At 41.5% G+C, this 144179-nt stretch overlaps 1 protein-coding gene and 1 non-coding gene across 3 annotated transcripts; both read left to right on the top strand.

The window, feature by feature from the left end:
- The first annotated feature begins 70007 nt into the window (after positions 1 to 70007).
- MASP1 (MBL associated serine protease 1) lies at positions 70008 to 133856 on the top strand. Of its 2 annotated transcripts, XM_077117853.1 has the most exons (15): positions 70009 to 70351; positions 91512 to 91689; positions 94205 to 94336; positions 95881 to 96077; positions 99544 to 99691; positions 101480 to 101598; positions 102568 to 102646; positions 109018 to 109155; positions 110689 to 110763; positions 121865 to 122002; positions 125324 to 125437; positions 126334 to 126519; positions 128306 to 128373; positions 130436 to 130535; positions 131038 to 133856. In XM_077117853.1, exons 1-15 carry the CDS (start codon positions 70085 to 70087, stop codon positions 131226 to 131228), a joined length of 2130 nt encoding a protein of 709 aa, XP_076973968.1. In that variant the 5' UTR covers positions 70009 to 70084; the 3' UTR covers positions 131229 to 133856. The 2 variants fall into 2 exon arrangements, with proteins under 2 accessions (XP_076973967.1, XP_076973968.1); XM_077117852.1 differs by lacking the exons at positions 121865 to 122002; positions 125324 to 125437; positions 126334 to 126519; ... (1 more) ...; positions 130436 to 130535; positions 131038 to 133856 and adding an exon at positions 115052 to 117511 and having other exon boundaries at positions 70008 to 70351.
- TRNAD-GUC (transfer RNA aspartic acid (anticodon GUC)) lies at positions 70935 to 71005 on the top strand. Its single transcript has one exon. It is a non-coding gene; the product is annotated as a tRNA-Asp (tRNA).
- Positions 133857 to 144179: the final 10323 nt, after the last annotated feature.

Genomic DNA, 144179 nt, shown 5'->3' with positions numbered 1-144179 from the left:
ACATAAAATATACTCTAAGTCAAAAACAGCTGTAGGCTGGTGCAATGGTGGCTCAGTGGCAGAATTCTCGTCTGCCACACCAGAGAACTGGGTTTGATTCTCAGTGCTTGCACATGAGAAAAAAAAAAACACTTGCAAAGGACAAAGACAGTTATTATATACTGATAAATGAACCAATTCAACAGAAAGATATAACAGCTATAAATATACAAGGACCTAATAACAGAGCCCAAAAATCTATGAAGCAAATATTGACAGATTTGAAGGGATAAATTGGTGGTACCACATTAATAGTAGGAGACTTTAATACACTACCTTCAATAATTAATAGAACATCTACAAAGAAGATCAAAAAAGAAATACAGGACTTGAACAATACTCTAAACCAATCAGATCTAAAAGATATGTATAGAACACTTCACCCAGTAACAACAGAATGCCTGTTATTCTTGAGTGCACCTGTATCATTCTTCAGAATAGACCATATCTTAAGTCACAAAACAATATCATTAAATTCAGAAACATTGCAACTATACAATGTATATCCAACCATAACGGAATGAAGTTAGAAAAAAAATAACTGAGGGAGAAATAGGAAATTCACAGATATATGTGGAGATTGTAATAAGTACTCTTCAGCAACAAATGGACTAAATTCAAAATCACAGGGAAGTTAGGAAATACCTTGAAGCAAATTAAAATGAAAATGCAACATACAAAAATATATGGGATACACTGAAGGCAGTGCTCAGAGGAAAATTTATAGCTCTAAAAGCTTACATTAAAAGAGAAGACATCAAAATGGAGACCTAATTTCAAAACTAGACGAACTAAACTATACCCCAAAAGAACAAACTATACCCAAAACAAGTGGAAGGAATGAAATAACAAAGATTAGAGAAAAAAAATAAATGAAGTGATAAACAATAAAGCAATAGAGAGAATCGACAAAACCAAAAGTTGATTCTTTGAAAAGATCAATAAAATCATCAAGCTTTTAGCTAGACTGACAAAAAAAGACAGAGGATATAATAATGAAATTCAGAAATGAAAAGGGAGACTTTATTACCAAACCCATGGAAATATAAGAGGATACTCTGAACAACTGTTTGCAAATAAATTAGATAACCTAGACGAAATGGACACATTCTTAGAAACACAGAAACAACCTACCTTCACTCAAAAAGAAATAGAAGAGCTCAAAACACCAATTACTAGTAAAGAGATTGAATCAGAAATCAAAATATTCCCAACCAAGAAAAGCCCAGGACCAGATGGTTTCACAAGAGAATTATACCAAACATTCCAAGAAGGCTTAACTTCAATTGTACTCAAACTCTTCCCAATACATGAAGAAGAAGGAACACTCTCTAGCTCATTCTACAAAGCCAAATTATCCCTAATATCAAAGCCAAATGAAGATATCATAAAAAAGAAAAATAAACATCAATATCTCTTATGAGTATAGATATAAACATCTTCAACAAAATACTAGCAAACCAAATTCAACAGTTTATTAAAAGACTTATATACCATCTCCAAGTAGTACATCCCAGATATGCATGGGTGTACAACATAAGAAAATCAAATAAGGTAATAAAGCACATTAACAAAATGAAGGAGAAAAAACACATTATAATCTCAATAGATGAAAAAAAGGCATTTGACAAAATACAGTATACAATAAAAACACTTAGAACACTAGGAATAGAAGGAAACTAATTCAACATGGTAAAGGGCATGCATGACAGCTAACATCCTACTTAGTGGTGAAAGAATGAAAGCTGTCCCTCTAAGATCAGGAACAAGACAAGATGCCTACTGTCACCACTGTTATTTAACATTGTACTGGAAGTTCTTGCCAGAGCAATTACGAAAGGTTAAGAGTCGAAAGACATCTAAATTGAAAAGTAAGAAGTAAAACGTCCCTATTTGCTGATGACACGATCCTAAAAACAGAAAATCCTGAAAAACTACAACAAATGAATTCAGCAGAGGTGGGGTACAAGGAAAACACCCTAAAATCACTAGTGCTCCTGTACACAAGTAATGAACAGTTGGAGGAGGAAACCAATATTTAAAAATTCCATTTTCAACAGCAACTAAAAGAATCAGATATCTAGGGATAAATATGCACAGAAAACTACAACACATTCTACAAGAAATCAAAGAAGACCTAAATAAATGGAAGGGCATTCTGTTCGTGGATTGGAAGAAAGTGTAAGGAGTCCTGTATAGTCAGAGCCATCCTTAAAAAAACAAAGTTGGAGGACCCACACTTCCCAATTTTAAAACTTATTACTAACCCACAGTAATCAAAACAGCATTGTATGACACAAGGACAGACATATAGACCAAAGGAATAAAATTGAAGGTTCAGAAATCAAGCCTCACATTTATGCCCAACTGATTTTTGCTAGGACACAGGGACTCTAACAAATATTTGCACACTTATGTTCATAAAGGCATTATTCACAATTGTGAAATTGTCAAAAGATGAAAGCAACCCAAGTATCTATCAACTGATGAATGAATAAACAAAATTTGATTCATACACACGATGGAATATTATCAGCTACAAAAAGGAATGAAGTTTTCCTGCATGCAACAATGTGGCTGAACCTTGACGACATCATGTTGAGTGAAATAAGCCAAACACAAAAGGGCAAATATCGTATGATCTCACTGACATGGACTATTTAGAATAAGCAAACTCCGAGAGTCAGAATTTATAATATGGGGTTACCAGGGGCTAGGAGTAAGGAATTAAGGCTTAAAATGTACAGAGTTTTTATTTGGGATATTGGGAAAGTTTTGGTAATAGATGGTGATGATGGTAGAACAAGATTGTGAATGTAATTAATAGCACTGAATTTTATATTTGAATGTGGTTAAAAGGGGAAAAATTTAGGCTGCATATATGTAACTAGAATAAAAGTTAAAAAAAAAAAAAATACACAGTCCCTGCTCTACAGGAGCTTACTGTCTAGTGGAAGAACATTGTAGCATTCCAAGTTAGCAAATCTTTTGATAAAGGGTAAACTTCCAGCACAGGAAGTGTTCCAGAAGCTGAAGCATCAGATGAAGAACTGAGTGACTGACCTTAAGGTCCCTCCCGAGTGCAAGGTTTCATGAGGTCTTTAGTTCCTGTAGCACTCCGCCCTTCCTGCCTGCTACCTGCACAGTTCTGTTTGGACAGGACCTCCCAGGGGCTCAGACATGGAGGTTTTTGTTGGAAAGCATGGGAGGTCCTTGAAGAAGCACCAATGAGTCCAGAGAGAAGAGGTCCACCTCTGTTGACTGAGAAAATCCTTACTGGTATTATGTCTTCTCACTTCTGATCTTCTCTGATCTCTCAGAAGAGATCTGAGAACTTTCTCCTGAGGGAGATAAACCTGAAGAATAAAACAAAAACACATAGACAAACATAAAAGTTCTTTGATAAGACGTTGCTTTCAGGTAGAGATGCACAGGAAATCTACATTTATGTTAATATGAATATTTAAACCCCACAAAAGTTCTTGATAATTGCACTATGGTTATGTAGAATGTTAACAGGGGAAGCAGGGTGAGGGATGTAAGGGAACTCTCTACTATTTTTGCTTCTTTTTCATAAATCTAAAATTACTTCAAAATAAAAAGTTTAAAAACAATCTAAAATCCACAAGGAATTGCTTACTGACAGGGTAGGAGACAAAGCACGAGGCTGGGAATTTGTAGGTATTCTATGTGAACTTGCAAGTTCTTTCTCCTCTCTGGCCCCTGGTTTGCCCATCTGTAAAATGAAGGTGTTCAACAAGACAACTTCCAACCCTTGAAATATCCTGTCCTATCCCATCTCTGGTCTGATCTATGATCCTGTTTCTGTACCCACGCCCCCTTCCTCTCTTCATCCCCTTCTCCAGCTCAGCTCCTCAGAATCCCCATTTGTAATATAGGGATAAATAACTTTGAAACGTTGTTAAATTAAAGATTAAAGGAGCCAGTGAATGTCAAGTGCCTGGCTCAGTAAATGTCGATCCTGACCCCTTTATCCCTTCCTTTCCCTCAAAGCAGAACTCAGTCTCTTGAGCTCTGGTCCCTGGAGCAAGTGCAGGGCCTTTAACAAAACCTTCAGACAAAAACAAAAACAAGCAAACAAACAAGCAAAAAACTTTGACAAAAATGTGCTTAGCAAGAAGCAAAGTGGAAGCTCAGATTCTGTGCTTTCCTGTTCTGTTTCTGTGAAATAGTGGTTTTCAAACCTTAGTGCATAAGAATTATCTGGGGAGGTTGTCAAAACACAGAGCTGGGTCCCACCTCTCGAGTTCTGGTTCAGTAGGTCTGCTGCAGGACTTGAGAGAATTTACACTTCCAGCAGCCTGTCAGCAGTGCTGATGCTGCTGATCTGGAGACCACACTGCCTTTGACCCGGGTGGAGGAGACCCAGAACCAGTTGTGACTACTCGGGGTTCTTCTGAGAGCCTCTAGTACTCAGAGACAACAGATATAGCAACTACACACCTACATTACAGAGGAAAGCCAGACTTGCTGGGGAGCACAGCCAAGGGTCTAGAAGAGGAGAAGGAGGTACGTACCTGGTGGGAGGGGAAACAAATGGGATAGAGTCTGGGGGACCAGAACAGGACTCCCTCAGAGAAGGGGCAGAGGGTGGCATGGCTCCAGCTCTTCCTCTTTTTGCTCCCTTCCAACTCACAATGAAGCAGTGCATCTCCTGCATACCCACCACCTCTGAGATGCTACAGAACCAGGTAAGATTGGGGTTCAGGTTGGGGAGAGGTAAGGATGGGACAAAGCCTGAAGTTCTGGATGTGACGGCAGAGGGAGAGAAAAGGAGTGGAAGAAAATCCACAAAGACCAGAACACACAAGCTGGGAGGGAAATGTAGTTAATTCCAGACTGGGTGGTTGGGGAAGATGTTCTTGGGTGGTTTGGGGAACTGCATAAGTTGGAAGTTGACTGTGACTCTACTTGTCAACACCCATGTGCTCTAGGGGAAAGTGGGATGTAAAAAGAAGAAGCACTTAAGTGTCCAACCCTGTACTATGATCCTTATGCATTTTATCATCACAAAGTAAGCATTATTCCCCACTCACACATAATAACTGTTCCCAAGTAACACTGGTACCCAAACTGACCGACCCCTGACTTCACATTCTGGCTCTAACCACTGGCTACTCCTGCCTCATAACCTCCAGGCTCGGTCACCTCTTACAAGCTACATGACTTTGAGCAAATAAACTTTTCTGAGTCTCGTTTTCTCTGCCAGTAAAAGAAGTTGATGACAAGTATTCCCATATGGTTTTTGGAGCTCAGATAAAATAGCAGATGAAACTGCTAGGTAAAGTGCAGGTAGCTGTGTGCATCTCAGCCACCATCCTCACGGTTGATAAAATGACTGCCCTCTGACGTTCACGAGGCTGGCTGTTTAGAGTTCTTATATTTGGTTCTAGGCACTGCTGGGTTAATGTTTTCATCTTGTTTTAAACAAAATTTTTCTCACCAATATAGGTAATGTTTTATTATTCCTAATCCAAAACTATTACACCACGGAACCAGAGTTTTACAAAAATTGAATTGAAGACCAAAACATACCCAGTATTAAATGCATGTTTTATAAATAATTTATGTTCCAAATTCTAACTTGATGCAAAAAGTGGCTTTATTCTCGGGGGGAGGAAAGAACATTTCATTTTTACTGTGTATAATAAACAGTGTTTTCATTGTAACTATGTGCAGAATCCTGTAATATTCAGAAATATAACAGCAACAATAACCCTTCTCATTTGTACAGAGCTGAATAGTAAGCTAAACAATTATTTGTAGTCCCTTTGTTAGAGGAGGGAACAGGCCCAGGTAAGTTACAAAGGATGCTCAAATTCTTAGGCAGGACTAGATCTGTGTCCATCCATCCAGATCGCTTGTGTCCAGACCCAGTGCCCTTGGTCTCATACCATGAAGCTTCACAGAATACTTTAGAAAAAGGCATAGTCCACTCGCTGTGCCGTCAACCCTGACCTGCCCCCATGCAAACAGCTCTTTTCTCATATGGGTGTATATTAACCAAAGACTGGGAAATTCATCTTGAAAACCAAAACCAAGATTATGTTAGTGTTCAGAGGGTCTTTGGAGATCACCTGATGATTAGTATAAGACATACAAGTTCTGAGAACTCAAGAAGCCTGCCCAATATTATACAGCCAGAAAGGGCTGGGACCCCTGACCTCCTTTCACTGTACTATCCTCAGATACACTGGGATGTGAAGAGGAGATGCTTGTCCAGTCAGCCCCAAACTCCTGAAAGGAGAAAGTACTTAGGTGAGAGGTGTACATTCCTCCCGACCACACCCTGACTTGTCTGTGCCCATCTGTCGAGCGTCAGAGGATTTGGGGAGTGTGCCGGTTTGAATCTGTGGTGGACCCCAGAAAAGCCATGTCCTTTAATCCTCATTCAGTATTGCTGGCTGGAAGCATTTTGATTGTTCCCATGGAGATGTGACCCACTCAATTGTGGGTGGTAACTTTTGATCAGATAGCTTCCATGGAGTTGCGACTCCACCAATGAATTCTTTAAAAGAGGAAACGTTTGGAAAGAGTCCCTTTTGAGAGCCACAAGAAAGCTACAGCAGAGCTGAGCAGAGCCACAAGGCTAAAAGAACCACAGAGCCCACCAGCTAGTGACCTTTGGAGACGAAGAAGGAAAACGCCCCCGTGGGAGCTTCATGAAACAAGAAGCTGGGAGAGAAAGCTGCAGACTTTTGTCAGGTACTCCACATGCCTTCCCAGTTGAGAGAGAAATGCTGAACCCATCGGCTTTTCTTGAGTGAAGGTAAACTCTTCTTGGTGCCTTAATTTGCACCAATTGGAACATTTTTTCAGCCTTAGAACTGTAAACTAGCAACTTATTAAATTCCCCTTTCTAAAAGCCATTTTGTTTCTGGTATATTGCATTCTGGCAGCTAGCAAATTAGAACAGGGAGCATCAAAATATGAAAAAGCATACAGTTTATCTTCAGAGCCCCAAATGTAAATTATAATCTATGTCATTGAATTAATAAATATCAATAAAATTATCAATTATTGCACTATATGGGATCCTTCATAGTCAACTTATTTTTCAAATAAGTAAACTCAAGTTTAAAGACCCGATGTAACTCGATGGCGCAAGGGTAGTTCAGAGGTAGAATTCTCACCTGCCATGTAGGAGACCAGGTTCAATTCCCAGTCCATGCACTTCCCAAAAAACAAACAAACAAAAATTCAACAAATGGTGCTGCAATAACAGGATACTCAAATGGAAAAATAATGAAATGTGACTGTTCTAGCTTGCTAGCTGTCAGAATGCAGGAATGGACTGGCTTTTTAAAAGGAGAATTTAATAAGTTGCTAGTTTACAGTTCTAAGGCTGAGAAAATGTCCCAATTAAAACAAGTCTATAGAAATGTCCAATCTAAGGCATCCAGGGAAAGATACCTTGGTTCAAGAAGGCCTATGAAGTTCAGGGTCTCTCTCTCAAGTGAGAAGCCACATGGCGAACACAATCATGGTTTCTCTCTCATCTGGAAAGGCATGTGGCAAACATGGCATCATCTGCTAGCTTTCTCTCCTGGCTTCCTTTCATGAAGCTCCCCGGGAGGCATTTTCCTTCTTCATCTTCAAAGATCCCTGGCTGATAGACTCTCTACTTCTCCTGGCTATGTCATTTTCTGCTCTCTCAGAAATCTCCTGGCTTTCTCTCTTGTCATTCTCTTTTATAGGATTCCAGTAAACTAATCAAGACCCACACAAATGGGTGGAGGCACACCTCCAGCTAATGCAGCTTAACAACCACTCTTGATTAAATCACATCTCTGGGGAGATGATCTAATTACAGTTTCAAACATACAATGCTGAATAGGATTAGAAGAAACGGCTGTCTTTACAAGATGGGATTAGGATTAAAACATGGCTTTTCTAGGGTACACACATCATTTCAAACTAGCACAGTGACCTCTCCATACAGCATACAAAAAAAAAAACCCTGATGTTTTATTTTATAACCAACTTATAAAATTTCAAAGCCATGCACATTTCACTCTGACAAAGACTGGAACTGGTATTACCAGCTACTACTTAAATCCTAACCATGCACCAGGTATGGTTTTAAGAGGTTTTCAGGTAACATGTCATGTAATCCTTACAAGAGATGAAAAACCAAGACCCAGTAAGAGGAAGCCTGATCTTCAAGCTCACGCATCTAGAATCTGGATTCACAGCGGGTTTGTTGGGCTCCAATCTCACTTTTGACTCTCAATGTGGATTTCAGGAGGTTTGCTGAGGGGGTGGTAGAGGATTGGTAGGAAGATGTGGGTCTGGGAAAAGGAAAACCAGTTCAGAGGCACACATGAAGGGCCAGAGGATACAGCCTGAGCTTGAACTAGGACTATGACAAAGAGATGATCAAGTAGTGTCATTTCAGCATTTGCCCTCACCACAGCTGAGATTTGGCATGGATGTTAATAGAAAGTTAAATGTCACTGTTCTCAAGGAAGCCCTTATGGACCATAATATTTGTTCTGTGGAAAGAGATATCAGCTGTGAACAGGAGAGTTAAGGGTGTTCCTGACTTTTTCTAAGCATCATGAAATGGACTCAACTACATTTCAGATACAGCTTTGCACACACTGGAGCATGCCAAAAAAAAAAAAAACCTCAGTTTTTTTTAATGCCTTGAACTAATGAAAATGAAAATATAAATCCATTATTGGACTTCTTATAGACATCTTCACCAGGTCCTGCAATGTCTTTCTGAAATGTCTAGTTCAATAGTATTTCTATTAATATTCATTCAGACAGCCTTTCATTAATTCAACACCTGCTTATGGAGTGTGAAGCAATCTTAAATTTGTGGCATGTTATGCAAATCACCTTGGGGATATAGCAGTGAGGTAGTAATAGGTACATTGTTCAAGGAAATAATAGAATAGAATGTGTAAGATACAGATATAAATGGCTAAGACCAGGAAGATAGTGAGAGAACTCTTAAGGTGAGATTTTAGAAGGACTATGGATGTTTAAGAAAAACACTTCTAGCTGGAGGAGGATGCAGTCAGGGAGTCTTCCTGGAGGAGATGGCAAATAACTCCCAAGTCCCGAGCAGCTGCTTTTAAAGAGCCATTCTCGGGCTCTGGGAATGATTTTTGGATGGCTTTGGCCACGTAGCTGTGTTGTGAAGCTCTGTTGATCATATTCTCTATTAGCAGGTCTCTGGGGAATTCAGTGGATTCATGGGGCCACAGGAGTTTCCTGTTGAGACGGTTGTATTGGAAAATCTGGGACAACACTTGAATGACTTAACTTTTTCTCCTGGAGTGTGTGATCCCATGCATAAGGTATTTCCTGGTGTGTGTAATCCCATGCCTCTATTTTTATTGATATAGATTGGAATGTTGCAATTAAGATTAGTGACTCTAGAGTCACATGAATCCCCGTTGGCCACTGGCTAGGTATATGCCACTGGAAAACTTGAATCTCTGGGCCTCAGTCTCCAAATCAGTACAAAGCAAATAAAAGTAATACCTAACTCAAAGGGCTATCAGCATGTATTAGGCACTTGATATTCATAAACCTATTTTAATTATTTCTTTCTTCACTCTCAAAATAACATATTCTTCTGCTTCTGGTGAAAATAGCTTTCAAAATTAAAGGCAGATGAAGACTTTTCCTGATGAGAAAAATCTAAAAAAATCTGCACTACAAAAAATTTAAAGGAAGTCCTTTCAGCAGAAGGCAAATGATACCATTTGGAAATGCAGATCCACACAAAGGAGTGGACAGCATTGGAAATGGTAACTATATAGGTAAATATAAAAGATTTTTTCTTATTATTTAAACAATTTAAAAGATAATTTTGACAACTGGATAGAAACTTCTGGGGAACACGGTGGAGTAGGAACTCCAGGATTCAATCCTCCCACCAAAAACTATTAAACGGGCAGGAACTGTCTGAAACACTGTTTTGAAACTCCAGAGGCCAGAAGAAGACTGCACAGCATGGAGGTAAGTTCGGGAGAAAGAGGCAGATAAATTAGGGTAACGAGCAGTGCACTGCTGTCCCCACCCAGTGACTACCAGTGCCCGTCCCCCATTCTCACAGCAGACTGCTGTGGGGTCCAATCCCTGGCTAGCTGCTGAAGACGGAAAGGTACGTAAAAATGCCCTTCCCGAGAACATGGGTGGGCGCAGCCGATTGCTGATCACAGCTTTGATTAGCCTATTAGAAGTGCTGGGTCCCAGCTCTGAGAGCAGTCATTGTTTCCACCTCACACTGACAAAGGTGGTGACCATTCATTGTTTCACCCTTCCCCAGACAGAGGCAGAGGCAGTGGAGATTTAAAGACGCTGCACTTCCTCAGGGCTGCAGGGATGCTTAGCTGATTGGCTGCATTTCCTGAGCAGGACTGAAAAGCACAGCTTTGCAAAACTGTCAGAGAAGCTTTTGGATCCTTCACCGACCCCCTCCCCAGGACACTTTGGAGCAGGCCCTGTTATGGCTGCGAATGACTTGTTTGGGAAAGTTTCTTTGGAGCATCCCTCCTCCCAGCATCTTCTTTCCAGGCAAAAGCAAGATGAAACAATAAAAGGAGCATGAAAAACTATAGAGGCATGCAGTATGGGTTAAAGGCCTGACAATCAAATACCCAGAAGAAGGATATCTGTCTCCTGGGAAAGAGAAGAGAAAACCAAACTCCTGTAATTTGGGAAACTCCAAAATAACTAAACAGCAAAAAACCTAGGACAAAATGGAGGCCCAGAAAGACAGGGAGAACACTGCATACTGCATTTACCTTGGGCAGACCTTGCTGAAAGGAGGGATGAAGCTCAAGAAAGCCTCTGTCTTATAGCAGAGAATGTCCTAAACTTATCAGAAGACATGAACATGAACACCCAAGAAGCTCAGAGAACACCAGACAGGATAAACATGAAATGCACCCCATCATATGGTCATTACAAATTCAAATGCAAAAGGCAAGGAGAGAAAGTTATAAGAGAGAAGCAACTGTTACATACAAGGGAGTACCAGTTAGACTGGATGTCAATTTCTCATCAGAAGCCGTGCAGGCAAGAAAGCAGTGGGTTGAAAAACTGAAGGAAACAACTTCCAGCTAAAAATTTTATATTTGGCTCTCTTTCAAAAATCAGGGAGAAATTAAGACATTCTCAGATAAACAAAAGATGAGGGAATTCACCGCCTCAATACCTGCTATGCAAGCAAAGCTAAAGGGAGTTCTTCAGACTGAAACAAAAGGACACTAGACAGTGATTAAAAGCAGCACAAAGAAATAAAGATCTCTAGTAAAGGTAACCATTTGAATAATTATAAATGTCAGTACTATTGTATTGTTTTTTTTGCTATGTAACTCCACTTTTTACTTCTTGCAGATGCTAGTAAAAATGGCAAAAAAAGTAATAATACAATTATGGTGTTAGACATGCAATGTACCAAGATAAAATTTATAACATACACCAAAAAATGTGAGGTGGCAGAGAGGTATAGGAAAAGTATATGCTCATGCTATTGAAACCAAACCAAAATAATTGTTTGTATATTTAAAATGTTAAATTTTAACCCCATGGGAGCCATAAAGAAAATAGATTAAAAATATGTCCATATTGCAGGGTGTTGAAAATAGATGGTAATTAATATTTTAAAACTTTAACTTATATGTGAGACTAAAGCAAAAAGTGCTAATTTGGTACAAAATTTATATTTTGACTAGTGCATTTCCTAATATAACTTATGTAGACAGTTTGATTGAACACCATAAGTACATGGAACCTTGAATAGGGCATGAGATTTTGTAGGTTTGTCCAGAGTGATGCCTCGATAAATCCCAGAAGGATTTGAACAGTGAATAAAAAAGTATTTGCATTCCCTTGGGGGAATGGTGAGAAGGGCAAAAATTCAACTTCCCTAAGTGGAGAATTCTTGATATTCTCACAAACAGTGGGGACAACCAAAGCAATTGGCTGAGCCTTCAATCTTGGGGTTTGTTCATATGAAACTTAACCCTGCAAAGGATAGGCTAAGCCTACTTAAAATTAGGCCTAAGAATCACCCTCAAAAGAATCTCTTTTGTTGTTCAGATGTGGCCTCTCTCACTCTCTCTCAACCCTCCCACTCTCTGTGTGGGACATGACTCCCAGGGGTGTGGACCTTCCTGGCAACATGGGACAGAAATCCTAGAATGAGCTGAGACTCAGCATTAAGGGATTGAGAAAACCTTCTCCACCGAAAGAGGGAAGAGCGAAATGAGACAAAATAAAGTGTCAATGGCTGAGAGATTGCAAACAGAGTCAAGCGGTTATCCTGGAGGTTATTCTTATGCATTAAATATATATATTTAATGCATAAGAATATTATATCTTATTCTTATGCATTAAAGAATATATATCACCTTTTTAGTTAAGGTGTAACAGAGAGGCTGGAGGGAACTGCTTGAAAATGTAGAGCTGTGTTCCAGTAGCCAGGTTTCTTGAAGATGATTGTATAATGATATGGTTTTCGCAATGTGACTGTGTGATTGTGAAAATCTTGTGTCTGATGTTTCTTTTATCTACCTTACAGACAGATGAGTAAAACATATGGATTAAAAATAAATAAATAATAGGGGGAACAAATGTTAAAATAAATTTAGTAGATTGTAATGCTAGTGATCAATGAAAGGGAAGGGTAAGGGGTATGGTATGTATGATTTTTTTTGTTTTCTTTTTATTTCTTTTTCTGAATTGATGCAAATGTTCTAAGCAATGATCATGATGATGAATATGCAACTATGTGGTGAAAACAAGGAAAAAAAGAATGTTCATATTGTATGTTGATTGGTTTTATTAATAATTTTTTAAATATGTCCATATTAAAAAAATTTTTAATGTCTATATAGTGAGAAATCACCCAATATGATGCAATACATAAAAGCAAACAAATATAAAAGTAAGCTTTAATGGAAGTGAGGGATAATAAAGATATAAGACTTATAAAGCTAAATAACAAATTGGCCAAAGAAAGCCTGGTATTATCAGTGGTGACTTTGAATATAAATGGATTGAACCTTCCATTCAAAAGGCAGATATTGGCAGCATGGATTAAAAAAAGTTTTATCTACCTTGTGGCTGACACTCACTTTATCCCATATATGAGCAGATTAATAAAAATATAAGGACAACAAATAAATAAATAAGTAATGAGGGGTGTAAGGAGTAAGGAATATTTTTTGTGTGTCCTTTTTCATTTTTATTTTTATTTTTAGTCTTACATGTATGTTTTGGAGTAATGAAAATGTTCAAAAATTTATTGTGGTGATGAATGTGCAACTATATGATGATACTGTGAACCAATGATTGTACTCTTTGGATGCTGATATGGTATGTGTATATATCTCAATAAAACTGCATTTTTAAAAAGCATTATCCAACTTTATGTTGTCTGCAAGAGACTTACCTGAAAATCAAACATAAAATAGGTTGAGGGTAAAAGGATAAAAAATATATAATATTTTTTATATATATTATAAATATATAATATACTATGCAAGTAGTAACCAAAAGAAAGTTGGGGTGGCTATACTAATATTTATATTCATAGTTAAGTCAAAAACAGTTACAAGGAGCCTTGATTTTTGAAGATGATTGTATGAAGATATAACTTTTACAATGTGAGTGTGTGATTGTGAAAACCTTATGTCTGATGTGCCTTTTATCCAGGGTATGAACAGATAAGTAAAAAAAAATTAATTTAAATAAATAATAGGGGAAAAAGGGGTAAAATAAATTGGATAGATGGAACTAATAGTGGTCAATGAAAGGGAGGGGTAAGGGCTATGGCATGTGTGACTTTTTCTTTTTATTTTTATTTCTTTCTCTGGAGTCATGCTAATGTTCTAAAAAATGATCATAGTGATTAATACACAACTATGTGATGATATTATGAACCATGAATTGTACATTATGTATGGAATATTTGTGTGTGAAGATGTATCAGTAAAAATATTTTAGGAAGATGGCTGACTAGAGCAGCTTGAGATTAGCCCTGCTCCATGGAAAGTTTAGAGAAGGGACAGGCGGGTGACCGAGGCAGCGATTTGGGACTGCAGCTGACCTGGGAGAACCTTCTGCACCACATGCTGTAGCCCTGGTTGCAGAGGCCAAGTTACTGAGAGGCAGGAGCCTGGCATGGAGGCACAGAGCTGTGAGCCTGCAGGAGTGCATAGAGTACACAGGACTAGGAAGTATGCCAGGCCATGTTCCTTGGGTGCACTATCCTCCCAGGTGCAGCCCCATGACCAGCGACTCACCCCACACCCTAAGCACCTGAACCCCATCACCTGCTCCCATTCCCCATGCTCCAGGCACCCTCACCCACCAGCCCCCAGTGCACATACCTGCCCCCCACCCCCACCCCTAGTGCAGCCCAACCCTCCTTTCCTGCACCCCACCTGAGCACTACCTCCCTCTCCCTGTTTCTTGCAGGCTGTTACCAGTGCACTGAAAGAAATCAATTCCCAAAGTAAATTAATCAAGGTATCTACATGTGGCAAAGACAGCAGAAGACCACTAAGCATATGCAGACAGATATAGCCCTGCCTAATGGCCAAATTAAAAACACCTGAGGAGACACAAACATTGGAACAACTCATCAAAGATAGTCATACAACTCTACTTAATAAAATAAGCAGGATAGCAAATGACATAAAGGAGATCAAGAAGACCATAGAAGAGCTCAAAGAAGAATTTGAAAGAATAAATAGAAAAATAGTGGAAATCACAGAGATTTAAGGTTCTGTTGACCAATGAAAAACATATTAGAGGCACACAACACCAGATTTGAAGAGACAGAAGAAATAATAAGTGATATAGAGGACAGGATAATTGACTCCAAAGACTCAAAACAGCAAATGGCAAAAAATGGAAAAAATTTAATGGGAACTCAGGGAAATGATAGACAAAACAAAGCACACAAATATAAGAATCATTGGTGTCCCAGAAGGAGAAGATAGAAGTAAAGGGCTAGAAAGAGTAGTTGAGGATATAATGGGGAGGAAACTCCCCAAACCTTATAAAAGACATAAATATACAACTCAAAGAAACCCAAAGAACTCCAAACAGAATAAATACAAATAGGACTTCTCCAAAGCACATAACCAATCAGTCTGTCAAATGTTGAAGAGAAGCAGAAAATCCTGAAAGCAGTAAGAGAAAAACAATCTACTACATAGAAAGGAAATCAAATAAGACTGAGTTCAGGCTACTCAACTAGCACCCTGGAGGTGAGAAGTTAGTGGTATGATAGATTCAAATCCTGAAAGAGAAAGACTTACAGCTGAGAGTTCTCTACCCAGCCAAATTTTCCTTTAAAATTGAGGGAAAGATTAAAGTTTTCACAAAGAAGTCCTGAAAGAATTTGTCAACAAGAGACTGGCCCTGCAAGAAATATTTAAAAGGAGTTCTGTCAGCTGGAAAAAAAAAAAAACAAAACAGGAGAGTGAAGTCTGGAGGAGGGCACAGAATTGAAGAGTACCACTAAGGGCAATTTAAAGAATACAAAGAGAAAGAGGGGAAAGAATATATAGATCTGACAAATAAAATAAAAAAAATAAGATGGTGGAATCAAGAAATGCGTTTTCAGTAATAACTTTGAAAGTTAATGGACTAAACTTACCAATTAAAAAATACAGATTGGCAGAATGGATTAAGAAACATAATCCAACTATATACTGCTTACAATAGTCTCATTTTACACACAAGAATACAAATAGATTGAAAGTGAAATGATGGAAAAAGATCTTCCAAGCAGGTGGTAACCAAAAGAAAGCAGGAATAACTATACTAATATCAGGCAAAATAAGCTTTAAATGTAAAGACATTGGGCTGGTTTGAAATGATGTATGTAATCCTAATCCCATTTTGTAATGGCAGCCATTTCTTCTAATCCCTATTCAGTATTGAATGTTTGAAACTGTAATTAGATCATATCCCTGGAGATGTGATTTAATCAAGAGTGGTTGTTAAACTGGATTAGCTGGAGGCGTGTCTACACCCATATAGGTGGGTCTTGATTAGTTTCTGAAGTCCTATAAAAGAGGAAACATTTTGGAGAATGGGAGAGATTCTGAGAGAGCAGAAAATGACATAACCACAAGAAGCAGAAAGTCTACCAGCCAGCGACCTTTGAAGATGAAGAAGGAAAACACCTCCCGGGGAGCTTCATGAAATTGGAAGTCAGGAGAGAAAGCTAACAGATGATGTCATGCTTACCATGTGCCTTTCCAGATGAGAAAGAAACCCTGATTGTGTTCACCATGTGCCTTCTCACTTGAAAGAGAAACCCTAAACTTCATCAGCCTTCTTGAACCAAGGTATCTTTCCATGGATGCCTTTGATTGGACATTTCCATAGACTTGTTTTAATTGGGACATTTTTCTCAGCCTTAGAACTGTAAACTAGCAACTTATTAATTCCTCTTTTTAAATCTATTCCCTTTCTGTTATATTGCATTCCAGCAGCTAGCAAGCTACAACAGACATCATAAGAGACAAAGAAGGGCATTATATACCAATTAAAAGAAGATATAACAATTCACTAAGAAGATATAACAATCATAAATGTTTATGATCCCAATCAAGGAGCTCTAAAGTACATGAGACAGACACTGACAAAACTGAAGGGAATGATAGATATTTCAACAATAATAGTAGGAGACTTCAATACACCATTCTCATCTATAGATAGAACAACCAGACAGAAGATCAACAAGGAAATAGAGAAGTTAAATAACTTGATAATTGAATTAGACCTAACAGACATATATAAGTCATTGCACCCCAAAGCACAAGGTTATACATTCTTCTCTAGTGCTCATGGAACATTCTCCAGGATAGATCATATGCTGGGGCACAAAGCAGGTCTTTATGAATTTAAAAATATTGATGTTATTGAAAGCACTTTCTCTGACCACAATTGGATGAAGCTGGATCTCAATAACCACCAAAGAGTGAGAACATTCCCAAATATATGGAGATTAAATAACACACTCTTAACAACCAGCGGGTCAAAGAATAAATTGCTAGAGAAATCAGCAGCTATCTGGAGATGAATGAAAATGAGAATACAACTTATGAGAACATATGGGGTGTGGCAAAGTCTGTGCTGAGGGGGAATTTTATTGCCCTGAATGCCTATATTAAAGAACAAGAAAGAGCAAAAATTGAGGAATTGACAGCAATCCTGGGATAACTTAAGAAAGAACAGCAAACTAACCCCAAAACAAATAGGAGAAGAGAAATAACAAAGATTAACACAGAGATCAATGAATGGGAGAACAAAAGAATAATAGAAAGAATCACTAAAACCAGTTGTTCTTTGAGAAAATCAATAAAATTGATAAGCCACTGCCAAGACTGACAAAGAAAAAAGAGAGGGTGCAAATAAACAAAATCAGAAATGAGAAGGCTTGCATTGCCACAGACCCTAATTAATAAAAGAAATCACAAGAGGATACTATAAACAACTATATGCCAACAGACAGGGCAACTTAGATGAAATGGACAAATTCCTGGAGACACACAAACAAGTTACATTAACTGAGGAAGAAATAGAAGATCTCAACAAACCAAATACAAGTAAAGAGATTCAATCAATCAAAAGTCTTCTTACAAAGAAAAGCCCAGGGCCAGATGGCTTCACAGGGGAATCCTATCAAACAGTCCAGAAAAAACACCAATCTTGTTCAAACTTTTCCAAAAAATTGAGGAGAAAGGAACTCTATCTAACTCATTTTATGAAGCTAATTTCATTTTAGTACCAAAACCAGATAAAGATGCTGTAAGGAAGGAAAGCTACAGGTCAAACTCCCTAATGAATATAGGTGCAAAAATTCTCAATAAGATGTTAGCAAATCAAATCCAACAACACATTACAAGAATTATACACCATGACCAAGTTGAGTTTCTACCAGGACTGCAAGGATGGTTCAACACAAGAAAATAAATTAATGTAATAACAGCACATTAACAAAGGAAAAGGGAAAAATCAAAGGATCATCTCAATTGATGCCAAAAAAGAATTTGACAAAATTCAGCATCCTTTTCTGATAAACACACTCAAAAAGATAGGAATCAAAGGTAACTACCTCAAGGTGATAAAGAGGATATATGAAAAACCAATAGCCAGCATCATACTCAATGGAGAGAGACTGAGAGACTTCACCGTAAGATCAGGTACAAGACAAGGATGCCCACTGTCCCCACTATTATTCAACATCGTGCTAGAAGTTCTAGCTAGAGCAATCAGGCAGGACAAAGAAATAAAAGGCATCCAAATTATAAAGGAAGAGGTAAAACTCTCATTATTTGCAGATGGTATGATACTATACTTGGAAGATCCTGCGAAATCTGCAGCAAAGTTACTTGAGCTAATAAACAAATTCAGCAAACGGGTGGGATATAAAATTAATGTACATGAATCATTAACATTTCTATACACAAGCAATGAGCTAGCTGAGGAGTCAGTTAAGGGAAAATACTCCATTGAAAATAGCAACTAAAAGAATCAAATACTTAGGAATGAACTTAACTAGAGATGTAAAGGACTTGTACACAGAAAACTACATACCATTGCTAAAAGAAATCAAAAGAGATCTAAATAGGTGGAAAGACATTCCCTGCTCAAGGATAGGAAGGCTAAATATAGTTAAGATGTCAATTCTCCCTGGATTGATCTGTTGAATTTTCAGCACAGTACCAACCAAAATTCCAACAACCTACTTTGAAGATTTGGAAAAGTTAACTACCAAATTCATCTGGAAGGAAAAGAGACTCCAAATAGCTAAATGCATCCTAAGAAAGAAGAATGAAGTGGGAGGATTAACACTCCTTGACTTTAAATCTATTATAAAGCCACACTGGTCAAAACAGCATGGCACTGGCATGAAATTAGAAGGATTGACCAATGAAACCAAGTTGAGAGTACAGAAATAGACCACCAAATCTGTGGTCAACTGATTTTTGACAAGGCCCCCAAATCCTCTGAACAAAGGATTTGCAAAATAGTCTTTTCAATAATTGGGCATGGAAGAACTGGATATCAATAGCCAAGAGAATTAAAGAGGACCCCTACCTTACACCCTACCTAAAAATTGACTCAAAGTGGATCAAATACCTAAATATAAGAACTAGCACCATAAAGCTCATAGAAGAGAATGTAGGGAAACATCTTCAAGACCTCGTAATAGGAGTTAGCTTCCTAAACTTTACACCTAAACACAAGCAACAAAGGAAAACATGGATAAATGGGAACTCCTCAAACTCCAATGCTTCTGCACCTCAAAAGACTTTGTCAAAAAGATGAAGAGGCAGCCAACTCAATGGGAGAAAATATTTGGAAATCAGATATCAGAAAAAGGTATGATTTCCTGTATATACAAAGAAATCATACAACTCCACAACAAAAGAACAAACAATCCAATTATAAAATGGGTTTAAGATATAAATAAGCATTTTTCTGAAGAGCAAATACAGATGGCTCAAAAGCACATGAAGAGATGCTCATTTTCATTGGCTATAAGGGAAATGCAGATCACAACTACAATGAGATACCACCTCACACCTATAAGAATGGCTGCTATTAAACAAACAGGAAACTATAAATGTTGGAGAGGATGTGCAAAAACTGGGACACTTATGCACTGCTGGTGGGAATGTACAATGGTGCAGCCACTATGGAAGACTCTTTGGTGGTTCCTTAGGAAACTAAATATTGAGCTGCCCTATGACCCAGTAACAGCACTACATGGTGTATACTCAAAAGAGCTGAAAGCAACAACACAAACAAACATTTGCACACTGATGTTCATAGCAGCATTATTCACAGTCGCCAAAAGATGAAAACAAGCCAAATGCCCATCAGCAGATGGGTGGATCAACAAAATGTGTTATATACATGCAATGGAATATTATGCAGCAGTAAGACAAAATGTGTCCTGAAGCACATGACAAGATGGATGAGCCTTGAGGACATAATGCTGAGTGAAATTAGCCAGACACAAAAGGGTAGATACTGTATGATTCCACTTTTATGACCGGCATGAAGGTAGAATCAGAGACTTACATTACAGAATACAGGAGACTTAGAGATACGTAGAAGCTAGAGATGGGTGAACCGTTAGCTAACTAGGTTGAACTTCAATGTAAGGAAATAGATAGGAGTGAAGTTGATTCTCTAGTGGGTCTATAAGTAACATTACCATATTGAAGATAAACAAGATTGAAAAGGGTTGTATAAACTTATGTGTCCCACTGGCTCACAGTAGAAACATGAATGAGTTATTGTAAGAATTACTTCAAAGATATGATTCTTGTATAAAGAGTGTTTAAGTCCAGGGTACATGGGGAAAACTGATATTGCATGCTATGAGCTATGTTCAAAAGAAAACCATAAGCACTACCACAGCAACAGCAGAGGTAGATAATGGGGTGAGGGGCAAGAGTGAAGAGGAGGTTTAGATCTCCTATTTGGTGAAGATGTATTTATTGGTTTTCTGTCTCTTGGGAACAATGAAATTATCTAAAATGGAGAATGTTGATGGACTGTGGACTTTGAGCCCTGTACATGATTCCTGATAAATGCAGGTGACTGAAGGATACACTGATAGAGAAGTAGAATGGCAAACAATAGTGTACACTTATGAGCAAAGGCTGTGCTGCTGCAAAGTCATGAGGCGTGCAATGATGTGAAAGAACACTGGGGACATTTGGTGAGACAAAATAAGGCAGAAACAAAAAAACAACAATGGTATGGTCACCTTTAGAATATGCTTATAAGAAAAGAGGGGCTTAGAATGTAAGCTTTTAGAGCAGACACCTTAAGTCCAGAGTGGTGATTATTATTTCTGGATTTTGAGAGGCTGTTTTATACATATGACCTGATATTTAGAGATACAATCGAAGCTGAACAGGTTGGGGTCAAAGTAATTCAGAACACAGGGGTAAGGAAAACAGTGTCTGTATTTTAGAACCACACGTACTCTTTGAGACCGATGGAAGAAAGGTTTATTTGATCTGGAACTGAAATCCTCCGTAGTGCATAGTCTAATTCAACCTATCTGTACAGCTCATTTGAACAACTGAAACACAGAGCGCACAGAAAGAGAAAGAGCTCCTTTAATCCTGTGTAGATTATTGTAATGCCTGGAAACATCCTAAAGTATATTAACCAAATAATCAAAAAATATTGGCGAAGTCCCCTGAGGGAGGGGAGAAAGACTATGGAACTATTAAACCTTGCCATCAGGGAATTCCCTGATACTGTGTCAAACCCAAATCAATAGGCCATGCCCTCAATCATGAGGCTTACTATTGTGAAGCATATGTAGCTATTATGACAACTAAACTGTTTAAATTTGCCTTGTGGTTGGCCAAAGAATGCTGATGGGCCACAAGGTCCCAAGTGCTTGGCATATCCTGAAGCTTCCCCCAAGATCTATTCTGGAGTGGGTGTGGCAGGGAGGTCTTTCCAGCTCCTTTCCAAACCATTTTAGTTTTGTCAAATTGTTTCTGACCCTGGGGAATAGAATGAGAGTCAAGACGCAGGGGTTCCAATCTAACTGCTCCCTGGTTTATCCCCTGGTCTCTTACCAACTCTTCCATTTTCCATATTGCTCTTGAATGTGAATTGTTTAAAGTACTATCCAATTATGCCATTCTCTGTTTAAAAACTTTCCTGCTCTCCATTATCTGTATATTCAGCAGTTTTCAATCTGGGCCAGTTTTATAATTCTGAATCTGTTTATCTGGGGACTGTGGCAGAAATTTGAACTTCCAAAGTTTCCCTATGATTCTGACACCCAGTCAGAGTTGAGAATCACTGGCGTACATGGTGAATTTTCAACATCTAGCCTGGTATTCAAGGCTCTTTACCCTCTTAACTTCCACCTCTCTTCCTCATCTCAGCAAATGGAACTAACATCATCTTAAGTCAGAAATCTGGGACTTACTCTCCCTCTCCCTCATTCCTTGCTCTCAATTTATTTAGACAGGTGAGACTTTTCTTCTTAAACAATTTATTTTAAATTTTTCACTTGACTCCATTTCCACTGCTACTGCTCTTTCTACGCAAGCATTCTCTCTCCTAACCAAGGTTGCATTACCACTTCTATGGGTCCTGGACACTTTTGCCTCCATGGGCTCATTCATCTATTAAAAAACAATGACTAAAGGTCTATGAAAAGAAATAGGGAATTTCCACATGTTTTCAAATGTAGCAGTTGCAGAATATCATTATAAAACCACTATTCTTCACTAGCTAAATTCTACTCACTGTATTCATCTTTTTTAAGGCAGTTTTATTAAGATATATTCACATACCATACAATCCACCCAAAGTGTACAATCAATGGCTTTTAGTATTATCATAGAGTAGTTCATTCATCACCACAGTCAATTTTAGAGTATGTTCATTACTCCAAAAAGAAAAACTCAAACCCCATAACAGTTACCCTTCAATCCTTCAATTGAGCCCCACATAACCACTAATATAATTCTGTCTCTGTAGATTTATTTTTTTTTACATTTTATACACATAGAATCATGCAATATATATGTAGTACATTGCGTCTGGTTTCTTTCACTTAGCATAGTGTGTTTTTTAAATCATTTTTTTTTAATTAGAGAGGTTGTAGATTTACATAAGTTATGTAAAAAAAATACAACATTCTCATATACCCCTCTATTGTTGACACTTTGCATTGATGTGGTAATGTAAATAAGAAATTAAGAATTAACAAATGGTTATGATTACTGAATCATTGTATAGATTTTTTCCCTCTAAATTGTAGAATAGGACCAAGTTAGTACCAAAAATTACTGAAACTCAACTAGTCTCATCCTTGTTTATACTTACTGTTGTAATGATCATTCTAGCCTAGTTTCAGCCTGAATACATATTATGGTGATAGTAACACTTCCCCCTTGTATGAATCCATAAAAACCCTGAATTCTTTAGACATGGGGAGACAGTGTTTTGGGCCATCTGATCACCTGCTTTGTGTGTGACAATAACCTATTCCTCTCTTTGAAACCTTGGTGTCATAGATTGGCTGTTGTGTGCATTGGAAAGAGAATATCACATTTGTTCAATATTAGTACCTTTGTTAAAATTGATGAAAGAATATTAAAATATTATTGTTAAATATAGTCCATAGTTTGCATTAGGTATATTTTTCCCATTTACTACCCTATTATTAAAACCTTCTAATAGTGATGTACATTTGCGATCATTCATGAAAGAACATTCTTATATTTATGCTATTAACCACAGTCATCATCGACAGCAGAGCTACTACGTTATATGATTCCATTGTTCAGCTAACTTTCCTTCTAGTATCATCCACAACCCAAAACTTCCCCTTTCAACCAGTCACACTCATAATTCAACTCTGTTAATTACACTCACAGTAATGTGCTACCATCACCACTATCAATTTACAAAGGTTTACAATGAGCCTTAACAGAAATTCTACACAAATTAAGCACCAGCTCCCCATTCTCAACCCCATTCTATCTCCTAATAACTTATATTCTTGATTCTAACTCTTTGAGTTAGCTTATCATAATTAGTTAAAATAGTGAGATCATGCAATATCTGTCCTTTTGTGTCTAGTTTATTTCACTCAACATAATGTCCTCAAGATAGCTATATGTTGTTACGTGCATCGGGACTTTATTCCTTCTTACAGCTGTACAATATTCCATTGCATGTATATACAACATTTTGTTTATCCATTTATCAGTTGACAGATACTTGGGTTGCTTTCATCTTTTGGCAACTGTGAATAATGTCACTGTGATGATTATGGTCTGGTGTCAACTTGGTCAGGTGAAGTTGCCCAGTTGTCTGGTCAGGCCTAACTGGCCTAACCATTGCTACAAGGATATCTTATGGCTGGTTGATAAACCAGAAGGCTGTTTAAACCAGTCAGTTGATTACAACAGTGGCTGATTTACATTTATGATCACCTAAGGGTGCATCTTCTGCAAATGAGAAATCCAATCAGTCAGGTTTGATTCAATCAGTGGAAGACTTTTGAAGGAGAAGAGGGAACTTTCACTTTTTTTACTCAGCCAGACAGCCTCTCCTGTGGAGTTGGTTGAGACACTTCATCGAAGTTGCCAGCCTCGCAACCTGACCTACAGATTTGGAACTCTTGTATTTCCACAGTTGGATGAGACACTTGTATAGATATTTACAGATATCTCCTGCTGGTTCTGTTTTTCTTGGTACCGGGAGTGGTTCTTGAGAAACAGAAGTTTAAAAATGGGCTTTTACAATTGTTTTTCTACTCTGATTAGACTCAAAGGCATTAATGGCTCTCTTTCCAAGAATCAAGATAACACCGACAGTCCATGGCATGAGCTCGCAATAGATACACGCAAAATATCCTCACTTGATTCTGCTAATTGTACACTTATATAAGACAAGGCTCTAGGTGAAGGTGTTTTTGACACCTTAATGGAGTTTTGTGGAGTTAAGACATATAATGATGTTGGTTGGTTGTTCTTAGATACACTGGATATAGTTATGAGGAAAAGGGATGAGCCGATGTCCTCAAATTTGCAACTTAAATGCTGTATGAAAGACGTAAAATTTCTATGTGTGCCCTGAAAGAAAATCTTATTTCCTATTGTCAGAGACTTAAGATCTCTGAAAACCAGACCTAGAGTCTTATTGTGTGAGTAGCAGATTAACAACATAAACCTTGCAGAGCATCTGCTGTTAAAATAAGGGTTTTGACTGGAAAAGAGTGGGATCCAAAAATTTGAGATAGGGACATTTTGGTTGATAATAATGGCAGTGGGGACATGGAAACCCTGGATTCTGCTGAGTCTTTGCTAGATAGACTTATAATTGTCTGTCCTGAGGAAACAACCACCACACCTCCAGCCTACCCTGAGGAAAAAGCCACCCAGTCTCCAGCCTTCCCAGAGGAGACAACTACTTGACCCCCAGCTTGCACTAAGGAAGCACTTCCTAATCCACCATGAGAAGTCAGCCATCCAACTGCCACCTGTAGGGATTTAACCCTTCAGTGCCTGCTAAACATGTAACTACCTCCCATTGGGAAACAGTCCTCATTCCTCTGTCTGGAGTGATTAATCCTGTTTCACCAGATGAAACTGCAATGGAATGCCCTGAGGTAATTGGCTTGAAAGACATTTCTAATTCTTTTTATGACCCACCCCAATGACCCCTAATTTCTTCAAGACCTATAACTAAACTAAAGTCTCAACAGGCCCCTAAAGGTGAGGTACAAAGTGTGATCCATGAGAAGGTATGCTATACTCCAAAATAATTGCATGAGTTTTCCAACTTATGTAAACAGAAATCAGGGGAGTATGTGTGGGAATGTAAATTAAGGGTGTAGGATAATGGCTGAAGGAATATAAAATTGGATCAAGCTGAACTCATTGATATGGGCCCACTAAGCAGAGATTCTGCATTCAGTGTTGTAGCTTGAGGAGTTAGAAAGGATGTTAATGGCTTATTTGGGTGGCTGGCTAAAATATGGATCAAAAGGTGGGCAATATTATCTGAGGTCAAAATGCCAGAACTGCCCTGGTATAATGTAGATGGGGGGATCCAATGGCTTAGAGAAATTGAAATGTTAGACCAAATTTGTCATGGAAGACCTTCTCACACACACCAGGAATGTCCAGAAGACACACCTTTCACCAGGACTGTGAGGAATAAATTTGTGAGACCATCTCCATCATCCTTGAAGATCTCTGTAGTCTCTCCTTCTCTAGGCCAGATATTACTGTGGGAAATGCTGTCACTGAGCTGGAATCCTTAAACACAGTGAGGATAATCAGATCCTGAGTTGGCATAAGCCATGTGGCATCAGTTAATCACTGTACACAAGGTGGGTGTGGCCACCATAATGGATAGCAGACTCAAAGCAGAAGTCAGAATAATCTAACTACAGAGACTTGTGGCATTGGCTAGTAGATCGTGGGGTACCTAGAAGTAAAACAAATGGGTAGTCTACTAATCTCTTGTTTGAGCTGTATAGGCAGAAGAGTTCTGCATCAAGTGAACAGGAGTCTAACTTGAATTACAAAAAGAGAGTCACAGCCCCTTAATCAATTTCCAGACTTGGAACAGTTTACAGACCCAGAGCCCCTTGAATGAGGGTAGGTCCAGGTACCCTTGGGGAAGAACCCTGCTATACTGCCCAAAATTTACACACTTAACTTTCCTGTCAGCCTTCCTGAAGTAACCTATGGCTTTTTACCAGGGTGACTGTGCATTGGGGAAAAGAAAATGATCAGATATCTGGAGGATTATTAGACACTGGGTCAGAAGTGACACTAATTCCAGGAGACCCAAAATGTCACTCTGGTCCACCAGACTGAGTAGAGGGTTATAGAAGTCAGGTGATTGATGGAGTTTTAGCTCAGACCCATGTCACGGTGGTTATTTTCCCAGTTTTGGAATGTATAATTGGAAATGACATGCTCAGCAACTAGCATAATCCCCACATTGGTTCCTTGACTTGTGGAATGAAGGGTATTATGGTAGAAAGACCAAGTATAAGCCACTAGAACTCCATTACCTAGTAAAATAGTAAATCAATAGCAATAGTAAATCGATAGAACCAATACCAGAGTCCTGGAAGGATTGCAGAGATTAGTGCCACTTTTAAGGACTTGAAGGATGCAGGGGTGGTGATTACCACCACATCCCTATTTGGCCTGTGCAGAAAACAGATAGGTCTTGGAGGATGACAGTGAATTATCATAAACTTAAGCAGGTGGTGACTCCAACTGCAGCTACTATTTCAGATGTGGTATCATTGCTTGATCAAATCAACACATTACCTGGTACCTGGTATGCAGCTATTGATCTGGCAAATGCTTCTTTGTCAACAGCTGTCAGTAAGGACCACCAGAAACAATTTGCATTCAGCTGGCAAAACTAGCAGTATATCTTCACTGTCTTGCTTCAGGGGTATATCAACTCTCCAGCCCTATGTCATAATTTTGTCTACAGGGACCTTGATTGTTTCTCCTTTCCACAAGACATCACACTGGTCCATTGTACTGATGATATCATGCTGATTGGACCTAGTGAGCAAGAAGTAGCAACTACACTAGACTTATTGGCAGGGCACTTGTGGGTCAGGGGATGGGAGATAAATCCAACAAAAATACAGGGGACTAAATTTATCTGGAAGGTCAGGGTGCTCCGAATAGCTAAAAATATCCTGAAAAAAAAAATCAAGTTGGAGGTCTCACGCTACCTGACTTTAAGGCATATTATGAAGCTACAGTGATCAAAACAACATGGTACTGACATAAAGATAGATATATTGACCAAAGGAATCAAATAGAGTGTTCAGGTATAGACCCTCTCATCTATGGACAATTGATCTTAGATAAGGCAGTCAAGCCAACTCACCTGGGACAGAACAGTCTCTTCAATAAATGGTGCCTAGAGAACTGGATATCCACATGCAAAAGAATGAAAGAGGACCCATATCTCACACCCTATACAAAAATTAACTCAAAATGGATCAAAGACCTAAACATTAGACCTAATACCATAAAACTGTTAGAAGAAAATGTAGGGAATTATCTTATAAATCTTACAATTGGAGGCAGTTTTATAGACTTTACACCCAAAGAAAGAGCATTGAAGAAAGAAAGAAATGGGAGCTCCTCAAAATTAAACACTTTTGCACATCAAAGAACTTCATCAAGAAAGTAAAAAGACAGCCTACACAATGGGAGACAATATTTGGAAATGACATATCAGATAAAGGTCTAGAATCCAGAATTTATAAAGAGATTGTTCAATTCAACAACAAAAAGACAGACAACCCAATTACAAAATGGGCAAAGACAGACACTTCTCAGAAGAGGAAATACAAATGACCAAAGGGCACATGAAGAAATGCTCAACTTCCCTGGCTATTAGAGAAATGCAAATCAAAACTACAATGAGATATTATCTCACACCCACCAGAATGGCCATTATCAACAAAACAGAAAATGACAAGTGCTGGAGGGGATGTGGAGAAAGAGGCACACTTATCCACTGTCAGTGGGAATGTCAAATGGTATAACCACTGTGGAAGGCAGTTTGATGGGTCCTCAAAAAGTTAAATATAGAATCGCCATATGACCCAGCAATACCATTGCTAGGTATCTACTCAGAGGACATGAGGGCAAGGACACAAACAGACATTTGCACACCAGTGTTTATAGCAGCGTTATTTACAATTGCGAAGAGATGGAAACCGCCAAAATGTCCATCAATAGATGAGTGGCTAAACAAACTGTGGTATATACATATGATGGAATATCATGCAGCCATGAGACAGAATAAGGTTATGAAGTATGTAACAACATGGATGGACCTTAAGGACATTATGCTGAGTGAGATTAGCCAGAAACAAAAGGACAAATACCATATGGTCTCATTGATATGAACTGACATTAGTGAATAAACTTGGAGAATTTCATTGGTAACAGAGACCATCAGGAGATAGAAATAGGGTAAGATATTGGGTAGTTGGAGTGGAAGGGATACAGATTGTGCAACAGGACTGAATGCAAAAACTCAGAAATGGACAGCACAATACTACCTAACTGTATGTTAAAACACTGAATGAAGCTGAATGTGAGAATGATAGAGGGAGGTGGGCTGGGGGCATAAATAAATCAGAAAGAAATATAGATGATAAAGATTGGGATGGTATAATCTAGGAATGCCTACAGTGTGCAATGATAGTGACTAAATGTACGAATTTTAAAAATGTTTTACATGAGGAAGAACAAAGAAATGTCATTACTGCAGGGTGCTGAAAATAGATGGTAATTAATATTTTAAAATTTCAACTTATGTGTGAGACTAAAGCAAAAATGTTTATTTGGTATAAAATTTATATCTTAACTAGTGCATTTCCTAATATAACTTATGTAGACAGCTTAATTGAACACCATAATTACATGGAACTTTGAGTAGGACATGAGATTTTGTTGGTTTGTCCAGAGTGATGCCCCAATGAATCCCAGAGTGATTTGATCAGTGAATAAAAAAGTATTTGCAAAGTCCCCTTTGGGGAATGGTGAGAATGGGGAAAAAGTCAACTTCCCCAAGTTGAATTCTTGATATTCTCACAAGCAGTGTGGACAACCAAAGCTATAGGCTGAGCCCCCAGTCAGGAGGTTTGTTCATATGAAATTTAACCCCACAAAGAATAGGTCAACCCTACTTAAAATTAGGCCTAAGAGTCACCCCCAAGAGAACCTCTTTTGTTGCTTAGATATGGCTTCTCCCTCCAGCCAACACAACAAGAAAACTCACCACCCTCCCCCTGTCTATGTGGGACATAACTCCCAGGGGTATGGACCTTCCTGGCTACCTGGGACAGAAATCCTCGAATGAGCTGAGACTCAGCATCAAGGGATTGAGAAAACCTTCTCGACCAAAAGGGGGAAGAGTGAAATGAGACAAAGTGTCAATGGTTGAGAGATTGCAAACAGAGTCAAGAGGTTATCCTGGAGGTTATTCTTATGCATTAAGTCGATATCACTTTGTTATTCAAGATGTAATGGAGAGGCTGGAGGGAACTGCCTGAAAATGGAGAGCTGTGTTCCAGTAGGCAAAAGGTTATCCTGGAGGTTATTCTTATGCATTAAGTAGATATCACCTTGTTATTCAAGATGTAATGAAGAGGCTGGAGGGAACTGCCTGAAAATGTTGAGCTGTGTTCCACTAGCCATGTTTCTTGAAGATGATTGTGATATAGCTTTCACAATGTGACTGTGTGATTGTGAAAACCTTGTGTTTGTGTCTGATGCTCCTTTTATCTACCTTGTCAACAGATGAGTAGAACATATGGAATAAAAAATAAATAATAGGGGGAACAAATGTTAAAATAAATTTAGTTTGAAATGCTAGTGATCAATGAAAGGAAGGAGTAAGGGGTATGGTACGTATAATTTTTTTTTCTGTTTTCATTTTATTTCTCTTTCTGAATAGAAGCAAATGTTCCAAGAAATGATCATGATGATGAACATGCAACTATGTGATGACATTGTGAATTACTGATTATATATGTAGAACAGAATGATCAAAATAGGAGTGTTTGCATTTATTTGGTGTTTTTGGTATTTAAAAAAAATCAAATTGTATCATCACACACACACAAAAAGAAATACAGGGGATTCCTTCTCAGTAAAATTTCTAGATGTTCAGTGTTGTGGGGCAAGTTGAGATATCCCTTCTAAAGTGAAGGATAAGCTCTTGCATCTGGCCCCTCCAATGACCAAAAAGAGGCACAATGCTTATTTGGCCTCTTTGGATTTTGGAAACAGCATATTCCTCATTTGAGTGTGCTACCTCCAGCCCATTTACCAGAAGAGTTGCTAGTTTTTGAGTGGGGAAAATAACAAGAGGAGGCTCTATCACAGGCCCAGGCTGCTATGAAGCTACTCTGCTACTTGGGCCATATGACCTAGCAGATCCAATGGTGCTGGAAGTATCAGTGACAAATGGAAATGTTGTCCAGCCTCTGGCAGGCCCCTATAGGAAAATCAGACCCTTAGAATTTTAGAGTTAAGCCTTACCTTCCACTGCAGATAACTACTCTCCTTTTGAGAAACAGCTTTTGGCCTGCTACTGGACCTTAGTAGAAACTGAACACTTAACCATGGGCCATCAAGTTACTATGAGACCTGAGTTGCCTGTTATGAGTTGGGTGTTGTCTGACCCACCAAGCCATAAAGTTGGGCATGCACAGCAGCACTCCATCATAAAACAGAAATGATATAAAGAGATAAGACTCAAGAAGATCATGAAGGTACAAGTAAGTTGCATGAGAAACTGGCCCAAATTCCTATGGCCCCCACTCCTGCCACATTACCTTCTCTTTCCCAGACCAGAGCTATGGCTTCTTGAGAGTTCCTTACAGACATTTGACTGTGGAAGAGAAAACTTGGGCCTAGTTTACAGATGATTTTACACAATATGCAGGGTCCACTAGAAAAGGGACAGCTGCACCACTATAGCCCCTTTCTGGGATGTCCTTGAAGGACAGTGGTGAGGGGGAATCTTCTCAGTGGGTACAACTTTCAGCAGTGCACCTGGTTGTTCATTTTGCTTGGAAGGAAAACTGGCCAGAGATGTATTTATGTACTGATTCATGGGCTGTTGCTAATGGTTTGGCTGGATGGTCAGGGTCTTGGAAAAAGCATGATTGGAGAATTGGTGACAAAGGGGTCTGGGGAAGAGGTATGTGGATAGACTTTCTGAGTGGGCAGAAAACATGAAAAATTTTGCATCCCCCATGAATGCTTACCAGAGGGTGATTTCATCAGGGAAAGGTTTTGATAATCAAGTGGATAAGATGACCCCCATTCTGTGGATACAAGTCATCCTCTTTCCCTAGCTGCTCCTGCCATTGCCCAATGGACTCATGAACAAAGTGGGCATGGTGACACAAATGAAGGTTATGCATGGGCTCAGCAATATGGACTTCCACTTATTATGGCCAGCCTGGCTATGACTACTGCTGAGTGCCCAATCTGCCAGTAGTAAAGACCCATACTCAGTCCCTGATATGGTACCATTCCCTGAGGTGATCAGCCTGTTACATGTTGGCAGGTTGATTACATTGGACCACTTCTATCATGGAAGGGGCAGCAGTTTGTTTTAACTGGAATAGACACATACTCTGGATATGGGTGCTTCAATGCTTCTACCAAAACTACCAACCATGGACTTACAGAATGCATTATCCACCAGCACGATATTCCACACAGCATTGTTTCTGATTAAGGAACCCACTTCATAGTAAATGAAGTGCAGAAATGGGCAGATGCTCATGGAATTCTCTGGTCTTACCATGTTCCCCATGATCCAGAGACAGCTGAGTTGATAGAACAGTAGAATGGCCTTTTTGTTTGTTTGTTTTTGTACGCTGTGTGGTGGGGTCACATTTCATTCTTTTTCCATGTGAGTATCCCATTATTGTAGCACCATTTGCTGAATATTTTGTGTTTTTGTTGGTTTCTTTGTCTGTTTGTTTGGAAAGTGCATGGGCCAGGAACCGAACCCAAGTCTCCCACATGGCAGGCAAAAATTCTACCACTGAATTGACCTTGCAACCCCTGGAATGCCCTTTTGAAGACCTAATTATGGTGACAATTAGGTAGCAATACCTTGCAGGGCTAGAGCAATGTATTCCAGGAAGCTGTATATGCTTTGAATCAGCTCCACTCAATGGTACTGTTTCTCCCATAGCTGGAATTCACATGCCCAAGAATCAGTGGGGTGGAAATGGGACTGACACCACTCACTATCACCCTGTGCTGATTTGAAAGGATGTATGTCCCCTAGAAAAGCCATGTTTTAATCTAAATCCCATTTTGTAAAGGCAGAATAATCTCTATTCAATACTGTATGTTTGAAATTATAATCAGATCATCTCCCTAAAATGTGATTTAATCAAGAGTGTTTGTTAAACTGGATTAGGTGATGACATGTCTCCACCCATTTGGGTGGGTCTTGATAAGTTTCTGGAGTCCTATAAAAGAGGAAACATTTGGGGGAATGAAAGAGATTTGGAGAGTGCAGAGAATGCTGCAGTACCATGAAGCAGAGTCCACAAGCCGGCAACCTTTGGAGATGAAGAAGGAAAATGCCTCTCAGGGAGCTTCATGAAACTGGAAGCCAGGAGAAAAAGCCAGCAGATGATGCTGTGTTCACCATGTGCCCTTCCAGATTAGAGTGAAGCCCTGGCTGTGTTCACCATGTGCCTTCTCACATGAGAGAGAAACCCCTGAACTTCATCAGCCTTCTTGAACCAAGGTATCTTTCCCTGGATGGATGCCTTTGATTGGACATTTCTATAGACTTGTTTTAATTGGAACATTTTCTTGGCCTTAGAATTGTAAACTAACAACTCATTAAATTCCCCTTTTTAAAAAGCCATTCCATTTCTGGTACATTGCATTCTGGCAGCTAGAAAACTAGAACACACCCCTAGTGATCCACTAGAAAAAATTTTACTTCTTGTCCCTGAAAACTTAAGTTTTGCTAGTGTACAGGTCTTAGTTCCAAAAGGAGACACAACAATATAATTCCATTGAATGGATGTTAAGACTATCACCTGGCCACTTTGGGCTTCTCATAACTCTGAATCAATAGGCAAAAAAAAGAATTACTGTACTGGCTGGAGTGACTGTCTCTGAGTATCAAGGGGAAATAGGACTGCAACTACATAATGGAGGTAAAGAGGAGTTTTCCTGGAATACACTAGATTCCCTAGGGCATCTCTTATTACTACCATGCCCTGTGAGTAAAGTCAATGGGAAACAACCCAATCCAGGTAGGACTACCAAGGCAAAGACTAGGCCCAGCCGAAGTGCTTGCTGAGGGTAAAGGGAACATGGAATGGGTAGTGGAGGAAGATAGTGATAAATGTGAACAACGAACACATGACCAGTTACAGAAATGAGGACTGTGATGATATGAATATTTTCTCCTTGTCTTGTTATGAGTATATTTGTATTTGTAAATAAACCAAATATCTTTTCTTCTTATCATATGACATAAGTTGTATTGTTCATGTTATAGTATTTAAGTTATAAAATTTAAAGTTTAAGAGTGAATGTTACCTAAGGACTTGCAACTATTCTGGAGAGATTTAGTGCATTTCCAGTTGTACCCAGGATGGTTGAGTATCGTTAGGTGAAACATTTGTCTGTTACTGTGCTCTATTTAGAAATTAAGCATGTTTCAAGGTGATGTGTATAGCTACCAAGTTGAAAAGGGGTGGACTGTGATGGTAAGGTTTTAGTGTCAACTTGGCAAGGTTATAGTACCCAGTTGTCTGGGCAAACAAGCATTGGCTTAACTGTTACTACAAGGATAATTCATGGCTGGTTGGTAAACCAGAAGGCTCATTTTTTAAATCATCATTCAGCTGATTGCAGCTGTGGCTGATTACATCTATGAACACCTAAGGCTATGCCCCCTGTAAATTAGATAATACAGTCATTGGAGGCTTTTAAGGAAGAAGAGAAGATCTTCACTTTTTTTTCTCCAGTTGATGAGCCTCTACTGTGGAGCTCACCAAGACCCTTCATCAAAGGTGCCAGCCTTATGACTGTCCTATGGATTTTGGACTTTTGCATCCATATGGTTGTGTGAGACACTTTTATTAATCTTATATTTACAGATATCTACTTTTGGTCCATTGTCTAGAGAACCCTAATGCAGTCACTATGTACATCAGTAGGCAAATGTCTGTTCAAGTCCTTGCTTTCAGTTTTTCTGGGCATATATGTAGTAGCAGAATTGCCAGATCATATGCCAATTTTATACTTAGTTTCTTGAGGAAGTGCCAAACTTTCTTCCACAGAGGTTGCACCATTTTACATTTCCACCAACAGTGAATGAGTGTTCCTATTTCTCCACATCCTCTCCAGCACTTGTGGTTTTCCATTTTTTTAATAGTGGCCATCTAGTCAGTGTGAGATGTTATCTCATTATGGTTTTAATTTGCATTTCCCTAATAGCTAGTGATGTTAAGCATCTTTTCCTGTCCTTTTTAGCCAATTGTATTTTCTCTCTGGAAAAATATCTACTTAAGTCTTTTTTTTAATTGGTTTGTTTGTCATTTTATTGTTGAGTCATAGGATTTCATCATATATTCTGAATACTAGACCCTTATGGGTATGTAGTTTCCAAATATCTTCTCCCATTGAGTAGGCTACCTTTTCACTTGTGACAAATTCCTTTGCAACCCAAAAGTTTATAATTTTGAACAGGTCCTATTTCTTTTTCTTTTTTTCTTTCTTTTTTTTTTTTTTGCTTGTGCTTTGCATATGAAGTCTAAGAAAGCACTATCTGCCACAAGATCTTGGAGATGCTTCCCCTTATTTCTCTTTTTTTTTAATTGTGAAAAATAGCATATATACAAAAGAGCAATATTCCCCACATTTTATTCTAGGAATTTTATGGTTCTAGTTCTTATAGTTAGGTTTTTGATGACTTTGAGTTAATTTTTGCATAAGGTGTGAGATAGGGGCTCTCTTTCATGCTTTTGCATATGCACATCCAATTCTCCCAGCATCATTTATTTAAGAGACTATTCTGTCCTGGTTGAATGGGCTTGGCAAATATCAATGTCAAATATCAATTGTCCATAGATGTGACAGTCTATTTCTGAGTTCTTAATTTGATTCTGTTTCTCAAAATATCTATCTTTATGACAATACCATGTTATTCTGACCACTGTAGTTTTGTTGTATGCTCTAAAGTCAGGAAAAATGAGTCCTCCAACTTTGTTCTTTTTCAAGATGTTTTGGCTATTTTGGGGCCCCTTATCATTCTAAATAAATGTGATAATTGGCTTTTCTATTTCTATAAAGTAGGCTATTGGAATTTTGATTGGAATTCCACTGAAATCAATGTAAATCAATGTGGGAAGAATTGACATCTTTGTGATATTTAGTTTTTCATTCCATGAACATAAAATGTCCTTCTGTTTATTTATGTGTTCTTTGAATTAGCTTAGCAATATTTTGTAGTTTTCTGTGTAGATGTCCTTTATATTCTTGGTTATATTTATTCCTAAATTTGATTTTTTAATTGCTATTGTAAATGTCAGTCTTTTCTTGACTTTTTCCTCAGATTGCTCTTGTATCCCACCATTTTGCTGAATTCATTTTTTAACCTCATGGCTTTGGTGTAGATTTCTCAGGCCTTTCTATATATAGGATCATGTCATCTGTAAATAGTGAAAGTTTTACTTCTTCCCTTCCCATTTGTATGCCTTTTATTGCTTTTTCTTGCCAAACTGATCTCACTAGTACTTCTAGCATAATGTTGAATAATAGTGGTGTTAGTGCACATCCTTGTCTTTTAGATCCTAGAGGGAAAGTTTTCAGTCATCATCCATTGATGATGATGCTAGCTGTAGGGTCTTCATATATGTCCCTTACCATGTGGAGGAAGTTTCCTTTGATTTTTACCTTTTGAAGTGTTTCTATTAACATTTATCAATAGTGAAAGTTATCTTGTCAAATAACTTTTTTGTGTCAATTGAAACAATCATATGGCTTTTTCCCCTTCAATACATTGATGTGGCGTATATACATTAATTGATTTACTTGTTTTGAACCACCCTTGCATAACTGGGATTAAACACACTTGATCTTTTAATGTACTGTTGGATTTGATTTGCAAGTATTTTACTGAGGATTCATACATCTACATTCATTAGAAAAATTGGTCTATAAAGTTTCTTGTCTGGCAGTATGTGTATCTGGCTTTATGTTCTATTTACTAGCTGCTGGAATGCAAATATACCAGAAATGCAATGGTTTTTAAAAAGGTGAATTTAATAAGTTGCTAGTTTACAGTTCTAAGGCCAAGAAAATGTCCCAATTAAAACAAGTCTATAGAAATGTCCAATCTAAGGCATCCAGGGAAAAATGCCCGGTTCAAGAAGGCTGATGAAATTCAGGGTTTCTCTCTCAAGTGATAAGGCACATGGTAAACACAGTCAGGGTTCCTCTCTCATCTGGAAGGGCACATGGTGAACACAGCATCATCTGCTGGCTTTTTCTCCTGGCTTCCAGTTTCATGAAGCTCCCTGAGAGGCGTTTTCCTTCTTCATCTCCAGAGGTTGCCGGCTTGTGGTCTCTGCTTCATGGTACTGCAGCATTCTCTGCACTCTCCAAATCTCTTTCATTCCCCCAAATGTTTCCTCTTTTATAGGACTCCAGAAACTTATCAAGACCCACCCAAATGGGTAGAGACATGTCATCACCTAATCCAGTTTAACAAACAATCTTGATTAAATCACATCTTAGGGAGATGATCTGATTATAATTTCAAACATACAGTATTGAATAGAGATTATTCTGCCTTTACAAAATGGGATTTAGATTAAAACATGGCTTTTCTAGGGGACATATATCCTTTCAAACCAGCACACTTTGATATTGAGGTGATGTTGGCTTCATAGAATGAGTGAGGGTGTGTTCCCTCTTTTCAATTTTTTGGGAAGAGTTTAAGCAGGATTGGTATTAATTCTTCTTGTAGTGATTGGTAGAGAGGCTATGTGGACTGGATTTTTCTTTGTTGGGAGGTTTTTAATGACTGATTCAATGTCCTTACTGAGAGTTATTGTAGCTTTTTCATATTTCTACAAATTTGTTTATTTCATGTAAGCTATCTAATTTATTGACATACAGCTGTTCATAGTATAGCTTTATGATCATTTGTATTTCTGTAGTATTAGTAGTAATGTCTCCCTTCTCATTTCTAATTTTTTTTCTCATTCTCTCTTTTTTTATTTTTGTCAGTCCAGCTAAAGGTTTGTCAATTTTATTAATCCTCTCAAGGAACCAACTTTTGGTTTTGTTAATTCTCTCTATTGCTTTTTTTATTCCTAGTTTCAATCATTCTGCTCTAGTCTTTGTTATTTCTTTCTTTCTGTTTCCTTTGGGATTAGTTTGCTAATATTTCTCAAGTTTCTCCAGGTGTGCAATTAAATCTTTGATTTCAGCTTTTTCTTCTGTTTTAATGTTGGCATTTAGGGTTATAAATTTCCTTCTCTGCACCCTTTGCTGCATTCCATAACTTTTGATATATGTGTGGTCATTTTTACTTATCTCAGTATTTACTGACTTCCCTTGTAATTTCTTCTTTGACTCACCAAATATTTAAGAGGACATTTATGACCAGATGAATATCATACACCATCCTGCAGTGAGTGGAAGGGCCGAGATCACAGCAGAGAACTGTGATTAAATTCTGTCATACTGTGGAGGCTGGTGTCCCTTCTCCACCAGCACAGTGGGTTGACTTGGAGTCTCCTCAGTGGAACCAGAGCCCTCTCTACTAAGAGGAAGAGAAGGAAAGCTCAACCAAGCTCCAATTGCACATTTGATTAACAAATTCAGATTGCTGAATCCCATGTCTGAGCACACATAAATCTATAGTGCAAACAAGTAAGAAACTCAGAGATTTATAGCAGCCCCACCCCCAGTACAGAGGCGTCAAACTAACAAAAAAAAAAAAAAAAGAGGCTTTCAGAGTTGCCTGAATTCAAAATACAGGAAAAGGGCTGTGCCCCAAAGAAAAGGGCATGTAGGGCTGGGTATCAACTCCAGCTCTTAATTGGTGAACTTGGGGGGCTGGGGATTGTCCCTGAGAATATTTTTTCTTTAATTTTTTAGCAGTACTTCAAAGAAAGAAGAAAGAATTCTCAGTTTTCAACTCTTCCCAGGTAAGGTAGAATTAAGGAATAACTGAGAGACAAAGTTAATTACTCAGGTGGAGGAAATAGTTCTCTAAAGAGTGTGTTTTCCTCAAGAAAAAGGGGGTTGAACAGGGCCCAGTGCAAGTAGCAGCTCTCATTTAGAAAAAATAGACTCAAGGGACTGGGATATCAGTAGCAGTTTCAACCTACAAAAAGTAGAGCCCAGCCTGTCTCAAACATGTTCCTGATAGGGAGTTAGTGGGGCTCCATGAGAGATCTGTAACATTTCCAGCCTTCAGGGATCAGGGGATGAAGAGTGGTTCTTCCCCATTCCCCCGCCTCCAAAAAAAAGAGGAGGTACAATGTTGAGCAAAGGCAGTGATTTTGTTTAGATAATTTAGACACCAGGAGCTGGAAAATAGAAACAGTTTAAGCCCACCTTCAGCCTCAGCTTCTTTCTCAACCATACCCCTGGTAGGGACAGGGTCTGCTGAGGATTAAAGGTACAGCACAACATTACACCTGTGGGAAGCAGTGAGCTGACAAGTGTCATCAGGAAAACACATAATTAAGAGGCTTCACAGGAAAGACTGGCACCCCACTGGGTCTCACCCCCAGGGAACCTTGCTACAGATTATACCCCCTTCATGATTCCTGGGCTTGTCTTGTCTGTAAAAATTTGACTGCAGTCAATCTTATAAGTGGAGATCCTCCTCCAAGAGCCAGACCTCTAGGCAAAAGTTGCCAGAGATGATGAAAAGAGTATTAAAAACATATAGAGGCAAAAAACAAAACCCCAGCAAATCAACATTCCCTGGCAATGAAACAACTGCACACACACACAAAAGGCAATCTCAAAAATCTCTGCTATAGACTGGGCAAATATCAGAAATTAAGAGGTAAAAAACTGATCAGTTAGGTAGAAGCTATGCTAGAGGTCTAGAATAAGCTTAATGGAATGTCAATGATAAGTAGTTAGAGAAGAAAGTCAGCCAACAAGTAAGTCCTTGTCAAAAGAGAGAAAATGACTTCCAGAAGTACACAAATAAAAAAAGTCAGATACCTAGACACCAGCAAAAAAAATCAAAAGTTATACTAGAAAATATGAAGATATGGCCCAGTCAGGGGAACAACTAACACTTCAAATGAGATACAGGGGTTGAAATAACTACTTAAAGATGTTCAAACAAATCTTCTAAATCAATTCAATGATATGAAGGAAAATATGGCAAAAGAGATGAAGGATATAAAGAAAACACTGGGTGACCATAAAGAAGAACTCAAAAGCTTACAAAAATAAAATATAGAACTTTTGAGAAAGAAAAGCACAATATAAGAGATGAAAAACACAATAGAGACATACAACAGCATATTTGAAGAGGCAGAAGGAAGGATTTGTGAACTAAAGGACAGGACCTCTGAAATCCTACACACACACACACAAAAAAAAAAAAAAACAGAAAAGAATGGAAAAATATGAACAGGGTCTCAGGGAATTGGGTGACAATATGAAGTGTATGAATACAAATGTTATGGGTGTCCCAGAAGGAGAAGAAAAGAGAAAAGGAGCAGAAAGAACAATGGAGGAAATAATCACTGAAAATTTCCCAACTCTAAGGAAAGACATAAAATTACAGGTCTAAGAAGCACAGAATATATTCAAATAGGCCTACTCCAACACACTCGCTAATTAGATTGGCAAATGCTAAAGATGAAGAGAGAATTCTGAAAGCAGCAAGAGAAAATGATTAACCACATACAAGGGATGCTCGATAAGACCAAGCGTGGATTTCTCAGCAGAAACCATGGAGGTGAGAAGGCAGTGGTCTGATATAGTTAAGATATCCAAAGAGAAAAATTGCCAACCAAAAATTCAATATCCAGAAAACTGTACTTCAAAAATGAGGAAGAGGAGCCAACACAACATGCAAACTCACTACCCTCCCCCTGTTTACATGGGACATGACTCCCAGGGGTGTGGATCTTCTTGGCAACGTGGGACAGAAATCCTAGAATGCGCTAAGATTCAGCATCAAGGGACTGAGAAAACCTTCTCAACCAAAAGGGGGAAGAGAGAAATGAGACAAAATAAAGTGTCAATGGCTGAGAAATTCCAAACAGAGTCAAGAGGTTATCCTGGAGGTTATTCTTACGCATTAAATAGATATCACCTTGTTAGTCAAGATGTAATGGAGAAGCTGAAGGGAACTGCCTGAAAATGTTGAGCTGTGTTCCAGTAGCCATGTTTCTTGAAGATGATTGTATAATGATATAGTTTTCACAATGTGACTGTGTAATAGTGAAAACCTTGTGTCTGATGCTCCTTTTATATACCTTATCAACAGATGAGTAAAACGTATGGAATAAAAATAAATAATAGGGAGAACAAATGTTGAAATAAATTTAGATTGAAATGCTGTGATCAGTGAAAGGGAGGGGTAAGGGGTATGGTATGTATGAATTTTTTCTGTTGTCTTTTTATTTCTTTTTCTGGATTAATGCAAATGTTCTAAGAAATGATCATGATGAAGAATATGCAACTATGTGATGACATTGTGAATTACTGATTATATACGTAGAACTGAATGATTATAAGTTAAAAAAAAAATGAGGAAGAGGAGTGGGCCATGGTGGCTCAGCAGACAGAGTTCTCACCTGTGATGCCAGAGACCCGGATTCAGTTCCCAGTGCCTGCCCATGCTGAAAAATAAAAAAAAAGAGGAAGAGTTTAAAATATCTACAAATAAACACACAGAGTTTGTGAACAGGAAACCTGCTCTACAAGAAATACTGAAGGGGGTGCCACAGGAAGATAGAAAAAGACAGGAGAGAGAGATTTGAAGAACAGTGTAGAAATGAAGATTATCAGCAAAGGTAACTAAAATAGTAAAAAGAGAAAAAATATATAAGAGACGACATAAAATCCAAAAGGCAATATGGTTGAAGAAAGTACTGCCTTTACAGTAACAATATAAAATGTTAGTGGATTAAACTCCCAATCAAAAGACAAAGACTTAGCTGAATGGATTTAAAAAAAAAAAAAACAGGATCCATCTAGATGCTGCTTACAAGAGACTCACTTTAGACACATAAGATGAAAGTGAGTGGTTGGGAAAATATATTTCATGCAAACAACAAGAAAAGAGAGAGGGCAGCTATACAAATATCAAACAAATTAGACTTCAAATGTAAAACAATTAAAACAGACAAAGAAGGACACTATGTATTTAAAAAGGGACAATTTATCAAGAAGAAATAAACAAAAATATGTATGCACCAAGCTAGAGTGGCTCAAAATATATGAGGCAAACACTGACAACACCGAAGGGAGAAATAGACACCTCTATAATAGTTGTAGACTTCAATAAGCTGTTCACATCATCTAGACAGAGGATTAATAAAGACCCCAAAGAAATAAAGGAGATAATGAGAGGATACTATGAGTGACAATATGCTAACAAGCTAGAAAACTTAGAAGAAATAGACAACTTCCTAGAAAAGCATGAATAATCAATATTTGATTAGAGAAAAAATAAAAGATCTCAGCAAAGCAATCAAAAGTAAATAGATTGAATCACTCATCAAAAAGCTCTTTAAAAAGAAAAGCCCAGGACCAGATAGCTTCACATGTGAATTCTACCAAATATTCAGGAAGGAATTAGTACTAATTCTGCTCAAAACACTTAAAAAAAATTTGAAGATGAGGGACAACTACCTAACTCATTCTATAAAGCCAACATCACCCTAATACCAAAGCCAGACAAAGAAAGAAAAGAAAATTACAGGCCAATCTCTTTAATGACTATAGATGCAAACATCCTTAACAAAATACTTTCAAATAGGATTCAGCAGCACATTAAAAGAATTATATGCCATGACCAAGTAGGTTTTATTCCAGGTCATGCAAGTGTGGTTCAACACAAGAAAATCAGTTAATATAATACACCATATGAATAAATCAAAGGGGGGGGGACCACATGATCATCTTGACCGATGCAGAAAAGGCATTTGACAAAATTTAGTATCCTTTCTTGATGAAAACACTTCAAAGGATAGGAATAGAAGGAAATTTCCCCAACATGATAATCTATAGGTTCTACCCAATCTATAGGTTCAATGCAATATCAGTTAAAATCCCAACAACTTAATTTGCAGAAGCAGAAAAACCACCAATCAAATTTATTTGGAATGGCAGGATGTCCTAATAGCTAAAACATCTTGAGAAAGAAAAATGAAGTGGAGTTCTCCTACCACCTGACTTTAAAGCATATTACAAAGCTACATATTGTTGAAACAATATGGAACTGGCATAAAGATAGATATACTGACCAATGTAATCAAATTGAGTGTTCATAAATAGATCTTTCATATATTGATTTTTGATAAGGTAGCCAAGTCCAATCAACTGGAACATAGCAACCTCTTCAGAAACACGCACTTGGGCTGTGCTGCATTGAACTGTCTTCTGGCATCTCCTTTTCAAGCCTCCAGGTAATTAAATTAAACTTCACTCATTACAGAAGATACTCTAAACTGCAGATGTAATCAGCCAACTTCACACGCTAATGTTGCAAGTCCACAGACACAGAACTAGGCACCATCACCTGACAAAGTTGACCACTGAACCTAACAACCACACTGTATGATCCTATAACCCTGTTATTAGGTTAATGCCTGGAAGAACTGTAAGCAGAACGAATAGACATTTGCACATTGGTATTTTTGATAATGGATGGAAGTGGCCTAAGGGTATATTGACTGATGAATGAAAGGGTGAACTTTGGTGGATACATATGATGGAATATTGAGCTGCTGCAGAAAAGAATGAAGCTGTGGAGCATACAACTAGGTGAATGATCCTGGAAGACATTACATTGAGTGAACTAAGCCAGAAACAAAAGAACAAATAGTGTATAGTCTCACTAATATAAACAAACTATAATGAGTAAACTCTGAGAATTAAATTTGAGAGCATAACTTATAAGGTGGGATAGTGTATCCCTATATTTTATGCATGATTGTTCTGTCAACCCACAACTTCACTAATAAAATAATTTTAATTAATTAAAAGAATGTTTTGTTAAACTCCATATATTTGAATTTTACAGTTCTCTGATGGTTATTGATTTCCAACTTCATGCCATTATGATCAGAGAAAGTTCTTTGTATAATTTCAATCTTTTTACATTTACTGGAACTTGTTTTGTGACCCAATAGAGATCTATCCTACAGAATGATCCATGGGCACTCAAGAAGAATGTTTATCCTGTTCTTTGGGGATGCAGTGTTTTATATATGTCTGTTAGGTCTACTTCAAGTATCATATCATTCAAGTTCCCTCTTTCCTTATTGATCCTCTGCCTAGATGTTCTATCTATTGATGAGGGTGGTGTACTAAAGTCTCCAACTGTTATTGTAGAGGTGTGTATTTCTCTTTTCAGTTTTGTAGTGTTTGCCTCAAGTATTTTGGGGCACCATGGTTAAGTGCATAAACATTTATGATTGTTATTTATTTTCAGTGGAATGCCCCTTTTATTAGTATCCAGAGTCCTTCTTTGTCTCATAACAGTTTTGCATTTAAATTCTATTTTGTCTGATATCAGTATAGCTACCCCATTTCTTTTTAAATTACTGTTTCATGGAATCTTTTTCCAACTTTTCTCATTCAAACTATTTGTGTCTTTGGGTCTAAGGTGAGTCTCCTGTAGACAGTATACAGATGGACCATACTTTTTTAATTCATTCTTCTAATCTTTGTCTTTTGACATAATGTTAATCCATTAACATTTAACATTCAATATTGTAATTGCAAAGGCAGTACTTACTTCAAACATTTTATCCTTTGGTTTTTATATATGATATTTATTTTTACTCTCTTTTTACCCTTTAAAATATATTTACTGATTGTCTTTGTCTCTATCTCTGCCTCAAACCTCTCTCTCCAATCTTTTCCTTTTAGCCTGCAGAACTCCCATTAGTATTTCTTTTAGGGCAGGTCTCTTGTTAATGAACTCTCTCAGCTTCTGTTTATTTGTGAATATTTAAAGCTGTACTTCATTTTTGAAGGACAGTTTTGCCAGATAAAGAATGCTTGACTGGCAGGTTTTTTTCTTTCAGTACCTTAAATACATACCACTGCCTTCTTACCTCCAAGGTTTCTGATGAGAAATTGGTACTTAATCTTATGTAGTTTCCTTGTGTATGACAAATCACTTTTCTCTTACTCCTTTCTGGATTCTCTCTTTATCTTTAGCATTTGACATTATCATTGGTATGTATCTTGGATAGACCTATTAGAATTTATTCTGCTTGGAGTATGTTGCACTTCTTGGATATGTATGTTTATGTCTTTCATAAGAGTTGGGAAACTTTTGGCCATTCTTTCCTCCATTATTCTTTCTGCCCCCTTCCCCTCTTTTGTCCTTCTGGGATATTCATAACACTTTTGTTTGTGCATTTTATACTGCCATCCAATTCCTGAGACCCTCTTAATTTTTTTCCATCCTTTTCTCTATCTGTTCTTCTGTTTGTTAGATTTCAATTGTTCTATCTTCTAGTTCACTAGTCCTTTCTTCTGCCTGTTTAAATCTGCTATCATATGCCTCTAATACTTTTTAATCTTTTCTATTGTCCCTTTAATTCCCATGAGTTCTGTTATGTTTCTTTTCACTCTTTCAAATTCTCCTTTATGCTCTCCCAGTGTTTATTTAATAACTTTTATCTCTTTATGCATATTTTCCTTTATCTCCTTGAATTTATTTTGAGATATTTTGAAATCTTTGATTAGTCCTTCTAAATTCTGTATTTCCTCTGATATTTTAATTCATTCCTTTGACTGGGCCATATCTTCTTGTGTCTTAGCACAGCTTGTGATTTATTTGCTGATGTCTAATAAATTTGTCTTGATGAATTTACTGTGAAAGTCAGTTTATCTCCCTTGTCTATGGTTTTATTGTAGGTTGGCTTTGTGTTAAGGCTCTTCTTTCACACTTGGCTCAACTTATTCTAGACCTTTAGAATTGCTTGTGTTTGATCATTTTTACCAGCTCTTCATTTGATTCTCACTCTAGGTTTGTGGTACAATTTTTAAGTATGTATTTTTATGCAATTATTTCACCTCCAAGAAAAAGTTTCCTTTCCTCTGTTACTTCTCTGAGAATCTTGATCTGTTGTGTTTTTTCATTTTGCTTCTATAGTTTGTTTTTTTGTTTTTTTTTTTTAACTCTCCTTTCATTGCCTCTAGCTCCTTTTGTTTGGAGGGCAAATTCTTGGAGGAAGGTCACCCCAGAGAGGACTTTCCCAAGTCAGTCTTTTCCAGCCAAGACAGAGCCAGGGACCCATGAAGGGTTTCAAAGAGCCCTGGAGATAGGGTCAGTGAAGACACCAAAAAGCATTTTTGATGGTTCCTCAAAGGTGTGCTTTTCTGGCCTGTCCAGCAGCTGGCACTCTTCAGCATCTGGTTCCCCACAGCCCAAAGGAGGATCATGTCTTAAAACCTATACTGGCCTATGCCCCTGTTGGGGTAGGGTGAAAACAATGGCTGCAGCTGGTCCTTACTGGGATATGCTAAAATACGCACTAAAAAAGCTATAACTCCATAGTTGGCTGTGCACTCCCCTTCTGCATCCCATCTCATTTTTGTGGAAGAGGACTTCCACATCACTCTCCATCTTCAGCAGCCAGCCAGTGACCAGACCCAAGGCAGCTCACCTCAGGAGTGGGGAATGGATGCTGGCAGCTGCTGCAAAATGGCTTATTCACAGACCCTTTCCACTGTTTCTCAGCTTGTTCATCCATTCTTTCCTGGATGCTGTACAGCTCTCTCCCAGCAGGCTGAATCAGAATGAATCTTAATCTTATTGGAAACCTTATAAAAAAGAAAGCCACAGGAAGGAGCCAGAAGCCAAAAGTCAGTGGGAACATAGAAAAGAAAAGAGAGGACATCATCATGGAATGATAAATACAAGGAACCCCAAGGATTGCCAGTCAGCCAGAATTCTATTGATCACAGGAGGAAGTAAGCCATCCAGCCTCCCAAACCTTGAGTTAATAAATTCTCATTGTTTAAGCCAAGCCAAAGTGTGGTATTTCTCATAGCTACCTGGAAACTAAGTCAACACCTTTTTTAAACCATTATTTATACATCCATGTATTCAAAAAACATTTCTTGACCCCAAAGTACAAAAAATATTGTTCAGACACTCAAATGGATTATTCTAATGAAAGAGTGACAAAAGTATACAAATATTTGCTCTACAATTTGACACATGCAGTAGTTTAATGAATGTGTCATACAGCAGAAGTTTTTCCCAAGCAGCTCCCATTTGAGTATGATTTCAAAGGATGTGTAAAAAGGCATTCTCTAGCAAATAAGGAAGTATATAGCATTAAAGACCAAGAGCGCATAGTAAATAAGTGTTTGGAGGCATGAGACAGCATGATGGAATCTGGAATATTCAACTAGTTTGGTACCATTGTAGACATTAAAATGAGTCTACATGTGTGCTTGGGAGTGTGCTAGTTGTGGGAAAGAATATAGAAGAGAAAGAAAAATGCCATATAAAAATATTAGGTTAGGATAGGCCCTGTTATTCTTCAGTAACAAAACCAAAAACTTAATAGTTTCACACAACAGAAGTTTTTTTCTCATTCATGCAAAGTCTGCTATGGGTCCTGGACTCTCTATAGGCAGCAGTCCTCCATGTGATGACTCAGCATTCGAGGCTTCTTCAGTCTCATGGCAACTCATGTCAACATGAGGCTTCATGATTTGCTGCAGCAAAGGAAGAACATATTGCAAACCGCACACCAGCGCTTAGGTGCTTCAGCATGTAAGTGGCCTACATAATCTCTAGGCATATCCCACTGGCCAGAAAAATATCCAGTGTCCCTGACAAATTGCAAGAGGATCAAGGAAATGTAGGTTTCCATGTGATCAGGAAAGGGAAGAGAAGCAAAAATATTGGTGAGCAATAATACAAAGTCTAGCTTAAGTGTTATATGCTATTTAAGGGTGCAAGCGTAGTTCAGTGATAGAATGTTCACCTTTCATGTGGGAGGCCCTGGTTCGATTTCTGGACCATGGACTCCCCCAGCCCCCCCCAAAAAATGCTATTTAAAGATATTTTTATTCTATCTTGAAGGCAAAGGAGAGCTCTAAGAGGTTTGACAAAGGGAGCTAGTTAGTGAGATTGTATTTTATATAAGTGGAACTAAAAGCAGAGAAACAATTTAAGAGATTGATGACATAATCCATTTAGCACTAATGAGGGCCTAGGCTAATGCAGGGTTAGTGGGGAATGAAGAATATCCATGATGATGGGTTTGAGAGAGATTTGAGATGTAAGACAATAAGATATATTGATTGGTGGCATGTGGAAAGAAAGGGAAAAAATAAATCAAGGATGACACTCAAGTTTCTGGCTTAGGTTTCCGAGTAGATGGTGGTTCATGAACACAGTGCAAGAGAATGAGCAGGTTGGAAATGGGACGATAATGACCTCTGTTCCAGTGGGACCTCCAGACTGAGATAGTAATAGCAATTGATTTATGGACATATTAAGGCTTAGCAATAGATTTTGTGAATTATCAGTGTGTAATAGTATTTAAAATTATAGTAGTGGGGCCTATGAGAGACGTTCAGGAAGAAGACTTAAAATTGAGTCTCAGCATTCAGGATCTCTGGAGGGAGAGATATCAAGCCCCTGAAATTATATGCAAACTTTTGTGCACATGTGCATTTTAAAATTTTTCTTGGACTAAGTCCCATTCTACAAAATTTTATTAATATATTTTTCTTGGTACTAAGAATACAACAGTAAACAAAAAATACAAAACTATTTGCCCACTCAGAGGTTATATTGTTATAGTAGGGTGGGCAGCAAGCAATAATCAAACAAATCATTAAAATAACCAGTATTTTAGATGGTGATTACTTCCATGAAGAAGAGTAAAGGAGGATATGGAAATAGAGAACAAAAGTGGGAGTAGATGTTATAACTTCAAATAGACTGGTCATCAAGGACCTCACTGAGAAGATGACATTCTAGAAAGAACTGAAGTTTGTGAGAGAGTGGACTATGTGTCTTTATATGGAGTGTTCCAGACAGAGGGAAACTAATTTCCATTATATTCTCAGTGGTTCACCAGAAGGATGATGAAGCACTGCTCCAAAGTAAGAGAGCCAAGTAACAAGCAGAGAAAAATTAATCTGCAAAGCACTTCTAGTGATTGGTTATGGCATTTGGAAAAGATGTGAAATGTTGAGGATCTGGTGGACTGGAAGAGAATAGAATGATGTCAAAGGGCTCAATGTCTCAATGAGATAAAAGTCTACATACAAGATTATGAAGGAGTAAAAGACTTAGAAAGATAGGAGATTGTCATCAAAGAATATAGTGTACAAGTGTGAGATTTCAGAAATAGATATGGCTGTGGGTGTAATAGTGGCTAAGATGAAGTGGGGGACATTCATCAAAGATGAGGAGGTCAAGGGAAAGGAATGAAGAGTACAACCAAGAGGTTAGAAGATGACAGTAACAGAGACAAGTAGGATTTGCAGTAGCCCTCCTGTTTGAAGAGCAGAGAAATTTGGAAGAAAGGTGGAAAAATAATGGTCACAAAAAGGCAATAAGAAGTTAGAGAAGTGAGGACCTTCATTCCTCCATGATCAAGAAGCATCAAGCTGGGGGATCCAAGATGGTGGCTTAGTAAGGTACATGCGTCTTAGTTCCTCCGACTCCAAATCAACTAATAGGTGAACAGAAACAGTACAGAACAGCTCCCGGGGCTACAGCAGGGAATGGACACACAGCGTAACCCAGTCTGGACTGGCTAGTCTGACTGCGAAACTCGGCTGCGGTGAGATCCCCGAGCGGTGCATGATTTCCCGAGCAGCCACAGCTGCGGCGGTCCGAGCTACTCCCTCCCTCCTTCCCGGGCCGGCTGAGAGTATCGGAGAAGCAAGTTTCCCAAGCTGAGGCAGGCAGCGCCCTTCTTTTGCGGCTTTTGCGGGCGGCTTCGAGTCTCAGCTTTGAGTCCTCGGCTAAGAAACTCGGAACAGAGGGCTATCCAAAGTCTGGGCTGGCTAGTCTGACTGCGAGACTCGGCTGCGGTGAGACCCCCGAGCGGCGCGCGATTTCCCGATCAGCGGCAGCTGCAGCAGTCCGAGCTACTCCCTCCCTCCTTTCCGGGCCGGCTGAGAGTATTGGAGAAGCAAGTTTCCCAGGCCGAGGCAGGCGGCACCCCTCTTTTGCAGGCGGCTTCGAGTCTTGACTTTGAGTCCGCGGCTATGAATCTCGGATCAGAGGGCTATCCAAAGTCTGGGCTGGCTAGTCTGACCGCGAGACTCAGCTGTGGTGAGACCCCCGGCGGCGCATGATTTCCCGATCAGCGGCAGCTGCGGTGGTCCGAGCTACTCCCTCCCTCCTTCCCGGACTGGCTGACAGTCTCGGAGAGGCAAGATTCCCAAGCCGTGATGGCTGGCGCCCCTCTTTTGCGGGAGGCTTCCTGGTCCGGTGGGGAATCCCCCAGGCCCGCTGCGGCCCGCGACCAGCCACAGGGTCCCCTCAAGCCGCAGCAGCTGACGCCCCCACTACACACGGCCCCTGAACCAATGGAGAGAATTGGATCCGAAATTCCCAGGCCGCGGAGATTGGTGACTGGGGGAGACCCATTCCAAACACTTGAGACAAACGTGTGCCACGTGCGCCACCTACTGGGCAAGATAAGAAAAACAGATCCCAGAGATTTCACAGAAAAATCTTACAATCTTGCTGGGTCTGACACCCAGAGAAAGCTGAATAAATGCCCAGACGCCAGCAGCAGAAGATAACTGTCCATGCTCAAAAGACTGAGAATATGGCCGAGTCAAAGGAACAAACCAATAGCTCAAATGAGATACAAGAGCTGAGACAACTAATGCTGAATATACGAACAGAAATGGAAAACCTCTTCAAAAATGAAATCGATAAATTGAGGGAGAACATGAAGAGGACATGGGCTGAATATAAAGAAGAAATAGAAAAACTGAAAAAACAAATCGCAGAACTTATGGAAGTGAAGGATAAAGTAGCAAATATAGAAAAAATAATGGATACCTACAATGATAGATTTAAAGAGACAGAAGATAGAATTAGTGATTTGGAGGATGGAACATCTGAATTCCAAAAAGAAAAAGAAACTATCGGGAAAAGAATGGAAAAATTTGAACAGGGTATCAGGGAACTCAAGGACAATATGAACCACACAAATATATGTGTTGTGGGTGTCCCAGAAGGAGAAGAGAAGGGAAAAGGAGGAGAAAAACTAATGGAAGAAATTATCACTGAAAATTTCCCAACTCTTATGAAAGACCTAAAATTACAGATCCAAGAAGTGCAGCGCACCCCAAAGAGATTAGACCCAAATAGGCATTCTCCAAGACACTTACTAGTCAGAATGTCAGAGGTCAAAGAGAAAGAGAGGATCTTGAAAGCAGCAAGAGAAAAACAATCCATCACATACAAGGGAAACCCAATAAGACTATGTGTAGATTTCTCAGCAGAAACCATGGAAGCTAGAAGACAGTGGGATGATATATTTAAAATACTAAAAGAGAAAAACTGCCAACCAAGACTCCTATATCCAGCAAAATTATCCTTCAAAAATGAGGGAGAAATTAAAACATTCTCAGACAAAAAGTCACTGAGAGAATTTGTGACCAAGAGACCAGCTCTGCAAGAAATACTAAAGGGAGCACTAGAGTCAGATACAAAAAGACAGAAGAGAGAGGTATGGAGAAGAGTGTAGAAAGAAGGAAAATCAGATATGATATATATAATACAAAAGGCAAAATGTTAGAGGAAAATATTATCCAAACAGTAATAACACTAAATGTCAATGGACTGAATTCCCCATCAAAAGACATAGATTGGCAGAATGGATTAAAAAACAGGATCCTTCTATATGCTGTCTACAGGAAACACATCTTAGACCCAAAGATAAACATGGGTTGAAAGTGAAAGGTTGGGAAAAGATATTTCATGCAAATAACAACCAGAAAAGAGCAGGAGTAGCTATACTAATATCCAACAAATTAGACTTCAAATGTAAAACAGTTAAAAGAGACAAAGAAGGACACTATATACTAATAAAAGGAACAATTAAACAAGAAGACATAACAATCATAAATATTTACGCACCGAACCAGAATGCCCCAAAATACGTGAGGAATACACTGCAAACACTGAAAAGGGAAATAGACTCATATACCATAATATTTGGAGACTTCAACTCACCACTCTCATCAATGGACAGAACATCTAGACAGAGAATCAACAAAGAAATAGAGAATCTGAATATTACTATAAATGAACTAGACTTAATAGACATTTATAGGACATTACATCCCACAACAGCAGGATACACCTTTTTCTCAAGTGCTCATGGATCATTCTCAAAGATAGACCATATACTGCGTCACAAAGCAAGTCTTAACAAATTTTAAAAGATTGAAATCATACACAACACTTTCTCGGACCATAAAGGAATGATGTTGGAAATCAATAATAGGCAGAGTGCCAGAAAATTCACAAATACGTGGAGGCTCAACAACACACTCCTAAACAACGAGTGGGTCAAAGAAGAAATTGCTAGAGAAATTAGCAAATACCTCGAGGCGAATGAAAATGAAAACACAACATATCAAAACTTATGGGACGCAGCAAAGGCAGTGCTAAGAGGGAAATTTATTGCTCTAAATGCCTATATCAGAAAAGAAGAAAAGGCAAAAATTCAGGAATTAACTATCCATTTGGAAGAACTGGAAAAAGAACAGCAAGCTAACCCCAAAGCAAGCAAAAGGAAAGAAATAACAAAGATTAGAGCACAAATAAATGAAATTGAAAACATGAAAACAATAGAGAAAATCAATAAGGCCAGAAGTTGGTTCTATGAGAAAATCAATAAGATTGATGGGCCCTTAGCAAGATTGACAAAAAGAAGAAGAGAGAGGATGCAAATAAATAAGATCAGAAATGGAAGAGGAGACATAACTACTGACCTCAAGAAATAAAGGAGGTAATAACAGGATACTATGAACAACTTTATGCTAATAAATACAACAATTTAGAGGAAATGGACGGGTTCCTGGAAAGACATGAACAACCAACTTTGACTCAAGAAGACATAGATGACCTCAACAAACCAAGCACAAGTAAAGAAATTGAAGCGGTCATTCAAAAGCTTCCTAAAAAGAAAAGTCCAGGACCAGACGGCTTCACATGTGAATTCTATCAAACATTCCAGAAAGAATTAGTACCAACTCTCCTCAAACTCTTCAAAAAAATCGAAGTGGAGGGAAAACTACCTAATTCATTCTATGACGCCAACATTACCCTCATACCAAAACCAGGCAAAGATATTACAAGAAAAGAAAACTACAGGCCGATCTCTCTAATGAATATAGATGCAAAAATCCTCAATAAAATTCTAGCAAATCGAATCCAACAACACATTAAAAGAATTATTCATCATGACCAAGTAGGATTCATCCCAGGTATGCAAGGATGGTTCAACATAAGAAAATCAATTAATGTAATACACCATATCAACAAATCAAAGCAGAAAAATCACATGATCATCTCAATTGATGCAGAGAAGGCATTTGACAAGATTCAACATCCTTTCCTGTTGAAAACACTTCAAAGGATAGGAATACAAGGGAGCTTCCTTAAAATGATAGAGGGAATATATGAAAAACCCACAGCTAATATCATCCTCAATGGGGAAAAATTGAAAAATTTCCCCCTAAGATCAGGAACAAGACAAGGATGTCCACTATCACCACTATTATTCAACATTGTGTTGGAGGTTATTGCCAGAGCAATTAGACAAGAAAAAGAAATACAAGGCATCAAAATTGGAAAGGAAGAAGTAAAACTATCACTGTTTGCAGACGATATGATACTATACGTCGAAAACCCGGAAAAATCCACAACAAAACTACTAGAGCTAATAAATGAGTACAGCAAAGTAGCAGGTTACAAGATCAACATTCAAAAATCTGTAGCATTTCTATACACTAGCAATGAACAAGCAGAGGGGGAAATCAAGAAACGAATTCCATTTACAATTGCAACTAAAAGAATAAAATACCTAGGAATAAATTTAACTAAAGAGACAAAAAACCTATATAAAGAAAACTACAAAAAACTGCTAAAAGAAATCACAGAAGACCTAAACAGATGGAAGGGCATACCGTGTTCATGGATTGGAAGACTAAATATAGTTAAGATGTCAATCCTACCTAAATTGATTTACAGATTCAATGCAATACCAATCAAAATCCCAACAACTTATTTTTCAGAAATAGAAAAACCAATAAGCAAATTTATCTGGAAGGGCAGGGTGCCCCGAATTGCTAAAAACATCTTGAGGAAAAAAAACGAAGCTGGAGGTCTTGCACTGCCTGACTTAAGGCATATTATGAAGCCACAGTGGTCAAAACAGCATGGTATTGGCATAAAGATAGATATATCGACCAATGGAATCGAATAGAGTGCTCAGATATAGACCCTCTCATCTATGGACATTTGATCTTTGATAAGGCAGTCAAGCCAACTCACCTGGGACAGAACAGTCTCTTCAATAAATGGTGCCTAGAGAACTGGATATCCATATGCAAAAGAATGAAAGAAGACCCATATCTCACACCCTACACAAAAGTTAACTCAAAATGGATCAAAGATCTAAACATTAGGTCTAAGACCATAGAACAGTTAGAGGAAAATGTAGGGAGATATCTTATGAATCTTACAATTGGAGGCGGTTTTATGGACCTTACACCTAAAGCAAGAGCACTGAAGAAGGAAATAAATAAATGGGAGGTCCTCAAAATTAGACACTTTTGTGCATCAAAGAACTTCATCAAGAAAGTAGAAAGATAGCCTACACAATGGGAATCAATATTTGGAAATGGCATATCAGATAAAGGTCTAGTATCCAGAATTTATAAAGAGATTGTTCAACTCAACAACAAAAAGATAGCCAACCCAATTACAAAATGGGAAAAAGACTTGAATAGACAACTCTCAGAGGAGGAAATACAAATGGCCAAAAGACACATGAAGAGATGCTCAATGTCCCTGGCCATTAGAGAAATGCAAATCAAAACCACAATGAGATATCATCTCACACCCACCAGAACGGCCATTATCAACAAAACAGAAAATGACAAGTGCTGGAGAGGATGCGGTGAAAGAGGCACACTTATCCACTGTTGGTGGGAATGTCAAATGGTGCAACCACTGTGGAAGGCAGTTTGGCGGTTCCTCAAAAAGCTGAATATAGAATTGCCATACGACCCAGCAATACCATTGCTGGGAATCTACTCAAAGGAATTAAGGGCAAAAACTCAAACAGACATTTGCACACCAATGTTTATAGCAGCGTTATTTACAATTGCAAAGAGATGGAAACAACCAAAATGTCCATCAACAGACGAGTGGCTAAACAAACTGTGGTATATACATACGATGGAATATTATGCAGCTTTAAGGCAGAATAAACTTATGAAGCATGTAATAACATGGATGGACCTAGAGAACATTATACTGAGTGAGTCTAGTCAAAAACTAGAAGACAAATACTGTATGGTCCCAATGATGTGAATCGACACTCGAGAATAAACTTGGAATATGTCATTGGTAACAGAGTTCAGCAGGAGTTAGAAACAGGGTAAGATAATGGGTAATTGGAGCTGATGGAATACAGACTGTGCAATAGGACTAGATACAAAAACTCAAAAATGGACAGCACAATAATACCTAATTGTAAAGTAATCATGTTAAAATACTGAATGAAGCTGCATCCGAGCTATAGGTTTTTGTTTTGTTTTGTTTTGTTCTTATTATTATTACTTTTATTTTTTTTCTCTATATCAACATTCTATATCTTTTTCGGTTATATTGCTAGTTCTTCTAAACCGATGCAAATGTACTAAGAAACGATGATCATGCATCTATGTGATGATGTTAAGAATTACTGATTGCATATGTAGAATGGTATGATTTCTAAAAAAAAAAAAAAAAAAAAAGGTCAGCACAATACTGCCTAATTGTAATGTAATTATGTTGGAACTCTGAATGAAGCTGCATCTGAGCTATAGTTTTTTTTTTTTCTCTTATATATTTTTGTACTTTTTATTTTTAGTTTTGTTTTCTCTCTGTGTTATCACTTTATTTCTTTTTCTGTTGTCGTGCTATTTCTTTCTCTAAATCGATGCATATGTACTGAGAAATGATGACCATACACCTATGTGATGATATTAAGAATTACTGATTGCATATGTAGAACGGAATGATTTCTAAATGTTGTGCTAGTTAATTTTTTTTAATTAATAAAAAAATTAAAAAAAAAAAAAGAAGCATCAAGCTGGACCCCAGCTGTCCCTTTTCTTTTTATGATCTAATTTATCCTGTTGTGTGGTTAGTTCTTAGCATCTGGAGAACCTTTTGGAGACAGGAGACCCAGTAAAAGTGAGGGGCAACTATAATCGGTATAAAATGGACTTTAGTAAGCAAAGGTAAGGTAGATATGGATGGTATGTGTCTCAAGGACTTGAGACCCTCACTATCCTTCCTTATGTATCACCACTCCTCTTGCAAAATTATCATGAGGAAAAGCATCAAACTGGAAAACACATACTCTGTATTATTTGTTAAGTTGGTACCTGATTGCACAAACCAATGTGCAATGTTAGATGACCAAGCTTCAATAATCAGATGCTTGTGTGGCACATCCCCACTCCCTGCCAGATTTAAATACTAGTCTTGGTCCCCAACCACCCTTAGCCAGCTACATGAAGAAAAAATGTCAGAGAGAACTGGAATGGGTTGGCGGAGGCTGCTCCTGAATTTTCTCTTGCACTGTATGAAATGAGGCAGAAAGAGAAAGAAGTTGATGGTTGTAGCCTGGAGAAGAGGGAGGAAAAGGGTAGGAAAGAGGTTGAGCTGAGTGAGAGGTGGGAAAGGGGCAGAGCTGTTCCCTTTTTCATATTAACCAAAGTTGGTTCTGGATCTGATAAATCTAATGATAGATAACAAAGTGTGGAGATTTTGTTCTTTAAGAGAATCAGAATGACTCTTTGTCTAATAATATTGTGTGGTAAGGATCCAGGCTGAGTTGGCCAGGCAAAGGTCACCTTGAGCCTTCAAAGAGCAAGAAGTTTTTTTTTTAATGTTCAATCTCAAACAGAGTGGCCTACAACCTAATATAAAAAGAGTATGCAAGTGGGTAAATCTGATTTCATGGTCTCTGCCCTACCACCTAGTTTCTATGTGACCCTTGGCAAGGTATTTCTGTCCTCTCAGGCTCAATTACTTCATCTAAATATTGTCAGTATTAAGTGTAAAATAAAGATGATAATATTTGACCTTTATTGACTGTTGTGAGGATGAAATGAGTAATAGAGAGGGAAATGTTCTTCTTGGGAATACTTTGCTCTTTTTCAAGCCATAGTGTACCCTCTTTTTAAAAAATACTTTGGAATCTTCTGAAACTTTAATCCAGGCTTAATGGTAATATAATAGGTATAGTTTCATATACTGATTCAGAAATGTTATAAAGAATTTGAGTGGCAGTGTATTTTTTTTTTAATTCAACATTAGCCTTGTGAATTACAAATCTAAAGACCAAAGACAACAGACAAAGAGCTTAAGGCATCACAGTGGGTTTGGGCCACCTTTCATTCTCCAACCCAGGAATCTTGACCCACGGGCTATTCCTTCTTCTACCACAAGGGTGACTCTTACTGAGTCCATCCTCCAGAGCAATATTTCCAAAATTGCTTCTACCTTTACAATTTTTTTTCATATGCATAAATGCCATTTATGTTATTTACTTCATGTTTTACTTAAATCTCTGCTGTTTTTTTTTTAAATTTTTTTATTAATCAAAAAAAAGAAAAGAAATTAACACAACATTTAGAAATCATTCCATTCTACACATGCACTCAGTAATTCTTAGTATCATCACATAGATGTATGATCATCATTTCTTAGTACATTTGCATCATTTTAGGAAAAGAACTAGCAAAACAGCAGAAAAAGATATAGAATGTTAATATAGAGAAGAGAATTAAAATAATAATACTAATAAAAATATATATATATATAAAAAGGAAAAAGAAATAAACAAAAACAAAAGATATAAACACACAAACAAACAAACAAAAAACCATATTTCAGGTGCAGCTTCATTCAGTGTTCCAACCTAGTTACATTACACTTAGGTATTATTGTGCTGTCCATTTTTGAGTTTTTGTATCTAGTCCTGTTGCACAGTCTGTATCCCTTCAGCTCCAATTACCCATTATCTTACCCTGTTTCTAACTCCTGCTGGTCTCTGTTACCAATGACATATTCCAAGCTGATTCTCGAATGTCGGTTCACATCAGTGGGACCATACAGTATTTGTCCTTTAGTTTTGGGCTAGACTCACTCAGCATAATGTTCTCTAGGTCCATCCATGTTATTACATGCTTCATAAGTTTAGTCTGTCTTAAAGCTGCATAATATTCCATTGTAGATATACGCCACAGTTTGTTTAGCCACTCGTCTGTTGATGGACATTTTGGCTGTTTCCATCTCTTTGCAATTGTAGATAATGCTGCTATAAACACTGGTGTGCAAATGTCCGTCTGTGTCTTTGCCCTTAAGTCCTTTGAGTAGATACCTAGCAGTGGTATTGCTGGGTCGTAATCCATTCTGCCATTCTATGTCTTTTGATTGGGAAATTCAGTCCATTAACTTTTAGTGTTATTACTGTTTGGATAATATTTTCCTCTACCATTTTGACTTTTGTATTATATATATCATATCTGATTTTCCTTCTTTCTACACTTTACTCCATACCTCTCTCTTCTGTCTTTTCATATCTGACTCTAGTGCTCCCTTTAGTATTTCTTGCAGAGCTGGTCTCTTGGTCACAAATTCTCTCAGTGACTTTTTGTCTATAAATGTTTTAATTTCTCCTTCATTTTTGAAGGACAATTTTGCTGGATATAGGAGTCTTGGTTGGCAGTTTTTCTCTTTTAGTAATTTAAATATATCATCCCACTGTCTTCTAGCTTCCATGGTTTCTGCTGAGAAATCTACACATAGTCTTATTGGGTTTCCCTTGTATGTGACAGATTGTTTTTCTCTTGCTGCTTTCAAGATCCTCTCTTTCTCTTTGACCTCTGACATTCTAACTAGTAAATGTCTTGGAGAACGCCTATTTGGGTCTATTCTCTTTGGGATGCGCTGCACTTCTTGGATCTGTATATTTAGGTCTTTCATAAGAGTTGGGAAATTTTCAGTGATAATTTCTTCCATTAGTTTTTCTCCTCCTTTTCCCTTCTCTTCTCCTTCTGGGACACCCACAACACGTATATTTGTGCGCTTCATATTGTCATTCAGTTCCCTGATTCCCTGCTCAAGTTTTTCCATTCTTTTCCCCATAGTTTCTTTTTCTTTTTGGAATTCAGATGTTCCATCCTCCAGTTCACTAATTGTAGCTTCTGTCTCTTTAGATCTACCATTGTAGGTATCCATTGTTTTTTCCATTTTTTCTTCTTTGTCCTTCACTCCCATAAGTTCTGTGATTTGTTTTTTCAGATTTTCTATTTCTTCTTTTTGTTCAGCCCATGTCTTCTTCATGTCCTCCCTCAATTTATTGATTTGGTTTTTGAAGAGTTTTTCCATTTCTGTTCGTATATTCAGCATTAGTTGTCTCAGCTCCTGTATCTCATTTGAACTATTGGTTTGTTCCTTTGACTGGGCCATATCTTCAATTTTCCGAGCGTCATCCATTATTTTCTGCTGGTGTCTGGGCATTTGATCAGATTTCCCTGGGTGTGGGACCCAGCTGGTTGAAAGGTTTTTCTGTGGAATCTCTGGGCTCTGTTTTTCTTTTCCTGCCCGGTAGGTGGTGCTCGTGGCGGTCGTCTGTCTGCGGGGCAGTCGGCCTGGGAAACCGTGCGTGGAGGCGGGGGTCGCTGGCCGCGGCTTGGGGGAGTGCCGGTCCAAATTGCCCAGCTGGCCCGAGACACCAAGCGTGATGGGAGGGCCCCGCTATCCAATGTTCCCAGTCAGACCAGGGAGCCACGTGCGTGGAGGGGACCCCAGTCGCCAGCCGCCCCGGCCGGGAAAACGCGCGCCCCTCGGGTATCTCACCGCAGCGGATTCTCCCTGCCCGTTCAGCCATTCCAGAATGGGGTACGCTGTCTTTTTGGTCTCTGTTGTGACTCCGGGAGCTGTTTCGTATTGTTTCTGTTTCTTTAGTTGCTTTTCTGGAGGAGGAACTAAGATCCGAGCGTCTTACTAAGCCGCCATCTTCTCCGGAAGTCTCTGCTGTTTTTTTAAATTGGAATCCACACAGTTGAAAGTATGTCGCTACCATAAATATTACAGTAAAGTTAATGAAGAAATACCGTCAAATTCTAGCAGAATACAATCACCTCCACAATACTGAACCTGAGACTTGTCTTTTAGTGTGAAAGGTATAATGGGACCATCTTGAGACTTCCCTTTTAATAATAGCAGTAGTAAAAGAGAAATGAAAGTGACATGACTTTCTTGACATATAATTTTAGCAGAAATGGAGGGCTGACTTGCATAAGTCCCCGTATCCAACACCTGTCTTCCTTACCTGCCTCTGTTATGTAAATTCTAATAGCAAGAACTCAACTTCCCAGCCTCCCTTGCAGCTAGGAGTGGCAACATGACCCAGCCCTGACCGGTAAGACATACAACAGAAGCCTCCCAGTGTCACCTCATCTTCTTCCTTCTTTTTTCCTGCTTGGAATGTGGACATGACATCTGGAGTTGCAATAGCCTTTTTGTGACTGCAAAGTTGACAAACATGAGGATGAATGCCCACATTTTAAGGCTGGCAGCACATAAGGAAAGAAAATAAGATTGAGCAGCTGCGTCGGTCCTACCTTCCTCCTGGTTTCGTGGTATATAAGGAAATAAATTCTATCTGCTTTAGCATTAGTCGAATTTTTGTTATTTTCTACCAGACAGAATTTTAAATGACCCAGTGCTTTATAATTCCATGTGTTTGGCATGTGAAATCAGCTTGATACCATCAGTGGTAGGCATCTCAACACTTTGTGACACTCTTCTGTAAGAGAACTTACTTTTCTATTCTTTGGAATAGAATCTAATTTTTCTTTCCAGAAATCTTTGCAATCACATGAAAGCACAGTTCATAGATATTCAAAGTCCACAGGCAGGACCGGGAGTCTGTAGATGAGAGGAAAGGACCCTAGATTTGTGAAAACAAAAGTTGTGAAAACTACGTGCAAATAATGTATATAACAATAAGTGTTACATATTAAGTGTGTGTATTCAAATCTCAGATGGCATCAATCGTCAGATGCACCATTTTGTTCTCTAATGTCAAAAATGACAAAATCCTACCAGAGGAACTTTTACAGATTCAGGAACCCCCTCTCCAGATCTAGTGAATTTTAATCTTCTGGGGTGAAGCTCAAGCATTGGTATTTTTTTAATTTCTTAGATTATTCTCGTGGTCTGACAGGCTTTCAGCATACTGCCACACAATGTGTTGAAAAACCCAATATTTAATCCTAAACTGCAATCTTTGGAGCTGTTTATCAGTTTCTTAGATATTCCATAGGAAGCCTGGATTTCAGGCTTTACCAACAGAAACCCATGGCCCAAATTCTTTACATTTTCTGACACATTAATGGAATTCCAGAGACTCTGAACTCAGGAAATGTATATAATAAATATCTTAGTAAAACATGTTCTAGTGGTAGGAATTCTATAACATTTACTCTGTTGCTAGCTTAGCTTTCTGATTGTTTGCCCCGTCTCTAATCCCAGGCTGGGCCCACCTCTGTGGTTCTGTACTATTACAATTCTAACTGACAAGGACTTGTCAGTTCCTTGCATGCAGATTTCAACATTTTTGTTAAACTTTTAAAAACCTGATTGAATCCTTTTAAAAATTATTCCTCTAAGTGTCTATGATTAAATCCCAAGTAATATAGTAATGATATTGTAACCACAGAAAGAACAAGTGTCAAGATTATGAGGTGCCACTCTGGAATCCTGGACTCCCTTTATAGGTCATTAACAATCCAGCTGACCATCCCCACTGCAATATCAATCCATAATATTCACACTCACAGTTTTATCTTCCTTGATCTCAATTTGGCCCAATCCCGTGGTTTGACAGTTGAAGAAACTGATGGCCCTCCCCAGCCCAAGAAAGAGGTGACTTGCCCAAGGTCACATATAAATGAGCCTGCCAATGTTGAGCCCAGTTCTGCCCCCAGAACAATGTCCTTCCATTCCACCCACTCCCGTATCTGTTAAGGATACCTCAGGAAGTTTTTAAAAACACAGAATAATATCAGAAATATAATCCAACCCAATGAGACACTGCCCAGAAACCCACCCAGATCATTTCTGTTTTCCTGCAGATTGCATCTGAGCCTTGGCAAACTCCCAGGGAATCGCATATCAGATCTGTCACATATTGACAGAACTTTGGCTTAGAGCATATTTCAAATGCCTCCCTTTTGAAGATTGGCAGCCTTGTAAAAACATGGCCAGGAAGTGACTCGGGGAGGTCCAATTGCTCTGCAGCACTTTACAAGGAGAAGATGATGGTTTTCCCTCCCAGCTGCTTCTTTCTGTGCCCAGAAAAAAACAACTGCCTTTCCCTGGTTATGCCCTAAATGAGGAGGGGGCAAGCTCAGCTGCAGTGTGAATACAGCAAATGTCTTCAATGGGCAGGGCCTCTGCAGAACGCAGCATGTCTTTTGCCAAGTTCTAATTCCCTTGCTTTTAAAACCCTTGTGTATTCCAAGAGAAATGTCGCCCATGTGTTTCTGATTCATGTACACTTAAATCATTAAAATGTTGTTTTGTGAGAGTTATTTGATGTCTGAAGGGACAGTGAGGTTTTTTTTTTCTCTCTCTCTGTTAATTTTTAACCAGTTTTATCCACACATCATACAATCCAACCTAAGTAAATAGCCGTGCCTTCGCCACCACAATCTACATGAGGACATTTCCTTTTCTTCCGCATAGAATCCATATCCCTCCCCCATGCCCTCCAACCCCCACCCCCACTTGCTGACATTTAGTTTTGGCATAATGCCTTTGTTACATTCAGTGGACGCATGTTACAGTGTTACTGTTGATTATAGACCCTAACTTATATTGATTGTACCTTCTCCTGTATACCATCCATTTTCAAACCCTTGCAATGTTGACGTTCATTTGTTGTTCTCCCTCATGCAAAAATGATTTTATAATTGTACATTTTATCACCATCATTGTCCACTCTAGGCATTCCTAAGTTATACCATCTCGCTTTATTCTCCATCTTTCCTTCTGGTTTCATGCATGCCCCCAGCCCTTCTCCCTCAACTGTGAGTCTTCTTTTTATTTTTTATTCTTTTTTTGTGTGTGTGAGTCTTCTTAATAAGACTTTTTTTAAGGCATTTTGTCTACCCTTGCTGAAACAGAAAGCAGCATTTTACTAAGAGTTTGCCTGAGTTCAAACATATTCTTTCATCTCATGTCTTTGTATCTACAATCTGGACCACAGCCTCTCAATAATGCCAGAATTAGCCAGGTTGACATTCTAAAGCTTTAAAATAAAGAAAATGGAGTGAAGAGAATTTCAGAGGGATTCAAGCAACTGCTCCCAAAAATGTGCCAAAGGAGCATTATTTAAGGATGGAGGGTGTAACTGATCTGCTGCCTTGGCTAGGGCGAGTGAAAGCCCTCTCTCGTATACCCCACTGGACAGCTGGAAAACTACTTCCGCAGCCATAATCTCACTTACGCCTCATAGCAGATCCCATTTTACAGATGAGGAAACTGGACTAGAGATGATAGATAGTGTACCCAAAGGGCACAGCTGGCTCGCGTAGAAAGAAAAGACAATAGTTGAATTCTGACTCAAGTCTAATGCTCCTTTCAGTTCGCCTCAAATTGAGTTTTCCTATGGATGTTGAGTGTTTGTTTATGTGCTTGAAGTGTCATGTAAATTATAATATACTTGTGAGCAGCTGTGTAATATACTGGGTAATAGTTCAGAATCTTCGTTGCTTCCAATTCTGCCTCCATCACTCTCTAGCTATGTGACCTTGCGTAAGTCAGTTAACTTCTCTGGGCAGTTTCTAATCTGAAAAATGGGGATAGTGTTCCTACCCACCTACACAGGATGTAAAGATGATTGAGGGAGTTAATCTGGTAAAATGCATAGAACATGTGGTAGTAGCAGTAGGGAATACTGAATAGCTGAGTAATGTTTGCAAATTGTGTAGCCTCTCTGAGCCTCATACCGATAATAGTATGACAGTCACAAGGTTGTGCAGATCATTGAAATGATGTTTGTGCACAGCACGGGACCTAACACAGGAAAGGTGCTCAGTAAATACTATTTTTCATATCCAGATACATCTCTCCCTATCCTGTCTGTTGTTATTGTTGTGAAGCGGGTAGTTTTCTTATTATCATTCAGTTCAGACCCAGTGTTGCATTTCTCCACAAGTCATGTGTACAGACACGTATACAGGCCCAGCTTTTCTACACTCAGGGATACTGGGCTTTCTTCCTGTGATGGACCGTCTCGAGATCTAGACCTCTGGACACGGAGGGGTTGATAAACAATGCTGCCAGTTCTGCTTTTACGTACGGCAGGCTCGGTGCTTCCTCACATTCCATGTCAGCAGCTCTGTTCACATGAAAACCTGTAGTTATTTGCAGACAGACTGAGGCTTGTGGACTTGTATCTTTTTTTTCTCTCTCCTTGGGTAGATGTTAGAACTGCCTTCTTAGCTGTTGTTTCTCTTTAATTGGCATTCTTTTGCTGGTGTCCTGAAGAAGAGCAGAGAATTATAGCCATCTGGCAAGGGAGACCAAAGTGAAATTAGGCATTGTCCCCTTTCTCCCCGCAGCCCTCCGCTGTAATACAAATACCTATTCGAGCCTCTCGGTTCTTTTCTCTAAAGGGCTGGAGCCAGCCACGCCGCCGGATTAAGGAGGGAACTGGAGGAGCAGATCTTTTAAGGAAGAAGACAGATAGATTCTGTCCTGTCAGGTTCTTCAGAGTGTATATAAGAGCCAGCCAAAGGAGAGAGGAGAAGCCAGAGGGAGAGAGGGGGAGAGGGGATCTGTTGCAGGAAGGGAAAGGCGTGACCTGAATGGAGAATGCCAGCCAATTCCAGAGACACACAGGGACCTCAGAACAAAGATAAGGCATCGCTGACACCACACCGGGGACGCGCTCGCAGACAAGACAGGCCGGGGGAACGAGCGGCGGGCAGCCAGGGGCGTCCAGGGCAGGAAAATGAGGTGAGTGCGAGGGCGGGAGAGGGCATGGGGGACCTTTGGGGACCAGGTGTCAAGTAGCCAGAGGGTCTGACCTTGTCTCTGGGCAGACTCGCCTCCGTGCCCTGAGGGTGGAGGCGAGGGGTTTCTCATCGATCCCCGGGGCTCTGAGAAGGCAGACTGGGGCTGGACGCCCTTCCCTGAGACTCCGGACACTTGCAATTCGAGATGGGAGACTATGCAAACCCTGCCCCAGCGTTGCTGAAGCTCAGATTTCTCTCTCTGCCAGCGTAGGGTGCTGCCTGCTGGCAAATGTGACTCTCCTGTTGCCCACGAGCTAATTTTTCGTTTTCTGCCACTGCAAAGAGCATCGAGTTATCTCATTCAACACTTTGTGAGTTAGATATGTGTTCGTGTGCTTATTTGTTCTGACCGGAAGAGAAAGCAGCTTCTCACCAGCTTAACTCCGTGGTTTCTTAAATCTTCAGAAGTTTGCCAGCTAAAGCCTCAATTTAGAAAACTAAAAACCTGTCCCCATTTTACAGTTCCCTATAAATTTCTGCATTACTCACTGAAATCAGAGGCAGCTGGTGGCATGAATCAGGCTATGAATTGCACCAAACGATTCTTAAAGGGATACCACTAATATAAAAAAGAACCTCTAGAGTTCCCACAGGAGGGACTGCAAACTCTGATTGGTTTTAAGCTCTTCGACCTTTCCTACTCTTTAACTTGCACTTAGAGTTATTTGATCCTTCTTACCAAACATTCCTTATAAGTTTTCCTCTCCAAGTTCCCAAATCCAATCACCCTATTTTTACTATTTATAGATATTAATGCTGTTTTTTAAAAAAAGAAAAACACCTTGCGATGTATTGAGTCCCAACACACCTCTTTTCCCATTAATTTTCTTTTTAATTTCTCTTCTGCAAAGTCAAGTAGCAGCTTTGCTGGGGATGAAAGAAATGTGGGGCTGCAGACTGTGTTAACTGTTTGAATTCAGATTACCTGTGGTTCAGAGAGATAATACGGCCTTTAAGGGAATTCAATCATTCTGTTCTTGGTAACTGCATTGTAATTTCAAATCTGCCATCTAACTTCCTTGTCCTTTCTCCTAAAAAAGATGGGATTTATTCCCATCTACCCGGAATGATAATCTGACTGACCTTTGCCTACCTGTCCTTGATCCAAATCCCAACCTCCCCCTACTTGACTTCATGCCCTGGCCATACCAAACTGCAGGGCAGAAGAACAGTTCTGTTTCTTTGCATGCACTCATCCCTCAATACCAAACAGCCTCCCCCTATTTTCCACCTGATTGTTCAAGCCAGGTCAAATATCATCCCTTATTCCCTGGCCACCATCCCCTAGAGGGAGCATCCCCCCTCCTTTGTGCTGCCTCTATCCTTTAGAGCCAATCTTTTATCGTCTTTGTAATATCTCCTCGTTTAAGTGTCCATCTCTCCTTCAAGATGGAGATCTCCTTGAGAAACAGGATCTATGTATATGACCAGCACCTAGCATGATGTCTGTTTCCTTCTGGGCACCCTATAAATGTTGGTTAAATTGAATTCAATTGTTGAATAGCAAAGCAATTGCTAGGAAAGTGCCTCACTAGATAAGTCTTTAAATTGTCTTGCCTCACATGAATATAGCACTTCAGAACTGATAAAGAGCTTTTATGGACACTGTCCCCTCTGGACTTCAGATTGCAGATGAGGTAGGAATTGATGTACGAGTGAGAAGACAAGCAGTTAAGCAACTTGCCCAATGCCTCATTGATGGTCTTAGAAGTCCAGGCTCAAACTTCTGGCTTTGGCTTCCAAGTCCAGGACTGCTTCTACTATATTCCACCAGACTGTCAGCTAAGGGCATAATTATCAAGTTCTCAATCCTGGCTGCACATTGAAATCACTTGTGGTGCTTTAACAAATGCCAGTTTCCAGGCCTTACTCCACACTAATTAAATAAGAATCTCTTGAGAAGGGGTTCTAGCATTAGGATGTTTCAAATTTCCACATAAATCCATGGGTTCAATGAATTATTTTTCACATGATTAATCACTTTGGCCAGATACTTGAACATTATGTAGGCATTAACCCAGCTTCTTTTGTGAGTTTTTATTATTCCCTTCTGTTGTAGCTACTTCATCATATATTATTGAGCACAGCATATCACCTCTTGAAATGTACTACCCATTTCATCATCTGTAAGATAAGGTTGCAATAAGGGTGCAAATCCAGGCTCTCTAGAGTCCCTTTCAACTCTAATACTCAAAAATTTTCAGTCGTGGTATTGCATAGGTTAAGAGAGGAGTGAATGAAGAGGAGAGAAAATACTATTCATTCCACAATCATAGACTTTTATACAGACATTTTTATATATTCCTGCTCCCCTCTTCCCACAGTAGAGCCTATGAAATCCCCATCTTTATATATTACTTTTGACATTTCAAGCAAATGTAACTAAACTTTTTTTGATTAGCTTGAGGCTAGATAGCAGGTGTCATGAATTACACAGCCCGTGCCTGGAGGATAAGAAGCCAAGAACATTTAGAGTGTGGTGGGGAATGAAAGCTGCCATTTTCATCCTTTGATTTACAGTTTAAAGCAAGCAAGCAAGCGTATGCGCAAGCCCATTATACGAGAGGAGATATTTGTTTCAAATGTCTAAAACAGTTTTGAGTTGCAAACGGAATAGAACAGAAGCTCCACAGGCCTCCCGCCCACGCTGACCAGTTGTCTTCCATGCGTGGTGCTGGGCCTGGGGGGCTAAGAAGGGGCTGGCAGCTGTCAGCCCTGGACAAAATCTGCCTTCCTAGGCTCAGAGTTTCCTCAGTATGGTCTGGAAAAATCAGGCACCGAGAAAGTTGACCTTTCAGTCTTGCATAATCTGGTTGTCTTGATTGCAGGGAAGTCCAGTTTGGGAACCAAAGCTCATTCCTAACCTCTGCTTTTCGGGAAGCAGCATGATGGAGTAATCATAAATAATATTTGCCTAGGGCTTGATAGTTAACAAAGCGCTTCCCAATCCTCATTTGTGCCGTGTGGAAAGTCATTATTATCATCACTTAATGGATAAGGGAACCAAGACCTTAGGTGACTTCCCCAAAATGAGTCGGATAAATAAAGTCAAAACCTGGACTTGAAGCTGGTTCTTCTGACCAAGGACCAGTGCTCTCCCCTCCACATGCACAAATGAACCAAGGCTCCCTGCCCCTGTTAACCTCAGTGCATTTCTTCATTTGAAAGTGGGAGTTCCTGAACCTAGTAAGTTAACATTTCTGGACCCAATTTTCCTACTAATTCACTGGATAACTTGGATGTATGCTTTCCCATCTCACTGCCTCTGAGGCCCTCCCACAACAGATAGATTTTTTTAAACTGTTATTACTGGCTATTGTATTAAACCATTTTGTTTTCTTAACAGCATCTCACATGTTGCTAGTGTGAGAGGCTTGGAAATAATTTAAATAACTTTCTAACTTAGTATGTGTCCTTCTACAGCTTTTTGTACTTCCTTATTTACTTTATATGTAAATATTTATATATGAATAAACTATATGTAGTTATCCTGCTCTGTGCACATACTCAAATATTCATAGGTATGTATATATAAATACACATGCATATGTGTATTACACACACAAAATAGAAATAGAGAAATGGAAAACTTCCTAATGCAGTGGACTAGCTGGTATAGCTTACCAGCATTGAGTTTTTAGACTATTTAAGACTCTGGCCCCAATTTCATCCTTTCATTCATTGATCCATTCATTCATTCATTCATTCATTCATTGTTTATTATATGCCAGGCTCTATATGAGGTCCTTCACAGACACATCTCTAATGCTCATATAAACCGTGTAAACTGGGGATTACAATTCCCATTTCATATATGAGGAAACTTGAGCTCAGAGATACTAGTATCCCAAATTGTCACAGCCAGTTAGTGGAAGAATTGGGACTTGAACTCAAGTACACCTAACATCAAAGCCTGTGCCTAAAGCAATTCAGGGCAATACATGACTTAAAAGAGGCATATACAGGAAGCTGTGGAATCTGGAGGAGTGAAGGGATATTCCATAGGCTGGGAAGATTTTGAGCTAAATAGTGGGGGACATCAGGTAAGGAATGAGCAGAACATGTGCAATGGGACAGAGGCATGGAAGGGCATGATGTGCTTCTGGAATGACAAGAGGATAGCATGACTGGCATTGGGACGAGGCTGAGAAGGAAAATCAACAGCAGGTGAAAATGGGAAAGCATCCTGGGAGCAGATGCTTTATCCTGCAGGCACTGTGGACAGTAAGGTCATATCTGTGTTTGAGAAAATCAACTTTGGTAGAAGATTGCCAAAAGGCATAAAGTAAGGATGCAAACAGGGAGACCAGTTAGGATGCTATAGCAATAGGCCAGATTAGAAAATTTAAACTAAGTAACTGATTGGAGAAACTAGATTGGGGAGACAGATTTCCAAAACATAGGGAACAGAATAAATAAGACTGTTCACTGGTGACTTGAATGTGGTTTAAGAGGAAAGAGAAAGGGTGAAATTTCAGGGTTAAAAAACTAGATGGATGGTAATACCATTAATAGAAATAAAAAATGAGAACAGAAACTGGTTAGGGGAAAAGTTGATATGCCAACTTTGGGACATTTGAGTTCACGGTCCCTGGGTCTTTCCGGGGTGTGATGCATTAGATGCCTGGTGCTGTGTGTACTGACCATCAGGGATTTGCCCAGCTTTGATCATTCTGCCTCATTATTGCATCAGTCCTATCTGGCATATGTAAGTTTTATTGGTTTTCCTTGCCCTATATTGAACTTTTTTAACAGTCCGATATCTCTGATTCCTACAGCTAGAAATAAGTTGCAAGTTGGTGACCCTTTATTAGAAGATGTACCAAGAAGAAAAAAACTTCTTTTGCTCATTCTTTCTTTATTCAAGATTTTGAGTACCTTGACTGATTTTGCGGTGAAATATCTCTTTCGACATGTTAAATCTGTTTAAGGTACTATAGATTCCTGAATTACTGAATTTGAGTCTCATTCCAATATTACCATGTTTTTATCACATGATATTTTTTAAAAAATGAATGCAGAGTTTATGATTCTTACATGAAGTTGACCTGAAGAAAAGAAGAAACTTTCACCTAATTGTGAAATTTATATTTTCAACAATAAAATAAAATGTGTTAGAGACATAAATGTGGTACTTTTAGGAAAAGTTTAATACTATTATCCAATCTTCAGAAGAGCAGAACTGGAAAAAAAAAACTTAGAAATCACCAAGTTCCTGCCTCCCTCTGTATTGTTGATGGAATAAGCAAGGTTCAGATGGGGAAAGTAAATTACAGCAGTTCAGTGGCAGAGATATACCCAACACTTTGTCTCCTGGCTACTGCCTGTGGTTAGGGATTGCGTACATGCATGTAAACAGACCCATCTTCATGTCTTTCAGGTGCTTCCTTTTTTATCATGCTTTGTGTTTCTGCCTGGTGAAGGCTTCACCTCACACCGTGGAGCTAAACAGTATGTTTGGCCAGCTCCACTCACCTGGCTATCCAGACTCCTATCCAAGTGATTCGGAGGTAACTTGGAATATCACTGTCCCAGAGGGATTTCGGATCAAGCTTTACTTCATGCATTTTGACCTGGAATCCTCCTACCTTTGTGAATATGACTACGTGAAGGTGAGACCACTGATGTTACCTAACTGGGGCACACTCTCCACTGGGAATTAGAGAAACCTGGATAAATCAGAATACCCAGGGAGGTATTCTAGTGGGAGAGACAGAAAAGATCACAATGTGATGAATGAAATTTGAGGTAGAATGCTGAGTATGGGTTGAGTGGATAGAACTAAGAAAGATACATGGGGGAAAACTGAGGCCAAAAGCAACCTCTTCTTTTACCTTCTGTTCTCTAAGCTTTTAATGTTTCCACTGCCCTTGCTCTAAGTTCACCTTTAATCAACAAGCAGAAAAGGGAAGAGACCCCAGAGTAAGCAGTAATCAGGAAGTAACTAAGCCATAATTATGAGCAAAGCTAAGACATTAGAAAGCATTGTCCAATTCCCCCAAAATAATGAACAATCAAGGGTTTGAGGAGTGTACAGTATACAGTAGTACATAGTAGGAGGTAAATTTGGAAGGATGGGTTGTTGCAGGGATATTCTGAAGGTCCTTGAATGTCATGCTAAGGAGCATGGATTTTATCAACAAAGGGCATGGGAAAGAATGGGAAGGAGTCACTAACACAAGTGGATAAAACTACTGATGGGTAGTTCAATGGTAGAATTCTTGCCTGTCACGTGGGAGACCTGGGTTCAATTCCCAGCCCATGAACAACTCTCCCACCAAAAATAAAAAATAAAAAAAAGAAAGTGGATAAATAAATAAAAGGAAAAAATATATGGGGAGAGAAACAGAAGATGATTATAATATGCTAACAATATTCCCTGGTAATTAAAGAGAACCCACAGAAAATCCCCTGATAAGAATTTGTTCTCCTTTTAAAGTGAGGCTGAGAAGAGTCACTTTAATTCTGAGAGATCAAGTTTATTAAAATTATATCTAGTTCAAAGAAACACAGAGCCCTAAGAACCTGGTTTCTATACTCTCTCTGGCTTCATGGAAAAGATTCTCATCACTGACTCTAGAGCAGGTTTTGCATGTTTTTAGTATTACTGTAGTTTCATTTTTCCATAGCCAGTAATTCAACAAGCATTAACCTTGAATGAACTATAATATTTGATCAACAGCAAAGTAGTGAGTTTACAAGGTACTTTTATACTTATAATCTCATTCACCCTTTAAAACAATCCTTATGACATAGGTACTATTAGCCCATTTCACAGGCAAAGAAACAAACCCAAGAAGGTTAAGTAACTTATCCAAGGTTGTATAGCCTGTAAGTGGTAGATCAAGGTCCCAACCCCATGCCTTGTGACTTTGAATCCCATACTTCTTTGGTTATACCAGAGAGCCCACAAACTGAGCCCCAGGATACTGCAAGGACTTACAAGGGCAACTGGAGAAGGGGAAAGGAGGCATGGGTAAGTGGGACTCTGGATGCCTATCCTGCTTAAAATCACTTTATATGTCGTGTGTTGCCCATTATATATGTTGGATACCCATGAAATATCCCATTTACAACGAGGTTTCTGTGGCTATAAGTTTTCCAAAATTGGTGTTTAATGACAGGGCTTCTCAACCTCGGCACTCTTAATGGATAATTATTTTCTCAGGGCAGCTGCCTTAAGTGTTGTAGAATGTTTAGCAGCATCTCTGGCTTCTACTCCCTAGATGTCAGTAACACCCCATCCCAGGTTGTGACAACAAAAATGTCTCCAGACACTGCCAAAAATCCCCAGAGGAGACTATCACCCCAGCTGAAAACCACTGCTCTAGGGGATGCTGCCCCTATTTGAATGTCCTGTGCTAGGGTCTGGGGATATAATGATGCAAAAGACGTGGTGCCTTACAAAGAGAGATGAGCCTAGACAAATAGCTATTGCCCGAGATGGAAAGAGCAATGACAACAAAAAGCTGACAGAGAAAGATTAAGAAGAGGTGGAACTGGTTGCTCAGTGAGATGAGGTGGTAATCTAGATTGGCATACAGTTTCTATAAATTCATTAAAAATGAATCCAACTTCTCACAGGTCATAAGAATCAGCAGGGGGATATTCACTGAGACCCTAAGATTTCATCATCCTATACTGAATTTTCTGACACAAAGATCAGTTTTGCCTTCGAGTACATAGTCTAGCCTCTCTTCAGAGTCAAAATCCAGGATAAAGTGAATTACGGGTATAGTCAATAGGTTTAGCAGAATCCTCCAGCCCATTCCCCAGCTAGTGCACATGTTAAAATGCACAGCATTCACTAATAGCTAGTTTGACGAGTGATCTTGACCAGAAGGAAAATGACCAAACACATATTGGCTTAATATAAACTTGAGTTTGATGGCTTTGGATAGGGCTCGATGTGAACTTCTTAACCATTTTTTTCTGTCCTTTCAAAAATGTCAACCATCTAGACATTTTGTCCGTTGGAAAGTCATGCTTTTATGGGTAGTTGAGGTCTCATGACTACAGAAATCACAGAATTTTTTGTTAGATGTAACAATGACTTGCCATTATTCCCCTTCCATCTATCCCAAGAACTGACTCTCAGCTTCATATTCACTGGACAATCATTTCTCACGTTTTCCTTGAAAACCCTATTAGGATTCCTTTATCAAGATGATAAATACATCATCAATAATTTAATTGATTCCTTTGCCCCCAAATAAATTGGAATCTCCTGGCAAGGCAGATTAAGGAGCTAACATCAGCTGCATTTTGTGGTGGAAAAAAAAATGACACAATACTTTTCAAGGGCAATGATAGAATCTGAAGTAAAGACCTCTTTAGATACTCAAAGACGCTGGAAAACATTTCTACCCAAAGCATGGCTTATCTGGCTGGAGAATATTTTGGAAATTGATTGCTGATTTCTCTCCAGGGTGGTGAGACACCTTCCTAAAGACCAAAGAAAATGACCTAGGCCCTCTTGAAAAGATAGCATGGCCCAGGGTTCTTGCCTGAGATTCAGGAAATACTTCATATAGTCCCAGACCTGCCACTAATTCACCAAAAGATCTGGAGTAAGAAACTTCCCCTTCTGGTGGCTAAGTTTACTCATCCGTAAAATGGGGCTGAAAAAATAATGTTATAGGGCTCTCTCTACTCCAAAACCTGAAGCCCTTTAGCAGGCCTTGTGAACTCTGACCATAGCAAAGAAGCATTCTGCTTGATGTGTTCCAACAGTCTTTGCATCTTTAATTCAGGCACATTTTTCCAATTCCTTTGGAAGAAGGGATTAACATTGCAGAGAGGCAAGATGGATTTTTCTGCTCATGCTTCCGCAACTAACTGTCTTCCAGAATGCCATCCTGGCATGGGAATTAGCCTCCCTGCAGAGGTTCCAGCATCCCTGGCATAAGTAGGTCTCCCTTCACAGGGTACTCCATCGGTATGGGCTGACACCTGGGGCTCACATGAAGACCTAAGGGCCCTGTGCCCAGACCAACAACACATGTCCACCAGAGATTCCCTCTGCAGTAGAGAGATCACAGATCGTCAGGGCCGCAGGAACCTGCTGCTTCTAGTCCCATGCTACTGTTGCTATTTTTCAAATATTTTCTCCCTAATGAAGCTTCTCTTCTAATAAATCTTTGATTAGGACCAATACAGAAAACAGGTGAAAGTGGAAAGGTGACCCTGAAGCTCACTGTGCTCATTCATCCTCTTATGTACCCCTGAAACACCTTTGAGGAATGACAACTCAAATATTGCTGCCCTGGTCAAGTCTCTATGGGACAGAAGAAGAAACTGGAGCTCAGAATTCAGGAATAGAATTAGCCCGAGGCCTCTGAACTCCCAAAACCAGAATTTTCCACATATAGTTGAAACCTGTTCACTTATTCTAACTATGCCCCGCCCACCCCCTAGTTCTTATAATATGTTATGAGTCAGAGAGACACTCCTCTTTCCGTCTGAGGAAAAATGCTAGCGTGCTGTGTGACTCCTGGGACAGTCAACATTCCTCTCCAAAATTCTGTTTTTCCATCTGTTCAATGAGAGGATGGGATGAGATGATTCCCTCAGGTCCATTAAATTTCAGAATTCTAGTCCCCATTCTCTTTGCTACAACATTCTAGATAACCCCACCAAACCCTTATTAGGAGGGTTTGACTAGGATAATGCCAGAAAATGGTAATAACAGTTATGACAGCCACCTTCCCAAAGTTCCTTGGCCACAAGAGCTCCAAAAAAGAGCCTGCAGTTTGCTGGAGATGCCTTGGTGTCAGGTCATTTAAAGAGAACTTATCGCATGCCACCACTGTCCTGTTCCAAGCAATTTTAAATAGCACTCGTTAGTTTCCCTTTGACAGGGTAAAGTCCATGGTTTTGAGCGTGTTCACTCTGCGGCCAAATTCCCCCGGCAGGCCTAAGAGTGGGTTTAAAGGTTTTTCCAGCTCACAGGAGCCCTTTCAGACCCAGCCCAAGTCCACAAACCACCCTTCCCATCCAGGCCCATCATGGTGGTGGTGATGGAAATGTTGACACTCTCCAGCAGTAGCTTGAAGAAGAGCAGGATACCAGGGCTGTGGTTCAAATCCTCACATTTTATTAAAATTCCTCTCTGGCCTGACTCCCTGCTGTCTTTGGTCTTCAAGGCATGTGCACATCTGCATGGCAGCATCTGCTTCCTTGGAATGTGGCTGCAATGTGTGGATTCTTGCTGTGAGCAGATGAGGCAAGCAATTCATGGCTTGTTAAAGCTGCAAGCACCCTGGTGCAGAGAGCTGATGCTTGGAGTGGGAGTCAGGAGACCTGGGTTCTGGTTTTCATGCCCTACTAACTCACAGTCACCTTGGGGAAGTGGCTACTTCTGGGGAGACCTCTGTTTCCTCTTCTGTCAAATTCAGGGAATTGAGCCAGATGGTCTTTAAGGTCCACTCTAGCCCTGATATTCTATGAATCTAAAAACTTAGAAATCAAGATCCAACTCCATGATCATCATCAGGTCTAAAGCCCAGGGAAGGGCAATTTATTGGCCAAGGTCACACTAGGACCAGAATTTACATCTCAAGACTCTCAGCCCAGTGTTCTTTTAAATAAATCAAACTACAGTCGCACCCCATCTTGTGGATCCTTTTCAAGTTGCAATGCATAGCAAACATTGTGACAGTCAGACTTACTCTGAAAAATCCCTTCAATACAGTAGAGCCTTTCAGTAAGTCCACAAGAGTGATTTTTTCCCCCAGAAATGGAATATACTACAGTTCCTTTGGTTGAGCACCAGATGAAGTAGTTGACATATTTATAAAGGAGCTATGGAGTTATAGTTACAGGATTTAGGAACCACAATCACCAAGGGAACAGTGGGTTCATGCATTGAGAAGTGAGTTTGCAAACTTACTTCAAGGCATCTGTTTACTGGAAAAGGAGGCAAAACTCACCTGCATTCATTTTTTATGTTCGCTATTTGTCTCTTTCTTTCATTAAGTGCATATAGCTGAATTGGCATGTGTTAAATGCTATTGCTTTGATTGTGTTGTGCTCAAAATCTTTCATTGGCTCCCTATTATCCATGGAATGAAGTTCAAGGATCCCACTGAAAATCTGCCATCAGCCAGACACTGTACCAGAGGGGGCATGCAAAGATGAGTGAGAAAATCCCACAGTTTGATCATTTGTGATGAGTCAAGTAACTGATTAATAAAGTAGAGCCAAAGTAACTTAAGTATGAGGCAGTATGTAAATCCGAGAGTGGCCATCTGAGATGTCCTGAAGGCAAATAGGAAGTCCACCATAAAGTTTTCTAAACAGGATGTCCCAGTAGAGTTACTATAAAAGGCAAGGAGGTTAAAAAGAATGGGAATGATGCAAAACGGAGAATAGTCAAGGTTGGCATATTTTAGGAAGACATTTTTAAAAGCCTAGAAAGATTAACTGGCGCTAGACTGAGAAAATGCTTGGTAAATTTGGGTTTAAGTATGTGCTCCCAAAGTCATGAACAGGTGGTCAATGGGTTGATTTAATTCTGCAGACGTCTTCGGTTGGTCAGCCCAGTATTGGCTTACTCCATGTTTTAAAATGAAGGAAAAAAAAGAATTAATGGCAATATAAAATTTCTGATCTCAGACAAAAAATATACATTTCTGAATTCTCTTTAAAAGTCAGAAAATCTGGGGCAGTGCGATGTTAACTCAATGGCAGAATTCCCACCTATCATGCCAGAGACCTGGGTTTGATTCCTGGTGTTTGCCCATGCAAAAAATAAGAAAGTCAGAAAATCTGGCAACTCTGGTACCTTCCCCCATGACGTGGCAGGTTGTCCCTGTAGCAGGGTCCCTACTCTTCCCTGTTCCCACCAGGCTAAGGCTTGCTCACCTCTTGCCTGCACCATTGTTTCTCTTACAGTAAAGAAACTACATTGTTTTCCTGGTGTCTCTATCTAAAGTAGGAAAAATGAAAAAGTGGCTAAGAAGAACACATATTTCAGGAAAAATAGGTGAAACCGTTTTTCTTTGCAGAAGTGAAGAATAGCCTTCTGCATTTAATGTGCAAACTGTGTCTCTGTCTAAAGAATGCAAAGCAGCCTGTTTCACTCATTTATGTTTTCTGCCTGACATCTTTTGGCATGTGGGTCTAAGTCCTCCCAATAAGAAAAGATTAATTGGAGTAGGGTGGGGGTGGTGAGCAGATGACACAGTTGGGGGCATGCTTGGAGAAGGTCTATCTGGGACCATAAGTAAGGGGAGTTAAGTATAGTCTGGGTTAAAGGAAACAGGAATCATTAGATATGGCCTTTTAGGTCACAGCTACTATATTGAATATGACTTTGTTGAATACAGTATATTCTGAGGAAGACCACAGGCCTTTGAAGGCCAAGATGGAAATATGTGGAGGTAAACTCCAAAGGAATTGACTTTTTCTGGAAGAAGGAAAAGGAAGAATCAGAAGTTTCAAGCCCAGGTTATGATATAATCATAGCTACTTTTCCAGAAATGGAGATCAGGAACATAATGAGAAGTAATAGCTTTAAAAAGATATAAAATCTGTTGGCATGCAGTGTGTTTGGGACATAGTTGGAAATTCTGATCTAAATTTTTGAGAAATGGCTTGAGACCCATAAGGATAGGCCAGGAAAAGGCATGGAAACAGAGAAGGAGATGGTCATGGAAAGAGTTCAACATATGGAATGTTAAATTCTGTTTCTTGCAACCATCTTGTTGAGACATCTTGCCCAACATTCTCAGTTCCCTAAGCATTGGTTTTGTCATCAACAAAATAAAGTTCATAATACCTTCCTCAAAGGCTGCTGGATGTTTTAAATGATGAATGTGAGTGGAATCAGTTTTACAAAATGCAGTAGTACTCACTGGTTAGAAGCTCAGGCTTTAAAGCAAGTCAGACCGAGTTTGGTTCTTGCGTCCACCTCTTTTTGGAGCAATTACTTAAATTGGCTTATGTTCCCACTCTCCTTCTAAAAATGGAGATAATACTAATAATGCCTATCTCACAGGCTTTTTGTAAAGGCTGAGTTAAATGACTGAATTTAATGACTATGTACATGGCCCAACATATATATACATAATTAGCTCAACAGATATTGCTGTTCATTTTTGTTTCCTTGGCTGCTCAAGCACATACTATGCAATGGATTGGCTTAAACAATGGGAATTTATTGGCTCATGGTTTTGAAGCTAGGAAAAAGTCCAAATCAAGGCATCATCCAGGTGATGCTTTCTTCCTGAAGCCTGGTGCTCTGGGGCTGGCTGCGGGTGATCCTGGGCTCTTGTGTCACATGGCAGCATACATGTTGGACTCTCCTGGCCTCTCCTTTCTCTTCTGGGTTCTGTTGACCCTCAGCTCTTGCTCCCAGTGGCTTTCTCTCTGTCTGAATTCCATTCTCTTATAAAGGACTCCAGGAATACGATTAAGACCCATCCTGATTGAGATTAGCCACACCTTACCTGAAATAGCCTCATCACAAGTCCTACTTACAATAGGTTCACACCAACAGGAAAGAACTGAGAATTAAGTCCCACCCATGTTTTCCTGGGGTGCACACAGTTCCCAGCCATCACGCTTTATAGTGGTAATGATGTCAAGGGTGGAAATAATACAGGACTTGCCTGTTACCACCAAATCCCTGATGAATGTGAGTTTTCTTATCTACCTTGAATTCACCACCCACTGGCTATGTGACTTAACTCATGTCACTGTGTTTATTTAGGCAATTTGTGGAAAAGTACTTTGAAAGGCTTGTTCAAATACAGGAAGTAGTTTCTTTTTCCTGAGTATTTATCCTGTAGCAACACAAAGTTTATGGTAGTATCTAACCTGTTAACTCATTTAATTTTCATGGAATAGGAAGAACAAGGATATTATGTCTAATTTACAGAAAAGGAAATTGAGGCACAAACGACTTAATTGGACATGTCCAAGTTTCTACAGCAAGACAAGGACTTAAATCCTGGTCTTTTTATTCCCAAGTCATGATTCTCTCTTGCTATGGGCTCTTCTAAGGATAGTTTCTATCTGGAAAGGAGCCTAATAAACTTCCTAGCCATGAGTTAGTTTTAATTATTGCCTGTTAGAGTAAGTTAGTAAAATTTAGTAAAAGGGAAGGTCCTTGAGGGTCCTTGAGTGTCTCTGGGTTTTATAGACATTATTTAAGAACTTTATCTTTTACTCCTACTTTGTAAGGAAAAAATATATATCTTGCAAAAATAATAGGAAGCATTCCTGGAACCTGCCCATGCCAAATAATAATAGGAAGAAGAAGAAATAGATTCCAGGCTGCAAAGGATGGAAAAGTACTCAATGTATCTGTTTGTAGTCCACAAGTTCTAAATGGTGAATTCAAGTTCATTTCCACTAAACAGTCAGCTCCATGAGTTTAGGGCCCATGTCTGTGTTTACACCAGTGGCAGGCAAGTGGCAGGGCACAACAGAAAAAGGCATTATGTCCTCTGGCATTGGGTATAGAGGAAAGTGCTCAAGACTAGAAATCAGCCACCAACTCTTTCTGAGACCTTGGGCAAGTCACTGCTCTGCTCTGTGCCTTAGTTTCCCTGCCTGCCCAATGAGGGAGCCAGACTTTCTGTCCTCTTCAAACCCTTCCAATTCTGATGACCTACAGCTCCCTGTCCAGTGCTCCTTCCAAGAGGCCACATTAGGTCAGTCTTCTTCCTGCTGTGTAATTAATAGAAAAGTCCCTCCCGCTGCCCTCTTTCTCCTTCAGAACTGACTTCTCAGGCTCCAGAGCTCCTAATTTCTGTGCAGTGCTCTGTGTTTACTTGGAACATGCCCTCAACCTTCAGGCTGCTGCTGAAGCTACGGAAGCAGCTCTGCTAATTTTCTGGGACCTGGCCACAGAAGGAAATAAGAAATGGATAAACTTTCTCATGAATTTCAGTTGTAGTCCCCAGCAGAATTCTTCCACTCCAGAGACATGGGACCCCAAACTCGTCCTCTAGCAGATTCAAAGGTATTAGGAAGTGAAAATGAGCTTCAGAAAAGTGTGACAAAGCTCATTTTATGCAGGAAGCGCACACAGCACAGGCTCTGGGGTGATGGAAATTAGGAGGGTGCTGGGGCAGAGAATGTGGTGAGGGAGAGTGTGATGTGAAAGTGTTCTGGGATGCGAGTGCACCCTAATGTTCTTGTGTGAACACAGGCTGTTCTTGGGTATGCCTCTTGTATGAATGGTAAAAGCAGAGCTTTAACTCGAGGAAAGGGCCCACGCTGTTCCTGTAGTGTGCTGCCAGCGGAAAGAGGCAAGGAGGTAAATAGAGTCATTTATTCAACAAGTATCCATTGAGTGCCTACTGTTGATGAGAGCTTGTAATGCCACAGCAATTAAAATTGGTAAACACCCTGGCCAATTGTGGGACTTACATTGCACTGGGGAAAACAGACAATAAATGCTAAACATAATCTACATGCAAACTAGATAGTGAGTAATAAAGTGAAAAGCAGAGAAATAGAGCAGAGTAAAGGGGATCAGACTGGGTGTGGATGGAGGTTAGGGGAGAGGTGGGGTTATAATTTTATATAGTGGTCTCATTAATAGGGTGACATATGAGCAAGACCCGAAGAAGATGAAGTTAGCCATGTGGCTTTCTGGGAGGCAAAAGCTTTCCAGCAAGTGGGAACAGCCAGTGCAAAGACCCAAAAGTGTTAAGTACCTGGTGTGTTTCAAGAACTAACTGCAAGTATAGATGGAGCACAGCAAGAGGGAGAGAATGGTGGGGAGCAGGAGAGATGGGTGAGAATGTGGGAGGAAGCTGTCTACCTGCTTCAGGCTGATGCAGAATCACCACATTTGCAAGCTGCTTTCCCACCCCAGGTCCTATTTAATCTTGTGACTCTTAGAGGATAGTGTTAATATCCACTTTTTTTACATTTGGGAAAACTGAAACCTGGAGACAGTGGGCCAGTTGTAAATGTTTAACAATCGGGTGAGGGTGGGTAGTTCCTGAATTGAAGTTGCACAAATGCGCAGTTGCACCCCTTCACCATTCAGAAGCAATACACATTAATGAATTTAGGAGCGTAGATCATAGAGAAATGTGAAAATAATTAGAAAGTGCTGAATTGTTATATGTTTTGTTTTTGAGATAATAATTTAATTGTTTATGAAACTTAATTTTTCCTGCCAGCTATGTTTAACAACAGCATCGCAAATTTCCTGAAGGTTGTCGGTGGGCTTTTGTAAACTGGCAGGAACCAGCTCCAGCTTGCCGCTGCCTTTGGACATTAAAGTGATGTATGAAAAATAAGTGCATCCCAGGTTGTTTGGTTCCTATTCCAGTGCCCTTGGAGTATTTCCATGTGAAGATTTGAGAATGAAAAGTTGGGCCAGGGAGGGACAGGACTCGGTGCTGTGGCCGGCCACAACACCAATTTACACATCCCCCAGAAACTGTAGCATGGCACTGGCCTGAGGAGAGTCCCTTCTCCCAGTCTGGGAGCCCTCGCCTAATCAGTCTTCACTCCAGTCCAGACTGTGACATGCACACCTTGAGCCAGGCTGCCTCACCACAGAAGAACACAATAACCCTTTGTTTTTTCCTGTCCTTGGGCTATTTTCCTGCCTCGTTCTGTTTGGGGCCCAGCTTCCAAGAGCCTGAGGGGATTTGCATGTGAATGAGCCCAGCTCCACGCCTAGAAGAAGTGGGGTTGCGGGGAGGGGGCTGTCTGAGCTATTCACTGGCTGAAGAGCATATAAATCCTCCACAGGCCTGCTTTCCCAGCCAGGATTCCCAGACTTCCTGCCCACTCCCCCTACCCCCATGCCTGCTCCTGCTGAGAAGGTGTGCACAGCCAGTTTCCCACCTGCGGGATGCCTATTTTCCAGGCTCCCAGCAATACCCCTCCCCAGTCAGCTCTTTCTTCTCCTCACACTCTTGCTGCCTGGGTTCTTGGATACTGGAGGACCTGCCAGCTATTTCTCAGGGCCCCATATTTTTTTAATGGTTCATAGCATTTGCATGTACACAATACCTTCCCTTCATAGCTGCTCACGGGCTGTTTGGAGGTCGTTACTGTGATTAACAAATAACAAAGAAGAATGCTGTCTTGGGAATATCAGTATACCTGGGTCCTGGTTCTGGTCCTGCTGTTAACTGGCCATATGACTATGAACTAGTTACTTAATTGATTTGAGTCTCAGATACTCCATCTATGAAAGGAGAGGGACGGACTTGCAGACCTCTAATGCCCTTTCCAGCGCTGACCTTCTATGGGTCTCTGATTCCAATTACCAAGCCAGGCCTGGGAGTCAGGACATGGGGATTTTGTCTCAAGTCTGCTACTCCTAGGCTGTGGCCTAGAGGAAATCATGCCATCTCACTGGACCCAGAATATAATTTCTGCCTGAAGTGTGTTGTTACATGATTGCCATTAGAAACAAATAAAATAGAGATGATGAAAATGCTCTATCAACTGGGAAGTCCTACATAGAAGGAGGGATGATAATGATGATGATGATATTGATGATTATATTATGGTCAAATAACTTGGACCGGGATTACAGCATCAGCCTTTTGACTTGTCTGAGATAAACTAGAGTCTTTGATTTGGATACAGTCTATTTTTATTTACGTGACTTTCAAGGGCTTCTAAAATGCAATGCACATGAGCAAACACACACACATACACATCATGCAATCACACATGTCATGTACCTCCTTTCTTTCTAGTCCCAAATTCCTGTCTGGTGTCTAGTACCTTGGAAATGCTCCTACCTGTGATCCTGAACCGAAATTTGGGGCCATTGGGTAAAGTAACCAGATTGGGCCTTTGATCACTGTAGGCAGCAGACTTGCAGTGAAGGTGAGGTCAGGAATACAGAGCACTCACCTGTTGAGTCAACAGTCCTGGGCTGATGTTTGTCACTGAATCATTGACCTAAATTCACAGATCTAGAATAAGCCTTTGGAGCCCAGGAAAGTGAAGAGATTCCTGGACATGATGCTATATCCTCTTGTGAAAAGAAGCCTTCAGAGGTACCCTATATTACTGTAGTCTTCACTGATAAAATAAGGGTAATATCCTTTCCATGCCTTCAACCCTCCATGATTATTAGGAGGCTTCTTTAAGTTCAAAGAGCCAAACAGACCTGAAAGGCCTCCTGGCAAATGAAGGGGCTGGGCTGGGCTGAATGGCCTCTCTAAATTCCTTCCAGCTCTATCAGCCTGAGATCTAAGCCCTTAACAACAGAGGAACCCCATGCTGATGGCTTCAGTGAAATCAAGGATGAAGGAGTGAAACCTGGAAACAAGGGTATCCAGTGACAGTTGAAGTCCCTTAGTTCCTCTTCAAACACATGGGTTTACCCAGGCCCCCCTGCAGTGGGGAGCCAAGGAAGGTGTGATCTCAGCTGACAGGATCTCAGCAGTCCTGTTTTTCTCACTGATTTGCTGAGAGCTGGCTGTCTTCCAGGCAACTTCCTAAGTGTTTTACATATATTAACACATGTCTTATTCACAACAACCCTAGGGTATAAATGCTTTTATTTTCAGTGTCTTTACAGATGAGTAAACTGACATACAGAGAATTTAAATAATTTTCCCAGCATCTAATAATTATAGAAGACTCATGTACAACCCGAAGAAAGATAAGGTTCACTTGGTCCAGTCTCCATAATGGTTGCTTCCACAGAGTTAGAAAACTGTCAGAAATAAAAAATAAATAAATAATTGAAAGCCACTTACAATTTGACTCACTCTTGAGAAACCTCAAAGAGGAAGAGATGTTCTTAATACAGACCTTCTTAAGTATCCTCTCTGTGTATCTTTATCTTGCTCTCAGAATCTCTCACATGTCTTGAGGTGGTTCCTGATAAATCAATGAGTCATTCTCTCCCTTACTTTCTCCCCTTCCCTTTTCTATCCCTTTCCCCGAAGCCTTCACAAAGTCCAGACCAAGACCCTCTGTCTCCCCTCATCCATCCAGTTACCCACACCCAATCCACTGACTCCCTCTTGGACTTCACAACCATAAAAGCTGTCCCCTGACATGAGATCCTCCCTTCCATGCTCTGCTGTATGAGAATTTTTAGTTATTTTGAGATCCTTTCTTGTTTTACCAGAATTTTATGTTTTACCTTATTGTTTGTACAGAAGATTCCATCTCTTTCTCAGCTACATGGGGACCCAAGGCTAGGAAAGAAAATGAGAAGAAGTGACACAGTGGTGAGGAGCCCCCACCTGGTGTCCAAGAAGGAAGGGAAGGCTTGGGCAGTTATGAGACTTAGGGAGATGGGAAGCCAGCCCTGGACTTCCTCTCTTGGTGGGTTACCCTCACTTGGGCTACTTCTGTTATAGCATCCATCACATTCCATTGAAATGACTAGAGTCTGACTCTACCATTTTAAAGCAATACCCCAGGGACAAGGACTCTTGCTTTTCCTCCTTGAATCTCTGCCATTTAAGGTAGTGCTTGGCACATTGGGATTCTCCATACATGTCTATTAATCAGTCCACATGAATAGACTGATTTTGTATCTATTAGAATAGACTGATTGGGTAGAAGCTAAAGGGGAGTAGCTTTGGGCCCAACATAAGATAGAATTTTATTTTTAAAATACATAAATAGGAAAAAAGAAAAATTACTTGTAGTTCCACCAGCCATTGTTAACACTTTGCTCTAACTCCTGCCACTTTTTGTCTCCCTTTTAAGTTAGAATTATACTGTAATCATAATTTTTCCCAGTTTTTTTCCATCAATTATCACCTACTAAGAATATTTCCAAGTTATTTTAAATTCTCTGTTAATGTGATAATTTACTAAGTTAATATTAATTTAACTATTTCCTTAAAATTGGGTATTTCTTTCTAATTTTCTACTGTTATACATGACTTCTTTGAGCATCTTTGTTGATAAAAGTTTTTCAACACTTGAAATTTTTAGATCTAAATATGGGGCCAAGGGAGAATGTTCTAAGTCAAGGATGATCTCAAATGGCCTGAGCTCCCTTGGGTGGTAGTGAGTTCCCAATCTCTGCAGATGGTCATGAAAAGATGGTATGATATTTTAATAAGAGTGTGGTAGAAAGGTCAAAGGTCAGACTAGGTGACTGCTGAGGCCCCAAGAACCCATAAGACTGTGATTCTCCCAATTCCAGTTCATAAATGTCAGTCTTATTCCCTGCCACAAATCACTTCCTTTTCCCCCCAAAAAACAGTTACGTACAGCTGTATAAAAACCACCTAAAACTTAGTAGCTAAAACAATGTCCATTTTATTTGCTTGTGATTTGTGGATGAAAAACTTGAACTGAGTGAGACAGGATGTCCTTTTGCTGGTGATTATGGAGCCATTCATGAGGCAATGGTCATCTATGACTGGACTGAAGCTGGAAAGTCCAAGATGTCCTCACTCACCCATCAAGGAGCTGGTGGTGGTGTTAGCTGGCTAATCTAGGGGACCTCAGTTGATAATTTCTTCTGTGTAGTATGTGGACATCGATTTTCCAGTAGGCCTGACAGGGCTTCTTCACCTGGTCAACCTCAGAGAAGTATTCTACATGGGAAAGAACTGCAAGTCCCTATAAAGCCTAAGCTTGGAAGGGACATACCACTTCTGATCCATAACATGCTTTTTGTCAAAACAAGTAACTAGACCTGTCCATAAATAGTAAAGTCCCATTGCAGAGGGGTCAGCGTATAGGAATGAAAGGGATTATTGGGTTATGATGGGTGTTTTTGCAAACAATCTACCATAGTCTACCCTCTGACCAAAATAACTTATGTCCCTCCCATGTACAAAATACACTTACCCATCCCCTCTCACAAGCCTCATCTCATCAATGCATCGGGTTTGAAGTCCAGGTCCTTAAGATCTAAACCAGATCCAGAGGCCAATGAGACTTCAAGGTTGTAGCTCCTCAAGTGCTCTTCTTTTTCTCCAGTGACCTCGCAACCAAAAAGAAGAGTTATCTGTCCTCTATATGCCCAACATTTTTTTTTTTCATGGTGAGACGAAACAAGATAACCATAATAGGACTTCCATAGAAAAATGGAAGGAATAGAAAGTATATAGCGATTTCTGCTGTATGGTGTACTGAAATCCAAGCAGATACCTGTTGTCTACTCCAGGCACCAGAATGTCCCTTGATTAGAACCCAGTTCTGCTTCTAAGTGGTTCCCCAGTTCATTGCTCTCTGAGGTTCTTGCCTCTGCCCTCTGGTTTTGGCTTTGCCTCTGCTGTTTGGTTCTACCCTCTAAGACATTCTTCCTTTTCCATAAGAAGAAGCCCGTGTTTGCAGCTGAGGAGTCTTTCAATCTGCTCTCTGTGCATAGAAACCTGGAGTTGAGGCCTTTCTTGATTTTGAATTATCACAGTCATCAGTTCAAGTTAGTATATCTCCTTTGAAAACTTTTTTGGGTCTCCTATATATTTCCTATATAGTCCATGCCATCAAAAAAAAAAAACCACAAACACACTTGCAGTTCTTTTCAAAATAGGTCTTTACTTTGGAAAGCATATCAGTGTACTATGAGACAATGTCCTTAAGATTCTTAGAAGCCCTTTAGTCTAGCTTATTAAGAGTATTTAACTGCCTTAAATACTTCTAGGATCTTGACGAGTCATGTGGCCTTGCCTTTGGTTTGATCTTTATCCTGAAGTCACTTTTTATTTTTAAAATCTTTTGCTAGTGGAGAGACTGAGGATGAGAAATAGTCTTATTTTCTAAACTATCTAGTACAGCTATATTTCTTCTCAATTCTGCTTACACACTGAAGATTTTAATCACCGTGTACATTGTTATATACATCTAAAAGCACACAACTGACACTTTCAACATTCTATCTAGAGATCACCTTAGCCAGATCCGCAAATTCACTGTGTACATTTTCTGCCTTCTAAGTTACCGCGGGTAATAGTTTTTTCAGTTACTTCACCATACATAACTCAGATTGCCTTTTTCAGGACTCCTATATCAGTTTCCTCACTACTTTTCTATATTCCATTTGCCACCCAGACCCCAAACCAAGGGCATATAGTCTAATATTCTTCGCTTTACTGCAGCATCCTACTTCTGGTGCCAATAACTGTCTCTGTCAGCAATTCATCAGGAAAGCAAAACCTTTATGAGGATTAGGAGACAATGGATACTTTTGGGTTTCAGAACTTGTGTAATTATAAGAGGAGCTATGCAAGAGAAGTTGGGGAGGGGTAGTTTGAGGAACAGGTAAAAGGTCACTAACCAGTTCACCTGAAGTGTGGCATGGGTAGAAATATAGCCTGCAAGGGAATCTGAGAAGTGAAGCCTATCTAATGGCCAAAGTGAGACCACAAAGGGGAAGTTTATGGTGAAGTTCATGAGAAGCAGTTGGCTCTGGTTATCTACCACCACTATATCCTAGGTTGCTGATTATGAGAACCAGCAGTTAGAAGAAACAGCTGGAAGCACAGTGGAGGAGTGAGGACAAGTTAGAACCTGTTAGGCATGTCTACATCTCTCCATCTCTGTATCTGACCACAAAACCACCTTCAGAGAGTAATGACCACTGCCTTCCAAACACCACAAATTCCTCTTACAGTCAACTCTTAGAACTATGTAGGAAAAGAGATTCTGAGAAATATAGTTTCCAGATTAACTAAATTGACAGCAAAACAATCCAGCACACTCTCTGAATGCCTGCCTAAATTAAGGAGCTGATGAGTAGCTATTGGCTGTCTATGCATTTAGTAGACTCTGATGTGTTTACTCTATGGACATGTGGGGAGCAGCCATAGCTATTTTCCCACAGAAATTTGGCCAAATTTCTGCTACCCTGCCCTGATTTTGCCCAGGAAGTTTGTGAAGTTTCTGCTGAGTCAGAAAACTTGTGGAAAACAAAACTCTGGCTTTTCATCCTTAGATCTTCCCTCCTAGCAACCAATCCTCAACAGAACACTGTCCCTAGAACATTTGAGGGCTGGGGACACCCTGAATACCCCTAGACCTTGGGTATTCCTTCTGCCTATATGCTCTCCCCATGACCCCTTCCAACCCTCCAGCCACTGTTATCATCTACCTAAACCCTATGCATCTTTCAGTCCTCAATTCTAAGGACATTCTCTTTCCCTAAGTGTTTTCTGATACACCTCAGCTGGATGTGATTTTTTTTTCTTCCTTAAACCCTTGGGGCTACCCTTCTTTCATGGCAATTACTATACTCTGACCAAACTCTGACACATATATATTTGAATATCAATCTTATTCTCTTATACATTTCAAATTCCCAGAGGCAGAGGACTTGCTTATTAAACTCATGCAACAAATAAGTAATTTTGGCTTCCCCTACATTACAGTCCAGGCAGAACTTTGTGCATAAATGTTTGTTGAATTGAGTTGAAAGAAAACAAGCAAACAAAAAAGATCAAGTTCAAGTGTCCACATGTTGGTGCCCTAAATAGCAATAGCTTGAAAATAAATAGTTGATCACAGTTAGAGGTGGAAAAACAGTCTATGATACCTAGACACATGGATCTCTATTGTTAAAATTGTTACAAATTTTGATAAAGCATTTCCCTCCATCATGTTGATATGATGACCCCAGAGATGGTACAGTCCAAACAGAAGCCAGGGCTCGATCACCTGCCAGTACTAGAAGTTAATGATCTTTGTAGACCTTTACAATCTATAGCAATGGTTGCAAACAGTAGCCAGGGCCAGTTACTCCTCTGTTTAGGTTATAGCTGGAGCTGTCACTGAGCTACATCCTCTCTGGGAGATAGTCCATGCAACCAAGATAAGGTTTCAAGAGGCCCTTGAGCCAGAAAAATTGTTTGGCCAAGTGTCTGTATCTTTTATCATGTGTTCTCTGGATTGGTGCATTGGGTCAGAATTGTTCCAAAAGAGAATTGATATCAGAGGATGTTCATGGTTATCTCTCCACCCTTGGGCAAGTCACTTCCCTTGCCTAGGCCTCAGTTTCCTCTAGAAGATATGGAGGAGATTGAAAAAGCTCTTAAAGGACCCTCCCAGTCCTGAATATCTAGGATTCTATTTTGGGTTGCAGGCTGAATTCCCAGGGCCCCAGGCTACTGGCCTTTTCTTCTCTGCTTCTAAAAGTATATATGGCTCAGATTTTTCCCCACAGGCTCCATCTGGAGCATGCTAACCTGTTCTTTGGTACAGTTTGGGTCTGTAGGTTATGACTTCTTATCTGCTATCCTGACAAAGTCCTTAAGCACAGAAGTTACAAGGTGAAAGGTTATTTATCACAGATGCTCACTAAGTCTTGCCCTCAATCCAAATGATCTCTGGTTGGTTTCACTTAAAAGTGTCTATGTGACAAAACCCAAGAGACCATGGAGAATTTACAGGAAGGAGATCACTTTGGTTGGAACTGTTAATGCTCATGGCATGCCTGCTTATTGGTAATTGATTTTCTATTGCCTAGATATGGACCACAAACAAGTTCATCAGCAGGCAGCAATCCATTTCCACTGAAACTCTATCCACCATCTTATAATTAGCTTATTTAACATATAACTATAATTACTTGTTTGAACACTGGTATGTCAGAATTGGAAGGGAACCCAGAGCTCAGCTAGTTCAAACCCTTGTTTTACAGGCAGATAACTGAGGGCTAGGGGGAGGGGCGGGATGGCCATATGGCAGCTTGTGGTAAAACCAGGAATAGAACCCAGGTCATCTAGCTGCCAGGGCCATGCTTTTTACATTGCTCCAAAGCAGAAGTCACAAAGATGGTACACTCAAGCTCACAATCATAGAGCAATCCCTCTCTCAGACTCTCACTCTGAATCTATGCAGTGTTCTTTTTACTAAGTCTAATAAGAGTAAATTAAATGGTTTCTTTTCATGACATATTAGAAATAATCAGACTGAGAAGTAAAAATAAAAGACTGATAAAAAGCAAATAAAATACAATAGGAAGATACAAACGTTCTAAAGGTGTTATTGTCTGGGGGTGTTCAACGCAAGCACTACATAACTCAGCATCCCAAGAGTATCATTTTAATATAGCATCCCAATGGTTGACATTCCCGATGCTGCCCCTAGATCACCAAGAATGGATTAGTATGTTTTATTTAATAAAAAAGAGATTTGTCAAAAGTGCTTTAAAAAGCATTATGTCTAAAATGTTTTATTTTATTATTATTTTTTAAATTATAGTAAAGCAAGCCTTCAGCTATCTGAAAAACTCAATTAACCTAAACAATGCACCATCTGGGATGTTCAGGGGAGTGACGCTGCAACTGTGTGCAGATAGGCACATTCTGCAGTAGGAACGCTGGCTTGAGTTCAGCTAGTATCTTCAGTGAAGAGGAATAAATAGCAAAGCCATGATCTCATCTTATGTTTACACTTCAATTCCCAAAGTTAGTGATTAATTGTCCTTGTGTTTTGTTGCCAGGGCAAATTGTTTTTCTTTAAAACTCCCACTTATTTTAAATAAATAAACCATTAGTTTCAGAACAGAAGTGTCAAATGTCAAGATAGGTCTGACAAACCAAGCTAATGAACAAAATAATGAATCCATTAAAAGCTACTAGAGATAGAAGCCTTTGAGAACTTTGCTTTAAGGACTTTGAAAGACAACAGAAATGGTTCTTGGTAAGAGATTTTCTCATGCATCTTGATGGAAATGTCAGTGCAGAGGTTGCAAACAAGCTTTAAAAAATCCAGATGAGTGATGGGTAGGTCAGATATTCATAGTCAAATAAATGATCCTACCAGCTACCATACTGTACTTCCCCAACCAAACCCATGCAAAATCAGCTTTAGGTGACCAGTTCAGATCTCTGCTTGGGTCTCTGAACTTACACAGGGCCTCTGGCTCTTCCAAAACAGGAAATTCTTTTAGCAAATGGGCAATTTTTAATGCACACACATGTACAATTTCTGGATGATTCCAGAAGTTTCTGTGTTATTAAGTCCTCTTATTAAATACAGTCCTGATTGCATGACTTCCTTGTTTAAAAGTTTTCAATATCTTCCCTTTATTTACAGAATTAAGAATCACTTCTTTTCATGGCATTCAAGGTCAACCATAATCTAATTCCAGCGAATCCTTCCTAGTACTTGCTCCCATACCATCCCCACAGACTCCCAGACTCCTCACTGTGTCTTGCACTTTTAGTTCTTGATGACAAATATATATTGGATACCTACTATGTGCTAAGTCCTGTTCTATGTGCTGAAGACACATTTTCTTATCCATTATGAAAATAAAGTCATGCCCTTCTGCTGCTTGCGTTCTAATGGGGATCTTCAGAGCATTCACGGTTCTTATGTTTCTAATGAAAGCACTTGTCACACTGTGTAATGCCTCCGTGTCTGTTGTCTTCAACCCAAATGCTGCTTTTCTGTGACCAAGAAAATGTTTTACCTTTCTCCTATCCAAATATGTCTTATTATCATTACTTTGCTCATAGATAGGCATATGTTGGATGCTTTAAATTTTGTATAAAGTTTCTTTACTTGGAAATGTGTTAAGTTGCTGTTGCATATGGAGTCCATCTAATTCTTCTTGGATTTTAGCATTGGGTTATTTTCAATAAATAAACCATTTGGTTATCAATGGGAATGACAAATAACAAGCTATGTCTGATGGAACAAAACAAAAGTGAAATAGTGACTGGATGGCTGTATTGACAACCCATAATGTGTCTCAAATCTTAGATTCCCTAATCTCCTTTCCTTGGGTTCCCCAGGCAGTCTGGTCTATACTCACGGGCAGCTACCTTCCACTTTTCTCCTGGAGACCAGCAAAGACACTTTCTTGGGAAGCCACTCATTTTGTTCCCTTTCCCTTTGACCTCAAAGGTGGAAACTGAAGACCAGGTGCTGGCAACCTTCTGTGGCAGGGAAACCACGGACACAGAGCAGACTCCAGGCCAAGAAGTGGTCCATTCCCCTGGCTCCTTCATGTCCATCACTTTCCGTTCAGATTTCTCCAATGAGGAACGATTCACGGGCTTCGATGCCCACTACATGGCAGTGGGTAAGTTAAAGAACTGAATGGTTCATCCATGGGACTCCTCTTTCTGAAGATTGAAGCTGCCTTATGCGCTCTCATTTTCTTCCTTTCTGCCTCTCTTTCCTCTCTCCCTGCATTTCCTACCCACTCCCTCTCCTTCCTCCAATCAGTGAAGAGCATTGCAGGGAGGCCATTGCCCATGAGCTACCTTGCCATTCTTCCTCCACTCAATCCCACTTGTCCCCAGTCTCTACCCTTCAATCTCTGTGTTTCTTTACCTAGCACTCTAAACCCTTGATACTCTGTCTTCAGTCTAGATTGTAAACAAACACTGTTTTCACTACTTTCTAGCCAGACTAAAATGCTCTTTGCTCTAAACTCTCCAATCTCTCCTCCTTAAGTGTTCTGCTTCCCATGTCTGAAACTCCCTTTTGCGCTTTTGCACTCAGGGCCACATACTCTTCAAGATCTGTATCAGAAAGTCCACTATCACTCTGAAATAATGTCCTTCTCCTGGAAGTGATTTCTCCTTCCCTAATAGTGGAACCATCTTCTCCCTCCCTCCCACTGCCACATATTTCTAGTTTTGTAAGACTTACCCAGAGAAGCATTATGTAATGTGGAGGAGTACCAGAAGTGGGAAAAGGATCCCTCAGTTCCCAGGTGGGATTCTGTCGCTGACTTGCTGTGTAACTCTGGAGCAGTCACCTACCTGGACTGAGCCTATAGTTTCCTTCTTCTGAGAAGGAGGAAAAATCTTGTTGGCTCTGCCTTTCTCGTAAGGTTGCTGGAGAACTAAGTGCATCAATGTGCTTAGAAATTGTTATGTGAAAGGCAAATGATAGTGATGATTCATCAGGGTTTTCCTTGGTCTATTGTGCACTCCTCAAGGACAGTAACTGTTTCTTTTTTCCCCAACATCATAAAAATTGTCAAACACACAGCAAAAAGAATTTTGCAGTGAAAGCCAGGTAGAGTCTACCATTAATGTTTTACTTCATATGCTTTATCACGTAGGTATCCATCTTCTATTCATCTAACAATCCATCTTTTTTTATATATTTCAAAGTAAATGGCAAACATGTACTTTCTCCTAAATACCTCACCAGGCATATCATTTTCTTCAATTTTTGCTTACAGATTTTTTTCTTTTCATGTAAAATTTACATACAATACAATGCACACATTTAAGTTTCTTGGATTTTGCAAGATTTATACTGATGTGTTGCTCGAACCCCTAACAACACATTTAATTTTACTATCAGCCCAAAAAGTTCCCTCAAGCCCCTTCCTAGTCAATCCCCTTTTAGAGGCAACAAATATTCTGTTTTGTTCTGATTTTTTTACCGTACATTAGTTTTGCCTTTTATAAAACATTATACAAATAAGCACATGCAGAAAAATTTTTTAATATCCATGCACGTGCAAACACATTTAGAAAGTATTTTTGAGGTAAGACTTCTTTTACCCAGCATACTGTTTTTGAGATTCCTCCATGTTGTTACATATATCAGTAATTCACTCCTTTACTCGGCAGAGAAGTTTTCCTTTGTATGACTATACTACAGTTTGTTTTTATTCTCCCATTGATGAGTCCCTGGGCTCTTTTCATTTTTGGCTATCATGAACAAAGGGCTGTGAACTTCTTGTGCAAGTCTCTCTGTGAACACATGTTGTCGTTGCAACTGGACAAATATCTAGAGGTGGAATTAGAAAGCCATAGGGTAGCTGGATATTTAGTTTTGTAAGAATTGCCAGACCTTTTCCAAAGTGTTTGTACCACTTTACATCCCTCCACCAATGCATGAGAGTTCTGATTGCTTCACATCCTCAGAAACATTTAATGTTGTCAATTTTTTACAAATTTAGCCACTCTGATGAGGATGTAGGAATACCTCACTGTGGTTTTAATTTGCATTTCTCTGATAACTAATGATACTGAGCATCGTTTCACGTGCTTATGGGTCATTGGTATATCTTTTTTTGAAAAATGTATCTTCAAATTTTGTGGTCATTTTTCTAATTGGGATGAAAAGATATACCTATCATGTCTGTATTTCTGATACCTAGGGCTTGACCCACACAAGGGGCTTAGAAAGAGAGAGGCAGTATGGAGTGCAAATTAAGAGCATACCTGGATTTCAATCCTAACCCTGTCACTTATTATCATTTACATCGTTCTTCTATGTCTCAGTTGCATCATCTGTAGAATGGGCATAGGTATGGTCCTGCTTCCTACTGTTGTTACTTGGCACCCTCCTATTGTTGCAACTGCTAGAAAATAGTGGTGCCATCAGGTTGCCTGGGATTCAATACTGGTTCTCTAGTAATGTTGGGAATGGTGGCTAACCTCTCCGAGTTTAGTTTCCCCATTTGCAAAATATAGTCATTGTCTCTGGGTTTTATGTGAGGATTAAATGAAACAATGCATGTACCTCACAACACAGTGACTAGCCCATAGCAAGTGCCTATACATGTTGGCTGTAGTTTTAATCATCACACATGCATGATTTATGGAGAGGTTCTACTTGCCCTGCAGATGTGGATGAGTGCACGGAGCGGGAGGATGAGGAGCTGTCCTGTGACCATTACTGCCATAACTACATCGGTGGCTACTACTGCTCCTGCCGCTTTGGCTACCTCCTCCACACGGACAACAGGACCTGCCGAGGTAAGGCCTAGGGATGAGTCTATTTATCACTATTGTGTGCCACATCTGCCAATCAGGTTAGAAGAGACTGAGAGGAAAGGAAAATATATGATAGGAACAACTAAAATTGAAGTCATACAGATGTGCCTCAAATACTTCATGGATGAAGATGCTAGAATAACTGTCCAGCCTGGACCCTAGGTTCAGGTTGTCAAAGAATAGCTTGAAAGGAGCTCTAGCTTACCAGACATCTCTGTTTTTAGGCAGTATTTCTGCTCTATGTCCTTGTCTCCTCTTCTGTGGTAGGTCTTCAACTTGGTCAAGATAAAGGAAAACCTGGGTTTTCCAGCTCTCTCTCCCTAAACCATGAACTATGATTCACCCAGCAGTTCCTTTTTCTTTTTTGTTCAATGGAAACTTAAATTCTCCTAAGTTAGAAAGCACCTCTGTCCAAAGGAAAGCAGTGGGAGGAGAGAGGCAAGGATAGAAACAGCAAAAGGATGTCCCATCCTTTTCTCTCTCTCTTTGTTTTCATTCTTTCAACATATCACCTATACACCAGGAATGGAGAAATGGAAGGACTCAGCCATTTTCCATGAGGGCCTTCACATATAAACAAATGTGAAATGAAATAAATGCTGTAAAGGAAATGTGGGAATGGCTCGATCAGACCTCAGTCTGCTTGAGAAATCAGCAAACGCTTCCCAGGGATGGTGATCCTTGATAGAGATGAACAGAACAGGAGACTGTTCCAGAGAAGAAAGTAGCTCTGCAAACCAACATTCAGGGACGTGATAGAACATGGAATGTTCAGGGAACTACATCAGATTAGTTACAGGTATGGATCTCTGTTTTAGAAAGGTCACATGGAAGCTAAGAGTAGATTACTGGAGGAGGGCAAGGTTGAAGATAAAAAGTTCTCTTCTTTCCTCTTCAAAAACTGCTACTTGATTCTGAATTAGAACCCCTATATATATGTTATTTATATATGTGTATAAAGCAGTACAGAACAAAAATTTTTTAAAAAAAAACAAAACAGGTACACCCAGGAGTTTTCCTAAAGAGGCTTTTGTTTTCTTTTGTTTCCCACTCAGGAAGTATTTATTGGGTGTCTGCTATATGCTGAGTACAGTGGAGACTAACTACAGGAAAGAGTAGAGAAGGGTTTCTCAAAGAAGGCATTGAGAAGAGATCTGAATAATGTTCTAGACTAGGGAAAAGGCAGGACAAAAGCGATCTAGACATTCCCTCTGTCCACTTCATCTCAGAACACCTCCCACCTCAGAGAATCTCGCGAGAAGAGTGATCGCACAAGGTAAACAGCCCTGGACAGAGAATTAGAAAGTATGGGTTTGAGTCTTAACTCTGCTGATCACTGGGTAAATGACCTTGGTTAAACCATTTCCTCTCAATGAGCTTCAGTTTCTCCATCTGTAAAATGGGACAATGATTCTTTTCTGCATACCACCTGGGACCACTAGGGAAATCATACAGTAACACATAAGAAAGGAGTCTCTGTGGCCATGGTGGTGGTGTGCCATTTTGTTCCAATATGTTTCCCATAGTGGAATGCAGTGACAACCTCTTTACCCAGAGGACCGGCGTGATCACCAGCCCTGACTTCCCCAACCCTTACCCCAAGAGCTCCGAATGCTTCTACACAATCGAGCTGGAGGAGGGTTTCATGATCAGCCTGCAGTTTGAGGACATTTTTGACATTGAGGACCATCCTGAGGTGCCCTGCCCCTATGACTACATCAAGGTGAGCCTGCAGTGGATACTCGCTCCAAGGATTCTGAAAAATCTTGGCTGAAGTGGAGCAATTAATATTTGGGGCCCTTCACCTTCTCCCAGGTGAGGAAGTTAAACAGCTAGCTTCCTAAAAGGTTATTATTTAAAATAACAGCTACCAGCTGTTATTATTTTTACCAGGACCCATAGATTCTATTGTCAGTCTTGCTCAGGAAAAGGGGGCTCTGTGAAAGGCAAATTAAGAGGGAAGAGAATGCCCATAGGCCAATAGCCATTTGATTTGTTGTTGTTTCAATAATGTACGTAAAGTATAAAGCCAGCCTGAATTTGAGAAGTGGCCAGAGTGGGGGGAGATATTTTTGAGAAATATAGAAATCCAAGTCAGCAATTCTTGAGAGTGATCAGCTGAAGCATCCAAGTGGTGCATATATTTGAATATAAGGGTTTGATCTCAGGAGACATGCTGAGCTCGGGATACAATAGACACTATCAAGTGTATAAATAGTGGAAGATTAAACCATGGGAAATGGTCAGACTTCCTACATAGAAAAGAAGAAGGAAACCAGAACATAACAGATTCAGACAGCTAGAATGAGGATAGGTGCCACACCTGAGGCTGAGAAGAATAGTCATTGAGGCCAGAGACAGCCAAAAAAAAGTGACTATCAAGGGAGGAACTGTCCACAGTATCAAATGTCAAAGAACACCTTAGTAGGAGAGGCAGAGAGGTCAGGGATCTATAATAGGAAACTCAAGAACTTAAAGCCTGGCCTATTCCCTACTTGGACACAGAGGTTAAAAGGCAGCTTGACTCCATGTGAGAAAGCAGGAAACACAAAGCATTGATATTCTATTTCTATGTAACAAATTACCATAAATTTAGCAGCTTCAGACAACACCTATTTATTCACTCATTGCTCTATAGGTTAGAAGTTTGAGCAGGCTCAACTGCGTTGTCTGGTTAGGGTCTCACAATGCTGAAATTAAAGTGTCAGCCAGACTAGGCTCTTATCTAGAGGCTCTGAGGAAGAATCCAATCCAAGATCATTTAAGTTGTCAGCACATTCATTTCCTTGTGGTTGCGGGACTGATGTCCTCGTCTTCTGGGTGGGCACTGGGAATCGAACCCAGGTCTCTGGCATGGCAGGTGAGAATTCTGCCACTGAGCCACCATCACACAGCGCACCTCCCCTCCCCCCACTTCCCTCCCCCATCTTCTTTTTGGATGTTGGCTAGGCTCGCTCTCAGTTCCTAGAAACTACTCTCAGTTTCTTTCACATGGCTCCCTCCCAAATCAGCAACAGAGAACCTCCCTCACTTCAAATTCTTTTCACACTTCAAATCTCTCTGACTTCCTCTTCTGCTACCATTCAGAAAAAATTCTGCTTTTAAAGGGTCCGTGGGACTAGGTTAGGCTCACCTTGATAATGATGAGTAACGTTAATTACATCTGTAAAATTTCATTTGCCATATAATGTCACATAATCATGGAAGTAACACCAGGGGCCATGAGAACCACCTGGAAAGTTTGCCTCCACACCAGAATCCCAGGAGTAGAGCATGTATTTCACCATGAAATCTTTGGGGGTTCCAGTTTTTTTCCCCTCTTGTAAGAGTGACAAGACAAAATTGTTATCCAGGTTTATGGAAGTCACCAAAAGCAGGTTAAGGAGACCTGGTTCTCAGAGATGGAAAGCAAAGGCATAGGTATAACCCAGGGTGAGATTTGGGGAATCTGAATTAGTTAATAATGCCTATTCCCTTCTTTCCATCACCACTGTTTCCACCCTATTCCAAATCCCCATTATCTCTCTCCTGATCAACTGCAAAGCTTCTTAACTGGTTTTCTGGCTTTCATTCTTGCCCTATACAATTTAATCTCATAATATCCAGGTCAGTCTTTATAAAAGCTTGATTGGATGAAGACTGTACTTGGAATTAAATCTAAATTCCTCAGGAAAAAGAAAAATCAGAGAAAATGAAGTTAATCGTGGAATAACTGGACACTTTGATAAACATATGCCCCTCAGAAATGTTCCAGATGTAAGATTTTACAGCTTTCCTTGTTTCCGCTTAACCTGTTAAAAACCATTCTTTGCAACCTATGTATCAGGTATTGCGAAACTCAAAATACGCAATTTACTAAGAGGTTACTAACTATAAAGGGAACAAAAAGATATTGATAACAATGCTGTGGTTTATTGCCTGCTGCACAGAACCAATGTAAACTTCACTTTTTTAATTCAAAAAAGCTAACTTGCAGACATAAAATTCATACAATAAATATCACTCCTCTAAAAAAAGTGCAAATTCCTCTATGTATTCTGGCCCTTGCGTGGCTTTCCAACCTTGTACCGTGGCACTTTCTACTGCACTCCTATGCCAGCCACTCTAGCTTCCCTTCTCTTCTCAATAATTCCCAAACTCTTCCCCACATTTGGCATTCACCTTTACATGCGGTGTTTTCTCTGCCTGCAAAGTACTTTCCCCGCCTCTTCACATAACAAGCTCCAATTCATCCTACATGTCTCAGATCCAATGTTACCTCCTCAGAGAGGTCTTCCCATACCACCTCTCTCAAGGAACCCAACCATCATCGTCATCTATTATACAAACTGTGAGTTACGCATTATATAAATTTTACTACTTAATTGTAAGTGTATAGAATTTATTTCTCTTATATCTGTTATGTCAATCCTGATTATATTTTTAGAATGCTTACTACAGCCTGAATTATTTTTAAAATTCATTTCTTTTTGCTAAGTGTCCCCTCACTAAACTGAGCTTCCTCATCTTTAAAAATAGGATTTTTAGCCTGCTGTAGTGGATTGAATTTGGTTCCCCGAAAGATATGTCCAAGTCCCAACCCCAGGTACCTGTGAATCCTGCTTGGAAGTAGGATCTTTGCATATATAATTAAGCTAAGATGAAGTCATACTGTTTAGTGGACCCTAAATCCAATGACTAGTGTCATTATGAGAGAAAGGAAAAGGACATTTGGAGACAGAGGTGACATACAGTGGCAGAGATTGGAGATGTGTTGCCACAAGCCATGGAATGCCAAGGATTGATGCTAGAAGAGGCAAGGAAGGATTCTTCCCCAGAGCCTTCACAGGGAGTGTCGTCCTGCCAACCCCTCGACCTTGGCCTCCAGATCTGGCCTCCAGAACATAAAAGAATAAATTTCGGTTCTTTGCAGCCACTCGATTTGTGGTACTTTTGTTACAACAGCCTTAGGAAACTGAAACACCTGCCTTGTCCACTTCCAAGTCATTCTAAACTATAAATAGGAGAGTGTAAATAAAACTGGTGAGTGGCATGTGCACCAAAAACATGAGCAAATACCATGGGGTCACATCAAGGTTTCCAGACCCCCTTCCCACCCCCATTGAATGCAGGGCAAATATTGTGCCTGCAACAGTCACGTAAGCTGCTCAGACGTAACCCTTCCTCTTTCCCTATCTCACCCCTCATAGATTAAAGCTGGTCCCAAAGCTCTGGGACCTTTCTGTGGTGAGAAAGCCCCAGAACCCATCGTGACCCAGAGTCACAGCATCCACATCCTGTTCCACAGCGACAACTCGGGGGAGAACCGCGGCTGGAGGCTCCTGTACAGCGCAGCAGGTAATACGGCCTCTCCCTCCCAGATCACAGCTCACTATGGGCTCTCTCAGTCCTCTCCGGAGCCAGCAGCTGAGTGGGGAGAGGGGTGCTGGCCTGGGACTTCCAGCTCTGCCACCGAGTAGCTTAGGACCCTGCCCTGGGCAAATGCTATTTACTGACTCAGTTCACCATCTGCACAATGAGGGCGAGACCAGCAATGAAGGTAGAATTTGGACTCGACGCATAGATTTCAAAACTGGCTGCACTTCAGAATTATGTGGAAAGATCTAAAAAGTATATTGTCCTAAACCTCATGCCCTCACATCGTGATTCGGTTGGCCTGGAAAGAACCCCTCCTTGCCAGCCTCTCCAAATCTGGGACAGGAAGTTGGGTGTGGGCCTGTAGCTCAGAGTGTTTCTTTCTGGCAGTTTTCCTTCTCATGACCATCCAGACTGGCAAGACTCACAGGTCTCATTCCCAGTACCCCAAGGCAGCCAGTCCTGGCCCAAACCTTGATATCGCCATTTCACAGGGGTCTGCAGTAACTCAAGGAAGTAGAGAGTGGACATCAGAAGGCAGGTTGCATCTGGGTATGGCTACTGCACAGTTCATGGCCTCTATAGCCCTAGTTCCAGCTGCACTGTCTCAGTCCATTGCCCAGTGCTGGGGAGAAGAGTGAATTGGATATAGACAGCGTAGAAGTTTGTCTGGGAAAAAGCATCAGGGATAGGTTCAGGCTTGAGAATCCCGTCAGATTTCACCTAGTGAAGAGAACTTGGAGGCCGCACAAATTCTCCAATGCTTCAAACATTGGTCTTGAGGGAAAGAGCAATTAAGGTCAACCTGAGTCACCCAAAAAGAAAACTATGCCCAATGAATAAAAAGTACAGGTATATACACCTTAGCTGTCTATCAGTCATGGTTCTCCAAAGAAATAAAACCAGTAGGAGATATATCTGCATACACATATACATCTATTAGCTATCTGTATGTATATAAGTGTATATATATATGTATTATGTGTGCGTGTATATATATAATTATGTATTTATAGGATTTTTTTAAAGGAATTAACTCATATGACTAGGTTGACAAGTCCAAAATCTGCAGGGCAGGTTCACAGGCTGGAAACACAGGTAGAAGTTGATTTTACTGTTGCAAGACAGAATTTCTTCTTCTCCAAGAACCTCAGTTTTTGCTCTTAATGCTTTCCAACTAATTGGATAAGAGCCACTCAGAATATTGAAGGAAATCCCCTTTACTTGAAGTCAACTGGTTGTAGATATTAACTATATCTACAAAATCCTTTGATAGCAACACTTAGATAACTGTTTGACTAAGTCTAGCCAAGGTCACACATGAAATCAGCCAGCACAGTCTGAATATGAAAATACTGCTCATTTATTCAGAAAAGCCCATCTGTGGAATGTAGAGTTTGGGAAGGTATTGAGCTCCCTGTCACTGTAGGAATGCAAACAAATGTATGGAGGATGTCATAGAGAAAGCATCAGACAAAGGTTAGGTTCAATGACATTTAATATCCTTTCCAATCCTGAGTTTTAATGAAATCATCTAGCTGACCACTTCATTCACAAATAAGGAAACAGAGGTCCCAAGCTGGAAGGCTACTTGCTTAAGATGCAGAATGCATCTCTGAAATTGTCTAGAAGGTGCAGCTTTCCCAATACTCAGTTCTGTGGGTTTTTTTTTTTTACCTCTATCAGAACTCACTTCTAGGGGTTGATCCTCTCCTTGCCAGACTTTTCCTTGTCTTCTCACCTGCTGTCCCTCCATTTGCTCCCAAATAGGGAAGGAATGCCCAGAGCTGCAGCCTCTTGTCCATGGGAAAATTGAGCCCTTGCAAGCCAAGTATTCCTTCAAAGACCAAGTGCTCATCAGCTGTGACACAGGCTACAAATTATTGAAGGTACAGGACCCTTGCCTAAGGACAAGCTGTAGATTCCTCCAGAGCCTCACAGGGAAGATGGGCTTCCAGAAATTTTCATGGTCCCAGCACAATAGATCCTAGCTTCTCCATAAACTGCCAGAATGTTCCGGAAATTCCAGTCTTCTGGAGATCCAAAGCATGTGTCCCAGTCTTTCTACCACTTCTGGAAGTTGCACAAAAGTCTTTCTCTCACTTCTGGAAGATAGGTTAGTCTGAATTTCAAAAAAAATATGGATCAATATAACCCTAAAATCAGAACTAAGAATCTTAACAAATTTCACTAGACTTATTTGGGGGAAACTGGGAAAGGAAGCAGAGGTTTTACAAGTGGCAGATAAGCACTGCTCACTCTTTTACGAATCACCTGATTAGCTTTTAAAAAAATCACTTCCCTAGCCCCACCTCAGATCAAATAAAGCAGAATCTCAGGAATGGGGACTAGTTACTGTTTTTCCTCTTATCTTCCCTAGGTGACTCTAATGTGCAGCCAAGTTAGAGGACCACTGCTCTAAGGTAATGGTTCTCAAAATGTGGTCCTTGGAGCAGCAGCAGCATCACCTAGGGAACTTGTAAGAAATGCAAGCTCTTGGGCCTCATACCAGACCCACTGAGTCAGAAACTCTAAAGGTGGGGCTTAACAACCTGTGTTTTAACAAACCCTGCAGGTGAAGCTGTCCTAAGTTCGAGAACCATTGCTATAAAAAGCAAGTCATCTGCACAATTGCCCAAACCCCTTCTTGCACACAGCTTCCCCCTTTTCTCAAGGGGGAAATATAAAATAAGCGTATCTCTTTCTCTTATCTTCAAGCTTGCCTTTAAAGACCCATGAATGGAAAATTCCAGTGGCGTATAGCAAGGTTTCAAGTTCAAGCTGGTTTTACTGGGAAAGAAAAACACCCCACCCTACTGTCACTTCCTTTTCTTACACCTTCATCATGTTTCTTCCAGGATAATGTGGAAATGGACACATTCCAGATCGAGTGTCTGAAGGATGGGACATGGAGTAACAAGATTCCCACTTGTAAAAGTAAGAAAATGAAATCGTTGATTATAAGGATAATGAGCTCCCCAGCACTGATGGGATACAAGCAGAGCCCAAGCATGGTCCAACTTGACAAGATCACTCTAAGAGGGGCTGGACCAGGTGTTCAACAGACACATGAGAGTTGGACAAAAAGGCTCTTAACACTCCTTTCAGCAATAAGCTTTTAGGATTCCAAAAAAAAAGATCTTTTGATTCCCATTTTGCTTCATAAATACTAATTTTACCTCCTCATGCAGGTAGGCTGCCAATAAAAGGGAGAGAATGGAAAAGGGATAGAGTGTCTCCAGGTTTGAAACTAGATTTGGCAATTACTAATTCAGGAAACTATTTTGCCACTGGTGCCCAGAACTGAGTGACCTTGACAGTCTATGTGTGGCCATCAGCCACACCCATAAATCTTCTGAGACAGCTTATGACAGCACTGTCCATGAAGGACTTCAAGATTAGAACAGTGGGCCTGTGTGAAGCAGGTGACACCACTCTGCATTGGGTTTGGGGACCTAGAATTCCTGTCTTGGCTTTGCCCCTCACCCACTCTGTGACATGGATAAACGCCTTCATCTCAGCTATGAAATAAAGAGTCTAGACTAACTTTAATTTCTCAATGGTTGCCAATGGTTCTAAAATATTATAATCTATATAAATCATTCAGAAATTCAAATTTACACACACACACATGCACCCCTGCCCAGGTGATTTCAGTGCAACACTTGTGAGGACCATAATTTTAGAAAACTAATCAATAAAAACATGGGTAAGGGGAGGTATGAAGACAGAAAAAAAATAGAGAGGGAAGGAAAGAAGAGAGGGAGGTTTTGCTTTAAAAGGGAGAGGTGAGAAGTTAAGAATCTGAGTTCCCCCCACCCATCTCATGACCTTATGTAAACTTTGGAGTGGAGTCCTCTTTCCCTTTTTCCTAAATGGTTCCCATCCAAGAGGAAGAAGATTCATTCCTACCACCCCAAGGGAATACTGTCAGGCAGTGTGGCTCCCTGGAGGCAGATCCTGAAAGTGGAATATGCTTGTTCTTAATTTTTCTTTTTTATATGATGATGTTGTCAGAGTCAGCCCAGTGTGGGAAAAGGAGGGCATTTTATGGTTTCAGTAAAAACTTTCAGCAAACATTTACTGCTGCTTATATGGAGTTCTATAGGGAACCGAAATGGAAAAGACAAGTTCCCAGACAATAAGGAACTCAAAGGCTAACAGACATATCTACTCTTTCCTCCAAGACGTGGCTCAGTGTAGTAGTTCTATGAATGAGTTCTATGTAAAGCACTAGGTAAGGCACAGCAGAGCAGAGCAACAAGTCATTTTGAAAGAGAAAGTAAAATAAGATATGGGGCATAGAGTACAGAATATAATTTGGAGTCAGGAAATTCTAGACTCAAATCCAGAATTTGCCAGTTGACTGTTCCTCAGCCGCTTTTAGCCTCAGTCTCCTGCCTTCAAGATTGTTCCGAGGAGTGCTGGGTTAATACACATATCGTGGCACACCGGGGAGAAGAGTTCAATAAAACTAAGCCCCCCTCCCCCAACCCCCACCCTGATCCCTTTATTAGGAAGAGGTTTGATTTCTTTTATTCCCAGGAAAGTGTAAGAAATTTGAATAACAATTTTCCCTGGTGAAAACACACACCCATTTTATTGGCACAAATGCGTTAATAGAATAAGGCCCTGCAGTATTTTATGGTGCTATTTTATGGGCCTTCCGTTAGTCTTCAAAAGAATACCCTGTAATTCCGCACTAAAGAAGAAGAATATTTTTCTCGCTAGTATGATTTGATTCTCCCCTAACAGCCTGGATTAATGCTATTAGATTTCCCATTCGGACATCCCCAGCATCTTTGCTCATTCACTCAGTAGGCATTTACTGAGCATCTCTCTGTACCGAGCATTGTGCTAGGTCCTGGAAGAGATGCAAATAAAACTGAGAAGTTGAGAGTGCCCAGGGGTTATTTGGAAAAAGGCTGGGAATAGATAAGAGATGTGCAAGGTGAGGTAAAGACAAGCAGACTGGAACAAGAGGTGGAAATATGGCTTCTTATTCTGGCTCTACTTCTACCTTGCTCTGGTGATCCCAGATAAGTCAGTCTTCACTCTGAATGTCATCTGTCAAATGCAAAGCCTCCTCTGGGGGCAGAATCTTATAATCCTCAAGAGTCAGAATCTATGGCTGTGCAAACTCTTGGACTGGTACAAATTCCACAATCCCAAACTGTTCTTCATACGAGCTATACCTAACCTGTGCATTCTTAATTCATTCTGATGGAGCAATTTCTATATTTCCTGCATAAACTGTTTCTGCTTTGCTTGTTAATTTTTCTCTCTCTCTTCTCTTTCTCTCTGTTTCTCTCTCACCCTTTCTGCTTTCTTCCTCTGTACCTCCCAACCCCTCTTTGATCTTCACCATGGTGGCAGGAACTGAAATCGATTTGGAGAGAGGACTCAAGTCAGAGCAAGTGACAGAGTAAAGGACGGGACCCCACACAGTGCAGACATCCAGGAATGGATCACTCCTAAGACCCCTCCAGGGTCCCAGAGCTGCACCTCCTCCCCCACTCCCAAACACTCCATTTCCCATTTGAGTGTGGATTCTAATGGATGTTGGACAGTGCAAGACAGTCTCAAGCAATTGAAGCTGCTGCATGTGTGAGAACAAATTCTCCATTTGAGGGTTCGCCTGTCATTTGAACACTACACTGGAAAATAATGAAAAGACATCAGGAGGTCTTTTTTAGCACCGCTCAGTGGATTGTAGTCTCCTCAAAGGAAAAATGCCTTTAGGTCCTAGGGACACAATATTTAATATGCAATCATGTGTCTGAAAGCTGGCCAGGTCAAACTCGGCCCAATTTCTAATACACTCCACTCTGTTGGTTTAAATGGGCGAGGATGCCTGTGACTTTGTGACTTTCATATTTTTACCTGTTGCTACTTTCTTAACAACCATGAATACGTGTAATTAACAATAGCTCCTATGGCATGGATTTTTGGAGATTCAGATGTGTTCTTGTACCCCAAAGTATCCCCTTCCATCTACACCTAACATATAGATTCCATCTCAGAGATTCTTTCCTCTAGGATGTACAAATTTTCTGTTTCTGAAAATTCACTGATTAAAATTTTTTAGACAACAGATATCACACTTGAAAGCAATGCTTCTTAGCGCTGGTACCACAAGTCATCCATAGGTCATAAGCAGTGATTTAGAAAGTACTGTGGCAGGACAACCTGCATGCCAGGGATCTCCACTTCAGTCTGAACAAAATCTAGATACACATATCCAAGAGCCTCTGCATTAAACTGGGACTACCCAATCTATTAAGTTCCTACCTGATGAGAGCAGAATCCTGCAAGAATGGGCAATAAGCAAGTCGAGGGATGGAGGGGCCATAATAAGGCAGAGCTGTCACTGAGAGTGGAGATGGAGCAACTACTAAAGCCAAGTGTTAGTTGAATACATAGCTTTAAGCTCACAGACATTTGTACCAGGTGCAAGAGAGGGACTCATAATTTAGAGCAGAAGATTTGATATAGACTCAAATAAAACCAGACAAAATAAGATGCATGTCACCAGAGAGATGAAGATGGGACTCCGGAAAGAGAAATGAGGAAGCAACCTTACCCAGTTAGAAGAATTGGGGAAGGCTTTTAAGAAGAAGTAATGTTTGATCAAGCCCTCGAGGTGGCTAGAGCATGGGCAAATAGGGCATCCTAGTGGCAGTGATGGCACAAGCAAAGGCTTGGGAGTGGAAATGCATCAGGCAAGAAAGAGGAGTCATAGGGGGTCTGGTGATGCTGGATCACAGGTGTACTGAGGAGGAGGGGAAGAGTTGAGGCTGGGAAAGAGGGGGCCTGGAGCCAGATCCCATGGGGACTGAGTGCCAGAGTGAGAAGATTGTACGTGGTTCTCTAGGAAGCTTCTGGACTATGGCAAAACACTCTTCAGGACTGCAGGTCAAGAAGGAAGTGTCAGAGTAAAATAAATGGCAGTGAGAGATGACTGTGGGGATGGGATGTGGGGTGGCACATCCTGCCCTGGACAATGATGAGAAAGAAAGGCCATGGGAATGGGGAAGGAAAGGACATTTTGATCCAGAGTGTGGCAGTGACCAGGGAGTTTCAGAGAAAAGGATAAAACCCCTCCCAAAGCAAAAAAGGTAGACTAGCCAAGGAAGCAGAGTTTGGATATAGGATCTTTGAGTATGCCACGCAGTGCTGCTCAAGAGCCTTACCAAAGGAAATTGCCTCCAAGCCCCAGAAAGCTACAGCTCTTCGCCTGCCACTGTAAACTGGGGAAGAAGATTCCCCTCTCAGCATAACCAAGCTGAAATGATGTAACTAAGCTGAAGTGACCGTCTATTTTTCCACTCTTTATCACTATCCCTATCTGGTTGCAGTGCCGGCCTCATCAGTGAGCAAAGTCACTTCTCTGGAGTGATGTAAAAGCAGGCTCCTACCCAGAAACTACATCTCTGTCAGTGCCAGGCACATAACAGGCTCTCAGTAGCCTGCCTACACGTTTACAATCAACCCTGGGATTCCTCCACTAGGAATTAAAAAGTCGGGTCTTGAGGATACTTTAAGAAAAATGAGCTGCTAGGCCAAAGCTAAGAGAGACAAGAGAAAGTCCTGCCAAAGATGATACTGATAGTTAGGCACCAATCAACATTTACAAAAAAGAAGAGAAAAAAAAAATCTTCTTTGAGTCCCAGAAGGAAAAGAAGTTTAAAACAGTTTATGGTTTTAAATAATATTGCCACCTTTAACCTAGTTAACCTAGTTTTGACTTCCACCTACTTACTTCACAGAGAAGAATGTCTCTACTTCTAGGAGATCAGAACAAATGGGAATGATGTGTCTAGGAGGAATGGAGGCCAGGATAAAACATTAACAACCAGTTTGCTTGGCTTCTGCCTTCCTTGTGGATAGGAGGCACCTATATATCTCCCATCCTTCATCCCTCCCTCTACCCTGGAGGGGTTTGGAATTATCTATATTTTAAGTTATGCAAATTATTTTCCATCAACAAGACAAATTTGAGATTCTGACATTAAAATCACGATGTCTGAATAACATCTCAGGGGCTCACCCTCACTATTTCCCAAGGGGAGCAGGGTAAAATCAGGAGGAGGAGAAACTCTGGAAGTCCTACCAGGGCTTTAGAATGCTGTCCTCTGAAATTATCAGACTATTGACAGCTAATGTCCACCACTGATAACTTAATATTGATTATAGGCTGTTTTAACTGGAAGGCAAAGCCTTAAGAACTTTCAGTTTGGTTTGCTAAGAGCTTCTAGGTCAGGTCTAGTTCTCTAACAGTCACTCACTGTGTGACCTTAGACCAGCCAAGTCTCCTCTCTGGGCTCCTCTGTAAAATAAAGAGGATATTCAACATTGCCTACCTTCAGGTTCCTTTCCAACTGTGAACTTTTGTGATTCTTCTGATTCCTTGTCTTTGAAATAGGATGTTATGTCTAAGAGTAAGATTTCCTTAGAAATGGGCACCAATTCCCCAAAGAAGGCACCTGAGGAGGCACTGACAAATGGGGCCCTCAGTCTCTGACCTGGCCAGAAGGGTGCCCCGAATCCCAGCAGATTATGCCGGACTTCATCAGTGCACGGCTCAGCATAGGACTGACAAGCTCTCCTAAGGCCACCTGAGGAGCAGGCATCAGATATTGTCCTACACCGAATGACAGCCAACCCAAACATCCAGCCACTGACAATTGGAGGAAATGAGCCAGTGAAGACCAAAAGCTGGTCCACCCCAGGCCAAGCGAGCTGCCTGTGGAGAGCCAGGCTGGGTGGTGGCGAGGGTGTCATGCAGGAGCTGCTTTTTTGTTTGCTCTTTTGTGCCAAGCGCCAGTGTGAGATAACTAACCACTCTTACTCAACATGTGGTTGGGGCTGGAAGAACTGAAGAATATTTGGTTCATGTCAGCCAGAATTTTCTCACTGAGCCATGGTCTTCGTGCATGGGCAGAAGAGACTGAGAGGATTGCACAATAGAACTGGAAGTGGGGGAAAGGGACTATGATGGGGAAGAGACTGGGGTCTGCTTTACTCTCAGCTGACCTGCCCCTGCACCATTGGCCAGGTGAGTTGACCACACAAGTAGTACCCTGGTGGAGGCTTTAACCATGCAACCCCGAAAGCAGAGCCACTGGTATCTGCAAAGGTTGGGCACTGCACAATTCGAGGGGTACCATTCACACACCTTATAATGTTGCTCTCTGAATTTATGTGAGTGCACAACCTGCACACCTGTAAGAGGCAGATCCACCAGATGGTCCCAAGAAGAAGAATGAAGGGTAGATGGAGGGAGGTCTCACTCTCTTCTCTCTCAGTTGCAGACTGCAGGGCCCCAGCACAGCTGGAACATGGGCTGGTCACTTTCTCCACCCGGAACAACCTCACCACATACAAATCTGAGATCCGATACTTCTGCCAGCGTCCCTATTACAAGATGCTCCATAATATCTCAGGTGAGCCCTACACGCTAAACTATCCTTCTTGCCCGTGGGCTGAAACAATCATGAAAGGAATAACTGTTTACAAGAGTGCAGAACCTTATTCAAAAAGCCTCCTTTCATACCTCATCCATTTTAGTCCTCACTGCCATGAGCTTGCGTTATTGTGCCCATTTAGAGATGCAGAAACTGAGGCTCAGTACCCAAGTTGTGTTTTGTTTTTTTTATTGTTTTGTTTTGCTTTATTTTAAATCTACTCATTCAGCTAATGAGTCTAGATTGGGAAAAGGCCAGCAATGCTCCTTTGTTCAGTCTCTGCCTTGGCTTCAGCCAAGTATAGCATCCAACCGGACTAGGCCCATTCATCAGGCCTGGTAGAAATTCTGCCTCCAAAGACCTGCTCCCCAAGTGTGCATGGATGGAAGTGAGTCGGGGCAAGTGAGGACCAAATCCTACAACCTCAGCAGGCTAGTCTAGCATGGCCCTTGATCAAGACAGAAGCACACTGCTGCTGTCCTGTCCAGGCCTCACCCATATCCTCTGGCAGGGATCCCCTGACTGCCCAGTGGTTGTACAGCTGCAGGTGGTCCAGAGGGCCAGTAACAGCCAGTCCTTTGGCTGTGTGGAGGTTTGTGAAGAATTGGGAGATGGAACATTTGGAGACATATTCTACCACTCATTGCCTCAGGCCCATACCCCAAGAGTTAGGCCATACAGCATCCCAACACACTCATGTAACATTCACACACACTCATACACACTCACATAACTATACTCACACTCAAACACACATGCACACAACACACACATACTCACACTCACAAACCTACATACCCACATTCACACACACTCTCACATAACACACTCACCTTCGCACTCACACTATATACAGCCCCCAATGGAGAAGGAACCATTGGGGGAGATGAGAAGGTCAAAGTTGACAAGCTCTGGCTCTGCAACATAGCACTAAGAAAACTAAGAAAACTCTCCCAATTTCTCTAAGGTTCCAAGGCCTCACTTATCAAAAGACTCACAAAAGCTGTTAAGAAACAAATAAAGTGGTGGCCATGAATGTGGTTTATTAAAGAGTTTAGTGAAGAAGGGAGGGGAGGGCATCTGTGACACAGAGACCTCTGTGAACTGAGGGCTAGGCCAGCACCAGTTCCCCAGGCCTGCTTGACTAGGGATGAAAAGCTTCCAGCTGGGGCTGGACGGTGGGGGGACAAGGAACAGAGCAGTCCTCAGACTTTACAGAACTTTGGGCACCACGTTGAAAAATTGAGTGTCTGTCTTTGAGGGCAAGGAGGAGCACTGGTGGTTTTAAGCAGAGAAGGGACATGACCAAATCCCCATTTTAGAAAGATCCTTCAGGTTGCAGGGAGCAGAGAGTACTAGCTTAGAGAGGCTGGAATCAGAGAGACCATTTGAAAGATTGCTTCAGTGATCCACAACCAAGAAATTAAGAGCCCAGTTCTATTTTCCCATGTGTCACAAATCAACCATTTTCCTGCTCTTCCTCTTTTTCAATTTTTTTTTTCATTCTTCCAGGTATATATACCTGTTCTGCCCAAGGGATCTGGATGAATGAAGTGCTGGGAAGAAGTCTGCCCACTTGCCTGCCAGGTACCTCATCCTCCAAGTCCTATGCCTCCAGGTTTGCCATCCACTGATCTAGGGCCCAGGTGCTCTGGCTGTTCTTGGTGGGGAGAGAAGCGGTGGGAGGATGCTGCTTTAATTTCTTTTTAAGAGGTGTCTTCAGAGGGTCAAAAGTCCTATAAGCCCAGCCTTACACCTTCTCAAACTAACCAACCTGTTCTACCATGCCAGAATCTCTCCTGCTGCCTCTCTTTCCAGTCCTGCTCCCTTCCTGTGTTTTTGTCCAACACAGTTGGTGCATGCATCTATTACGTGTCAGGAAAATCAAGAAAGTGGGTGTGCTATTCTCAAGCACTCACTATACTTAGTGGAGATGAACCACATAAAATAAGATATAAATATAAGACAGAGTAAGAAGTTCTTCCAAAAAGTAATATGTTCAAGTTATTCTGATTGTAAATCTCCTAATGCCTCACCTATCAACCCCACTTTTAAAATGGAAAGAGAATACTGGTGGTAACGGGAAGAGTCCCTGAGAATACAGACTTTGGAGGGATTTTGTTGCTATCCACTTGAGCATTAAGAATGTGAATGATTTGCCTTGCAATCACAATGCGTACGTGTATTCTAATGTATTTATCACAAAATTATAACCCCTAAATGTACACTGTAGGGTTAAACAAATAGCATGCAAAAAAAATTAAGTTTAGTGTTCACAGCACTGTAATTTATACCACCACCAACAAAAATAACTACGAGTGGAAGATGCAACCTCTGAGAAGCACTGAAAACTGTTCTTCCTGATTCTCTCTGTACATTTGCCTGAATAGCAGACACTTTAAAGTATGGGGTGGCATTTGTATTTTACTTAATTAGGATGTTGGGTAAACTGAAACAGCAAATTATTTTAATGGTACATTTTAGTGACCCTCAGTGATGCACTCATCTTCTAGTCTTGAGATTAGACACTACAGCAGAAAGGCAATGGAATTGTATACCATTAATCCTTGGAACCAGAGAAAGTGTTAGCATTTGGGACTCAGTTCATAGTCATCATGAGTGCTCTTGGATATCAGAGAAGGAAAAGATAACTGCACATGATCATCCAACAGAGGAGTGAGAAGGGTTAGCAAGACTTCACATAAGAAGTCATGATGCCTAGGAAGGAACTGTCCGGGGATAGATCAGGGAAAGAACATCCCACCCACCCTCTGCTGACCCACCTCACTTCATTAGGCTTAGCCAGGAGCATACCCAAGTACTACAGGTTGTGAAGCCGTAGAGAAGGTGGGGGAATGGTAGGGCTTTGACAAACTGGAGAGCCTAAGTCTGGCTAAAGGCACTCAAATTTCCATTTTTCTAAAATACTATGTAGGCCAGAAGAACAACACTGTAGGTAGATTTCACCCTGAGCAACCACGTTGCAAACTCCAGAAGGGGAAGACACTGGGCTGAAAGTTAGGGGCCCAGGTCCTAGTTCTGATGCTGCCACTTGCTAACTGTGATCACTGGTAAGGAATCTCACCTCTCTGGCTGGAATTCCATGCCTTTGAAGTGAGAAAGTGGGGCCAGGTGATACACGACATTTTAGGACTCCTAGTAGTTGTCATCCTTTATATTTCTACAAAGCATCTTGGATGCATTGAGTCATGAAATTCTTCAGCGTTTGTGTATTAGGCAGAACCGTGGCATTTCACTGGACCAACTAGAGATTTCCAAATTCTTTCCTCCTAAAACATTGTGATTGAGTGGGGGTGCAAGCCCAGATTGAAAACGCCATTCCATCTAACATTAAAAATACTCACTCTTCTAGGGATCCTGCTAAGCAAATATTATTTGCCCCCTTTCCTACAAATGGGATAACTAAGGATCGGGGAGGTATAGTGATTTGTCTAAACATACCCCACAAAGTTAGGGGAAAAGCTGGGAAGTAAATTCAAGACTTTTGACGTCAATACAAACTATGCTGAGCAACTTATTTCCAATATTATTAGAGCCTTTTTTTTTAACTGTGAAAATGCTTCATGCCATCTTCATGAATCCAGAATCTGGGACATCACATTTTTGTCGTAAGGGCCCTCCCTTAGTACTCTCTGTTTTGTAGAGCCCAAATCTGGCTTCAGCAGAGCCAAAGCTGTAACACATGAAGAAAATACCTTCGTTGCAGAAAATACTAGATGGGGAATGACAGCAGCCAATAATTGTACCTTTTCAATGAGCCCTTCCAAGCACTTGTTGAATTATTCAACCTCTTGAAAGAAGTGAGTACATAAAGGAGAAATCCAGACTTTAGCGGAGAATGTGATGACTGGAGTCAGAAGAAATGAGTTCCATTTCTGACTCTGACGCTAACAACTTTGAGTAAGTCACTTCTCTTCTCTGAACCTCGGTTTCTTCCTCTGTAAGTTAGATGTTCTCCAAGGTTCCTCCAGCTCTGACATTCTGTGACTGGAGGTATGCCATAGGCACCCTGGTGGAAGGAAGGCATCATTCACCACTGACTTTGCTGTGACTGTGGACTCCAGCTACAGACAAGCCCCTCACCAGATGAGAGCCTTCCAGCACAGAAGGAGTTGTTTTTCAGGGCAAGCCACAGTCTTGCCTTAAGATATTGCCACAGAGACTGCTGCTTATAATTGGGAAGTCAGGCTACTCCTCAACTCTGAAAGGTCAGGCCACAGAGAGTTAGAAGGGCCAGCTCACATCTGGTTGGGGGGTGAATGACAGGGTGCCCAGGGATCATTTAAGAAGTATTTGTCATCAGGAAGAAGAACATCTGTAAAGCATTAGATTGCTGAAACCCTGCCCTCCCAAAATTGCCAAGAAAACTCAAATGTTCCTTGCTCTCAAAAAAGTCGATGAGAGCATCCAGGGCCAAGGGGGGTAGAATGACCATTTGCAACCAGGAGAAAGTCCAGGCTCACACAAGGCTTACCTCCCAGGCCCAAGCACCCTGCCTGGGAGGGGTCCATGTGAGCTCATTATTGGCCAGTGGGGGCTAGTTGAAGGCCCTCCACTCACAGACCAGAGGCATTTGGCTGCAGAAGGCTGGTGGGGCATGTGCATGCTCAGGGTGCAACTCAGTGGAATGAAGTTTGCTCAGACCTTTCTCCCTCCTTTCAAGGTACTACAGGACTCCTGGGTGCAATGATGGGTGGCCCAGGACAGGGTCCATGCATCATTGCTCGTAGATTATGCCACATTTACCCACCCTTGGGGACCTTGGGCCTTAATCTCACAGTAGTCAATGGCCATCAGTTCACAGAATGAGTCTCATAGGCCAGAAAAGAAAGGCTTAATGGCCCATAACTATGGTCTTCATATGTCATGAGGCTGTGTGGGATATAGGACGAGGTCTTAGAATCTGAATAAGACCCTGCCACTCAAATTAGTAGGCCAGTGACTTGAGCTAGTCACTTAAACTCTGGCAAGTTTTACTCACTCAGAAAATGGGAAGGGGAGGGGCAGCAAATGAAATAAATGCAAAAAAGTTTTATAATTTTCAAAATTTAGATATGAAGAAACAGATGTGTTTTTATGTAGAGAATAAACTTGTTCTAAATGCCCTCAGGGAGCAGAACTAGGTCTACGGGTGGGTGTCACAAGAAGGTCATTTTCCATTTATCATAAAAAGGGAACTTCTTATAGTCAGAGCTCTTAATGGTACAGTCTTTATAGGTATTAAAAATCAAATGAACCAGGAATTTGCAGAATCCCTGGAGATCATCTTGACCACCATCTCATTTAACAGATCAAAAATGGAAGTCCAGGGAGAGAAAGTGATATTCAGAGTCACACAGGAAATAGCAGAGGAAAGTCACGTCAAGGCCCAGATGTCTTGGCTCCCAGGCCAATGTTTGCTGTGACTTGCTAGATGGTCTTTTAGGTTCCTTCTATCTCTTAACATCCATGCTCTATGGTTTTTAGAAGTTTTATAGTACCCACGACACAGAGCACATCTGGAATATGAAATGCCTTTCTAGAGAAGCAAAGGGAGAAATGACCACAGCTAAAGAGGCAGTCCTAGCTAAAGAGGCCAAAAGTGATCTTGGATGAAGATGGTTCAGGATGCAGAAGACCCAAGCATTGAATGGTCTGGTCCACAGATGGCCAGACTGGAGATGGGCCAGCCTAAAAAGACTTAGAGTCAAAATGACTCCAGGTGGAGCACCCAGGCTAACATGACCCAGGAGGGCAGGTATCCCTTGGTGGCATAATCTACAGTGGGTGAGATGTGAATTTCTCTCAGTGTCTGTTTTCCCGGCAACTCTGACCAGTCTCTGTATTGTTCCCCACTCCTTCCTTCTCTTTGCAGTGTGTGGTCAGCCCTCCCGCTCCCTGCCAAACCTGGTCAAACGGATCATCGGGGGCCGGAATGCTGAGCCCGGCCACTTCCCATGGCAGGCCCTGATAGTGGTGGAGGACACCTCCAGGGTGCCAAACGACAAGTGGTTCGGGAGTGGAGCCCTGCTCTCTGAGTCCTGGATCCTCACGGCAGCCCATGTGCTGCGCTCCCAGCGTAGAGACAACACGGTGATCCCAGTCTCCAAGGAGCACATCACTGTCTATCTGGGCCTGCATGATGTGCGGGACAAATCAGGGGCTGTCAATAGCTCAGCTGCCCGCGTGGTGCTCCACCCAGACTTCAACATCCAGAACTACAACCACGACATAGCTCTGGTACAGCTGAGGGACCCCATCCCCCTGGGGCCCCACGTCATGCCCATCTGCCTGCCAAGACCTGAGCTGGATAGCCCAACTCCCCACATGCTAGGCCTGGTGGCCGGCTGGGGCATCTCCAATCCCAACGTAACAGTGGATGAGATCATCAGCAGCGGCACACGAACCTTGTCAGATGTCCTGCAATATGTCAAGTTGCCCGTGGTGCCACATGCCGAGTGCAAAACTAGCTATGAGTCCCGCTCAGGCAACTACAGCGTCACGGAGAACATGTTCTGTGCTGGTTTCTATGAGGGTGGCAAGGATACATGCCTTGGAGATAGCGGTGGGGCCTTTGTCATCCTTGATGACGTAAGCCAGCGCTGGGTGGCCCAAGGCCTGGTATCCTGGGGAGGCCCTGAAGAATGTGGCAGCAAACAGGTCTATGGGGTCTACACGAAGATCTCTAACTATGTAGACTGGGTGTGGGAGCAGATGGGCTCCCCGCAAGGTCTTGGGGAGCTCCAGGTGGAACGGTGAGCTGACTTACTCTTCAGGACCTTCCGACCCTGCCCCAGCCCCAGAGTCAGGCTACACCACACACTTCCAACAGTGCACTCCATGTTACTCATCAGGCCAAATGGAACAGAACAAACTGACCCAGCTGAGCTTCCATTCCCCTGAGAAAGCCCATAGGACTTCTGAGAGGCAGTGTGGAGAAGGGGGAGGCTCTGGATAAGAGACTGGGTTCTGGGACCTGGGCAAGTCCCTTGCCCTCTGTGGACCTCCCTCCCCACACCAATGCATGTAGAAATGAGACCAGAGACCTCTGAGTCAATCCCAGCACTCCTCTCTAGGACAGGTTTTACTCCAGTGGCCTTTAGTCACTCCTGATCATTTATCAAGCCCCTTGGTCCCACTATTGGTGTAACTGAGGCTTGGACCTGATTATTAGAAAATATAAAATAAATTCTGCCTCAGTATATTTTCCCATCTCTGCCCTCTGAGTCTATACCAAGTCCTTCTAGGAAAAAAAAACCTCCTAGTTTAAGACCTTTGAGCACTTCTGGCCTCTGATTTCTCAACCAAAGCCTTCCTGCAATCCAAGGCTTACCTGTTATATACCTGCTTAAAGGAATTTCAAAGGTCGGGGAGAAAGCTGGAAAGGACTGCGGTGACTGTGGAAAAGGGAATGGTGGTGGGAGGCTCCCCAGCCCCCCTAAATTCCTACTGTCAACTCTTGGAACACGTCATTCGTTCCCATATGTCATTTTAAAATATCAGCTGGCAACAATGGGAGTCAACACCTGCTGTCTCAGAAAAGCATGAAGCAACCTTCTGGCCTTGAAATGTGTTATTTGAAAAGGCAGCCCAAACCCAACCCAAAATGTGGAGACTCAGCAGAATTGCTTAGAAATAAAGAAGAACTATGCTGTGCACAGCTGTGCTTCTGAGAAGAAAAATAGAAGGCAGGGTGGACTCAAAACGTTAGAAGTCACTGGAATCCCACTAGGCTGCCCAGAAACCCACTGTCAGAGTGCTACAGAGAGCCCACCCCGTGTTGGATATTCAAGGGAATCCATTTCTCTGTGTTAAGAGCCAGAGGTCAAGTGGGGAGGGATTTACCCTTGAAAGGCAGTGAAAAGAGACAGAGTCAGGAGTTCTAACCCCAGCTCTGTCCTCAATTGGCTGTGTAACCATTGACTAATCTCTTTACTCCTGGTGCCTTAGTTTCCCCATCTGCAAAAGGAAGGCATTAGATCCCCCTCAGTGTCCTTCCAGTTCCACTACTTAGTACTTCCCTGATTACCAGGGGCCTCTCCTTGGCTCTCACAGGACCAAGTGCTCTCCTCCCAGAGCTCTCTCTCTTGGGAATACTTCGTCAGAGAAATGACACAGCCTGAAAAGCCCCTGAGGACAGAATCCAACAGGAAATGAGAAATGTGCATTTTCCCAATAGGTTCATCAAAGCACACTCCAGTTTATGAACTGCACATGTAGAGGATGCTATATTTTATGTATTTTATATCACATGCTTTACTACTCTGTAAGGTGCTTTTGCACTGTTTTCCTATGAGGGGTCTAAAGTGGAAATAAACCATCTGTGGATAACCAACAGTCTTGGTTTGGGGTTTTGATTATTGTTGTGGTTTGTGACATATTGATTGGTTTGGACCTTTGTTAAGAGAAATTGTCTCTTTATTAAGCCCAGTGCAGGAAATGCACGACTTTTGGCCTTTGGACCTCAGCTGAAAGAATGTAATGAGTAAAGGAACTTGAATATTGATGTGTTTGCTTCTCAGAGGCTGTATGTTTCTTCACTTAAATGCCTGCCATGTAAGTCCTTGACTTCAAAGAGCTCAAATTAGAATGCAAGACAATCATGTGCATATGTCTTACACAAACAAAAGTAGCTAAACGTCCCAAGAGGCATAGAAATTTCCCAAGAGGCACAGAAATTTAAGTATTACGGGAATTTAGAAAAGGGAGAGATTTCACACAGCTAAAGGGGACAGAACTAGCTTTGCAGAGAGTGTGCAAAATAAGTGCTGGAATATGAGAGGGAATGGGCAGAGTGGAGAAGATATAAAAGGAGTAAAGCACACCATGATTGGAGTGGCTAAATGGAAGCAGTGGGAGTTCAGGAATAGTGAGAAGACTATTGAAAGTCAGACTGTGTTTGGACTCTGTAAAACAGTGATTCTCTAACTTTGGGGTATATCAGAATCACTTGGGCATGTCTATTAAAAATGCAGATTCCTGGGTCTCATCACTGGAAATTCTGAATCAATAGGTCTGAGAGTGACAGTATGGTGTGTTAAGTAGAGAGGCAAAGGGACCCACCCAGATCTAGGGCTGTGGCAATGCAGACAGAGAAGGGGAAAATGAGTTAAAGCATTTAAGATGTATGTTCAGCAGGGCTTGGTGTACAGGCAGACAAGAAACAATGCAAGAATGTTGGGGGTGTAGGGGTGAACTTCACAGTGTGGACTCTCCAGGGGTTGCAGTCATGATTTGTCTTTGTTTAGAGTTTGTGTCAAAATGAAACTTCTGCTTTTTAAACAATTGATAACTAAAAGAACTCAAAATAATGTAAAAAAAAACCTTGAAATAATGCTTTGTAGTTTGTTTTATTTTCCATACTGCTAAAGAAAATACTCTGCAATGAATTGGCTTAAACAATGGGAGTTTATTGGCTCATGGCTAGGAAAAATCCAAATCAAGGCATCATCAAGGCAATACTTTTTTCTTAAAGACTGGCATTCTGGGGCTGGCTGCCAGTGATCCTCAGTCCTGGGCTTCTCTGTCACAGGGCAATGCACCTGGCAGCATCTCCCTTCCCTTCCAGGTTCCATTGACTTACGGCTTCTACCTCCTCCCTCTGAGACCTTCTCTCTGTGCAACCTCCCCTATAAGGCCTTGAGTAATAAGACCCAACCTGGGCCACCCCTTATCTGAAGTAACCTCATCAAAATGTCCTGTATATAATGATTCATACCAACAGGAATGGATTAAGCTTATGAACATGTTTTTTCCTGGTATATATAGCTCCAAACAACCACAAATTTATTTAGAGCTGGTTTTAAGGATTCTCATGTCTCATGTTCTATTACACTTCAGATATTTATTTTCCTCTAAATATTTGAACTTTGTATGGTGACATATTGAAACAGTGAAGTGTCAAGAGGTTACATGAGGATACACTGGCATGGTGTGGGGGGAGACATATTACACTCTGTTTCTCTTAGTGATTTGTTACCAGCTTAGTGATCTGTTGAATGTGGGGATGAAGAAAAGGGAGGCAACAAGGGTGTGCTTGATGAAGACATTAACAAACTTCTGGAATAACAAGAGGGAGAAAGTTTGTGCAGGATCGAGATCAGGGCTTGGTTGCAATCCAGGTATATGAGCTATCCAGCTGCAGATGTAAAGAGGCAATTAGAAATGCAAGTCTGAATCTCAAAGAAGAGGGCATATGCAGAGACAGTGACTTGAAATTCATTAAGGGATATGCAGTGTGAAGGCATGGGAGTAGATGGTATCATCAACTGAAAGAAAAAAGGAAAAGCAGTGTAGGATTGAACAAGGGAAACACCAGCATGGAAGGCATGGACAGAAGAAAAGAAACTGCAAGAAATCAACCAAAAAAAAAAAGAGGAATCAGAAACACAAGAAGAAAAGTGCTTTGGAAGTCCAAGGAGGGAAAAGTTTCAGGGAGGATGAAATAGTCAAACTTGAATGCCTCCAGGTTGTAAGTTTCCCAGAGAACAGGGACCATGTCTCCATCGTCAATTCTCAAACTCAAGGAAGATCCTGCAAGCAGGGCCCATGTTTGTATTCCAGGTCTCCAACGCCTCTCTTCCTCTTTCTCCAGGTTTCTCTTTCTACCCAAAAAGTGCTTTTATTTCTTTCCTGAAAGGCAGGAAACTTCCCTTGCACCATATCCTTCCTTCTCTGGGACATAGTAAAAATGATTTGCTTCATTCTCCAGGTATGAGTTCCTTGAATGAAACCTACAAATCTTTTATTCTCACCACAAAGCCTGACTCTTCAAATAAAAGCCTTTTTGGGGGGGCTTTTGTTAGGCTTTGCTCTTTCAAAAGTCAAAGCTTTACCTAGCCTTCACTTAAAATGAAGGATGCCCCAGTTTCAATTTGTTCAGGGAGCCCCAGGACAAGGATTACTAGAAGGGATGAAAAATACGACAGATGAAATTCCAAAACATTAGTATCCTCTTACACATGTAAATATCACATGTGATATTCTATTCTGTTGAATATTGAATATTCTATGTTGAATATTATAGAATTGTATATTATAAAATTATAGATATTGAAATTCTATTTATGGGCCAAGAGACATTTGCTTTCTATTCATGATTACAGATTTATTAAGTATTCAAACAGCCACTGTATTTCTAAGTTTGTGTGGAATGCCTCACTTCCCTTTCCTCCCCTAAGCCCATCTTCAAAAGACAGGGAAGAATGTAGAGGCTGAATGTCAACATCTCTTTCCAAAACTTGAATATAGAAAGGTGGAGAGGTAATGAACAGCAAGTGGGAAAAATGGAACTTTGCTTTTAGGATGAAAAGGCTTTGGCAGTGTGATGCATGCATAGAAGAGGGAAAGGAGGAAGGTAAGGGTGTAAATCCCCAAAGCTGGGCTCCCAAGAGTTTGGAAGTTAGGAGATCCAGAGCACAGAATTAGTTCCAAAAACAAGAAAGCCTTCAGGTGGAGGAGATGGAGAGAAGGATGACTGAGGGAGTTTGCACCCCATGGCCTCTGAGCATCTGCTGGGAATTGGGGCCCAGGTAGGTCATTAGCTTCAGGCAGCTGGCTGAGGGCAGGAAGAACAATACTTGAGATGCTGAGGATACAGTCACAGTTGCAGGGCATTCATCTATGACCTTCCCCAGCCTATTACCCAGCCTGGTGACAGCTGTAAAGAAGGCAGATGATCCAGGGGCTTGGTTTTTGAGTGTACTGGAAAGACACATTTTTAAGAATTAGTGGTGCTGGCAAGAGTGGGAAAAGCCCAGAGTTGGGAATCGGGAGGTCTAGAATTAGTCTCACCACAAACTCACAGAAAAACATTTGGCAAGTCAAGTTTCTTCCCTAGGACTTTGTTTCTGACTCAAGTATGATGTATAAGGAGAGAGAGAGATTCTTTGGAGACTAGACGAGCTCCAAAGTCCTGTTTAGCTATAAGTTTCGTGTGTCTGTGAATGCAAAGCCATGGAAACACAGCTGGAACAGGCAGACACTTGTGTGAATCTTCAACCCCACAGTGTCCTGGGGAAGGTATTCTCTGGAGAGAAGGAAGATCCCTGTGGACAGAGCATGAGAATCACTTATTAGTCAGAACTTTGGTTTATAAGTGACAGAACCCAACATATACAGTGTTAGAGAAAAGGAGGATTTATAGTTCCACATAACTGAAAAGTCCATACCAAAAGACTTGGAGAGATCGGGGGCTCAAACATCAAGATACAATCTCTCTCTCTTACTTTACCCCTCATCTTTTGTTTTCATCTTTCTGTTTGTAGCGTCATTCTTGGCAGACTCTCCATAAAGTGACTATTAGCAGATCCAGAAGAAAGATACCTTCTCTATTTCTAATATGTCTAGTAAAATCTCCAAGTCAGTCTTTAATTGGCCTGGCTGGAGATGCACTCCTATCTCTGAGCAGTGGCTGTGACCAGGAGATGAGGGGCATTGATAAGCCAGGTCTGGGTCATATTCCTACCCAAGGAACCAGAAGTAAAGTCAATCCAAATCACTCTGCATAGATGGACTAAGAATGGGGGAAGAGTAGAATCCAAGAGGAAAATTTTGGTGTTGTTACTGGAAGGGACAGGATGCCAGGAGGTCAAAGGTAACAGATGTTCCTAACAGAGGGTGAGGAGCTAGTAGCAAAGGGAAAAATGGCCCTCAGAGTGTGATCTGTCTCTCCTTCCCTTGGCTGCAGTGTGTGGGCACCCCAAGTTCTCCCGTAAGTTGCTTGCCAGGATCTTCAATGGACACCCAGCCCAGAAGGGCACTGTCCCCTGGATTGCCATGCTGTCACACCTGAATGAGCAGCCCTTCTGCGGGGGTTCCCTTCTAGGTAAGGAGAAGGTGGAAGGGGTGAAGGGCCCAAGGTTGGGGGGCAGGCTGGAAGCTGAGAGACCAGGTCCTCCTCCTGGGGATTGACCAAAATTTATTCTTTGAGAATCAATATTCATACCAGTATCAAGGCCCAGAAGTATTGTCTAGTGGAAAGAGCTCTTAACTGGAACCAGGAGACATGTGTTCCTATTGTAAGTGGTTGTTTCAGTCAATAAACACCTACCAAAATCTGCTCAGTCTCTGATACAGGGAAGTAGTCAGGTAGTAGAACCTCAAATGTGAAGACACTTACATGTGGTTCAAGGGTAGGGTATGCAAGGGCTCTGCAACCAGGAAGAACTAAGAATCTCACCCTGGGAAGTCAGGAAAAGTCAATGTAGAAAAGCCTTGAATGCCATGCTTAGAAATTTAGAATTTATTCTGAATGTTATTGCAAGTTTATAAGGGCATTCTGGAATTCTCTCCAGTGGCAGCATGGATTAAAAGGAGGGTAAATCCAGAAGCCAGAAGTTTAGTTGAGGTGCCTACTGCAAAAGTAGAGAAAGAAGTCATTAGCTTAGAATAAGGACAGGGGATAACAGTTAGAAATAAGGAGACAGACTCAAAGACATTGGGATATAAAACCATCAGAATTTCAGAATGGATTGAATGTGAGTGGGAGTGGTGAGCGAGGGCAAGAAATGCTAATGACTCCTCCTGCCACTCACTGGCATTCTGACCATGGCACCTTTCAGATCCTCTATTCCGCTAAGTCAGCAATTTTGTCCAAATGACCTAAGCACCATTCCAGCTCCAAAATCTTAAGAGTAAGGAATACCAATCTAGAGTTCCTGTCCAGTTTCTGATTTGACCCCACAAGAGAGGAAGAAGACCTGGGTCAGTCCCCTTCAGTCTGGGCAGTTCCAGGACCACCAGCCCACACCTCTCACTCAGACTCCTCCCTTCTAGGATCCCTTCAGGGATCCCCCTGGGGAGGCCCCAGCCCTGGGATTGGGCTGCAATCAGGCCACTCAGGAATACACTAAGAGGCAGCCAGACGTAGGTTGCTCTCTGTGAGTAGCCGATTCTAATATTCCCACAAGCACAAAGCAGTCACACGCTATGGAGTCTCCGAAAAAGGCAAGGAGAGTGGACAAAGATGTTAAATGGGAGGATGATGTGGTGAGACTGAGCTGTCCAGATGGTGCAGGAGGGGAGAGAACCAAGAAAGAGAAGGAAAGGAAGGTCAAAAGGGTGGGGTGTGGAGGCGACAGAGAGACAGAGTTAGAAAAACAAAGATAGAGCAAACAAAAAGAACCAGACAGAGAAAAGGTAAATAGAGAAATGAGAGTGACTGAGAATGTAAGAGAATTACATAGTGAAAGAAAAATAAAAGGAAACAAATAGAACCAGAGAGAGACTTGTAGGTGAGGGCATACCCAGGTAAAGTCAGGGAAGACTGAAAGGGAGAAAGGAACCAGACAGAAGTAGAGAAGCAGTCGGAATCAGAGAGAAGGGGTGAGGAAGAACAAAAGGAAATGAAAACCGCTTCATCATATGTTTCAGATTTTGTTAAAACATGAGTGAAAGAGACAGATTGTGTGTCCACAGTTTTAAGAATTAGTTTTCTTATGTCTTGAGTTTTTAAGTTCAATAAAATGCCCAACACTGATTTGTACTTATTGTCTGCTTATTCACTAATACTGATGTTTTGAAAAATGTTGGGTTCATTCTACCCTCGGTTCAACTAAAAGTTCCCACAAACCCCACCATCCCCACAGCTCTCCTAATTTGTAACCTCTTTCCTGCCTCTGTTGTTCAGACTTGTAGAGGGAAGGGAGGGATAAGGGAGGACAGAGGAACCAGGAAAGGATCTGAGGGGCCAAGGAAGGTGGGAAAGCATCATTGCAACGCTCACAGGGAGGCCTGGGTAAAGGGAGACTGGCTCAGGGACTCAGGCAGTGCATTTTGCAGAGCTACGAGGTGAAGCTGTGTCTCTGGACTCCCCAGTGCAACACTGGATTCATCTAAACAGCCCAGAGCCCTGCTCTGAGACAGGCTCTCCTACCCTGGGGATGCCAACCCGTCTTACCCATCTGGAAAATTTGGCTACCAGCCCCGAGCCATAGACAGAGATCAGAAACCTCAAGGGAAAAGGTCCTGGCCTAGGTGGAGGCCTATGCAGAACCCTGAAGCCAGCCTTTATAGCTACTCCTGAGACAGACAAAAGGAACTTCGAACCCCTTCTCCACAAAGGTACCTCTGCCCTGGACTCTGAGACTCTCACCCCAAAGCCCTATGCCTTTATTTCTGTTGTTATGCCTCTGGGCTCAGTTACCTATAAACTTGTCATTTGCTCCACCTAAAGGTAGAACCAAAGTCTGACCCTATGTTAAGCAAAGCACTGGGGAGATGGAAGGGCCCATCCAGGGCAAGAGACAGCAGAGACATAAGAAATGTATCCTGCTGACTATCAGAGACCTGGAATCTGGCCCTGGCCCTGCCACTTATCTACCAGATGACTCTTTACATCTTACTTTCCTCCAGGCCTCAGGGTCCATATCTATAACATGAGAGGTTTGGATCAGAGCAGTGGTTCTCAACCCTGACAGTAGTAGAATCACCTGGAGAACTTCTTACATATATTTGTGCCTGGGCCTTAACCCCTTGAATTAAAAAGTCTAGGTTTAGAATCAGACTTTGTTTCTAATTCCCCATGTGATTCTAATGTGCAGCCAGAGTTGAGAAGCACCGTGTCACGTCGGTGCTTCTCCAATTTTAATGTGCATAAAAATTATTTGAGAGGGTGGGCCACGGTGGCTCAGCAGGCCACGGTGGCTCTCGACTGCCATGCTGGAGACCTGGGTTCGATTTTTGGTGCCTGCCCATGCGAAAATATGCATATATATATTTTAGAATATTGATAAAATGCTGATTTAAATTCAGTAGATCTGAACCGATGCCTGAAATTCTATAGTTCTAACAAGCTTCCAGGTTTGATGTTGATGATGCTGGTCCATGGACCACACTTTGAGCAGCAAGGTCTGAGGGGTGACCAGTGAGCACAAGGGGTTTTGTGGACCCACTGGGGCTGTCTGGAAATGTGTATTCCTGGCCCAGGTTGAAATAGTCAGAAGAAATCACGGATTTCAACTCCTTATCTTCACATTAGGATCATGCAAGTGCCTGATCTGGGGCTGTGAAATGCAGTAGAGAGAGGTACAGGCATCTGTAGGGTGTTGAGGGGTTCCTAGGAATAGTGGGAAGACCCAAAGTTTAGAGAAGCTGGAAAGCAGGAGGGAGCAGTGCAGGACAGTGCATGTGTATATTCTGTTTCCAGGCTCCAACTGGATTGTGACCGCTGCCCACTGCCTCCACCGGCTGCTTGATCCAGAGGACACAGTTGTACACAACTCAGACTTGCTCAGTCCCTCCGACTTCAAAATCATTTTGGGTGAGTGAGGGGCAAGCTGATTCCTGGTTCTGGGAGAGAGGTGCCACTAGTGCCATTTTCACTCACTCACTCAACCACAGGGGCAGGGAGACTGGGATGAAGAAGGAACCCTGAACTGGAGTCCAGGGACCTGAGTTGAAGTCTAAATCTATGATTTCCAGATGGTGTGACCCTGAGTATATCACTGATGTCGAGGCCTCAGTTTTTACCATAGTACTATAAAAAGTCCAGTCTAGATCATTTCCAAAGACCCTTCAGGCTTCTACAAATCCATAGTTTGATGTGGATCATATACATAAAATCAAGCTTCGGCTCTCTTTTATAAAATTATGACCACGTGCTGATTCAGTCAAGTTCAATACATGTGCATCTATTGGTACCAGGCCAGGAACAAAGGACCCAGTATAAGACCCAGTTCCTGCTCTCCAGGAGCTTACAGTCTAAGAACGGAATAATATATGACCACAAGACCTTAAATATAAGATAGCATGAAGTAAGTTCTGTAAAAGAGGCACATATTTAGTACAATGTACAGATTAAGTACAACTCTGTCACAGGGTACAGACTTCTAACTGAAGAAACTAACTGAGAGGCTTCATAGATGATGCAGCACATAAACCAGACACTGAAGGGTGGGCTTATGGTTTGAACACGTGACAACAAGTATAGGAACAAGCATTACAAGGCTGATGAGATCAGCTCATGGAAAAACATAGAGGTAGGAACTGATAAGACTATAAGGGGAAAGGCAGATAAAGTGATATGGCAGCGGGTGAAGGACAACGAAAGGGATGAGGCCAGATTCGTGGACTGGGTGGGACAGACTGCTGACAAGAAGCAAGGTGTGACCTTATCCTCCATTGACTTCATGCTCCACATCCCTTCTTCTTGTCCAGGCAAACACTGGAGGCGCCGGTCAGATGAAAATGAACAGCATCTCATGGTCAAACACATCATCCTCCATCCCCACTACGACCCCAACACATTTGAGAATGACGTAGGTCTGGTGGAACTTTCCAAGAGTGCAGTGCTGAACGACTTTGTGATGCCCATCTGTCTGCCTGAAGGACCCCCACAAGAAGGTACCCCCTATCCCACCTCTCTAGGGTCTTCTGCTCCTCCCCAGCTCTTCCCCAGAGTTGATGAGGCCCTGGTGTCTACATAGCATGCAGCTGAGAAACTGAGCCAGCTGTGTCCTGCACGACTTCCCAGCTGGCTCCCTTAAAGCATCCAAGTCAGAATTGGTTCTCGGGCAGCATCAAGTAAGCTCAGGACCTAAGTACTTTATCAGTCAGGGTCCACATGAGAAAACAAAAACCATATTAGTTATTGTAACAAAATTTAACTTAGGGCTTGGGAGTATTGAGTAAGTAAGAGGAGAATGTTGAGGTAATAGCAATAGTACCTGCAGGAAGAAACCACCTCCCCTTCCACCAGGGAAAAGGAAAAAGGGTGGAATTACAGAACCTAGACCTTTTGTAAAGGGCCTCGTGAAGTTAGAACTTAGATTTCTGCAGAAGAGGCCTTGGGCAGCTGGTACTAGAAAAAATAGCCAGGAGCCAGAACCAACTATCACTGTTGGAGTAAAGAACCATTGCTAGGGAGATGCCAATAGTAACAGGAGGCCTTCTAGTTTCATAGTCCCATCCCCAGCATCACAATGCAGCATATGGAACGATAGGTTTCAGGGACAAGAATTTAATAACCAACACATGTTCAAATCCTAAAGCTACCGTTTCCTACTTGGGTGACCTTGAGGAAGTTGCTTAATCTCACTGAGCCTCAGTCCCCTTCCTTCTAAACTGAGGTAACAATACTTCATGGCATGATTGTGATACTTAAATGAGATAATGTATTTAAACATATCTAACAAAGAGTAGGAGTCCAACTTATGCCACCTGATTTCCTTTTCATTCTCTTCTAAACTGAGTGATGTCATATCACAATTCACTTCCCCAAGTTCAAAGATGGAAAAAATGGCTGTCAGAATCTGAGACACATTTAGGGGAATGGAGCCAACAGGAAAAGGACAAGTATACTGGCTCTGAATCAGTGAATGTCATATGCCTTTAACATGCTAGTTGCTATACATTCATTAACTTATCACTCATGAAATCATTGTGAGGTGGTATTATATTCCCACCTTACAGAAGAGATGACTGAGGCTTAGCAAGGTGAAATGATTTACCTAAGGTACAACTTATGATAAATAGATTTTGGGCTAGAATCCAAGCTTTGCGACATTAAGCCCAGTGCTGGTTCACTATCCAGGCTCTTTTTCAAGTGAAGAAAGAATTGCTCCATCAATGTTCAATCCCTTTCCATATCACACCTCCCCCCCCCATATTTTCCAGCTTCATAGACTTCTAGAAAGTCACAGCTGAAAGAGAATGTCAAGTCCAGCTTCTTCATTTTATGGATAGGGAAATTGAGGTTCAGAAGGGAAGGAGAGAGAGCTTGCTAAAGGTGCCATAGCATATTGTTGACTAGGCTGTACTTTTTATTTATTCACAATAATTGAGCACCTACTATGTACCAGCTGTGTTATAGGCACTGGGGATATAGTGGTGTGTACAAGAGAGATGAGATCACTGCCCTCAGGGAGCCTAGGTTCCATGGTAGCTGAGGTAGGAAAGAATAGGTAGTTGAACAAATAAACGAGGTAACTTCTCATAGAAGCAAGGGCCCCGAGATCCATCGTAGGTAACCTGTGATGCAGAGTCTTTCCTCCCCAGTATGCTGCCTTTCTGGTAAGGGGCACATCTGACCCTTCTTCCATAAGGCAGAGAATCATGGGGCCACATGACACACCCTGCTGAAAACCCCACAGACAACATTTTTGCTCTCACTGCACCTTCTCTCTTCTAGGGGCCATGGTCATTGTCAGTGGCTGGGGGAAGCAGTTCTTACAAAGGTTTCCAGAGACCCTGATGGAGGTAAAGTTCAATTTATACTCTACGGACAGTAACACTTCTACCTTGCATTGGACCTTCCTGCTCCATATTGCCCCTCAGGGATTTCAAGGCCTGGTCAGGACATAGGTGGGAGAAATGCCAGGAGCCTAGACTCACCTCCAGAGTTCACTGGTCTTTGAACCCAGCAAGATTGATCTTTTTGTTTTATATGTCATGGGGTTCTAGCCTTTAAAGGCTGTTATGTTCCTAGTAGCTTGTGAATATCTCAGCCCATGGAAATCCTCCCAGAAGACAGCAGGCTCGGACATCCCAAAGACTCATGATCCATCTGTATACCATAAGGACTCACATATTGGATTAGCCAAAAATGAACCAGTTCCTTGAGAGCCACAGTCCTTGCAGTAACAAACTTAACTATTGCATTTAGAAGTCCATATTTAGTATCATTTCAGAAAAGGATATTGAATTGGGAGTCAGGAGCCCCAGCTCCAAGTCCTGGCTCCTATTAACTAGCTGGGTGACCTTAGCCAGGCCATTTTGCCTCTCTAGACCACAGTGTCGTTTTTTTTTTTTTTTTTTTCATAGGCAGGCACCAGGAATCAAGCCCAGGTCTTCAGTATGGCAGGCGAGAATTCTGCCATGGCCTGCCCTAAACTGTAGTAACTCAAACTGTAAATTTAGGAGTCAGTGCTAGATATTCTCTAACAGCTGCATGGCTCTGACATTAGCAGGCTCTAAGTGTGACACAGGTGATTGCCGAATCCTTCAACGTACGTTATTTAACATACTTTAAAATTTAGGATTTGCAACATTCCTTCTTTCATTCATTAATACCCAGGTGTTTATTTGGTGCTTTCCATGTGGCAGATATTGTACTAGCTACTAGGTGTGCTAGAGGAGGGTAAAAGGATGGATCTGATATCTGACCTCCTTGATCAAGTAGGAGAGACAGGAAGTAATTATCAACATAATAAATGTGATGAAGGAAAGGTGCAGAATTCTCTGGAATATATAACAGGAGACCTGTCCTTGTCTTGGGACTCTGGAAGATTTCCCAGAGGAAGTGACATGTAACTGAATAGAAGTTACTCAAGTGATAACAATTTGGTGAGGATTGGTGAGGAAATGACTACATTGCCCTGACTTCCTCTCCCCAGTTATCTACGATGATCCAAGAAAGATTTGAATGCTTGTGTAGCCCCCCCAACAGGGGCCAATGGGATTTGTACTTTTGGAGCATATGGTCCATCCAGTTCTTGGTGTGGTTGAATGAGATTCATGTTTCCACTTTCTTATTCCAGACTTCTGCACCATTTACCCCCAAACTTAATGAAGGGCAACCATAATCATAAAGCCTTGCATTTAGGCATCAATTTACCACCTCAATTAAATATATGCATTTGTATTTCCTGAGTACCTACTATGTTCCAAGCCACGTAAGATAGACATGAACAAGATAAAGGCCCAGGTCTAGAAGCTCACATTCTGATGAGGGAGAACAACATTAGTCAATGCTTGCTACAAAGTGAGCACTGCTAATCCCCAAAGAGCCTAATATTTAAACAACGTTTGTAGCTTATAAAGCACTCATTTATCTCCTCTTTATACAGCAATTCCTTGCGATTAGTATGTCATATATTGTCACTTCTGCTTTTCAGATGAGGAAGCATGTCCAAGATCCACAGCCAGTAATGGTAGGGGTTAAGAGAAGATTAAAAAGCTTTTGCATCCATTGCCATGTTTGAAATAATGCATGTGCTAGGCAAATAGAACCATCTCCATTTTACAGATGAAAGAACTGAGTCTCAGAGAGGGCAAGTGACTTGTCCAAGGCCACACAGAGATTTGGTGGTTGAGACTGTGTCAGAACTTAGTTCTCCTGATCCTCATTCAGTGTTCCTTGACCTGCACTGTAGGGCAGCTCCTAAGACCAGGTCTAAGGTAAACTCAGGCCTGCCCTGCTGGCCCCTGGAAGGTCTGCTGCACCAACTGGAAGTGGGTGGGAGGAGCCAGCTCCTGGAGTATCAGAATAGTAGGGGCTCCTCCGCCAGGGGTTGGGACCAACAGACAGCTTGCGTTCCAGATTGAAATCCCGATTGTTGATCACCGCACCTGCCAGAAGGCCTATGATTCGCTGAAGAAGAAGGTGACTGAGGACATGATCTGTGCTGGGGAGAAGGAAGGTAAGTCAGGACTGCAGAGAGTGATGGGAGACAGGAGCACTACTAGCCAGGGAGAGCAGAGCGGAGCCCAGGAGAAGGAGGGCTGGCGACAGTGGAGGGAGGATGGAGGGAAGCATATTGCGGGGGTGACAGGAAGGGGAGCTCCACTGGAGACATGAGTCAAAGAGGGGAGTACGCAGGGGGACTCTAAGCATGACACGACGTTCAGCTAGGAGCTCCAGTCCTAGCGGTACATTTAGAAGCCCTGGGTCCATACACACATTTCTATCATTCTTTTCCCTAAGCCCCACTCTTTTTCCCTCTTCCAAGAGAGAGACCTGAAAGACTGAGCTCCAAAAAAAGACCTGACTTAAAACTGCTGGGAGCTCAGGTTTGGATCAAATGGTCTGCTGTGCCCTCTAGTGCCTAATTCTCTGAACTACAAACCAGAGAAGAGGAGAAAAAGGGGAGGAGGGTAAGGAGGGGGGTCACTTTGATGTATCTGCATCTCTTTTTCATCTAGGGGGAAAGGATGCCTGTGCGGGTGACTCTGGAGGACCCATGGTGACCCTAGATAGTGAGAGAAGCCAGTGGTACCTGGTGGGCACCGTGTCCTGGGGTGTGGACTGTGGAAAGAAAGACCGCTATGGAGTGTATTCCTACATCTACCACAATCAGGACTGGATCCAGCGGGTCACCGGGGTGAGGAATTAAATTCAGATCCCCAGCCTCAGACTGCCTGACCTTGTCAGTCAGCAACAAAGGATCATTATCTGATGCAAGAGACCACACCTCCCCTTGCCTCATCCCCTTCACCTGCTTCATGCAGCCCTTGCATTACTTGACAATAAAGGGGGTGTCTCTACCTCCTCCCCACTCTCTGTAAAGAGACAGCATAGCAGAGTGCTCAGGAACACAAGGCTGAATCCAGCTCCATCACTTACCAGCTCTGCAACACTGGTCAATTGACTTACCATTTTGAAACTGTTTTCTCATCTATCAGAAGGAAATGGTATGTCCTACCTACCTCATAAAATTGTGATGAGGATGAAATTAATGAATATATACATAGCACTTAGCACAGTGCTTGACATAAACTAAGTGCTCAGTAAATGTGACTTTTCTCAATGGATCCACCAAGCAGGCAAAGTTTTCTCATAAACTCCTGGCTGGATCTTAGGGCTAATTGGTGATACCCCTTGCCCTCAACCTTGATAATCTCCTTCATCTGCCCCTAAATGTTCCAGGCTTCTTTGCTACCATTCACCAATATCATTCCATAAAAAAGTAAAATAGACAAAGTCTCTAGTCCTATGATATGTCCCATAGCAATGTAGTTACAAGTAGGAGCAGGATACCAAATTGTGAGAGTGTCTGAGAGAAGCAGGGATGGGAGGGAGACTGAGAATGGTGTATTGGGAAGCCAGACACTTAGGTCTAGAACCAGCTCTGTCCCTCTGTGACCCTAGAGAAGCCACTTCCCCTCATCTCAAGAGGCCCTCCATGCTTTGACAATCTAGGATCCATTGAGCCATTTTTTCCCCACTGAAGTTGAGCTAAAGCCAAAGTAACCAAATCTAAAAAGTGACCTCAATGTCTGGAGAGTTTTGATGCCAACAAAAATGCTGCTACTTCAGCAATACCCACCTCTACCCACCACACTCAGTTCTGAAGGACAGCCCAGGCTAACTGCCAGGGATCTCTCCTTATTCTAAGTAGAGCATCTGCTCTGACCCTTGCCTCCTACCCTTCCTGGGAACCCAGGCTGGGAAAGGTAGGAGACCTCAAGCCCCTGCACCTTCCTTCCCTAAGTTCACAACAAGTCCCAAGTAACCATTCTCCTGCTTCCTTAACCCAGTTCCTCACACTGTACTCCCTAGCCCTGAAAAGTCATGTGCTTCCCAAGCAGAATGCCTTTGCCATCCAAGAGCCAGCTCCTCTCTCAGGCAGCTTTCAGAGGCCTCATCCCCTCAAAGGACTAGAAGCCCTTCAAAGGATTAGAAGTCCCAAACCTCTATCCTTTCTCCTATCAAAATTGGGAAATTTTAACGACCCACCTGCACTGGAGCTACTGGAGTCACTCCAGGTCTCTGGCTGAAAGAGGAAGATAAGGAGTGAGAACTTATGGGCACTAAGCTGTAAGCCAAACACTCAGGGACAACAATTCAAATCCTTCCGCTCTACTAGTGGACCATTGCTTCCAAGTCATTCTACCTTTCTGTGCCCTACTGTTTATTTCTGAAAGGGAAGATGTAATGCTATGTGTCAAGCAAGGCAGAGCTCTATTTTAGATACCGAAGGAAAATTGTGATGCAAAGTTTTGGAATTGCCCAAAGCATTCCAAGATAACATACCTGTCCATTCTGCAACACCGCCCAGGCATCCCCATGTGCCTGCCTATGCTAACTGTTATGGAGCTTACCAAGATAAGTTTATGATTCAAGCCTTTCAGGGGCTCCTGATGAGAGAAATAGAGCATATTCAGTGGCAACCATGTAACAGAATGAACCCTTGCAAGGTACTGTGTGATAAAGATGCATGAAAGTGGAAGAAAGATCATTCTGGTATAGAGGTATGGGGCAGGATGGACATCAGAGAAGGCTTCCCAGTGGAAATGGCCTTGGACCTGAAGGAGGTGGGCATTTCCACTGGTGATACAGAAGTCCTTCTAGAGAGAGGGAGGACAAAAGTAAATGTCCACTCAGGTATCCTCAGATTATACCAGCTCCCTCCAGAAGAACAGCCAGCCACTAGACCATTATTTTGTCCCCAGTTGTCAGGACAGAAATGGCATCAGCACCAACATCTAAAAAGCCTTTCTTCCTAAAGTCAGACAACTGAATGGGACTTGAAACTGCCTCAGGTCTGTTTACCCTGGACCCAGTTTATCCTGTTTATTCTTTCAATCACAATTTCATACTTACTCTAAGGAAACATTTGAATGGCCCACAGAACTTCTGCATATCCTTGATCTACAAGCACTACTGAAAGCCAGTTCCTGCATGAGTATGAAGGTCCAAGAAACTTAAATCTTTCGTAGAACCATAGAATCATTTGAGTGTCTGTTGCATCCTTGTCTAACGCAATGACCTGAAAATCTTGTGCACATTTTTAATGATGGGAAACTCCCTACCACCTCTAAAAGCAGCCCATTCCAACTTTAAAATGCACCGCCCATTGGAAAGGTCTAAAATCCATCTCTCTAGAATATAGCTGGCATAACTAAAACTGTGATTCTGTTGTTATAAGCAATAATTATCATGCCAGGACTTCATTAATAAGAAAAGCTGCTGTCATAGTGGGATAACTGCACATTTGTTCCAATAAACATCTGCATTGAGTCAAAGCTCTGTTTGGCTTGTACGTTTTCATGTGCTGATGGTTCTGATGAGTTATGTTTTCATTTGTCAAAATTTCTCTGTACTTGATTAGGATCAATGTACCACAAAGAGAAAAAGAGAGGCTGTGATATTATAGATACAAACACATCTTAGGTCAGTTCTGATTAAATACCCCCTCCTATTTTCCTGTAAATTATTGATGTATCCCAGGATCTCTGTGGTTCAGCATCCAAATTACATTTCTCTAATGCCACTCACATCTAGAACAGAAAGTTTTTTTTATTCAGATCATGCGTTCTATATTTGGTTCAGAAAATACAGCACCACATCTATGAGTGGCTATTATGGGTTAGCCTTTATGTACTTCCAGTATGTACTTTCCTTCTGCTGTGAGCTGGTCTCATTCCCAGTGCAGAAATCAAAGTAATAACTACCCATGAGAAGGTCTTCAGACAAGAAGTAGAAAAGAGTCAGGGAGGGGAATCTATACCAATCATGTGGCAACGGTGGTAGTCAGTCTAGATCTAGGCTATGTCTTGAAATTAAGAGACTTAGGTTCTAGTGCAACATAGATTGACTACATTAACCACTTAATTTCTACATTGGTAGGCTGGCAGAATAATATTTGTATTATTCTTGAAACTGCCTCAGGTCTGTTTACCCTGGACCCAGTTTATCCTGTTTATTCTTTCAATCAATACAATATTTGTATTATTCTTACCCAAGAATTGGTTGAATTAGATGAATTAGCAAATAGGAAAGAACTTTGGAAACAGTAAGTTTAGCTCAAATATAAAAAGCAATAGGAAATAATTATGACTAATATTTTTGAGCTTTTATTACCTGATTGAGACCACTCTTAGCTATTACAGTCATTTTCTAATTTAATCCTCACAACAACCTGTCCCCCGCTTTACAAGTGAGCAAACTGAAGCAGCAACCTAGAAGTAGCAACACCCAATAGCAATGAAAACCCCTAGCCCCCAGATCTTGGTTTTTAATACCATTCCCCAATAAAAGGAACATGGATTTTTTGAGAAAATGGTTGATTCTAGGATTGAGGAGGAATATATATAAAACATCTTGTAAGTCTAGAAAGTAAGGAAGTGCTCAAAGAACTCCACAATAATGGGGTGAAGGTAGGGGCCAATTGAAAGAGCTCCCAAGGCCTAAGATGGAACAAATGAAAAATAAAATAGGAAATGTAGTATTGAGTTATAATGCAAAGTATGAAATAAATATCCATGTCCGCAGCCGTCTCGTTCGGCTTCTGATCCCCGGCCGGCGAAGGGAACAGGAGGGGAGAAAGAGACAGACGCAGGCAAACCAACTTAAGTGACAAACACGGGTTCGAGGCACGCAACGGTTGTGAGCACAGACCTTTACTGGAGTTAAGCTTGCATTCTCTGTTACAGGTTCCACGCGGGACAAGATACCCCGCGGGGGAACAACCTCTATGCGGCCGTCAGGTACGGCTCCCTGTGGGTCGTCTCCGCTTACCCCGTCCGGGTAACGCCTTATATGCATAATCAAAATCCAATGGGCTAACGCCACGTATACAAGGGTGATTGGTAGATAGGGTTGGCGGGCGCGTGTGTCAAATGCGGAAGCAGGATGTGGGCGCCATCTTGGCTCACTCGATGGGCGGGGGGAACTCTAGAGCAGGCTGCGGCGTGTCCACTAGGCCCGACCCGGGAGGCGGCTCTCCACATCTCCCCCTTTTTTATTTTGACCCAGTGTCTCCATTGATGAGTGAGCTCCCGTGGGCCACTCAGGCCCACTACATGTTTTGGTGCTTTGGGGAGTCTGGACTAGGCTTGCTAGGCACCAACCAGAATGCCTCCTCATATAGAGACCGGAGAGCCCGTGAACTGGAAACAACGTGACTCTCCCTGCAGTGCTTCGCCTCGCAACTGGGTTATGTAGGGGGGCAGGAGAGCGGCAACCAGAGCCGAGAGCGTCATTAGGTGTCTCTGTGCAATGGCCGGAGTCTAGTCTGGCCAGGACCGTGACTCCGCCGTAGAGATCATCCTTTAGACAAAAATTATGACTTCTGGTGCCGCCTTTTACACCCGGGACACGGCCATGGGCTTTGCAGCAGATCCTGTTTTCGAGCGCCCCGCCCTGAGTGGCCGGGACGGGTCATACGGTGAGGGGAAGGACGGTCGTTGCCAGGAGCATCAAGGGCGAGTGACATAGCCAACATGGTAGTGACACGTAATTGCTGCTGTGTCTGGAACAAGCGTTCTAACAAACATTTAACAGTGACTAAGCCCACTAATAGTCCCACTGCCACGAGGATCCAAGTAGTCAAATTGGGCCAAGAGAACCATGAGGTGACTCGGTTCCACAGACTTTGTACAGTCTCGCCCAGTTTGGAAAGGTCGAAGTCAACGGGGGTCAACTTGATATCCCCAAGCACTCGAAGGTCTGAATCCACCTGTTGGGAGAGGTTAGTAAAGGTAGGGAGGTTTTAAAGCTGGTCCCCTTTCTATACGATAGAAGGGTGACTAGCGCTCCTGTTGTCATCTTGTCGTTCGTCGCCATCATCAGCAGAGTTGGAGACCGGATCTGGTGGCTCTGGTTGGAGGCTTATCAATTTTCTGGGCAACAGTTCCTTGGCGTCCTCGGGCGACGTCACGGTTCTCACCAGTCTTTCCAGAACCCACACAGGTTGACGTCCTGGTTCCTGGGGAAAAACACAAACAGAGCCTCTGGCCCAGCTGAGCACTGGGTCAGGGCCTTGCCATTGTCCTGACAGGACATCCTTCCAACGGACCAGACCTCTATGTGGAGGACCTGGAGTGGTGTGTTGTAGGGCAGGTGTCATTCCTTGTGAATTTTCATTTAAAAAATTATATGTAAACAAGGCTACAGACAGTTGAGCCTTTGGGGACAGGCCATGACCTATTCCCCCTTTCTGTTTTTTAAGCAAGTCTTTGAGAGACCTGTGAGCTCTTTCAATGACTCCTTGTCCCTGAGGGTTGTAGGGGATGCCATGTTTTAATTGTACTTCCATATTTTCACAAAATTTCTGAAAGGTTTTGCTGGTGTAAGCAGGTCCGTTATCTGTCTTTAAAGTTTTTGGCTTACCCCAAGCTGCCCAAGCGGCAAGGCAGTGTGCAATGACTTGGTGGACTTTCTCTCCTGTCTCAGCAGAGGCAAATACAATTTGAGAACATGTGTCTACTGACACATGTAGGTATTTAATTTTACCATACTCTGAATGATGAGTGACATCCATCTGCCAAATGTCTCCTGGAGTGAGACCCCTAGGGTTAACTCCAACCGAAGGGACTGCCCTTTGTTCTGCACAATCCCCGCAGGCTCGGACTATGTCTCTAGCGGTTGCACGCGGTATGCTGAACCGCTTAGCTAGGGTACTTGCATTGACGTGAAATCTAGTATGGAACTCTCGGGCTTGCTGATATGGTATTAGCGCAGGGAAGATGTGCGGCCATCGAGTGGCCACATCTGCTATGTGATTTCCCTGTGCCATGGGGCCAGGTAGGCCTGTATGGGCTCTGATATGAATTATGTGGAAAGGGTGTTGTCTGGCATGTATTGTCTCTTGAAGTTTGACAAAGAATGGTCTTACTGAGGAAGAATATTTTATGATGCCCACCGTTTCTAAAATTTGTACAACATTTACAACATAAATGGAATCAGAGACAATATTCAGGGGGCCAGGGAATTCTTTCAGGACTGTAATAATGACTTGCAATTCGACCCACTGAGGTTTCTGTGGTTGAAAGAATACTGTTTTGGGAGTGTCCCCTTCCACATAATACGCCCCTGAACCGGAGCTGGAGCCGTCCGTGTATACGGTGGGGGCGCTCGCTAGTGGCTCAGGTGAAGTCATTTTAGGAAAGATTACTGGGTGTCGGGTAACGAATTGTAAGATGGGATCTTTTGGGTATTGATTGTCAATACCTCCTAAAAAGGTACATCGGAGAATGGCCCATTGATCTATACATCCAGTAAGTGCCTCAAGTTGCTGGGAAGAGTAGGGTACCCTGAGGTTTTTAGGCTGTTGGCCAAAATGTTGTACGGCCTTTTTAATGGTTTCTAAGGTCAACTCTGCAATCGCAGTAGGATAGTGCTCCAAAATCTTTTTAGGAGAAACTCCGGGGTGGATCCAGAGCAATGGTCCCTGTTGCCACAACACTGCCGTGGGCTGTAATTCTGTTGGCAGCAAGCAGGCTTCAAAAGGCTCATTGGGGTTTATTCTTTTTAATGCAGCATCACCGAGTGCTTGTTCTACTTGGCACAGTGCTTGCCTAGCCTCGGGAGTGAGGTGTCGGGGCGAAGTTATATTCGAATCCCCTTTCAGTAAGTCGAATAAAGGCACTAATTTGGCATTGGGTATTTTTAGGTACGGGCGAACCCAATTTATATCCCCCATGAGTTTTTGTAAGTCATTTAGGGTGTGTATGTTGTCTAACCTAAGAGACACCTTTTGAGGGGAGACATGAGTCCATATAATGAAGGATTTTTACCTGGGGGAACTGTTGTCGAGTGTCGGCCAGCTTTGTAGCGACATACAGCTGGCACATGGTAGGGCTATTAGTCATGCCCTGGGGCAGGACTGTCCACTCGAAGCGATGACAGGGCTCCTCTTGGTTAAGAGAGGGCACAGTAAAAGCAAACTTTGGGGTATCCTCAGGGTGAAGTGGAATGGAAAAGAAGCAGTCTTTAAGGTCTAAGATGAAAATAGGCCAATGTTCTGGCAGAGCTGAAAGAAGGGGCAACCCCATCTGAACAGGTCCTAAGGACTCCATGCAATTATTAATGGCTCTTAAATCATGTAACAATCTCCATTTGCCTGATTTTTTCTTTATGACAAATATAGGGGTGTTCCAAGGTGATGTGGAGGGAATGAGGTGGCCCTTTTTTAGTTGTGCTGACACTAGAGTGTGTAATGCTGAGAGTTTTTTCTGTGACAAGGGCCACTGAGGCACCCAAACCGGGGTCTTGGTTTTCCACCTTAGTCTTATAGGTGTGGGTGGGAATCTCCCCTCAGTGGCCCCTAGGAAAAACCCAGGCCTCGTCTGTCAGAATTGGAGACCGCCTGTATAGGCATTGCGCACCCCTGCAATGAGGCTCCTAAGCCTTTGCCAGGGACATATCCCATTCCTTTTAACAAGCGCTTAGAGGTTGGGGAACAGCCGCTGGTCAAAGTAACGTCCATCTGGGTTAGAATGTCTCTTCCCCACAAAGAAACGGGCAGGGCTAACACATAAGGCTGAAAACTACCTTGATGTCCTTCCTCATCTGCCCATTGAAGGGCAGCAGCACTCAGCATGGGTGCTGAGACCTGGCCTATTCCTCTAATGGTGTCCTCCGCCTTGCACGTCGGCCAGGCGGAGGGCCATTCCTGTTGTCTTATGATCGACCGATCGGCCCCGGTATCTAGCAGGCCCATGAAGGGTCTGCCTTGTACCTTAATAGTCAGCATGGGTCGAGACTCCAGGGACATATGGAGGCCTTCAAAAACTTCTCCAGTAGACCCAAATCCCTTATCTCCTCTCTGTCTGGGTCTGCTCGGAAAGGATGTATGTAAGCTGGGCAAGAGCAGGAGCTGTGCCAGCTTATCACCTTTTGCGATGACCAGAGTACCCTGCTGAGACTGTACATACATAACTTGGGCGTAACCTGTAAAATCTGAATCTACAATGCCTGGTATAACTGTTAGTCCTTTCAGGGCTGTGGATGCTCTCCCTAATATGAGCCCCACAGTATTTTTTTGCAAAGGCCCCTTAAAGGAGGTCCCCACCAGCTGGACACCCATGGAGGGGGTCAGTACGAGTCTGGAGGTGGCACAGAGGTCCAGTCCTGCTGATCCAGGGGATGCGCGAATTTGGACGGGTGTTGTGTCGTCGAATGGCAAGCAGGGGGGTCCACCGAGAGGGCGGACCCCCTCTGCCCGTTTTTTGGAACCTGTTCAGGATGGCCAGAAAGGCGCACACCCTGCGCATTGAAGGCTGACCTACAGTCTTCTGCGCGATGGGGTCCCTTGTGGCAACGGCCACATAGCCTGGTTACCGCACACGGTCTATCAAATTGTTGGGTAGCAGGCGGTTGGCCTTTATTGGGACAGTTTCTTTTAATGTGTCCCGACCGGGCACAGTGATAACATCCCTTTGGTCTTGTTCCTAAGTCTTTGGTTTTCTTTGTATTTACTTGTAAGGAGCTGGCTAGCATGGCAGCTAGACCTGCAGCAGTTAACGGGCTGCCAGCGTCTCTGCAGAGACGAACCCACTCCGTCATGCTCTTTCCCTTGTTTTGTACCAGGATAGCTTTACACTCTTTATTGCATTGTTCAAATATCATTTGTTTGACTACGGTCTCTGCTACTCCTGGGTCTGAGAAAATTCTCTCAGCCGCAGTTTGCATTCTGGCTACAAAATCCACGAATGGTTCAGTGGGGCCCTGGTGTATGCTGCTGAGTGAAGCTTGAGCCTCTCCCTCGCCTGCCAGTTTTTTCCAGGCCCCTACGAAACAGCGGAAAATCTGGGCATAGACTTCTTGAGGGAACCCTGTTTGATTTTGGGCATGGGCACCTTTCCCCAATAGCATATCTGCATTCCATCCGCCATGTCTCCCCGCTGCGTTTCTCGCAGCTTGTTCCTCCGCCAGCTCCTCGAACCATGCTTTCCAATCTATGTATCGGCCCTGAGGCAAGCAAGCACGGGCCAGCTGATATATATCTGCGGGCGTATGATTCAGGGCGGAAAGGTTTTCAACCATATTCAGGGTAAAAGGAGCATTGGGGCCATACTGATGGACGGCCTGCCTCAACTCCTTTAAGACTTTGTAATCATATGACTCATACTGATTATTACCTTGGGGATTGATAATAACCGGGTACATTTCTGAGACTGGTTCCGGCCCAAGTGGCTTGTAACCACCCAGCATACCAAAAGGTCTAAAAGTTGAAAAGGGGTTCCATCTCCAGAAATGTCTCCCTCTACCGCTTGATGACGTAAGGTCTTGAGGGCTTGCGTACGCAGGCGGGGGGCACAGCTGTAACTGCCCTTCCCTTGACCAGCCTGTAGGGGACTCCGGGTCTCGCAAAGGGGGGCTAACGTAATTACCCGATGTGGCCACCAGAGGGAGCCCTTGTTTACCGTCCACCGGAAGGCGCCACGTCCCTGGGGGCGCAGCGGTAGGCGCTGGCGGGGCGGAAGGCCGCGGGGGCGAGACCGGGAGCCTCTCCAAATCGATCAGCGGAGGCGGGTCTGCACCCTCAGTCTCATTATCATCTGACTCGGAGTCGGAGTCGTCTGAACTAACGCCTGACTCTGGCGGCTTGCAAGTTGGCGGCTCACTTTTACAGGAGCCGTCCGCGGACGAAGCCGACCGAGTCTCTTGAAGCGCGTGCCGTGCCTGTAGCAGGGCAGGGGACGGACTAAGGCCCGTAGCAGCTTCTGCCTCAAGACAAGCACGGACGGTCTCCCAGATAGGGACTAGGATCGGGTCCATGCATAGGCCCGTCCGGCGCGCCCGATCTATGTCGTTACCAAGTCTTATCCAAGAAGGCAAACTGAGGCTACCGGAATGGGCGAACCAAGGGGCAAAAGCAGCAACATCGTCAAGGAACCGCAGGAGGGAACTCTCCTTAACCGAGATACCCCGCTGCTTCAAAAGGGTCTTTAAGGGAGCTAACAAAGGTGAACTTCCTGACTGCCCCATGCTTGCAGTCGGCACTGTACTTTAATCACTCGGAGAGCTCTTCCGAGTCCCCGGGGCTACCTGAAAGCCCGCGGGCCTTAACTCTCACGTAATAAGAAGCACTCACCTCCTCGCGGTGATCAGGCGCGAGAAGTCCGCTGCGAGCTCGGGATGCACGTACGGCTCTCCTCGCAGAAGAGGTGTCAAGAGAAGGGTCCCCGTACGGGCCACCACTTGTCCGCAGCCGTCTCGTTCGGCTTCTGATCCCCGGCCGGCGAAGGGAACAGGAGGGGAGAAAGAGACAGACGCAGGCAAACCAACTTAAGTGACAAACACGGGTTCGAGGCACGCAACGGTTGTGAGCACAGACCTTTACTGGAGTTAAGCTTGCATTCTCTGTTACAGGTTCCACGCGGGACAAGATACCCCGCGGGGGAACAACCTCTATGCGGCCGTCAGGTACGGCTCCCTGTGGGTCGTCTCCGCTTACCCCGTCCGGGTAACGCCTTATATGCATAATCAAAATCCAATGGGCTAACGCCACGTATACAAGGGTGATTGGTAGATAGGGTTGGCGGGCGCGTGTGTCAAATGCGGAAGCAGGATGTGGGCGCCATCTTGGCTCACTCGATGGGCGGGGGGAACTCTAGAGCAGGCTGCGGCGTGTCCACTAGGCCCGACCCGGGAGGCGGCTCTCCACATATCCATGAGTCCATACTAATATGAATAAAAGACTGAATATATAAACTACAGAAGAACTTCAACTAAATTATATATATGTGCACTGCTGTCGAGGAGGTGATGTATAACTCTCTAGTTCCTAAGCATAGGCTGCACATTGTGACTTTCTTCCAAAGAATATAGTATGGAAAGAGGGAAGAAAAAGAACAACTTTACAGAGGGAAAACCTGACAAACACTATCTCAGCAAGGTGATCATGGTTGGTATCCACAGCGATAAGCCATTGTGCTGGTTTGAGGCTATTGAGTATGGTCTTTCAGCACTGGCTCCAGTCTTATGGGGCCAGACCTATGGTTTAGGGTGGAGCCTTTTGATTAAGTTGTTCCCATGGAATGTGGTCCACCCAATTGTGGGTAGGATATTTTAATTAGGTGGTTTCCATGAAGAAGTGTTTCTGCCTGTTCCAACTGGGTTTTAATCTGCCTACTGGAGTCTTTTCAGAGGGAACCATTTTGGAAAGAGTTCAAAGCCAACAAAGACCGAGATGTTTGGAGACGCAGGGAAAAAATGCCCCCAGGGAAGCTGTTTGATACCAGAAGCCAAAAGACCAGCAAACACTAGCCATGTGCCTTCTCAGCTGACAGAGGTATTTTGTTTTGTTTTTGTATGCTATATGGCAGGGGTCACATTTCATTCTTTTTCCATGTGAGTATCCCCTTATTGCAGCACCGTTTGTTGAATTTTGTTTGTTTGGGCTTTTTGTTTGTTTGCTTGCTTGTTTGTTTGGGAAGTACATGGGCCAGGAATCAAACCCGGGTTTCTCAAATGGAAGGCGAGAATTCTGCCACTGAACTACCCTTGCACCCAAAGCAGGTGTTTTTGACTCAAGCTGTCTTTCTCTGGATGGATGTTTTTATGGCCTTTGAACTATAAACTTGTAACTTAATAAACCCCCTTTATAAAAGCCAACCCATTTCTGGTAAATTGCGTTCCAGCAGCATTAGCAAACTAAAACAGTCATGTTCACAGATGTGGCCTTGATCTGACATAATGAAAAAATCGCACTTTACCACTGTGGTCTTCTTCCCTCAAACCCATAACTCCAGTCTGATCATGAGAAACACATCTGACAAATCTCAGCTGTGAAGCACTCCACACGACAATCGACCATACTCCTCAGAACTATCAAGGTCATCAAAAACAAGGAAAGTCTGAGAAACTGTTACAGTCAAGAGAAGCCTAGGGAGATATGACAAATATAATGTGGTACTTTGGATGAGATCCTGGAGCAGAAAAAAGACATTAGGTGAAAACTAATGAAATCTGAGTAAAGTATGTACTTAAATTAATAATAATGTATAAAATCAGCTCATTAATTGTGACAAATGTATCATACATTCGTAACACACTACTGATAGGGGAAACTGAGTATGAGGTATATGGGAACTTTCTGTACTGTCTTTTCAATTTTTCTGTAAATCTAAAACTATAAAATAAAATGTTTATTTAAAAAAAATGTGACCCATTACCTCTCCAGGATTTGAAACCAATTCTGGTGGACTCTGGAACCCAAGGTCTTAACACCTGGACTTGTGGTTCTCAAACTTGGCTACACACAGGAATCACCAGGCAAATTAAAAAAAAAAAAATTGATGCTTGGGTCCCACCCTCCAGCGATTCAAATATAATCTGCCTAAAGTAAGCCCTGAGCATTGGGATTTTTAAAAGTTCCCCAGATGAGTCTAATGTGTATCCAGTTTAAAGCCACTGTTTCAGACTCTTCTGGTGTGATAGTTTGATTCAATTGTCAACTTGGCCAGGTGAACGTGCATAGTTCTGTTGGCTGTGGACATGAGCCAATGGTACATGAACCTCGTCTGTTGCTCATTACATCTGCAGTTGGCTAAGAGGCGTGCCTGCTGTAATGAATGATGTTTGATTTAATTGGCTGATGCTTAAATGAGAGAGC

Source organism: Tamandua tetradactyla, chromosome 10 (genome assembly GCF_023851605.1).
Source record: "Tamandua tetradactyla isolate mTamTet1 chromosome 10, mTamTet1.pri, whole genome shotgun sequence".
NCBI classification, from domain to species: Eukaryota; Metazoa; Chordata; class Mammalia; order Pilosa; family Myrmecophagidae; genus Tamandua; species Tamandua tetradactyla.
Note: the sequence above shows the minus strand (reverse complement) of the source record. Positions and strands in the feature narration are given on the sequence as shown.

Bases quoted from the DNA above. Each gene is read 5' to 3' on its own strand.
- MASP1 (XM_077117852.1), top strand. From the start codon at position 70,085: ATGCATGTAAACAGACCCATCTTCATGTCTTTCAGGTGCTTCCTTTTT. The intron at 99,692-101,479 runs GTAATACGGCCT...GCTCCCAAATAG, and splicing joins GCTCCTGTACAGCGCAGCAG to GGAAGGAATGCCCAGAGCTG. The intron at 101,599-102,567 runs GTACAGGACCCT...TGTTTCTTCCAG, and splicing joins CAGGCTACAAATTATTGAAG to GATAATGTGGAAATGGACAC.